Source organism: Pelodiscus sinensis, chromosome 1 (genome assembly GCF_052426305.1).
Source record: "Pelodiscus sinensis isolate ZL-2025 chromosome 1, ASM5242630v1, whole genome shotgun sequence".
Lineage (NCBI taxonomy): Eukaryota > Metazoa > Chordata > Testudines > Trionychidae > Pelodiscus > Pelodiscus sinensis.
Genome location: NC_143052.1, coordinates 178,493,299 through 178,626,849, shown reverse-complemented (window position 1 = coordinate 178,626,849; position 133,551 = coordinate 178,493,299). Strand labels below are relative to the sequence as shown.

Genomic DNA, 133,551 nt, shown 5'->3' with positions numbered 1-133,551 from the left:
ACAGTCATCAACACCTGCTCAGACGGTTCCTGAACCACTCCTTATTGTGTCCAGGTTTCCCATGTAGGGGTTTCATGAGCCACAGCTGTACGGATAAGTCAGGTTTCTCAGGTTTCAGGGAGGCTGGGGCCACATGCTCTCCTCCCTCCATGTGCTCCGGGGCCAGGGATGCTGGGGACGCATGCTGCCTACCTTCTCTGAGCTTTATGGCTGGGGAGGCTGGGCCACACACCCTCCTACCTCCCTGTGCTCTGGACTATGGAGACTAGGGCACACCTTCCGCAGCCCCATCCATGGTGGTGGGGGGTGCACTCACAAGGTGCACTGCCCTGTCTCCTGGTGGTGAGGACAGGCCTTAGCAGAAAGGGGCAGGGCTAGAGGGTGGGGCTGGGGCTCCCCCAACCCTACCTTCACAGGCTGCCCATGGCTTTCTGCATCTTAAAGTTCTGTAGCCCCTGCTTGTCATCCCTCACATGCAAAATGATATAATCCCACCATTCGGTGCATGTTTCCTGAGTCCAAAAAAGACGTCAATATGAAATTGCTCCTATTCATATCATACTGCATGTCAGTTAGGAGCTGCATGATTAACTGCGCGTGCGTGCGCACACACAAACACGCACGCACACACACACACACACACACACTGAAGAAAATGCTTCATGAAGCCTTATGAAGCAACCCTGTAAAATTTTGCATAGATCTAACTTCACATTTAATTACAGGAAGCCATTAGGACAAAAATCTCATGTTGTGTCCACCACTTCGATTGCTGTACTAATGGATTCCAGTACTTAGCTCATCTCTAGGATCCTGAAGATTTCTGAATATCTTCACTGTCAAGAGAAACAGGCCCTTTTTTAGTTACCTTTAGTCTATGTATGCTTCAAAGGTATCTACCGTTTGAAGTACAATATCCGCATTTAAAGCTAAAGTCAGTCTAAGCAGACAAACTGGGGTTATGAAAAAAATATATTTTTAAATCTGGATTCAGACAGACTTCAAGAAAAGTCTTTTTAGGGAGCAGTAAGTGTTTTTTTTTTTCCTTCAACTGCACTGAATTAGTTCTGCCAAATGAGAAGGGACTGTCTTGATCATTGTGCCAAGAATTCTTACTATTACAATACTCAATCTGTGACTTCCTTCCCAAATGTCCCAGAGGAAAACCTTAACCTCACTACTCCAAGGGTGCATCTACACTGCAGCATTTTTCTGGAGAAAAAAAAGCTTTTTTTCCCAGAAAACCAAGAATTGCATCCACACTGCTATTGAGTTCATGCAACAGAAAGTTGAAAGAACAGAGGGGTTTTTCCAACGGCAGTAAACCTCTTTCTACAAGGAAGAAGCCTTTTTCCAAAAAAAAAATTTTGGAAAAAGGCACATGTGGATGCGGAAGAGGGAGTTTTTTCAAAAGAAAAGGACTTCAAGAAATAACACAGGTGCCCTGGTGGCCACTCCATCCAAACTAATCAGAACTCTATAGTTCCTGTCTCCTGGCAGCTCTTAAAGCTGCAGGCACCCAGGACAAGCCTTGGAGAAGGAAGTCAGCCCTGAGAGCTGCACTTGACCCCCTGTCTCTTCATGCCACACAAATTCTGAGCTAGGCCCCAGCCTCAAGCCCCCGAGATCCCCCTGGCCCTCACAGGAAGAACCACCAGGGCTCCCAAGACCCAGCCAGGGGCAGCAAATGCTGTGCACCCTCCTGGTCCAGTGCAGAGATTCTGTCCCTCCTCAAGCTGTGGAGGGGAGGAGGAGACCCTGCAGGATTTCTGCTCCTGGCAAAGAAATGTGGACCTATATGGCCAGATGGACGAGGCTCTGGCCAAGAGGAGACACCCACCCTGGACATTGGAACAGGTACAGAGTAAGGTGAAGAAGCTGGGCCAGGACTACACCAGGGTCAGGGAGAGCAGCTCTCGCTCCGGGGCAGAAACCCACTACTGCCTCTATTTCCAGGAGTTTCACCAAATATTGGAGGGTGGGGAAGCCCTTTCCCCACCTGTAGTGGTGGACTCAGGGCTCAAGACGCCCATCATCACCCCCTCAAAGCTCCCTGCCAAGGAGGAGGAGGACACAGCCAGCATCGTGAGTCTGATCTTGGAGCCGTACCCCAGGCCCTGGATGTGTCACAGGCATCCTCTGATGGCAGGGAGGGGTCATCAGGTGAGTGTTCTCAGTTTGTCACACACACAGGGCGGGAGAGGTGGCTCAGAGGGGTGTGATTGTTGCTTGGCCTGGACGTTATGCTGCAGTCCATGCACATGGAACCACATGCAGTGCCAGTCTCTGCCATGTGGCCCCTTGAGGCAGCCCTGGAGCAACCTTGGGCTCCTGCTCACAGGCTCAGGAGAGGCCACACACACTTCTGACCCCCGGGAGGGATGCCCTTCCACCACCAGCCACCACTGAAAGAAGGCTGGTCACAAGGGCACAGGCATGACCCCACACAGACGGAGGAGAGCTGCACACAGCACACGGGCATGCCTGCATGCACGAGGCACCACCCACTCCAGCTGACAGTGCTGCCAGGCACAGGTGTGTATGCGGGCCCCATGGAAAGCCATGCTGCTCCAGGCCCCTCTCCTGCCCAGGGGATCCCAGTGTGACCAGACACTTCTCTTGACTGGTTGTCCTTGGGACAGTGTAAGGAAGAGGGAAGTGTGGTCCCCTGGGCACCTCGGGGTCTCTGTGAGGCAGGGCTTGCTGTTAAGGCTACACATGGCCTAGCTCCTGGGACCTCCCCATCCTGTGGCCTGAAGACTGTTGGTCGCAGCTCACAGAGGAGGGCACGGCCTCATGGACACCTGACCACCTCTCCCTCTTTATTCTCTACAATTGGACCAGCCATCTCTGAGGGCCGATCCACACCAGCCAAGGGAGTCACCCAACCCCAGGGGAGCCACAAGTGCAGGAGGGTCTATGAGGACCTCATGAGGGAGCACGTGGGCATCCTGCATGACATGCAGCAAACCCTGGCACAGAAGGTCCGGGAGGATGCCGAGTGGCAGAACCACATGTGGGACCAGCTTGTGTGGCAGGATGAAAACATGTGTGCCACCATCCAGGAAATGATGGCACACCCAGCTCCTTTTCCTGCTCCTTTCCTCTCCCCTCCCCCACCATACCTGACCCTGCTCCAGCCCCCTCTCCTGCCCACCCACGTGTTGTCCCAGGCCCCTCTCAACCCCAAGGTCTCTGATGTCCCCAAACCAGAGGTGGCACTTCCAGCCACACCAAGCACCATTCCTGGCCCTCAGCCCCCCTTCTACCTCCCCCATCCAGGTTCTCAGCCCCCATCCTCCACAGTTACATTTATTATAAAAAATATATATACAAAGTTTGTTTTATTCAAATCAAAACAGTTGTGTTTATTCAGAGTTCAGGAAAGGGAGGGGTTGTCATGGGAAAGGCATAGGGGGGCAAGGTACAGGCCCCTAGTGGGGAGGCCCTGGGGAGATTTACTGGGGTCCCTGAGAGATCTCCCTCAGGGCCTCCTGGATGCACACCCCCACCTGATGGGCCTGCCAGATGTCAGCTGTCCATGACTGATCGCAGGCCCTCCCTTCCCAGCCAGACTCTGTCCCCAACCCTGGTAGGAAGGCCTCCCCCTTCCTCTTCACAGTATTATGGAGGATACAACACATGGACACCACCTTGGGGATGTTGTACTCCCCCACATCCAGGTGGGCCTACCAGATGGCAGCTTTATGTGACTGCTTGATGGCTCTTCCCTCCCAGCCTGCCTCTGCTTCCCCCTTCCTCTCCACAATGTTGTAGAGAAGACAACAGGCCGAGATGACCTTGGGGATGTTGTGCTCCCACACATCAAGGAGGGTCAGGAGGCACCTGAACCGAGCCTTCAGGTGCCTGAAGGTACATTTGACTTGGATGCATGCCTGGCTGAGGGGCATTGAATTGTCCCTGCTGGGTCCAGATGGCCAGTGTATGACTTCATAACCATGGCACGAGGGGATAGGCTGTAACCCCCACAATGCACAGTGGCATCTGCATGTCTTCAACCCGACAGTCACTGCGGGGGAAGAATGTGCCAGCCTCCAGCTTCCAGTAGAGGCTGGAGTTTCTTAAAATGCAGGCATCGTGTGCCCTGCATGACCACCCGATGAAAATGTCAGTAAACTGTTCTTGGTTGTTGGGTTGTGGGTTCCATCAGTCGCTACCACACACTTGGGGAATGCCAGGGTGGCAAATCCTGCAATGATCAGGTCCATGTCTCCCAGACAGATGACACTGTGCAGCAGGATGGGGTTGATGGCCCTCACTACTTGCAGAAGGAGACAAAGAAACACACAAAACAGAGAATGAGAATGAGAGGGAGTGCCTGCTCCCTTCCCCCTCACGAATACCCCAGGTGCCAGCCTCTGTGAGGCAATCCAGGGGCAGCTCCGGCTCCATGGCAAGCAGAATGCTGTGGAATCCAAAAGCTGGGCAACCAGAGCACACACTGCTAAAGCTTTGCTGTCCCTTGGAGAGGTAGGTAAGTAAACAGCAGAAGCAGAGAAACAGCTGTCCACAGGGGTCCCTTTAAGCATGTCTCTCAGCTAGCCTTAGGCAACAGCACCCGGAAGCAACTGCTGACCTAATGCCCTGCTTGAACTTGTTCTGGGTGACCTCATATGTGTGATAGTGCCCAATCAGTGTGGATGCTATCCTTCAAAAAAGCAGATCACTTTTTCGATGTGCTTTTGCTCTGAAGACGCTCTCATTTGAAGATCTCTTCCGGAAAAGCTTCTTCCGAAAGAAGCTTGCAGTCTAGACATAGCCCCAGTCCTTCCCGCACCTCCTTCCCATTCCTTTGTTTATTATCATTCCTTGTTGTAGTGTAACGCTGGCCGTGATGCTGTGAATGCTTCTGTCTCCAATGGGAATTGAGGCCATGCAGCAACTTGCAAGATTGGATCCTTTATTTGTATGTAAGGAGCCAAGCACTCTTTCTGGATTGTGCTGTGTAAATCACACCAACAGCAACACAATTCAAGTAGACACACTGTACTTCATCCATTAACTCCATCCTAACTAGCTATCCTATGACTATACTCTGCCTTTCCTACTCAAGTTGCATAGTACTGTGTTCCACATATTATTTTCCCTGTGTTCCACATTGGGGGGTATTTCTCCTTCCTGCCACTCCCAGGTTATTTTTTTCTCAGTCTTTACCTAGTGTGACTCAGTTACAACAAAAAAATAGGTTTTCCATTTTTCCATGTATTCTGGAGGTTACTCCTATGGGTTATGCTTGAATATGGTTTAGAACCTGTGCTTGAGTATGAGGAAAACAAAAGTTATTAATGTTTTCGCATAGTAAATTGAAAAGAAAATCACTCCAGGTTCTGATTAATTGGGGGTTTTGTTTTACATTGGATTTTGGCTGCCGTTTATGTCCTGCTTGTAAAAAAAAATTATTTGGCAACACTGGATCTAGCATATTGCACAAATGTTCAATTATTTTGGAGCTAGTTCTTCTTAGCAGAGCCTTTCAACCCTTCAAAGTGATGATGTCAGGCAATTTTATAAAATATGGAGCCCCACTTATGTTAAATTTGTCAACATCTAAAGTAGATAAGTGTCAGTGCTGGCAGTAGATGTGCCCTTTTCCTGGAAGAGTATTTTATAGTTCTTAAAAAAAAGTGGGGGGAGTGCGAATGAATGAGGAGAAAAAAGAGTAAAAATGCTATGGGTACATCTGTGAAACCAAAGGAAAACTCACTGACCCATGGGTAAATGTATGTGGGGGTAGAGGAGCTGATGGGTTGTTTCGGGGTGGGGGAAGCAAGAGGGGTTCCTTCTGCCAGTGGCTCATTGGCCTGCATTATCATTTCTGCATGCTCAGCTTTTCAGAAGCGACAGTTCCAAAAATGATGTGTTAGCAAGTGGCTGAGCAATTAGGACCCGATCCATGAAAATACTCTATTCAGGCCAATCTCTACACCCACACAGAGCCCATTGAAGTCCCAGGGTAGGAGCTTTAAAATGATAAAAGATTTGAGCTTTTACCTATAAGGTATACACTGTCCTGGAAAAACATAAGAATGTAGAAAATAAGTCAAGCTTAGTTTTTATCATTTGTATTTATTATTAGAACATACTTAACTCACAAGCCATGGAGGATTTAAACAGAACTATACATCCTCCCCCCATCTCTATGTCTTGTATTTGGAAGTCTAGGATGCTTCATTATTATTTCATGCTATTTTGCTATCATAATGCCAAAAAGAAGTTTCACTTACAAACAAGAGAGCTGTTGCCAAAGGAACTAATGTTAATAGGAGCTTATCAGAGGTACAGTTCACTTCTGTTTCTTTCTTTGTTTTCCAGTATAGGTACATCTAGACAGCATGGGTTTTCGGGATATCAGAGGTATCCTGGAAAAACTCCACCACATCCAGGGAACGCATTTGCTCTTCTGCTTTTTTTTTTTTTTGCAGAAGAGAAAATGCACTCATTTGGGGAGCCCTGCATACCCTGTTCTATGAGGAATAAGGGCTCCTCCAAAAGAGGAGGCTTTTCCATCATTTGGCCCAGTCTAGATGAGGCCAAATGGCAGAAAAGCCTCTTCTGGAAAAGCAATCAGAAAAAGCTATGCAAAATTCTGGAGCGCAATTTGCGTAGCTTTTTCCAAAAAAAAGGCTATAGTGGAGACCTACCCTATGTTTAGAATGTAAAATACAATGAGACTTTATGGTAGTAGATAATACAGATTGACAGTGCGTCAAACATTCTTTTCAGACTATTCATAATAAATAAACATTTAAAGAACCCTAAAAATGTATAATTCATTATAAAATGATGTTGCTTCATCCAGAGATATTTTTCATTTTATTTATTGCCCTGAGGTTCAATAGGCAAAATATTTGTTCTATATTATATATTAGCTCATTTGTCAATTGTCTGGTGAGGAGAAAGAAGGTTGAATAAGAGGGAAAGGACTTGAAATTGCTGTCATAGGACTTGATCCATCAAATCACTTAAGCACTTGTCTAAGCTTGAGCCTATGAATAGTGCCATTGACTTCAGTGGAACTCAATGTGCTTAAAGTTATGCATATGTTTAAGGCACTGATTCAGTGCAGCATTTGGCATGTTCTCAAAATGCTTTCCTGAATCAGAATGAATTACATGTGTGTTTACATTGTGTTCCAGAACAATTATGCTTTTCTGAATCTGGGCCTCAAGCATGAGATTAAGCATGAATTTAAGTCCATCCTTTCTCAGCACCATACTTAGACACACACTCAAATCCCTTAAAGTTAATCATGCGCTAAAATGTTTTGCTGAGCCAGAGTTCTGATCACTAGGAAAAATGTCTGGCTCTCTGCATGATTTAAGCATTTCTCTACCACAGAACTTGGGAGAGAGAACTATATATCCCCATCATGCAGGGTCTCTGTGCAAGCCTGCATAGCACATAATAGAAGGAAGGCTGAGGGGAGGGGCAACAGTATACCTGATCTGTGTGGCTCTAGAACCTTAATACTAGTTTTGCAGATGGACTGGTCTACAGTGTTCCAATCCACAGGCCGTAATAGTGGCTATGGAGAGTCTATACCTCAAACATGAATCCTAAACCTAGGTTGAGGGGTTGGTTTAACGTCCCTAGCCTCTACCACACTGCAGTAATAAGGAGAGTAGCAGGGATCTGCATGAGTAATGAGAATTTCATTCTAATAATGTATCAAATTAAATGAGCCCAATACCCTGCTCCAGGGAATTAATTGAGTTTTATATCTGCTTTTTTTATTTCAATAGATTTTCAGATTCCCCCTTTTCTTCTCTTGTTCTTTAATTATTCTTGGCTCTCGTCTTCCACTTACATTAAAGATCCACATTATTTTTTATTATTATTTGGCTCATTTCCAAATGAAATAGTATTCTGTTCTATAGAAAAAATGGACCCTGATAATTTTTCATAAAAGATGCTACAGTGAAGTCCATTAATGCTCTTTGACCTGAATATAAGTGAGGATTTCCTGGGTATGCACCCCAGATGGGAAACAACACAAACAATACAGTCAGCAGAAATAGACTTTCTTTGCATTCTCTAGCAACAGCTGTATGTGATCTGCTTCCAGATCTATTTCTCATATTCCAGAGGCAGATAGCCTGGTGCTTAAGGCTACATCTACCCTATGAGCTAAGGGTCTGAGTCCCCCTGTGGTCACTCTGCAGTATGACTGCCCCTCCTTTCTGCCCCCTTCCTTTCCATATTATGGAAAAACAATCAGATTCCAAGCACATCCCATTTTCCTGGTACAACCAAACCCTAAACTTACTTTGTTAAGATAACAAGTAGCTGCATGACAAATTTGGTGGTCTTAACTCTTTCATTTTAGGAGGACTTCTTGAACAAATGGACTCCCGGACAGATAGACTGACAGACAAATGCACATTTATATATATATCTTCAGTATAAAGTAGGGGTTTCTCATTCATTGCAGTACCATGAACTTTTTTTTTTTTTTTTGACCCTCTAGATTATTTAAAAACTTTCCATTTTAGAGATGCAAAGTTTTTTAGTTTGTTGGATTTATAATTGGTTGGTATTTCCTTAGATTTTTTTTTAATAATGGCATACTCTGTGCTCTTGGGAAATCTTTTCAGCAAGTTAATTTCCTAAAATTTTTCTAGTTTTCTTTAGAAGTCTGTGTCAATGGGTTGAGTAGACTTTGTTCTATTATGTCAGTTTCTGAAGTCTGTAATCTTTTAATAACCTCTTCATATTTTATCTGCTCTGTTCCTAATCCCTCTTTTTACGCCCTTGGTAATCTGATCCCTAAAATAAGTCAATCTTCACCTTCTTCATTTTTTAAGACCAGTACAATAATGACTTATTTTTCCTTATCTTTTGTGAATAATTCATCGTTCATTCTTAGCGGGAGTTCTAAAACATAATTTCTCCTTCACAGATTTGGAAAAACCATTTTTGTTGAAATATCTTGAACTACTTAATAACCACACCACCTTGTGCTATGATATAATAAGATTACAAATGCTAAGCAGGGTCAGTTTGGGCCAATCCTCAACCTCTAAGGTAAAAGTAGGTGCCAGCTGAAGAGATGATTTAATAGATGATACTCATTCCTCTAAGTCATTTCAGAACCACTGGCTTGGCATGCTGCTAGCAGCTATTATGCTGCTAACGGTGCAGTTTTGTTTTGGTTTTTTTCAGAAGACAAGTAGACCTCAGGTCCTAATCACTCTGTTCATTAAAAACTACATGGCACTTTTCATTAAGAATAAGAGTGTTAAATCTGTATCCTGGCCAAATACCAGTTCCAGTAATACTATTCTATTTGTCTAAATTCTTCCTCCAATCTTACCTTTGTACACTAGTGTTCTTCACTTTCTGATTTCAACTGTTCTGCAATGTTGTCTGCTTTGACAAAGTTGCTCTGTTCCACCCATTAGCTAGCTAATGAATTAGATTAAATAAGTCTCATAGGTTTTTGGTTTTTGGGGTTTTTTTTGCTATTAACTAACCATTTATTCTTGGTGGTTGTGTAAAGAAGCACAGACTACAAATAGCTTTTGCTACCAGTATTCCACTGTATTTCATTGTATTCTGTTAATTCACAGATCAAAAGGAAATATTAACATATGAATGAAACTTGGGCAATAATGTCATTCTCTGTATTTCTCTTTAAAGTTTGTTGTAAACTGTTTATAAACTGCTTAATGAATAATTATCGTATACTAATGAATACAAATAGTTATTCACATAGCAAATGGGCAAGTCTACTACAACACCACTCAGGGCCAGCCCGAGCCATTTTGGCACCCCGGGCCCTGGGCAGGCAGCTTCGCCCCGGGTGCATGGCGCATGTGCAGGCCCGCCCCCAGGGGTGCACGGGCGGGCGCACGGTGCATGTTCTGTCTGGCCACCGCTGCTGGTGTGCAGCCGGGCAGGCCGTGCCTAGCCATGCAGGGCCCCGCAGCCGTGGGGGGAAGGCCACTGTGGGGGTTAACGTGGCCCCTACGCTGGGCAGCCACTGCAGCCCACCAACAGCCGGGCGCACGGCCCCTAATGGCAGCTATAAGGGGCGTCACAGCCCTTACAGCTGCCATCAGGTACCCCCCATTGGTTGCTGCCCAGCTTGCCCAGCCCTTAGTCTGTCCCTGACACCACTATTCTTCACCCAAGGACTGCATATCGCCAAAAGGCTGCCCAGACAATGTATAAAGGGCTTCGAGGACCTGATTCCTTTTACTTCAGATCTGCTTAATCTTCCTCAGGGGAAGTCTGAGTCATGAGACTGAGTTTGCAATGCCATTCGAGATTGCCCTGGTATTGAATATGAACATTGGACTATAACCTGCTGGAAGATTTCCCCAGTGTTGCTTGAGTCTTTAACTCAATTTTTTTTAATAAAATGAAAATGTACATGCTTCACTTGAATCATTGCTCTGGGGTAGGACTGAGGATGAGGGGTTCAATATGCACGTTGTCTCAGGGAGTAAGGAGTATCTTATCACAGCAAGGGTATGTCTACACTACAAAGTTAATTTGAACTAAAAGACATTAGTTCAAATTAACTTTGATAGGCGCTACACAGGCAAACCGCTAGTTCGAATTTAATTCGAACTAGCGGAGCACTTAATTCGAACTAGGTAAACCTCATTCTATGAGGACTAATGCCTAGTTCGAATTAACTAGTTCGAATTAAGGGCTGTGTAGCCACTTAATTCGAACTAGTGGGAGGCTAGCCCTCCCCAGCTTTCCCTGGTGGCCACTCTGGGCACCACCAGGGAAACTCGTCTGCCCCCCTCCCGGCCCCGGAGCCCTTAAAGGGGCACGGGCTGGCTACGGTGCCCGTACCAGGTGCAAGCCTGCCAGCACCCAGCCAGCAGACCCTGCACCTGGCACGGCATGAACCAGCCACCCGCTGCCACCCAGCCCTCCGCCTCTTCCCGGGACCAGGCTGGTGGCTCCCAGGAGCCTGCCCGGGGCCACAAGAGGCGTGCACCTGCCTGGTCTAGTGCAGAGATCGTGGACCTCATCCACGACCTCTGCACTAGGCACAGGAAAGTGGCCATCTAGGGCAGGATAGCTGCCAGCCTGGCCACCCAGGAGCAGGTTTGCATGAAAATCAGGGTGGTCCAGTGAGACCCCGACCCTGAGCCCTGAGCTTAGAACATAAATACATAAGAATGGCCGTACTGGGTCAGACCAAAGGTCCATCTAGCCCAGTAGCCTGTCTGCCGACAGCGGCCAACACTAGGTACCCTGGAGGGGATGGACCAAGCCATTTGTCTCGTGCCATCCATCTCCAGCCTTCCACAAACAGAGGCCAGGGACACCATTTCTATCCCCTGGCTAATAGCACTCCATGAACCCAACCTCCATGAATTTATCTAACTTCTCTTTAAACTCTGTTATAAAGCCTTTAAGCACAGCCCTCGGCTAGCCTGAGACAGCAGCTCCACGCTCTAAGTCCTACTCTGATGCCCTGCCGGCACTGCTTCCGGCCATCCTTAACCCCGGTTCAGGGTTCACTCAGTGTGGACATGCTAGTTCGAATTAGCAAAACGCTAATTCAAACTAGTTTTTAAGTCTAGCTGCGCTAATTCGAATTAGCTTAGTTCAAATTAGTGCTGTAGTGTAGACATACCCCAGTTTGGGAATAGGTGAGAAGCACTTTTACATAGTCACTGTAGTTCCAGTGGGCACAGCCAGGGAAAGGGTGTATGTACTCCGGCTGGGACAGGTGCAGGTTCATTTGCCCCCAGCTCTCCCCACCCAGAGTAAGGAATGCATAAATTTGTAGAAAGGGGAAGAACCAGCTATGTTCCCATACAAATTTGCGGTGTGTCAGCCTCCCCGTGCCCGAAGGCACCTGGCAGTCCCAGACTAGGAATGCAGGCCCCTAGTCAGCCCCTTTCACCTGCCTGGTGCTTCTCTTTTCTTAGATGCAATCCCATTCCAGGCACATCCCATTTTCCTGGTACAACCATACCTTTACCATGCTTTAAGTTATGATTAGAGGAAGCTGTATGGAATTTGGAGGTCCTAGCTCTTACTGTTTAGGACCAGTTCTTGAACAAATAGCCAAAAAGACAGACAAACTCTCTCAAGTGTATAATAGATGGACTAATTCTGAAAGAACTTTATGCAATTCTCAAGACCACCATCTCTACCATGAAACTGACCTAAGAGTTATAGGTATTGGCTGTAAGCAAGTATTTGGGTAAGACCTGGAATATTCTTGTCTGAACATTTGGGATTGGTAGAACTTCTCATATGAAAACCAAGAACAAGATATAATCCCTATCATATTTGTCTTGCTTGTGTAGGAGGAATCCCAAGGCTGGATTGCTTTAAGGGAACTGAGTTTTTTGCTTTAGGGTAACGAGTAAGCCATTGTAGAATCTGCTTTGTTGCTGCCTTAATGGAGCTAAGTGTTGGAATAAACACCAGTGTGGAGGATTTTCTACCCCATTCTTTGCAGCTTGCCCTGACTGAGCAACCTCAGTGTGTCTCCACAGCCCCCACTATCCTGAGACTCCAGTCACAAGAAGCTGAACCACAAGGGAGTCATTTCTAGAAGGTAAGTGAAAATTAGCCCAAAATGGGTGAGAAGGAAACAGGATCATGAATCACCTCCTCTTCAGTTCACACACACTGTAGTCAGCAAACCTGGCAGGCCATCAAAGGGAACAAACATTGCATCTTTGAGGAAATACACCTTTTGCAGAGTAGTGTGAAGTGTGGAGCTGTGGATAAAGGCCATTTCAAATGAAATTGTATCAGGGGTTTTAATTCAAAGGGGAGAATAAGATGTTATTAATCAATATAGGTTGCAGAGGAAATAGAAGACAAGGAATGAAATCCTGGCCTCATTGAAGTCCATGGCAAAACTTGCCTGGGGAAAGGATTTCATGTATTTTATTTTAATTTTTAAATTAATATTATGCTTAGGAAAGGTGCCAGATTAGTATCTCTGGGCAAATTTTAGAGATGGGCAAATTTTGTTGTCCAAAGCTGCTGCTTTGTTTTGTTTGTTGTCAAAAATGCAGCTTCATCAACACTGACACATTTCACAAATTTGTGATGGTTTCAAGTGAAAAAATCCCCACTCCAAAATTTAGAAAAAACGTGAAGTGCTTTGTTTCATTTTAAAATGAAACATTTTGGGTAGGTTTTTTTGTTTGTTTAACATGACTTTTGGATTCAGAATTTTTTTTTTTTTTTTAAGTCAAAATGTTTGTTTGACCTCCCCATTTGTGGGGAGGAGAATTTCCAGATAGTTGAAAAATGTGTTATTATTATCACAGTTGTAACTGGACTTCTCTTACCATAGAACAGGTAAAGCTTGGAGAGCAGACACAAAAAACACTTCCTGCTGCTCCACCAGTGGGGCTATGTCTACTCTATAGGATTTTACTGGGATACCTGAGGTATCCTGGAAAAAGGCTGCCATGTCCAGGGAATGTGTCTTCTCTTCTTTTTTTGTGTGTGGAAGAGCAGACATACTCTTTCAGCAGCCCTGTCTTCCTCCTCCCATGAGGAAGAAGGGCTCTCTGAAAGAGGAGGGCTTTTCCGAAATTTGACCCAATGTAGACAGGCCAAATTTCGGAAAAGCCTCTTCTGAAAAAACTATTGGAAAAAGGTATGCAAATTGCGTACCTTTTTCCTATAGATCACTGTAGTGTAGACATAGCCTGGGCCTCAGTCCTGAACTAAAGAAGGCACCTCTAGGGATGAGAGGGTTATCAGCAGTGGCATCTCAGAGTTGTATTCTGAGACTATATAACACATTAGCAATATACAGTATGCAAGGAATGAGCGATAAAGAAAAAAATTATGGGAATGAGGGGAACTAATAATAATGGTAGGTTGCACTGATATAATATAATCACCTTACAGAGATTACTACTTTGTTCCTTAAAGCACAACTACAGGGTAAGGAAGTAGTATTATCTCAGTCATACCAATGGAGGAATTAAACATAACGAGGCTAAGTGACTTGTGTAAAGCAACTCAGTGAATCATTGTCAGAGCTTGAAATAGAACTCAGCTCTTTTGACACAAGTCTTGTGATTTTCAGTCATAAGATGGTCTTTCCCCTGTAAACTCTTCTCAGTGCATAAATAAATTATTGTTAGCATTAGGAAGAGAAACACATCAAAGGAAGCCTAGACCCACAAGTATTTGAATGTGGTCTCACATATACAGTACTTATTCATAACTTGTCAGAGGATATTATTTTAGTACTTTCACTTCACATTTTTTAATGTCACATTTCAGGCTACTTACTTATATTTAGTCATATAAACAATTCTTAAACTGCATGCAAGACAGTCGATAAAGATAAGCTTATTGCAATATTTGGAATTATTTTCTGGAAATTGATCTGTAAAATAGGGGAGAGTCCCTAATCCTTAATTTCTTCTGATGTAAATTGTGCTAATATGACTTTTATTAGCTCCTAGGCACTCTAGGACCAATTGTGCCCTCAGTCACAGTAATGCAACCCAGGACTGCAACACCATAGTTGCATGGTGTAACGAGAGCAGAATCTTACTCTTTCAGTTAAGTACCACACTTCAGACTCTCAGTCCCCTGGGTGATACTTGCAGGGTCTTAGGAAGGGGTAAGGTGCTTTTATTGGAAAGCCCTGACCAGAGAAGTCAACAGCCTCAGCAGACCCCTGGGTAAGATATGTGTGGGGTGGCTCTGCACTCCCTGAAGGGGTAGGTTGGGATAACCAGCCCTCAGTGCTGCCCGGACCATGACCAGCCCCCTTCTTCCCCCCCCCCCCCACCTCCAGTCCTCAGAGCCATTTGGAACACACCTCACAGTGCTCCAGCAGCAATTTAAAGAGCCCAGGGTTCTGGGCACTGCCACTGCCACAGTAGCAATGACAGCGGTGGCCAGGAGCTCTGGGCCCTTTTGAATTGCACCTTTTGCCCCTCTCCCAGGTTAGCAGGCCTAGCCCTGACTTCGTAATTTACTCTTACTGGAAATCTATCTAGGTCCAAGCCTGTCAGCTTCTTGGGACTGATACAATGACTAAGTCAATGGGAATCCTACCATTGATTTCATATGGCATTCAATCGGGCCTTCAGAGCATGATGTAAAAGGCATTTCCTTAGGCTTTTTATTAGACATACTGAAGCTGCTGGACATCCTTTGGCCCTGAGATCATGTTGGTCACTGGGACAGGGACACTGTGTGCACTTTCTCTACTTTTTATATAATGTTGTGATCTCCTGATCTAAATTTTGGAAAGCATGTGCAGATATTATGCTGACTGGTGTCTTGTAAGTGTGTATAATAATAATAATAGTTACGCAATGCAGCATACAAGTTCTCTCCATATTTTCACTGTAGCCAGAAAAACGTCTGGGAAGTCTCTGGCTGTGATATCCCTGTATCAATGAACTTGTTGCATTTTTCACAGAGTGAGATCAGCAATGATAAAAATCAAGTAATTTCCTGGTTGTTATTTTTTGGATTACTATAACTCTTTAGGCAAAATGCAGGACAATGTAGCACTTTAAAGACTAACAAGATGGTTTATTAGATGATGAGCTTTCGTGGGCCAGACCCACTTCCTCAGATCAAATAGTGGAAGAAAGTAGTCACAATTTGATCTGAGGAAGTGGGTCTGGCCCACGAAAGCTCATCATCTAATAAACCATCTTGTTAGTCTTTAAAGTGCTACATTGTCCTGCATTTTGCTTCAACTACCCCAGACTAACACGGCTACATTTCTATCACTATAACTCTTTAAGCTTTATTTTATAACTAACTTTTGTCATGTTTTTCTTTTCATTGCTTGTGACAATATAAAGGTTAATTTCTTTAATGAGGAGAAATATATTAAAAGGAAAAAAATAATGGGTTTCACTTTACTAAAGTCTTTGGATTCAGTGGTCAGTACATACAAGTCTGTTTAGGCCTTCATTAATTTTGTCATAAATTTAATGCAGCTTCTTTTCATCAATGTAATGTATAATGCACTTTTTGAATGTTTTTCCACCAAGAGGATATGATTATGTTGCAAATATTAAATAACAATGTATCTTTATCAGGTACAGATTTACAACTACTTAAACTTACTACTACTGTGTCCTGTTAAAAATAAGATTCCTTTGTGCTTTCAAATAATTAACCAATATCTGTGTGGTTTTACAGCTAAAGAACCTGAAAATGTTATAGACTGCTTTATTCAGTCTGACTTATCTTCCAATATTATGTTTAATTCCCTTCTAAAATAAGAGGGTATCTGGGTGATAAACATCATTTTTCTGTGCTGGAATTTTGATATTCATCCTCCTTTGTTATAACATGATGAATTTATTCTAAGGGAGACATGATTTCCTTGGGCAATATATGCTCTACAGCTGAACTCTCTAATAATACATTGGATTGGCCCTGCTCCAGTCTTTTAAATAACAATCTACATCTATTTTGAGAGTACTGGCACATATTTTTTTTCTGGAATACAGCTTAGCTTTGTTCCTGTTGTTTTCCTCCACAAATACTATGCAATCAGTGAGCTTCTTGGGGAGAGGAACTCATCTCATCTCTAGCCAAGAGGATCTCTCCTTACACTGCTGCAAGAGGAGCAATCAAAATCAGATCTGTGATATCCAGTATCTCTAGCATTATATGGATCAATTACCTTCTGCACTGGTTGGCAGCATGGGTGGTGCACATCCAGTCCTGAACCCATTAAAAGAATGTAGTAGTGATGTGAATTCCAAATGTCTCAAGAAAAAAGCCACTGAGAGTTTCTTCTGTTATTGAGCTATTAGGTAAATCTTTTATTATAGGTGTGCTGGCAACATTATCTATCCAACACATCCCTTTATAAGACCCTAAAAATGTCTTTTGGCTGAAATTTTGGCTGAAATTTTCCATGGTGGCTTTCTGCTACAGGCTAAATCTTTTTGAACGTTGAATCCAAAATGTTTCAGCCTTTTCTAAGACCAGAGCTTAGGGAAATTATGTTGTTTTTTCTATGTTAAAGAATTCTGGTATCCTTCTCTTTACAATATCAAGAGCCCCCATGATTTGGAGCAGGGACTTCAAATTTGGCAGCAGGCTGGTCTTTGTGTCAGAGGATATGGCTTTTACTGTACCTATGAAAACCTACCCAAACCTGGCCAAGTTATAAGCCCTTGAAAAATCAGTTTATACATATTCTGGAGAAGGAGAAGCTAGAGCTGGAGAAGGGGACTAGAATAAGCTGGGCAAGAAGACTGGGAACCCAAGAGGGAAGTGGTAGAGGAGAGATAGGGAGTAGAAACATGTGGGAGGGGGTTGGAGACTGAAAGTGGATGAGGAGTGGACTGAGAACAGTTGTGCAAGGAGACTGAGACAAGAAGCAAGATGGGGGAGACCTTGAAATTGGATGAAGAATCCAAGGGGAGAGATGGGCTCTGGGACTGTGTGCAATTATGAAGAAAATGGGCATGGGGGGGAGGGTGATGGATGCTGGATGGGGAGAGACACACTGGACAAAGATCCAGGGAGAACTGTAAGTTGCTGGGCAAGGAGAATGGGACCTGAAAGGGAAGACTAGAACTGGGGTCGGGAGTCTGTGGGGAAAATTAGGACCAACTCAGCAAGGAGAATGGAATGAGATGAGAAACATAAGAAGTCAGAGGAATGCACACAAGTTGTGTGCTTTCCCCTTACTCTCTGATAGTGAGGGGAGGGGGAAAGGGAAGAAGAGCAAGCAGCTTCCCAGTACAAGAGGCTTCAGACCCACCCCCCTTCCAGTCCTCCCTAAATGGAGCCTTTGGAAGTTGAAGGAATATAAGAAGATTCTGGACATGCTCTTCTGGCCCACAAAGCAGTAGTTTTAGGTATCTCCATAAGGTCCAACAACAACACCTTATGGAGATATTGCTTGCAATAGTGGCAAATGACAGTGTCTCCTTCTGGTTGACAGAACTCTCCTAATAAATAAGTTTATTAGCAATGTACTTTCCACTTTTTAATTTTAGAAAAATGAAGCAAAAAGGAAAATCTCCACTCCAAATTAAACTGTATGGACTATTTTAAATACAGGTTTCCAGAATATCAGCAACATGCACAATTGCATCTCTAGTCTTATTTTTTAATCCCATGAGACATGGAAGTAGACTACTGACCACACCTTTAAGCTATGCTAAGCAAAGAGAAATACTGCCAAAACTTGAACATGTATTTTGGCAGTAAATGAGTAGTCCAGTTTCTTAATCATTCCTTTGCCTTTTTAAAAAACACCCTAATTCTATAAAGTTGAGAGGCTGTTTCCACAAGCAAATCCAAGGACACCATTATACACTTTACTAACACTTACAGAGAAACCATCAATAATATTCTGTATATCATTCAGGTCTCCCAGAAGTTTAGACAATAAATCTTATGAAATGCATATATATGTGGGATTTTCTAAATCTCTCAGAATGGCCAAAGGTTTCATAAGACTCTTGCCAGGTGCTACAAACCAACTTAGACTTTAATCATTTTGCTTTTAGTTCATGGCAGAGAAGTATGAGACTAAAATCAGAATCTAAATATTAATTATGCATTTGATGAAGTTGTTTTGATGCAAAAGCTTATGCCCAAATAAATCTGTTAATCTTTAAGGTGCCAGAGGTGTTAATACTAATTATGTTATGCTAGAGTCTGGAATAACTTATCAGGTAATTATTAGAGAAATGTACAGTCCAAATAAAGTCAGAAATCTGATATTTTGATATAGTCATACTTGTTGTTTGTATTTTGGAAACAGCATTTCAAAAAAAACCCAGACACATCAAAGGACTAGTGACTGATCAGCCAAGCAGCTGGATCTTTCTAACTAGGGATTTCTCCAATGTGGGGGAGACATTCTGGCACAGAACTGGTATAGGCACCTCCTACACTACTCCCTATTGTGGCTCCTAGCTTATAGAATATGGCCCCAACCCCACCATCGGGGAGCCATAACAAGTTCCCTGGAAGCCTTCCCACAGTTACACCTCATATGCATGTGGGTGTATCTCAGAAAGTGGCCTTGATTTAGCTGCTTGCTGCCCAGCCAGAGGAACAAGGTGCTAGAAATAATGCTGTCATGGGCTGGGGTCCAACAAAGAACATCACATCCTGCTGAAGCAGATTTTAGTGGCAGTCTGCAATGCACAGAAATTCATGGGGACCCATATGCAGCTGTTTAAGTTTCAAGGGGCTGGAACCAGTGATCTAAAAGAAATTTTTTAATATAGAGCTATAAAAATGATATTTATTTCCTCATAAATGCTTTTATGTAAGGTTATGATATATAAGTAACTAAGGCTAAGTCTATGCCAGTGGTTCTCAAACTTATCTGTTTGTGTCCTTCTCCATGTCTGTAGTAGTTTATATCGGTCCCCAGTGCCACACAAGTACATATATCCATTTTTTTAATGCAATTTTCACCAAAACTAAAAACAATAACAGAAGAGTAGCCATGTTAGTCCATAACTTTAAAAAAAACGAGTAGTCCTGTGGCACCTTAGAAACTATTTCTATATGTAGGATCATGGGCTTTTGTGGGCAAAATCCACTTCATCAGATGAGCTAGAATAACACAAACCCAGACTTAATAACGGAAAAAGAAGAGAGAAAAGGTACTTGTCAATTGTTGGACTGGCGCTAATGGGGCCAATTGCGTGGGCTGAGAGTGTCCCATACTTAGCTTCTGATGTAAAAATGTGGTGTTAAATGCAGGGAAGTCTGGCTTTATAATTTAATGCCCAATTAATGTCTTTGTTCAAGCCCAGGGAAACAGTGTCAAATTTGCAGATGAATGGTAATTCTGTACTCTCTCTCTCTCTCTCTCTCTCTCTCATTCTGTAACTGGTGGGGAAAATCCTTTGTAGGAGAATGGCTAATTTTAAATTCATTAATGAGAGCCCTGGCAGATTAAAATATTCCCCTGCAACTGTTTTCTTGCCATCTGGAAGCTCTCTGGAAGGTTGGGGACCTGATCCACATATTAGTACTTGAGAGGCTTAGGCTTTGTCTACACCTACCTGCACCATTGATCTGCTTCAGATATGGAAAGAACATAGCTGAAGTCAGCATGCTCATCACAGCGTCTTGCGTGCAGTAAGGTCAGCAGGGGCTGTTCTCCCATCGACACTAACTACTCTTCTCATCTTGGTGGAGTACAGGTGTAGACAGGCGAGCTCTTGGAAATTGATTTATAGCATCTACAGCAGACACGATAAATCGATGGCCAGTGGATTGATTGCTGCAGTGCTAATCCACTGGCCTCAGTGAAGTTAGGTCTTTGAGGCACACAGCTCCTCAGCCAGTCTGTTGTTAGTTTTACAAGCTCAGCTGAAGGTTCTCTCAGGAGACAGCTCTTCGGAGACTTGCAGATGCTGGGAAAATATGTTTGTAAAACTAAAAGGAATTGACAAAATGTTGATGCAAGAGTTTTTCCCTGCCAGCTAGCATGTCTTTTTAAAATATTTCTTCATTCCTTAGAGATGAAAGACATTATATGTGAGTAAGATTTATTATTCTTGGTTTTATTAATTAAAATATATTTAGGCTGCAGGATTTCCATAAGTCAAGTAGCCTAGAACATGTCAGGACAACATTAAAGAGGTGCTTTGACAGACATGGCTGGATCATGGCTTTACTGACAGGAGAAGAGTCCCATATAACATAATTATATATACATAAAAATTTATGGGGAAAGAATGGTCCCTTACATTTTTTGTAGAACACCTGTTACCCTTCGGAGTTACCACAAAACAAATGTTAAATAATAACCAGACAGCACATGTGTGAAATGAAAACACGAAGATATTCCACCAACCCCCAGGCCTACAGTACCTTATGTTCACCATTAGCTACCCAGAGAATTATGGGACAATGGATAACACTTAAGTAGGAGTAGCCAATAAAGGGAAAATAGAAGTCCAAAAGAATTGGGGGTTTTGTTGGTGGCTTTTTTGGGGGGAGGGCTCTGATTTATACCCAGGCTTTTGTTACTCATTTTCCCAGAAAGCTCAGTTGTATTGGACTGAACTTTCAAACTCTCACATACATGAGATCAATCATTTTGATTTTGGAACACATGTTGTCCTCCAACCACCTATCCATCCTCCAGAGAGTTCTGGTAATGACCAATGTGGGAGTATTCACAAGCCAAACAGCTGTTGGAAAAAGATTCCCTTGTGCTCTACCCCATATGGCAAAAGTGAAGTCCATTACAACACAATCAACTTTAATTTGAGTAATCTTCTGTCTGAAACTTGCCCTTTTTTCACAAATGATATTTTATCTGTGCATAGCCTATTAGATTAATTACACACTTTTGCATTTAGCTTGTATTGAATACAAAGAACGTCTACCAAGATTTTAGCATAGAGGGAGGAAAAAAACACAAATCGTCTAAGGCTACGTCTACACTGGCGCGTTCTCATGCAAAAACTCTTTGGCTGTGTCTAGACTGCATCCCTTTTCCGTAAAAGGGATGCAAATTAGACACATCACAATTGCAAATGAAGCGGGGATTTAAATCCCCCCCCCCCGCTTCATTTGCATAAACATGGCTGCCGCTTTTTTCCGGCTCGGAGCTTTGCCAGAAAAAAGCGCCAGTCTAGACGGGGATCTTTTGGAAAATAAACCCTTTTCCGAACGATCCCTAATTCCTCTTTTTAAGTTCTTCTGCAAAAACTCTTCCAGAAGAGAGCATCTATACTGCATGTGCTTTTGCGCAACAGATGTGCTTTTGCTCAAGAGCATCTATGCCAGTGTAGATGTTCTCTTGTGCAAAAAATCTCCGATGGCCATTTTAACCATAGGGCTTTCTTGCGCAAGAAATTCATGTTGCCTGTCTACACTGGCCTCTTGCGCAAGAACAGTTCCTGAGCGGGAGTGTCAAAGTTCTGGCACAAGAAGCCCTGATTTCATACATTAGAATGTCAGTTTACTTGTGCAAGAACACGCGGCCAGTGTAGACAGGCAGCAAGTTTTTGCCCAAGAGCGGCCGCTTTTGTACAAGATCCCACCAGTGTAGACACAGCCTAAGAGTGCCTAAAAGTAAGAGAAATCTGAAAATATGTGATGAGGGAAATTTAGACTACATTAAAAGTGTGGAGTACTTTAATAGAAATGAATATGTGATTGTAGAAAATGATATTACAGTAGGGTTGCCATCCCTACAGGTGTTGAGGTAGTCTGGTTATTTTATTTACATATTTTATGTAGTCTCTAGGTGGCCTTAAATGCTGAGATGTTTGGACTTTGTATCAGCAATTCTAAAAATAATAAAATAATCTGTTGGTAATAACCACTCAGCCAGTGAGCCATATCTTCCATGATGGTTCATGGGAGGACCACAGGCATGAGCTCTGACACCAGGTCCCTCATCTAAATATGTATTGGACAATTCCTTTAGAATATTATGAAATCCTGGTTCTAATGAATCAATGGGAAAACTCTCATTAACTTCAATAGAAACAAGATTTCACTTCATATCTAGAGGATCTTACCCACGGATCTACAGAATCTTAAGCCTGCCTACCATTTTCCACTTAGTTAGAAAGATATCCACTACTTCTGCTAACAACACTGTGAAGAGATATGGTAGTAGGTAGCTGAGATGGATTTTTTGTTGTTGTTACTTTCTGAATTGTATTTCAGTGATTTAAATGAGAGTTCTCTATCCAAAAGATTTTGAGAAGGATGTGATCTAATATTTATTATTCTGGAACTGGAATCTGTTTGCTTTTTCCATAGGTAAATTGATGGTTGTATTCTAGTAGTATTTCCCTCACATCACCTTTAATTTTAAGATTAAGAAGAAAACACGCATCTTAACTAACCATTAATTTATCACACCTGAAAGGTTTTGACCCATTTTGAATTCGGGTTCATGGGTATACACCCACTTTGAATTAGAGGCCTACCCCCGGAATCCAGGGAAGGGGCTCGGAGATCAGAAAACAAGAGTATGTCTACACTACAAAGTTAATTCGAACTAACAGCCGTTAGTTCAAATTAACTTTAATAGCGGCTACACATACAAATGAAAGTTTGAATTTAAATAGAACTAGCGGAGCACTTAATTCGAACTAGGTAAACCTCATTCTACAAGGACTAGCGCCTAATTTGAATTAAATAGTTCGAATTAAGGGCTGTGTAGCCACTTAATTCGAACTAGTGGGAGGCTAGCCCTTCCCAGCTTGCCCTGGTGGCCACTCTGGGCCAAACAAGGGAAACTTTTCTGCCCCCCTCACCCAGTACCCCGGAGGAGATGGACCAAAAACAATAACCAAATGATTTGTCTTGTACCATCCATCTACAGCTTTCCACAAACAGAGGTCAGGGACACCATTCCTATCCCCTGGCTAATAGCACTCCATGGACCAAACCTCCATGAATTTATCTAACTTCTCTTTAAACTTTTTTATAGTTCTAGCCTTCACAGCCTCCCATGGCAAGGAGTTCCACAGGTTGACTATGTGCTGTGTGAAGAAGAACTTTCGCATATTAGTTTTAAGCCTGCTGTCCATTAATTTCATTTGGTGTCCTCTAGTCCTTCTATTATGGGAACTAATAAAGAACTTTTCTTTATTCACCCTCTCCATACCACTCATGATTTTATATACTTCTATCATATACCCCTTCAGTCTCCTCTTTTCTAAGCTGAAAAGTCTCTCTTCATATGGGACCTGTTCCAAACCCCTAATCATTTTAGTTGCCCTTTTCTGAACCCTTTCCAAGGCCAAAATATCTTTTTTGAGGTGAGGAGACCACATCTGTACACAGTACTGAAGTTATGGCGTACCATAGTTTTATACTCCCCTCCTCCTTCTTCCCCTGGCTTCCCCCTTCTAGCTCCCTCCTCCTGGGTTTCCCCCTCCCCTCTCCCACCCTCTCTCTTTCCCTCTCCCACCTCCTTTTCCCAGTCTCCCCAGAGGTTAATCCCGCCCCTCCCCCGCCAGTTTTGTTAAATAAAGAGAGTTTCAATTTTTGAACACACGTGTCCTTTATTTTTTACATCAGTAAGGGGGCCTAGGAAGGGGTAAGTGGAAGGAGGTGAGGGAGAAATGGTGCATGAGCCCCCGATGGGGAGGACTGGTGTGGCTCTGCAGGCTCCTCAGGGTAGAAGCTGTCCTGCAGGGCCTCCTGGATCCTGACAGCCTCCCGATTGACCCCCCGGATGGCAGCCTGCGGCAAGTGCAGCCGGGCTGATAGCCAAGTGCTGTGATGTGTCGAGTGTGGTCATTCAGGGCACTCCAAGACAGGACTGCTTTGCTGTCCCTCATCGAGGTATCCAAGCAAGCGGGGAACCCTGAGAACTTTCTCTCTGGGGTGGGGGTTGGGTCCCTTTAAGCACAGCCCTCGGCTAGCCTGAGACAGCAGCTACACACCCTAAGTCCTAACCTGATGCCCTGCCGGCACTGGTTCTGGCCAGCCTTAACTTCGGTTCAGGGTCCACTCAATGTGGACATGCTAGTTCGAATTAGCAAAATGCTCATTCGAATTAGTTTTTAGGTCTAGATGCACTAGTTTGAATTAGCTTAGTTCAAATTAACTAATTTGAATTAAGTTAGTTCGAATTAGTGCTGTAGTGTAGATATACCCCAACTGATTCTCTCAGACAACAAATGATAAACAGGAATTGGAGTGGTAATCGAAGATTAAAAATAAGGGAACCAGACAGGGCACCCAGCAGAAAGCAACACACAGTGCCTACTATCCCCATGTCCAAGGAGTCGGTGGATGCTGCCCAAGAGAACTCTTCCCAGATATGTATAACTAGAAAATAGGTGTAGCGGTGTAGGCCCCATGCTTGCAGAGCACCTCCTCATTCAATTTCCTCCTTCTTTATGTAGGTATGGCTATCTCAGCCAATTTCAGCAGGAAGCTGAGATTTCAGAACAGAGAAAGGCCATGGATGGCGAGTGCATAAAAGAAAAAAATGGGGTCTGGAGTGCATCCAGAACATTAGCAAGTGCTTTCAGTCACTAATATCTAGACCAGATTTAAAATGGTTAGCTAGAAAGGAAAATCACAATATTCCCTCATCAATCCCCTAGTTTAAGATGTTAAAAAATTCTTCTACCACCACCATCACTGAGAAAACGATATTGTGAACAGGAAAGACAATATGCATGTGAAAAATTCATTCCCCAAATAAAATTTTTTATTTTGCTCCACAATATGGCAAAATTGTTACCTGTGATGAATTGATCGCTTTGCCCAGGGTGGAGTTTCACTGCAAAAAGTGAAATTCGCTAGTCGTAGTGTACATTTTCATCACACATTAAATAAGGATAACCCATCTCTAATTTATTATAGAATACAAGCAGTAATACACAAAGGGATGTGTCTGCCAGGGATGTTATGAAGGCCAAAAGTATAAAAACTGTGTTCAGAAAAGCTGACCCAACATGACTATTCATATGTTTTTTTCTTAACCAAAATTGAGCTGCTAAATTCATATCTTGATTTCAAACACTTTAAAGTATGGAGATGTTTGGATCCAGTGTTTGGGGTTTGGACCAATCTTTTACTTATTTATTTTCAATAGCAGTATCCATTAGGCTTATGTATATGCCAAGTCTGACTCACATTTGTTGGAATTATCCAAATGCAAAAATGCTTATACAAAATTTATAAGCTTTGTAAACTATTTCTTCACTTCAGATGAATCAGCAACAAATGATTAGGTCTCTTCAAACTCTCCCAAAAATGTATCTCTGGTCTGCAACCCTACATGAATAATGTCGTCACAAAACATAACTTGTTGGAAATTGTATATAAACCACTCTAGCATTATCACTACAGGCACTTGACAATGGTACATTTCACACACAAAATAACAATATTAAATGTCTTAGAATATCTCCTCCCACCTAAAAAAAAAAAATGTAAAACCCCATTTTAACCTCAATGGCCTGATCTACAATAGTGCTGAGTTTGCAGAACTCCCATTAACTTCACTGAGAAAGTGACATCATTGAGATCACTGCTCAAGACCAGGCTTTTCCTTAACCGATTGTGTGGTCCATCAGTGTTTTCTAGGAATTGCAATGACAGTAGATTATATGTATCACATGCCCAAAGTAGACTTCATGTAAGAACTGACTTCAGCGGAGTCACACCTAATTCTACACAGATGGAATTTGGACCCATGTGTACAACGATACCAATTTACCAAAATGGATCCAGGAATATCTTTTGTTTCAGATTTTGCAGTGCTATCGACAATGATGATGCTCAAAAGACAATCTGTCCCCATGACTAATGCATATTCATTTTCAAATCATTTGTCACTTTATTACAAATTTATTGTCATGTTATTGCTAAAGCACCAGAAATGTGCTTGGTGCTATCCAACTTATACATTTCAACAACCCTTTCTTTAAGAAACTATAAGAATCATTTGGTTGAGACAAGATTCATTACGAGATCCAGAGAAATATGTTAACTTAGACCCTGAACCATTGAAATAATAACTCAAGTCCCTCTGAAACACTCATATCCCATGAGACCATAAAGAAACCCATGTCTGCCAAATACCTTCTCCACTCTAATACTAGGTAATAGAAGAGAGTAAGGCCAATAACAAATAAATCAATTACCATTGTGATTATGAATAACTATTGTCTTGGATTTAAAACTTAGTCATAAAAAGAAATCCTTCTCATGTTAAATTTAGCAGAATATTTTTCTTTAGTGTTTGAGTGATGCTTTGTGTTTTATAAGTTGCCAGGTGACTTAACTAGCTGGTTGTTTAAGTAAGAAATGGCTTTCCCTAGATAGTCAGTGACAGATGACACAGAAAAATACAGGTATGAAAGCATCAATGTAAATCTACAACGGACTTAAAGGAGATATGGGGCACTCAAAATTCACCCAAATAAGGAGCCCACTGAAAACTTGCCAAGACTGAGGATTGTACTTAACTTGGATTAAATGAAGCAGATTAAAATTACCCATATACAGGCAGTCCCCGAGTTACGCGGATCCGACTTATGTCGGATCCGCAGTTACGAACGGGGCCCTCCCTCTCCCTGGTCTCCAGCAGACCAGGGAGAGGAAGCAAAGCGGCGGAACACGCAGGCGGACAGGGTTGTCCGCTGCACGCGTGCTCCGCAGTTTTGCTCTGCTTTGCTCCCTGTCCTCCTGGTCTGCAGACCAGGGGGACGGGGAGCAAAGCAGAGCAAAGCCACGGAGCCCGAGGGCAGCAGGACAGCCACGGCGCGTCTGGGCTGTCCCGCTGCCCCCGTGCTCCGCAGCTTTGCTCCGGACGCCTGTGGTACAGCAGCTGGGGCGCTGCCGGTTGGTCCCGTAGCGCCGCTCTGGGCGCTACTGGACCAACCCGGCAGCACCCCAGTTGCTCTGCCCCAGGCGTCCTGATTCAGCCACTGCTGGTCAGTTTCAGCAGCGGCTGAATCAGGACGCCTGGGGCAGAGCAGCTTGGGTGCTGCTGGGTTGGTCCAGTAGCGCCGAAGAGCGGCGGCGCTACTGGACCAACCCAGCAGCACCCCAGCTGCTCTGCGCCAGGTGTCCCCAAGTCAGCCGCTGCTGAAACTGACCAGTGGCTGACTACAGGAAGCCCCTGCCCTGGGAACTGATCAGTTTCAGCAGCGGCTAAATCTGGACGCCAGTTCCGACTTACATACAGATTCAACTTAAGAACAAACCTACAGTCCCTATCCTTGTACGTAACCCGGGGACTGTCTGTACTTTAATCAGGGAGGGTACCATTCACAGAATCTACAACTCTGTTTTGCCAACGGTCAACATTTTATTGTGACTTTCACCCTTCTAGCTGCCATAGTTACATTGCTATTGTTCTTCTAGTAGACCACAACTAACTCTATATGCCCATGTTAGCTGCAGTCACACCTCCTGATTGCAGTGTAAACATACTCTTAGTAGCAAGACCTATTTCCGCCATCTGACAGCAAGGTCTCCAGTGGTTAAAAATATATTCCACATTAGTTCTGCAGCCTATAAGAGAGATCTGCTTGCACCTCTTCCATGGAGCCATGGATATGGGTGTACTACTAACATGGTTTAAAAGTCCTCCATCTTATGGCAGAAGGGAGATCTTATTGAATGCTTATCTGCAGTAGACCAGACTGCAGCCCCTCTTCCACCTCCCCACAACATATTTCTGAAGTATTGGCTGCATTCCCTTCTGGATTCTTTGCCCAGAAACAACCTCACCATCCACCTCCTGGCATTGGCCAAAATGGCCAGTGTAGGAAAAGATAGGGGAGGCTAGCTGTGACTCTGAACCTTTTTTGTACAAAGGCAAGCACACATCCAGGCAGTGTTCCTTTGGGTGACCTCTCTGTCTTGCCAGATATCTTGAAGGGAGTGGGCATTGTCCCTCTGCTCCATGTCTATGGACAGCACGTTCTATGGGCCCAGAGTGCTCAGGCACCAGGAATATTCCTGGTCTGGGGTCCAGCTCCAATAAAGTTTGGGACCTGGTTTCTCCCACAGCCCCACCAGTCAACTCTGGGCGCTTCAGCTCAGAGTGGCTAGAGGACCTTAAAACCTCTCACTCCACGTGGCTGCCAACACAACCCTGAAACCCCCACCAGGGTGGTCTCTGCATGCTGCTCCTGCCCCAGTGTCCCTGCGGTCAATGAGAAACTGCAGGGGTGATGCCTTTGGGCAGCAGTGCATGGAGGCCCCCAGTCTCTCTGCCAGGATATTCTGCCAGTAGGGGTTGCCCCAGGAAAACTCCATTCCTCCCACACCCCATCCCTGTCCAGAGCTTGCACCCCCACCCCCTGTTGCTCCCAAACTCCCTCTTAACCCCCTCCACTCATACCCCCTCTGACATCCCCTCCCCCTGCACCCACTCCAGCCCCCAAACTCCCTCCCAGAGCTTTCATTCCTCACTCCCTCCTGTATCCTCACCCTGACCCATCCCTCACCCTGACCCATCCCACAGCCTGAACCTAGTGCACAAATTCCATCCCAGAACCTGCACCTCTGGCCTCCTCCCACACCCACATTCCCTTTCAGAACCCAACCCCTCATCCCCTCCTCTACCCCCAACTCCTGCCCTAGCCTAGAGCCTGCACCAGCACCCAACTCCCTCCCAGTTTCTGCACCCCTTCCCCACCCAAACTCCCTCCAGAACTGTAGGCAGGTGGGAGAGGGGTGCTGGCTCTGGGCATTCTGGATGCTACCAACATTTCTGAAAACCTGCTGCTCCTTTCCCCATTTGCAGCTCTCATTTTAAAAGTTCACTTTCAATCCCATTCCCATCTTCCATTTTTTGTTCCCCAAACGTAGTTCACTTGTGCATTTTTATGGTCCATCCCCTCTATGTAAGGGGAGGCTCACGCTCATTTTGTGGATGGAGCTTCTGAAGGCTCCAAGGATCAAGGAGGCTATTGCCTCTTCTTCTCCTGGAGCAGCTGTGCAGGATGTAGGAAGGGAGAGTAGGCTTGTGGTCAAGCATTTGGTTCTGTTCCTTCCCCTGCCATCCATTCTCTCCCACAATGTTGGGTCATGCCATGGAGATACCATGGAGGATGGAATAATCTCCCCTTGGCAAGAGTCAGTAGCAAGTTACCATTCCATAGGGCAATTGAACAGAAAGGAAGGGAGAATGGTTTCTACATACCACTCCTTGTATTGAACATTATGCTCTGCAATAGCATAATCAGGCCCTGAACATTAAAAGTAAAATAGGTGAGCATAGCAGCATGGATTTATAAAAATCAATCATATGAAGAAAATTTGATTGGTTTCTTTAATAGAATTACAAAACTAGTAGATGAAGAAAAAGTGATAGATGTTACTCTTAGCTCTTAGAAAGAATCTAAGAACATGTCCCATTAAATCTTACTCTCAGAATTCATGCAAAGTGGCTTAGATAGGCACACGGTTGCATGAGTCAAAGCTCGCAGAAGGATTTTAAATAAAGGACATTGATGAACAGGAATTTATTGTACTCCATATAGGGTAGAGTAGGGTTTATTTTTTAAAGTGGTGCACCTAGGCTAAATCAATTTTAAATATGAGTCTAGGAAACCACATAATAATGAACTTCATAGAGTGTTGTGAGTATCAACAAAGAGAGAGAGTAATACATTGGGATCAAGAATCTGTTTGGGGAAAATGTTCATCCTGTTCAGGAAAGATCTTAAGCACATGCCTTAAACCCATTGACTTAGCTCTAAGCACATATACAAGGCTCATTGCCTAATAACTAGGGTGACCAGCGTTGCGTTTTGGCCAGGACCAATCCCTTTTCTAAGGCCTGTCCCAGCCATCCCAACTCTTTTTGCAAAACTGGGCATTTGTCCCATTTGCTCTTGTTAATCTGATCACTTGGCATGAAGGCATGTATGGGTGGAACAAGGGTGATGCCAGCCTTATGTGGGGGGAGCGAGGGCTTACACATGAAGCTTATACCAGCCCCGCTAGGACCTGGGTGATGAGCAACTCAGGCAGCTATGTTTGGACCAGATGGGGGGAACTCAGCAGCACAACCCAAGAGGTGTGAATGGTGTAGTTTGGTTCCAAGCCAAAGGGGGGAACAGTTCAGGCTCTTCTCACATGGGGTGGGAGACTTGAGCCAGTCATAGGGGTGGGAACAGGGGCTGCAGATGCTGTCCTAATTTTCTGTTTGGGAAATATGGTCATCCTTATAACAGGTTTTCTCCGTCTCTTATTTCTGTGGATCTCCTGCTTCCTTCTGGATTTGGGGGGGAGGAGGGGGAGCAAGCAGGTGCTGAAACCATGTGGTTTTAAACCAAGGAAATGAGGTGTGGCAGTAAAGATGCTTTCCCTTCCTCACCCCAAAATCTGGAAGGCGTTGCATGACATTAGAGTATCATGGGACTGGAGAAGGACTGCCAGCTGGAGGGGAGCAGAACTGGTGAGCAGCCCTCTGTGTGATATGTTTCCCTGGCTAAATGGTATTTTTTTCTTGTGGCTGATAGGCCACAGTTGTTTTGAGATTCCTCTTTTCAATTACAAGCTCCCAGTGATAGGAACAATCTCCTTATTCATGTCTTGTACAGGGCCCACACAAAGCTAGTGCATAAAAATAACCCTTGGGAATCAATGCTCCAGGCCCCTGAATAAAGGCCCTAGTGGAGAACAGCTGATGTTTTCAATAGGTTTGGATGACATTACTATTTTGCATTTGTTTTCCCCTGAAGCTGATTTTGTGTGGGTGTGGTGCATGGGTCTCATTGATCCTACCATTTGAACTTAATCTAAGTGACAAGGCTAGCTGGATCAAGATGGAGTATAGCATGCTAGAACCCACAGACTCATCTGGCTGAATTGGAAGACTAGAGCAGTCACAGATCACTTTATAGGGTTCTAGAAACAGCATTTGGCCAGCTCTCCACTGGATAAAGGTAACCTACTAAACTGTTTTTATATGCAAATTTGGGGATAAAACGTACAAGAAGCAACATTCTTTTTCATTTAACATAAACATGCCAAGTCTAATGGTCACTAGGGGCCACTAATAAGAATCAGATGTTTCATTAGCATTTTCCATGGGTCCTGTTTCCACCATGGATTGCATGTAGTTATGGTTAAACTTAAAAAACAACAAATGGTCTGGTAGCACTTTAAATACTAATAAAACACATGGGCTATGTCTAGACTGGCATGATTTTCCGAAAATGCTTTTAACGGAAAAGTTTTCCGTTAAAAGCATTTTCGGAACAGAGTGCCTAGATTGGCACGGAAGCTTTTCCGCAAAAGCACTTTTTGCGGAAAAGCGTCCGTGCCAATCTAGATGCTCTTTTCCGCAAAAAAGCCCCGATCGCCATTTTCACGATCGGGGCTTTTTTGCGCAAAACAAATCTGAGCTGTCTACACTGGCCCTTTTGCGCAAAAGCTTTGTGCAAAAGGACTTTTGCATGAACGGGAGCAGCATAGTATTTCCACAAGAAGCACTGATTTCAGACAGTAGTCAGTGTTCTTGTGGAAATTCAAGCGGCCAGTGTAGACAGCTAGCAAGTTTTTCCACAAAAGCAGTCAGTCTAGACACAGCCATAGATGGCATCATGAGCTTTCGTGGGCACAGCCTACTTCTTCAGACTAACTCGGCTACCCACTGAAGCTATGACGTTAAGTAAGTAATTGGTAGGATAGTACAAAGTGGTGAACTTACTCCGCAGTTGACAGGGAAGAGTTAACTCCTCACTGTGCGCAGAAGAAGCCACGCCTCCACGTCCCTTCTGGGTATGCACCTGGTGTAGCACCAGCATAGGAGGGAGCAGCCCCACTCAGTTTGGGCTAACTGGTGGCCAGGAAGGATGTTCCTTGTCAGCTCCCACCTAGGAGCAGTTGGAACGCTGCACTGCGGAAGCCAGGTACTGAGACCCAAGCAGACATCCAGCTACTTGGGAGTGCCCCAGGGGGATTTGAGCTATTGTCAGTTGCCCCAGCTGAGGAACCCTGAGACCCTAAAGATGCACAGACTGCCACCATGAGTACCATGGCAGACAATAGCCTGGAGAGGAACTAGCCATCGCCCCAATGATAATCAGCATATGGTGGATGGATCCCTGCTGACTCAGTGGCAGACACACTTGCCACTGGCAGGGCTCTGGGCTGGGACCCAGTGAAGCAAGGAGGGCCCAAGCTCCCTGACCCTGGCCACAAACCACTCCCCCCGGGGGTTTCCTACATCCCCAACTGGCTAGTAGGCCATACAGCCCGATCACAGAGGGCAACTCTATTAACTCTAGCTGCTCAGTCCCCATATCCTATGAACCTGAGGTATCACTAGCGAATCTGACCCCAGGCCACACTGACCTGTGAACCAGGGTAACTCAATGGATGCTGGTGCCTAGGCATCCCTGCTCTGGATGGAGAAGGGCTACCCTATTGACATGTCACGAGACTCTACCACCCTGCAGATAAGAAAGATTATGTAGACTCTGGCCATTGGGTTTTACAATCCTGCAGATCAGGGTAACTTGTTGACTTTAGCCCTTAGGTATCACTGCCTAGAGACAGAGGACTGCTTGAAAGCTAGGGTGAACTCACCCCCCTTCACTGGACAGGGTCTTCCCACCCCATCACAGATGGGTATATGCACCTGGAACACTAGATGAGATAATGAACGGTAATCTGAACCACTAAGTAAACCACTTTCATCTTATCTTCCAACCACTTAAGTAAGGGACATTAAAATAATTAAATTTATCAGTTCATCTTAATACCCAAAGTGATGAAGGGTTTTGTTTATTCTGTTTTCGTGATGTTCTTTTCTATTTTTTATCTTTCTGTTACATCCTGAATGTTTCAAGTTGCTGATAATCCTCACGCTTCTAAGGAAGATTGATTTTTTGCATCATTCCGAGAGTTCATTCATATGAATTAGAATCTGTTCATGCACTGAGGTATGATTTCTCTGCACATACAATGGTATTGCAATTAATTTATTTTGCTGAGCAGTTTTGCTCTAAGTATGATGTATATACCTTGGTAACATTTGATAGACAAACAGAACTGGACCTCATCACTGAACCTTGAGTGAAGCCTGTCAGGCTGGAAGCTGTGGCCTCACCCTTTCCTTCCCTTTAGCATGAGAATGAGAGCCTCAGCAGCTTTGCATGCCTGGGGGTGAAAGACCTGCTTTGTCACCTGTTTATGGGCAATAGAACTGTGTACTAGCCTCCATTTGTGAATGTGGGACAATTCAGCCATAATCTGGCCCTAAAGATGTTGATGGGAATCTCTAACTCATTAGTACAGAAGGCTAAAGTATCAGTTTATCTTGTAAATCAGCATTGTTAAATAAAGTGGAAAGCAGCCAAAAGCCAGACACGTGTTTATATTGGCTATCTGGGGGAAAAATTATTTTCGTAAAAGCATGAGAATCTAAACCACATCTCATCCTTTTCAGCTTCATTTCAACATCCTACAGTCTTCTTAGTGTCATCTTTGTGTATACACAACATGACTCAGGTGGACCACAATCAGGATTAATCACCGATTTTGCTCTGCTCGTTGTATCATTAGCTTCCTGGCTTGGTCCAGGTACTGATGGGGAGTGTGACATGAATGCCGACCCATGTCACCTGGTACTATAGGTGATGAGTGTGCTAGGAAACGCTGAGACTAGTGTGGACAGAACAATAACCTTTACCTCACCATTCATGTCACTGCTAATGTTTTTATGCCTGGCCCTACCTAGTATCCACCTCTGGAGTTCTCTACCACTGGCAGTACTAGCTGCCTCGGCTCTTATACTTGAGTTCAGCTATGTCTACACTCGCGGCTTCTTGCACAAGAAATATGCAAATGAGGCTACACGTGGAATATTTCAGAGCCTCATTTGCATACCTAATCAGCCACCATTTTTGCAGAAGAGGCTCTTGCGCCAGAAGGAGCTGTTTACACTGCCCCTTCTTGCGCAAGAAAAACCCTCTTGCGCAATGCCATTATGCCGAATATTTTCAGGAATAACGGCATTGCGCAAGAGCCTCTTCTGCAAAAATGGCGGCTCATTAGGTATGCAAATGAGGCTCAGCTATATTCCACTCTTAGCCTCATTTGCATATTTCTTGCGCAAGAAGCCGCAAGTGTAGACATAGCCGAGGAGTGCTAGCTAGCATTAGGGCTGCCTCCTGTGTGTTTTTTGTGTCTTCACACCACCTCTCACTCCAATTAATCTGCACTGGGCAGCTCTAATTTGACCCAGAGTGAACTGTGCACCTCATTCTGATCTCAGTCATACAGATATATAGTAAATAAAGGGTGAGCCCCTTAAGTCAGTAGAGTTACACCGATTTTGTACTAGTAGTGTAACTTAGATCAGATTCAGTCCTCATATTCCCATATTAAATCCTTTTGTTTAGAGAGAGGTAGCACTTCCCCCATCAGGATTAGAGTCCCTTTGTGTTAGCACTGTTCAGAATCAGAATAAAAAATATTCCCTGTCATAAAGATCTTACAAGCTAAATGCAAGTGGACAAATTCAATTCTATCTTTCTAATAAGCAAAATAATATAATTCACCGGAAATAAACAGGAAACTAATTAGAGATAGGTTTAATTCTGGCCAAATAACATCCTTCCTGCCTAGCAATTCATAATGTAACACAATACATTGTAAAGAGCATGTTCATATGCTGACACCAAGTTATATGAACAGACATTGCTCTAATTATAAAATGCAAAAAGGTTTGGCTCCCTGAAACACTTCTTTATAAAGGAGTAATAATGTATCGTTTATGAGAAGTACTGTAAAATATACCTGCAGCCCATTAAGCTCCCTTTTGTTAAGAAGCTCTGAAGTGCTGATAGACTCCTGGTATCAGCAGATCTGCGGTTTTATTGCAGTTATTCATGGCCTGGAGCAATTCAACAGAAAATTAATTAGCATCACTCCACCATAAATCTCAACAGTATTAACTAAAATGCCAATTTTGTAATCACTTTTCATTAAAGCCAAAAATACTAATTAAAATTGATTTTTGCTTGTGCTTTGGTAAACTGCTGCCAGTTTAGGTTCCCAGCAGTAATGCTGGATGAGGCAGACCTTTACTTAAGTGGATTTTATATATTGTCTCATCCCCTTTATAAAGCTAACAATGTGTGAAAGGATAAGGGCTTTGGGAAGCAGCAACTAACAGGTTCCATCCAAAAGAAAATCACTAGGGGATGTAACTTCATTAAAACTGTAATATCCTATGTCCTCAATCTGGCCTGTCTAGCTATGCCTTTCTTTGAGGCAGCTGGCTACTCATACAGTACATACAATAAGTTATGGCGGCTCCTGTAAATAAATGGCATTAGTCATTAGTGATAACAAACAGAGATAATGCCAAACATGTCTGGCTCAGTACAATTATCTCACAATGCACAGGGGGCAAATGCTTTTCTCCATTGCACTTGTGCAGTCTGACTCAGTTTAGTGGAAAAATCTGTCCCAGTCAGTTTTAGAAGGGATGTGGGAAAGTTAAACTTAATTTTGAACTGGGTTGCTTCACGGTTGTCCTGATCTTGCAGCAATAGAATCACCACTGTAAGCAATGTGAATAAAATGCAATAATGACATCATATAGTGATGCCTGATCTCATTTGCATAAAGCCTTGTCTTCAAAGCTGTTTCTGGGATTTGCTTCTAAACAGGTTGTCTCAATAGAGCTGGGCAAAACTGTTAGGGGCATTGCTGTAGCAAAACCTCCTTAGGGGAATTTTGGTTTCATAAAATTTAAAAACAAAATCAAGTGTGTTTCAGATCCAGGTCCTTTTTTTTTTCCAACCACCAAAATATAGCATCAGGTTTCAGGCTATTTTTTCTTCAAAAATTAAGTTACTTTGACAAGATTATTTTCTATTAATTTATACTGATGGAATGAAGTTTACAGAAATCGGAATAATGGAATTGCTGTGTAGACTCTCACATTGTTATTTCAGAATAACAGTAGTTATTCTGAAATAATGGTGCAGTGTAGAGGCACTCTATGAGGGTATGTCTACACTACAAAGTTAATTCGAACTAACAGACGTTAGTTCGAATTAACTTTGAAAGGCGCTACACTAGCGCTCCGCTAGCTCGAACTTAATTCGAACTAGCGGAGCGCTTAGTTCAAACTAGGTAAACCTCATTCTACGAGGACTAACCCTAGTTCGAACTTACTAATTCGAATTAAGGGGTGTGTAGCCCCTTAATTCAAACTAGTGGGAGGCTAGCCCTCCCCAGCTTTCCCTGGTGGCCACTCTGGCCAACACCAGCGAAACTCTATTGCCCCCCTCCCGGCCCCGGAGCCCTTAAAGGGGCACGGGCTGGCTACGGTGCCCGTGCCAGGTGCAAGCCTGCCAGCACCCAGCCAGCAGACCCTGCACCTGGCACGGATCGAGCCACCCACCCGATGCCCCCCAGCCCTCCCTCTCTTCCCGGGACCAGGCTGGTGGCTCCCGGGAGCTTGCCCAGGACCGCAAGAGGCGTGCACCCGCCTGGTCCAGTGCAGACATCGTGGACCTCGTCCACGACCTCCGCACTAGGAACAGAAAAGCGGCCGTCTAGGGCAGGAGAGCTGCCAGCCTGGCCACCCAGGAGCAGGTTGGCATGAAAATCAAGGTGGTCCACTGAGACCCCCGACCCTGATCCCTGAGCTTACAATGGCCGTACTGGGTCAGACCAAAGGTCCATCTAGCCCAGTAGCCTGTCTGCCGACAGCGGCCAACCCTAGGGACTCTGGAGGGGATGGACCAAAGACAGTGACAAAGCCATTTGTCTCGTGCCATCCATCTCCAGCCTTCCACAAACTTCGGACAGAGACACCACTCCTACCCCCTGGCTAATACCACTCCATGGACCCAACCTCCATGAATTGATCTCACTTCTCTTTAAACTCTGTTCTAGTTCTAGCCTTCACAGCCTCCTGCAGCAAGGAGTTCCACAGGTTGACTATTTCCTTTGTGAAGAAGAACTTTCTGTTATTAGTTTGAAGCCTGCTACCCATTTATTTCCTTTGGTGTCCTCTAGTCCTTCTATTATGGGAACTAATGAAGAACTTTTCTGTATGCACCCTCTCCACCCCACTCATGCTTTTATAGACTTCTATCATATCTCCCCTCCATCTCCTCTTTTCTAAGCTGAAAAGTCCCAGTCTCTTTAGCCTCTCTTCATATGGGACCTGTTCCAAAACCCTCATCATTGTAGTTGCCCTCCCCTCTCCCACCTCCTTTTCCCAGTCTCCCCCAGTTTTGTTCAATAAAGACAGATTCTATTTTTGAACACAATTGTCCTTTATTTTGTACATCAGGAAGGGGAGGCTAGGGAGGGATAAGTGGAAGGAGGTGAGGGAGGAATGGGGCACGAGCCCCCGATGGGGAGGACTGAGCTGGCTCTGCGGGCTTCTGGGGGTTGAACCTCTCCTGCAGCCCCCCAATTGCTCCCTCTCTCCAGATGGCAGCCTGCGGCAAGTGCAGCTGGGCTGATGGCCGAGTGCTGTGATGTGCCCAGTGTGGGTACTCCGGGCAATCCAAGCCAGGACTGCTTTGCAAGTGGGGCACCCCTGAAAACTGACTGTCCGGGTGGGGGTCGGGTCCCTTTAAGCACAGCCCTTGGCTAGCCTGAGACAGCAGCTCCACGCTCTAAGTCCTACTCTGATGCCCTGCCGGCACTGCTTCTGGTCATCCTTAGCCTCTGTTCAGGGTCCACTCAATGTGGACATGCTAGTTCAAATTAGCAAAATGCTAATTCGAACTAGTTTTTAGGTCTAGCTGCGCTAATTCGAATTAGCTTAGTTAGTTCGAATTAACTAACTTAGTTAGTTCGAATTAGAGCTGTAGTATAGACATACCCTGAGAAATCATTACAAATCATAATTTCTTACCCTGGTTCTTATTTCAGGTGAATTCTTTTTCAGGCCAGAGCTGTTCTTTCCGACCTGGTTCAGTAGTTCATCTTGATCCATATCATTAGAGTTCTTAGGTTTCCAGATCCTTTCATGTATCCTATGAGTACTGCTAACAGCTTTCACTAGCACATCTAGATATATAAATAGGTGTATAATTCATATTTCTAACTTCACATACAAGAATAATATATGTCCTCAAATAGAATATACACATTCAGCAGATTACAAGCTTTTTAGTTACAGGTTCTAGTTCTTTTTTGAACCCTGTTAAAGTCCTAGTCTTCACAACATCCTCTGGCAAGGAGTTCCAGAGACTGACTGTGTGCCGAGTGAAGAAAAACTTCCTTTTGTTTGATTTAAACATGCTGCCTATTAATTTCCTTTGGTGACCCCTAGTTCTTATATTGTGGGAATAAGTAAACATTTTTTCTTATTCACTTTTTCCATACTAGTCTTGATTTTATAGACCTCTATCATATCTCTCCTTGGTCTCCACCTTTAGCTGAAAAGTCCAAGTCTTTTTAATCTCTCTTCGTATGGGCCCATTCCAAACTCCTAATCATTTTTTTTGCCCTTTTCTGAACCTTTTCTAATGCCAATATATCTTTTCTGAGATGAGGCAACCACATCTGTACACAGTATTCAAGATGTGGGCATACCTTGGTTTTATATAGGGGCAATAAGATGTTATCTGTCTTATTCTCTATCCCTTTTTTAATGATTCCTAACTGAGTGGATGTTTTCAGAGAACTATCCACAATGACTCCAAGATCTCTCTCTTGAGTAGCTGTAGCTAAATTAGTCCCCATCATATTGTATGCCCTGCCTCACTGACAGACCAAGAGGGGGAGCATTGTTTTAAAAACCATATTTGCTGCCACACTGAGGCATATTTGGCTCGCAAGCCATAAGTTGCTGATCCATAAGTTGGGTTAGAAGAATAATGTGGATTAGCTGCCTATATTTTAAGCACCATGTCTTAACTTCCTTAGTACAAGCTTATGCAATATGGTGATTAAAATGTTACTGATTCCATTTGCCCTCATTGGCTATCAAAATAGAGAAGTAGTTGCTCTAGCCTCTTGCTTTGCCACTCTTCCATCCCAACTTTTCATAGATCTATAACAGGGATGGACAATAAGACAGAGGTTGTTCGCCAGAGTTAGCCCCTGGTGGGTAGCCATCACTTTATTTACCTATGCATGCACAGTTATGGTTGCTTGTAGCTCCCATTGGCCATGAGTCACCATTCCCAGCCAATGAGAGAGGCAAGAAGTGGCAGAGACTGGGAGACCACTTCCTGCAGCTCCCATTGGTCAGGAACACATTCTGTGGCCAATGGGAGCCGCAAGCGCCTGTACTTGTGGAGGCACAGGTAAATTCAGTGACTGTGGCCCACCAGGGGTTAACCCTCGTAAACTGCATCCAGCCCATGTGTAGGTTATTGCTCACTCTGTGCTGCTGATAGCAATGGAGGAAAATCTTGCAGTGCAACTGGAGCAATATCTGAATTTCTAAGCAATTCTTTATGTACAAAGGGAGTTGGAAGAGAAGACTGCAGATTGCAATGTTGCCAAAGCAGTTCTGTAAGAGAATTTTCTACTGCCACCTATTGTCTTTATTTCCCCAGTATAAAATTGTGTATACTGTTAAAAGTAAATTAACAGTATTTAAAACAGACTCTTATAAAGTAAAAGTGCATATCATACTGTCTTCTATGGGAGTCAATCTGACAGGTCATTGACCTTAGAGAATTTATTCATTGAAGAAAGAGAAATTCATGGGAAATCTTTCCAATGAACCATCCTAACTCACACAAACTGCCATTAAGAGGCGGCCTCCTGCAAACACCAGAAAATAGGCCGTAGCAATGATAAATCTTTATAGGAAGTGCAATAATGTTGAACCTTTTGTAAAGAATTTTTTCCCAATGATCTGAAGTCTGAAAAAAAGGCACATAAGTGATGGGAATTTGTCATGGAAGGACAGAATTTAGGTGAAACCTTTTATACTTGTTCTGAGTTGTGATTAAACTTGGATGAAACTAAAATGTTTCTAGTAAGAATGCAAGTCAATCTACAAATGCATTTACCAAACCGTGCTTGCACTTCTTTCTGGTGACTTTCAGCGAGTGGCGTGAATTTTACTCACCCTAATGCTCACAAACTGTATTTTAAGATCTCATGTGTGACTATTAGAAGTGGTAGTTGAACATAGAAAATAACTAGAGATGCTTGGTTTATTTTATATGGAACTGGGCCACATTTATTATTACTGCAACTGAGTGATGGGACCTCCAAACTCAGACACAGGGATAACTATATCCGCTAGATACAATCATTCTCATCCTTTGGCAGATAGGATCAATCATGTATGGACATTACTTTGAGTGGGAAAAAAGAAAATTACATTTACAATCCCAGCAGTAAATTTTACATTAGCCTAACTTTTCCTAGGAACGATGATTCAGGAAAGTTCTATGTTGCCCAGAAATTAACAGTAATTTTCCTAAGCCCTCCTCTTAGCTACCACTTCATACATTGCCACCTCTTTTTGACAGCTGGTCTATGCACACATTTGTACTAAAATAAATACACTAGTTTTAATTCACACCTTTTGTTGCTTCGATGCAAGGCTACCGACTTAAAAAAAATCAAATTAGACATTTATGCTAATGCCACACATGGGCATGCACAAAAGTAACAGTGTACATTTATAACAATTTACTTATTACTTATTCTCCTGGTGGGGAAGAGGAGACTTCATGCATTCCCCCGTCCCCAGGTCTTAACTGGCCTGGGTACAGGGAAACAGCAAAGCGTCCAGTGGCCAGATCAAAAGGCTTGGCAGGCTGGATCAGGCCCTTGGAAGCTGTCTTGTCCACCCCTGGAGTACAGGGCCTGGGAAGGGGTTGTGACCTGGGGCAGGAGTGCGGGGGGGGGGAGGGGAGCAGGGATTTGGGCTGTGACCAGGGGTAGCAGATTGGGATGCAACATCTGGGAGAGGGTTGTGACCTGAGGAGGAGCATAGGAGGTGATGCAGTGTGTGGGAAGATGTATGGGGGCTGGAGCAGGGGTAAAGAAGGTTTGTGATTACATGGAGTAGGAGCACAAGAAGGGGCAGAGGTTTGGGGGAGTGAGGGGTTGGGATGCTAGAGGCACGCTATGGCAGGCTTACCTGGGTGGCTCCCAGCCTGTAGCTCAGGAGGCTCGTTAACCAGGGTCCCTGCCTTCCACGCTCCTATATTGCTCACAGCAGCTACAAGGGCCATGTGAGCCCGAAGAACGAAGGGGGGAGGACACTTCACATGCTGCCTGTCCTGAAAACAGGCAGCTACTATTGGCCAGAAGCCTTCTCTGAAGCCTTCTCTGAAGCTAAAAAACTGCAACTGGAGTTGGCTTCTAGATGGGTTGGTGTGTTTTTACCATTTTTTCTCTTTTTTGAAATTGTAATAGATTGAAAAGGGGTCTGTATGCTCAAAAAGGTTAGGAACCACTGAGACAGATCATACAGATCTGTGTTTTTTTCATGTTGATGCTGTGTTTCCTGTTCCCCTAATATTTCTCTGGTTTCATAAACCCAATGGCTACATTTAGACTACATCCCTTTTTCGTAAAGGGATGTACATTAGACATATCGCAATTGCTAATGAAGTGGGGATTTAAATCTCCCCCGCTTCATTAGCATAAAAATGGCTGCCACTTTTTTCCGCATGGAACTTTGTCGGAGAAAAGCGCCTTTTCCGAAAGATCCCTTATCCCTTATTTCATAGAGGGATATGAAATCTTTCAGAAAAGGCTTTATTTTCCGCAAGATCGGCGTCTAGACTGGCTCTTTTTTCCGACAAAGCTCCGTGCGGAAGAAAAGCGGCAGCCATTTTTATGCAAATGAAGCAGGGGAGATTTAAATCCCTGCTTCATTAGCAATTGCAATACGAAAAAGGGATGTAGTCTAGACGTAGCCAATCAGTGCATGTGAGTATGGAAGTATTGCTTATTGAGAGTGCTCAGGAAAAGTATATAGTGATCCCAGAAATTCTAGGTTGGACTCAAGCTGGTGTATTTGTTAGTTTTAAAATGGACCCTAGCTCTTTGAACCCAACCGTTCATGCTGCCAACACCTGGTGGAAGGGTTGCATGGTTAATCAACACAACTCACATTTCAGATATTGAACACTTACTGCAAACTACTTGAGGGCAACCTGTAGAATTTTAAAAAATGTATAATTTTGACTGCGTAAATCAGAGGCAAATTGAACTTCCTTATGACATCATGCATGTAGAAAAAAATTATATCCTCTAAAAAAGTTATTTGCTCTCAATTATTGGCCTATCTCTAATTGTCATGTACAGCTACGAAAAACAAAAATTGGAGATATCTGATTATATTGCTATATAATATTTCTCTAAACAGAAGCTCATTGTTGTAATGATTATTCAACTGACTCAAATACTTACATGGCTAAGATACCTCAGTTCACTTCAACTTCCTAAAGAAAGAGTTTTAAAGAAAGGAGGAGTTAAGAGAAAGACATACCATTCTCCATCAACACAGTGTAGTAAAGTGTTGAGGCGATAGCAGATCAGGAAAACACACAGGTGAGGCATCTAAAAAAAACATAGATGCTTTTGCTCCTCAAGTTGATGGAAACACTGAGGATTATGATTCATGGCTCCTGGCTTTTGTGAAATATATATGGGGCAGTGTGATGCTCGAGGACATTTTGTTCTTTCTCCCTCTTCTCAGACACAACAGTACAAGGATTGTTTCATGGACTACTTGCAAAACATAAATATCCTGTGTGATGACATGGTGGGTTTTTGCACACAAACAACTCTGGTTTAGGCACTCCATGAAGTAGGTCTGCATACATTGATAAAGGAATTGCTTCATTTGCTATGTAGACTTATTGCATAATTCACATGGAATACTTAGCATATAAAATTCTGAATCCATAATTAGGTGAAATTTTTTCAGCAGATCTCATCTATTGTGAACTACATCCAGACTAAGTTTGTTTGCAAAACCATGCGAAGACATAGGGTCTTATGATGATGTGGTGTTGTTGCACACTAAGGGCAACTGTCTACACTATGGAGAAGATTGACCCTCTGGAGGTTGATCTTCTAGTGTTCAATTTAGTGGGTCTAATCCAGCTACGCAATTTGTGTAGCTGGATGGCGTACCTTAAGCTGACGTGTCTGGTCTAGTGTAGGTTGGGCCTGAAGGTCATTGATTCTTGAGAGGAAAAGCACTGGGATGATTTTTTTGAACTGAGAGATGAACCATGAACCTATGCAGTGAACTGCAAAAAGAGTGTATATATTGATTTTCTGTGTGACCATATGAAGATGCGCATTCTTGTCTATGTCACACACATATTTTAAAAACTGAATGAATTTAATACAGATCTGCAAGGAAAGAACAGCCACATCTTTCAGCTGAGTGCTCTAATGACAGGATTTATAAAGAAAATTGTTTTCTGGAAGAATAATCTATGTATCCGTGCCACGGTTTTGCATGTTCTTGGCTGACAATTAAATTATTCAGCCTCCCACACAGGTGATGGCTGAGCACCTCAACCAGATGGAGTAACAGTTTGCATCTTCCCCCTCTCGCCCCCCCCCCCCCAACAAAGACTTCACAAAGTATGATTGGGTGCAAATCTCCTGTCAGTGCAAACATGATACCATGGATTTGCCAGCAGCTGAAGTCAAAGAGCTTGTTAAAATTTCCTACTATCAATTTTTGAGAGGAACATATGCCCAACTTTGTCTCTGGAGTTCTGGTTCACTGTCACAAATGAATAACCTGAACTCTCAATGCATGCCTTGAAACCATGGTGCAATTTGCCAGCATGTATTAAATGAAGCTGGTATCAGTGCACTTGCACCATCAAATCTCAGTATTGAGATATCACTGAGGTCATGTCAGAGATTAGATGTGTAATTTCTACCATGCTGTCAGTCTTTCACAAACTGTATCACAACACACAAGTCCATGTGTCACACTAGAGAGCACTAACAACACTAGAGAGAGTTAATGTGTAATTTCCTTGGATCCCTTGATTGCTATGTTGTTTTGTTGCTTATTGGGATCACAGAAAACAGTCTCAGAATGGAGTCATGAAGGCAACATTGGGAACACCTGAGTTATACCTGACTAGTGTATGAGCAAGAACCAGCCAATCAAGCACTTCAGAGAGAGAATGCTCAGTGCCACCTCAGAGTCTTAGCCTATCCTGTTCATGTCCTCGTCTCCAGCCATAGCCATCTCAGAAGCGTCAGGGAAAGGACATAAAAAGCTCTGGCAGAATACATTTGAGATGTGAGGGGAGGAATCCCTTCCTCGCTATGGCATATGACTTAATGAAAGCTGAAGCCTGACCTTTAGGAACATAATCCAGAAGTGAGCCGTAAAACTATTTGACCCTTGCTTCCTACTATTACCAGTCCTTGGAACCAGCCAAGGAATAAACCCAGACAAAGGGTGAACTAGCAGTACTGAAGTTTGTTTATTGGTACAGATTCTTAATGATACGGCAATACTCACACACACACACTCACACATTAGATTCATGCTGGCAGTTTGGAGGCAAGCTGCAGGCGCAGTGAAGATTACTCTCGATTTCATAGGCAGCTGAAATTGGTCAGGCAACAGCTTCCTGGAGACCAACCGCAAGATGATGAGAATCCCCCAAAGTCCCTTCAGATCATGGGAGGGCTCTACTGTTTCTGGTTCGATCCTGAGTTTAGCATGATGTTATACCTCTCCCGAAGAAAAAGCCCACATCTGGCTGCCTGTTACATCAATTTATATACACTGCAGGATATTTCCTTAGAGCCTTAAAAGACAATATACATTGCCTTGCATTGTCATTGGTAGTTTTTCACTCACATTTCACACACTCCATACAATAACAGGTTACGTGTTAAAATTGGAATGTGGTTTTTAAGCAAGCATCAGATAACAGAAAGTTGTTCTGACTTCAGTTGCTAAGCAGACAGGGAGGCGCGTCCAGCTACATTCCCGCCCCTTGATAAACAACTGATCACAGTAAAGATCATCAGACAGCTGTCCCCCCAAAACAGCTGATGGAGCTTGGTGACTCACTGAACCAATGACTTGGTATAACAACATAAGCATAAAAATACAATGAAAAATATACTGAGAATAATCAGTAAAGCAACAATGAGGTACAGTAAGACCTTTAGAATTCCCGAGGCTTTGGGGGACCAGTCTTCGAAAAAGTCCCACCAAGGATGCTTGGTTAGGTGGACTATTTTGTTGTTGGGATTGAGAGTATTATATCTTTTTATATTTGCATTTTAGGTTAAATAATGTAGTAATGTAATGTAACACATTTAACATTTTATTAATTAAACCCTTTAGTTAAATATACATTTCTTTGTTTTAAAGTTTAGTGAATTTAGTAAGTAAAGAGACAGGGTTTTGGTATTGTGTCTATGTTAATGAGATTAGAAATATTGAAGGCCCGGGCCTTCAATGTGAATTGTTTTGATTTTGATTTTGCTTAATATAAAACAGTGCTATTTACCTTTGAAGTTTTCTGTGAAAGACTGTTTGTGTGAATGAGAAATGCATCATCATAAAGATAAAGGCATGAAGGCCACCGTTAGAGCCAGATTGCCAAGAAAGGAGGAGACAATGTGGGTGAAGACAGACTGTGAAAGACAGACTGCGAAGAGACATATAGGTGTCAGAGGAACCATCAGTGCATACCATGGTCAAGAATTGATCAGATTGGCAGATTGATGGCTCTAAAGATGAAGGCATCCCTAAAAACAACTATTTAACAATCCAGGACAGGATGAACCTCTTAGAGATGTTTTGGGAATGATTAACATCAACAAGATAACACACCAGTCACAGACTGACACAGTGAAATCCATAGACTACAACAGGAAAAAAGGATTATAAAAGTAGGGTGCCTTGCTATGGAACTTTGGATTCATCTTGCCACTAACTCCAGGAGCATCAGATTGCACAACCAACAGAGCCTGACTCCCCCTTTGTGATCGATCTGGCTGGCTACTAGATTGATCCAAACTCTGGACTGGTAACTAAAACATCATCTGGCAAGACTGTGTGAATGGTGTTTGTGTGTGTGAGTGATTGAAAAGCATATGCTACTGTTGCGCTCAATAAATGTGGCGCACTGGCTTTTCCCCTATAAAAGATCTCGTGTGCTTTGTTTAAACATAACATTGTCACCCAATTGTTCAATCTGGCGGCCTTTAGCTAAAACATGAATTTGGGTGGTTTCCATGAATTGAACTAATAGGTTAATCGAGCCACATAGAAACTCTTATTTAAGAGTTCAGTCCAAATGGGCCATTCTGGGAAGGGGAAATAGGCAGGATGGGCGTAGGAGCCAAAACATCAATGGGTAGGGTAAGGGCAGCATCCATGCACTATGATGGGTGCCGTTGACAAGAACCCCGGACACACTGTTGGTACATTGGGTATGGCTATCAGTAAAGATACATTCTTGGCCTGAGGGCAACCAGTAACAGGAAACATTTTTATGTGAGGTTGTTACACACATAGAGGAAGGTCCGGTGTAAAGGACTCTATTTTGCAATGGTAAGAAAACCCAGAGAACCCCCTTCTATGGGCCCAGATTGGAGAAAAAGGCATCCTGGAGCACTGAGCCAAGCAGACAGACCCAAAGAACCCAACTTAGGGTTGCTTAGCTGCAAGGAGTGAACAGCGGGAGTGAAGTATCCCAAGCTGGAGTCCAATGGGATTGAGTTCTAAGGGGAAGTCATAACCGGTACACCACTGACTAGGGGTTTTCAATTAGCCGGCAAGGGACGGTAGCTTGTTTGGAACCATCCCGAATTTGTAAGTGGAGCAAACCACGCCTTGATCCTGTCGAAGTCTATGAGGGACTGTGCCTAAAATCCCAGTCCAAATTGGGGCCCAAAGGGGAATTGCACTATGGTTTGTTTGGAACACTTCACCTTCCCACCAAATTTGTGTTTGCAAATGGATCACCACACAGAACTGGCCCCAGGAGTGGTGAGCCCATGTGGACACTGCTGCTCGGCAGAGTTCTGGGGTTAACACTGAGCCAACCAGAGCCATCTAGACATCCTCAGCAATTTGACTTTCCACTGAGGCTATATTGGAGGATATGTCAGATGACAGCTTCACCCATTCCACTAGATATGACCCCATGGTTGCCAATTTATTAACAAGGATTTCTACATCTATGGAATTGAGGATTCCCATTCTTGCTCCTGTTGCACTTCAGGAACAGGGACCTCTCCTTTAGTTTATCTGCTGTTTATGTTCCATACCACTTTAGGTGACTGCCTATCCTTTAAAATATTATTTTCATACTAAGCTGTTATCATTAATAGAAATCTGTCTGGACTTCCTTTTTCACCCCTCCCACTGAGCTGTCTCTTAGGGCATGTCTACACTAGCTCGGAAGCTCGAGCAAGGTAGGCAAATGAGAGCAACCGGAGTTGCAAATGAAGCTCGGGATTTAAATATCCTGGGCTTCATTTGCATCTTCCCGGGCGCCGCCATTTTTAAATCCCCCGTAGTCCGAACTAATTGCCCGCGGCTAGACGCAGCAGTTAAACGTTAATTCGAACTAACTCCTTAGTTCAAATTAACTGTTACTCCTTTGGGGGTGGTATATGACATCTTGTAATACTTCCTTTTTTTTCTTTTACGAATATTTTTGCTGATTTTTTTATTTGCCTGCAGTTATCCCAATAATTACCTATACTTTTGTTTTATAAACCTGCCAGGTTTTAATAATTTCTTCCCTCTTATGGGTTTAGGGTGAATTATCTCACTGTTTAATTATTAAATTAATGAGGTGGTGTACCTCTGTTTCCTTTTTATACTACAGACAAGATGTGTTTTCAACTTTTCCAGAATTTCACCAATCACTCATTGAGCCACAGTTAGAATACTGCTCTGGGGTGGAATCAAAGGGCTGTCAATTTGAACAGGGTCCCCCCAGGTAACAGCCACAGTCATATTTGTCTGCAGCCCAAACCTCAGGTCTTAGCAAAAGCGACAAGGAATCCTGTGGCACATTATAGACTAACAGATGTATTAGAGCATAAGCATGCATCTGACGAAGTGGGTCTTTGCGCACAAAACACATCTGTTAGTCTATAAGGGTATGTTTACACTACAAAGTTAATTCGAACTAACAGCCGTTAGTTCAAATTAATTTTGATAGGCGCTACACAGGCAAACCGCTAGTTCGAACTTAATTTGAACTAACGGAGCGCTTAATTCGAACTAGGTAAACCTCATTCTACGAGGACTAACGCCTAGTTCGAATTAAGTAGTTCAAATTAAGGGGTGTGTAGCCCCTTAATTCGAACTAGTGGGAGGCTAGCCCTCCCCAGGTTTCCCTGGTGGCCACTCTGGCCAACAGTTCTTTCAGTATTCTGGGATGAAAATTATCTGGTTACCATTATTTGAGTATTTTAACTGCTAAGTTTTTCTTTCATTTCATATGTGGTGATTTCCATTTCTAGACATTCATTTCCATCAGCCATCCTGCCTTCATAATATGATCCATCTTAGCATTGTTACTGAAAACTGAGGCAAAATAAGCATTTAGATTTTTGGCTATTCCAATGTTATTTTAAATCTTCCCAGCAACATTGCATGGTAGAGCAACCTCACCTTTCCTTATTCTTTTACTTATATAAGTAAAAATCCACTTCTTAATTTTAATTTCCTTAAGAAATTCTAATTCAGCTTGTTTTTTAGCAGATTTCACTTTATTCCTACATTTTCTAACCTCCACGATCTAGCTTCCTTTGCTGATCTATCCCTTTTCCCATTCTTTATAGACTCTCTGCTTGTTCCTAATAATCTTTTTTAGGTTAATCTATTTACTGTAATTAAATAATCATTTATCTAGAGAGACTCACTGACATAGCCAGTCTATTAAAAAAAATCTGCCTGGATGATTTTATATAATGACACAATATCATTCACGTCATACTTTGTGTTAAAAGACTCAAGGGCTCCATAATTTGATATATTCGACAAATGCACACAGTAGGCTGGGATGATTCAGACTGGAAGGCCCTCTCCAAGCAAAGTCCCTTATCTATACCTGGTGTGGAACGAAAGAAAAATATTGATCATAAGCACTCATGATTCACTCACTCTGTTACTATTTATCATTTGTTTTACAATCATACCCAATGGTCTGCCTTACAATCAAAGCCCTCAACCACACACAACTGAAGCAGCAACTCATTCAGATTGGGCAAATGAGCAGTCCTATGTATTTTTCTGTTTTTCTAACACCTACTACAGTGAATGCAAAACCAGACAGATCAAATCTCCAAAAAAGCCCAGAATCCAGCAGCACCCAGTTCAGTATTTGCATAAGTGGCAGGTGTTACCCCAAAAATATTCTCACTGGAGACCACCCAGGGTTTATTTCCACTAGGTAAAACTAAAGAGGAAAAAGCAGCCAACAAAATTTTAAGCTAAAGAAGATAGAACTCTCTCTCTCTCTCACACACACACACACACACACACACAGACAAGCAAGCAAGCACACACCCCTCCATTCATTCACTCATTCACACCCATTCATTCCTGCCCTCAGGCAATCACACACTTACACAGACATATGGGTTGCAGAAGGAGCCAAGGCATGTGGATCCTGGAGGGTCTGTCTGCTCATCATGTCTGGGGAAGCTGGTTAGGAAGAAAGACATGGGAGGGAGCTTTTCAGATCAGTGGAAGGAAAAAGAGTGAGTCTCACATGTGCTCCTTCTCTTTATATAGTGTCTGAATGGCTCCTATGACTCATTCACCTTGTCATCAGGGAGCATGCCCAGACTTCCCTTTATCCAGCAGAGAACATGCCCAGACTGTGATGACTCATTGCCATGTGGTCCATTGTTCCAAGCCATCTTCAAACACACTCACACTCTCTCTCTATTCACTCAGGGGAGAATGCAACTTAGGGAAAGTTACAAGCAAGGTGGCTACATGTTACAAAGATTACAAAGTTGCAGTTTACCGTAAATTTGAGAGTTACGCAGATTACAAAGATTGACAAGGATCACAATAAGTTGCAGTATAAAACCATAGGGTATATCTACACTACCCCCCTAGTTCGAACTGGGGGGGGGGGGTAATGTAGTCATACGGAGTTGCAAATGAAGCCCGGGATTTGAATTTCCCAGTCTTCATTTGCATAAAGCTGGCCGGCGCCATTTTTAAATGCCAGCTAGGTCGGACCCCGTGCCGCGCGGCTACACGTGGCATGGACTAGCTAGTTCGGAATAGGCTTCCTATCCAAACTAGCTGTACGCCTCATGGAACGAGGTGTACAGCTATTTCGGATTAGGAAGCCTAATCCGAACTAGCTAGTCCGTGCCACGTGTAGCCGCGCGGCACGGGGTCCGACCTAACTGGCATTTAAAAATGGCGCCAGCCGGCTTTATGCAAATGAAGCCCGGGAAATTCAAGTCCCGGGCTTCATTTGCAACTCTGTATGACTACATTACCCCCCCTAGTTCGAACTAGGGGGGTAGTGTAGACATACCCTCAGACCTTACAGTTTGGTGTAGCTTTAGAAAATCCATGTATATAAATCTAGTGAGCTCAGGTGGAGGCTTTTTTATGCAACAGCAGTTTATTTTCCAATAGAATCTGTTGGAAGCTGAGTACTCTTGAAAATCTAGTCCTTGGTTATGTGCCTAAATGGGAGCTGAGCTTTTTTGAAAAATTAGTAATTAGGCTCATGGGTCCCATCTCAATGCTAGACTGAAAGTCTTCATCTAGCCACATCTAAGGAATGACATGTAGTTATGCTGACCCAGGAAAAGTTCTGAGAAGAAGCTATATCTTAGAGTTAGCTTCCTCACCTCTCTGGGGGTATGTCTACACTAGCTCGGTAGTTCGAGCTAGGTAGGCAAATGAGGGCAACCGGAGTTGTAAATGAAGCCTGGGATTTAAATATCCCGGGCTTCATCTGCATCTTCCCGGGCGCCGCCATTTTTAAATCCCCCTTAGTCCGAACTCTGTGCCAGCGGCTACACACCGCACAGAGTAGGTAGTTCGAATTAGGATCTCTAATTCGAACTACTGGTACTCCTCATGCCTACCTAGCTCGAACTACCGAGCTTGTGTAGACATACCCTGGGGGAGGCAAGTTAATACAGCCTTTTCCTGAGTGCAGGCTACTGAACCCTTCATGGCAGGCAGATCTTCTCCATGGCACCTTAGAAAGGATGGAGCAAGTCCCTGCCCACTCCATTCCTTACTCCTTGCACAGGCAGTAATGACCCCAGAGCCTGCTTTCCTCTCCACCCATGTGCCTAGACAAGTGATCCATGCATGTAGTATAAGTGAGTGAAGAGGGATTCAAGCCTTCTTACTATGTTATGTGAACACCCAATGGTCAGTAACCATCTTCCTCTCAGCTATGAAAAAAAGAGAACTGATTTCACTGTGAGTTTTATCTGAAGGAGGACTGTGCATCTACACAGCAGAGCTTAACACAAAATAAGCTATACAAGTTGAGCTACGTCAATTGTGTAGCTTATTTCAAAATAGTTTATTTTGAAATTAGGAGCGTCTCCACAGAACTTATTTCGAAATAGAGCACTCTTCCTCTGATTTCCCTTACTCCTCGTACAGTGAGGGTTACAGGAGTCAGAGTAAGAAGTCCTCCAGCTTGACAGTATTTCAACATTATTTTGAAATAACTACCTGCTGTGTAAAGGCGGAATAAATTATTTCAAAAAAACTCGCTAGTTATTTCGAAATAATGTTGCTCTGCAGACACACCCCAAGAGTTAGCCTCATGTCTTTAAATCACCCCTTTTTAGCTAAGTGTTGCTTAATACTGCATCTAAGAGACAGGGCAGATAAAAGAGAACTAAGTTTCAGCTTTAACTCTGAATTTCTTTATATTTATCATTTCAAATGAGATCCTTAATATTGTAAAATAATGTTTGGTGGTGATACATTCATAGCCATATGTCTGCTGCTTTAGCCATGATAACAGTCATCTTTTTTTCTGTTCTTCTTTAAATGTTGTTGGACCAATTATTTAGCCAAGATCCCTAAGGGTAATACAGGATGAATAAATATGCCAATAAATATTGACAAGGATCTCTGACCCCTCTATTAAAGAAAAAAAGTAACTTGTTATTTCCCTATAAATTTTATATATGTTACTTAACTATTGGGTGGGCTAGGCTATGGATATAATTATAATAAAATAATGAATCTTAATGACTTTGAGTCAGTTATTAAAAACAGAACAAAATTTTATATGGTTATGATGATGTATCTCTAGTGATGTTGTTTAAAGCAAGATAGATTTATGACTTTTGTATGACTTCCTTTTAATTATTACAGAATTGAAATTCATTCAATAAACCTTTTTGGGGGAGGGGGAGGAGGACGGAGAGGGGAATGGTCATTTTAAATTCAATTCCAATTCTTTATTTTTGGGGGGGGAGGAGAGAGGCTCTCTAAGGCCTGAAAATATACAATTAAATTTCAGGGTGTAACACCCAGTGAAGTGTAAGGAATATCTAATATAATTTGTGCTCTCTCATAAAACCAACATGCTGTACCAATCATCTTTGCGCTACTATAAATTTAGCTCTGTGACAAGTCAGCACCCATGACACCTATTAGTCCTACACACAAACACACACAGATGCACACACTGATACACAGACAGACTGTCTGCTTCCTTCTGGAATTTCTCAAATCCCTTGTCTCCGACAGCTTTCACCTGCCCTCCCTGACTGAAACATTGTGCTCTGATTCCTGGGGACTCACCCTATCTATCACTAGGTCTCACCCTTTGTAGTTCCTCGTAATGCTGGACTAACTTCATTTACTGACACCTGACACCCTGTGAAGGCTATTATTAGGTCCTCCCTTCAGTCATCTTTTCTGAAGACTACACATGCCAATTTTTTAACCTTCTCTCGCAAGTCCTGTTTTCTAAACCTTTCATTATTTTTGTTACTATCCTCTGCACTCTCTTTAGTTTGTCCACATCCTCCCTAAAGTGTGAGGCCCTGGACTGGACACAATGCTCCAGTTCAGACCTCATCTGTGGGAAATACTTACCTCCCATCTCTTATATATGACATTTCTGTGAATATACCCGTGAATTATATTAGCTTTTTTCAGAACTATATTATGTTGTTGGATCATATTCAATTTGAGATCCACTAAAATCCCCAGATCCTTTATAGTACTAATACTGTCTAGCCAGTGAGTCCTCATTTTGTAGTTGTGTATTTGATTTTTTCTTCCTTAGTGGGTTACTTTGCTCTTATCTCTACTGAATGTCATCTTGTTGACTTCAGGACAATTCTCCAATTTGTCAAGGTCAGTTTGAATTCTAATCCTATCTTCCTTAATGTTTACAATCCCTCCCACCTTGCTGTCTGCTGCAAATTTTATAAGCACTCTCCATTCCTTTATCCAAGTCATTAATAAAAACACTGACAAGTACTGGACTGAGTGACTCCTGTGGGTCCCCACTGGATACACCCATCAGTCTGAGAGTAAAACACTGATAGCTGCTTTTTGAGTCTAGTCTTTCAGTGACTTATGTACCCACTTTATCATAATTTCATCTAGGCCGCATTTTCTCAGTTTAAGACTGTCTTATTAAAATCATGATACGTCACATCTACAGCTTTCCCCCATCCATTAGGTCAGTAACCCTGTCAAAGAAGGAAATTACAAATTTGGCATGATTATTCTTGAAAAATCCATATAAGTTATTGATTTATTACCCTATTATTCTATATGTGCTTCCCTTGTTTAATAATTTGCTCCAGTATCTTTCCAGGTATAGAAGTTAGACAAACTGGTCTAAAATGCCTAGATCCTCTTTGTTCTCTCTTTTAAAACAGTACTATGTTTGTCCTTCTCCAGACACTGCCCATCCTCCACTACTTCTGCTACTTCCTTAAGTACCATGCATTAAATTTCATGCCAACTTGAATGCATCAAACGTATCTAAATATTCTTTAACATGTTCTTTCTTTATTTTGGCTTGTGTTTCTTCCCCTTTGTTATAAATGCTAATTGTGTGGAGTATCTGATCACCATTTACCTGTTTAATGTAGGCTGAAGCAAAACAGGCAAATACTGACCTCAGCCTTCTTGATGTCATCCGTTATTAGCTCTTCTGCTATGAAAAGTAATAGACTTATACTTTTCTTCATTTTTCTCTTGTTCCCAATGTATTTATAGAACCTTTTGTATTGGTTTTATGTCACTTGCTATGGTTAACTCAATTTACTTCTTAACCTTTCTGACTCTGTCCAAGCTTGAGAGCTATAGACTTCATCTGGTATCCTAACAAAGAATGCAATTCAGTTCTGAGGATGGAGGCATACAGGGAAAATGCTATTGCAAGAAAAGATGTTAGTTGGTAAGAAATTCACCTTTCTATACCAGAAACAGAACCAATAACATTTGTCATGCAACTGAAGAGAACTCACATTTAGAAGAAACAAATGTAGGTTCTGTGATTTGGGAAATTCAAAGAATAAATGAACCCCAAATATCTTAAAGTAATGGCATAGTGCAGCCTATAAGAACACACTACACTGCCATGTATATTCCTCTTTGCTGTCCTCCACCAGTGGAAATTAACTGGGATGCCTTTGGAAAATGTCAGCTTCCATATGCACCAAAAAAAAAAAAAAAAAAAAAGAATGAACACATTGATAGCTTTAAAAATAATAAGTAGTCCCCATGACACCTTAGGGTATGTCTACACTACAGCGCTAATTCGAACTAACTTAGTTCGAATTAGTTAATTCGAACTAAGCTAATTCGAACTAACGCATCTAGAACTAAAAACTAGTTCGAATTAGCATTTTGCTAATTCGAACTAGCATGTCCACATTAAGTGGACCCTGAACCGGGGCTAAGGATGGCCGGAAGCAGTGCCGGCAGGGCATCAGAGGAGGACTTAGAGCGTGGAGATGCTGTCTCAGGCTAGCCGAGGGCTGTGCTTAAAGGGACCCAACCCCCACCCCGGACAGACAGTTCTCAGGGGTGCCCCGCTTGCAAAGCAGTCCTGGCTTGGAGTGCCCTGAGTGCCCACACTGGGCACATCACAGCACTCGGCCATCAGACCGGCTGCACTTGCCGCAGGCTGCCATCTGGGGAGAGGAGGCAATTGGGGGGCTGCAGGAGAGCTTCCATCCCCAGAAGCCCGCAGAGCCAGCCCAGTCCTCCCCATCGGGGGCTTGTACCCCATTCCTCCCTCACCTCCTTCCACTTACCCTTCCCTAGCCCCCCTTCCTGATGTACAAAATAAAGATAACGTTTCTTCCAACATTTACTCTGTCTTTATTGAACAAAACTGGGGGAGACTGGGAAAAGGAGGTGGGAGAGGGGAAGAAAAAGGTTGGGAGAGGGGAGGGCAACTAACATGATCAGGGGTTGGGAACAGGTCCCAGATGAAGAGAGGCTACAGAGACTGGGACTGTTCAGCTTCGAAAATAGGAGATGGAGTGGGGACAGGATAGAGGTCTCTAAAAGCAGGGGTTGGGTGGAGAGGGTTCATTCAGAAAAGTTCTTCATGAGTTCCCATAAAGAAGGACTAGAGGACACCAAAGGAAAGGAATGGGTAGCAGGCTTGAAACTAGTAAGAGAAAGTTGTTCTTCTTCACAAAGCAAATAGTTAACCTGTGGAACTCCTTGCTGCAGGAGGCTGTGAAGGCTACAACTAGAACAGAGTTTAAAGGGAAGTGAGATCAAGTCATGAAGGTTGGGTCCATCGAGTAGTCTTAGCCAGGGGGTAGGAGTGGTGTCCCTGCCCAAAGTTTGTGGAAGGCTGGAGAGGGATGGCACGAGACAAATGGCTTGGTCACTGTCTTCGGTCCATCCCATCCAGGGTCTCTAGTGTTGGCCGCTGTCGGCAGACAGGCTACTGGGCTAGATGGACCTTTGGTCTGACCCAGTACGGCCATTCTAAGCTCAGGGCTCAGAGTCGGGGGGTCTCAGTGGACCCCCTTTATTTTCATGCACACCTGCTCCTGGGTGACCAGGCTGGCAGCTCTCCTGCCCTATCCGGCCACTTTCCTGTGCTTAGTGCGGAGATCGTGGACGAGGTCCACGATGTCTGCACTAGCCCAGGAAGGTGCCCGCCTCTTGCGGTCCCGGGAAAGCTCCCGGGAGCCGCCAGCCTGGTCCCAGGAAGAGGGGGAGGGCTGGGGGACATCGGGTGGGTGGCTCTGTGCTGTGCCAGGTGCAGGGTCTGCTGGCTGGGTGCTGGCAGGCTTGCACCTGGCACGGGCACTGTAGCCAGCCCGTGCCCCTTTAAGGGGTCCGGGGCTGGGAGAGGGGCAATAGAGTTTCCCTGGTGTTGGCCAGAGTGGCCACCAGGGAAACCTGGGGAGGGCTAGCCTCCCACTAGTTCGAATTAAGGGTCTACACACCCCTTAATTCGAACTAGTAAGTTGAAACAGCTGTTGAGTGGAGTAACGCGCCAGCGAGATCATGCTAATGAAACATGGGATATTTAAATCGCTGCTTAATTAGCAATTTTGGTCACCTACATTTGCATTGCTAGTTCGAAGTAGGGAGCAAGTTTAGACTTACCCATAGGTATTTAGATACAAGTAGATGTGAAATGAAAATCAAAATGCAGAAATGCAAAGAAAATGGTTTCTGATCACTATTCTGTTATGCAGAAAATTTGAAGCTGTGGCAATACCACTCCAAGTTGGTAGCAGGGATCTTTGTAGAATGGATTTTCCAGTTATAAAGCATATATGTCGGACAAAGTTAAAACCACAAAGGGTTCACAAGTCTCCAGACAATATAGCCTTTTTAATATTCTAGAGCCGTATGTTTCCTCAGTATAAGGAGGTTTCATACTTAACTGAACTAGGTACCCACAGGAAGTGAAATTCAGCCAATGAAGAGGGTCAACACAAGGCCAATGCACCACATAAATCCTACAAATGAGGTTCCGTTGGCCTAACATGTTTCATATGAAAGATGGAGAAATGGAAATGGGACTAAAGAAAAAGAAATGGGAAAGGAAAAATTTTAAAGATTCCTGGCAAATCTTGTTGGGTGGTGAGTAAATGGGTTAATTATTTTGTAATAGGTAAAATTAGACAGTTCTATCAAAGAGATGTATTTAAGTGGGATATCAGGTACTTATGATTGTTTCACAGAGATTCAAGTTAGTCTGGTTTAACAGGATCTAATTGAAATTGATCTAGTGACACCAGTGCATCCGCTAATGTTAGTGCAGTATAAGGTAAACGGATTTAAGCGTTAAACCCATTTAAATATGTCTCTTCATTAGGAGTTTTAACCAAAGTAACTAGACCAATTTAATTTCATATCAACAAGACTTTTGGCTACTGTGGCTCCTGTCATCTTACATCCTCTTAACATGGAATTTTCTGCCCTGACACCTCACCTCTGAATTGGGCCTAATAAATAGGAATTAAAAAATTGTGTCTACACTCAGAGCATGGGGGCGATAGCCAGCTTGAGGAGAAACACTCGCACAAGCTCTGTTTGAGTTAGCATGATAATATAACGTAGATGAAGCAGTACAAGCAATGGAAGGGGCTATCTGTCCAGAATACAGTTACATCTGAGACCATAGATATGTATTTGGGGACACTAGCCTCTCTGACACTCAGACTGCTGCATCTACATGCTGTGTTTACCATGTTCGCTTGATCACTGCCAATATGGGTATGTCTCCTTGAGCTGAGACTCACACTTTCAGTTTACACTATACACATTGCACCATTGTGTTTATACCATTATGTGCTTTTTCCCCTAAAAAAGTCCCTAACTTGTTCGTACCAGAATAGCTGAAGTCCCATTGTAGAACAGACTCTCATGGCCACTTGCATGTTTTATGCCATATCATTTAAATTTATGGAGAACAATTCTCTACCTGATGTTTCCCTATCATCTCTGGAATAGGACCCTTCCAGACTCTCCCTCCACACAAGGAGTGATTTTAAGATGCATTGGAACCTACCTGTTGTGTTACCCAAAGAGAAGTGAGGGTATGTCTACACTACAAAGTTAATTCGAACTAACAGCCGTTAGTTCGAATTAACTTTCATAGGTGCTACACTAGCGCTCCGCTAGTTCAAACTTAATTCGAACTAGCGGAGCGCTTAGTTCAAACTAGGTAAACCTCATTGCACGAGGACTAAGCCTAGTTCGAACTTACTAGGGGCTGTGTAGCCCCTTAATTCGAACTAGTGGGAGCTAGCCCTCCCCAGCTTTCCCTGGTGGCCACTCTGGCCAACACCAGGGAAACTCGTATGCTCCCCTCCCGGCTCCGGAGCCCTTAAAGGGGCACAGGCTGGCTATGGTGCCCGTGCCAGGCGCAAGCCTGCCAGCACCCAGCCAGCAGACCCTGCACCTGGCACACCATGAGCCAGCCACCCGATGCCCCCCAGCCCTCCGCCTCTCCCCGGGACCAGGCTGGCGGCTCTCAGGAGCCTGGCCAGGACCGCAAGAGGTGGGCACCCGCCTGGTCTAGTGCAGACATCGTGGACCTCATCCACGAACTCCGCACTAGGCACAGGAAAGTGGCCGTCTAGGGCAGGAGAGCTGCCAGCCTGGCCACCCAGGAGCAGGTGTGCATGAAAATCAAGGTGGTCCACTGAGACCCCCGACCCTGAGCCCTGAGCTTACAATGGCTGTACTGGGTCAGACCAAAGGTCCATCTAGCCCAGTAGCCTGTCTGCCGACAGCGGCCAACCCTAGGGATCCTGGAGGGGATGGACCAAAGACAGTGACCAAGCCATTTGTCTTGTGCCATCCCTCTCCTGCCTTCCACAAACTTTGGGTAGGGACACCATTTCTACCCTCTAGCTAATACCACTCCATGGACCCAACCTCCATGACTTGATCTAACTTCTCTTTAAACTCTGTTCTAGTTCTAGCCTTCACAGCCTCCTGCAGCAAGGAGTTTCACAGGTTGACTCTTTGCTTTGTGAAGAAGAACTTTCTGTTACTAGTTTGAAGCCTGCTACCCATTCCTTTCCTTTGGTGTCCTCTAGTCCTTCTATTGTGGGAACTAATGGAGAACTTTTCTTTATGCACCCTCTCCACCCCACTCTTGCTTTTATAGACCTCTATCATATCCCCCCTCCGTCTCCTCTTCTCTCAGCTGAAAAGTCCCAGTCTCTTTAGCCTCTCTTCATATGGGACCTGTTCCAAACCCCTGATCATTTCAGTTGCCCTCCCCTCTCCCAGCCTCTCTCTTCCCCTCTCCCACCTCTTTTTCCCAGTCTCCCCCAGTTTTGTTCAATAAAGAGAGATTCTATTTTTGAACACACGTTTTCTTTATTTTGTACATCAGGAAGGGAGGCTAGGGAAGGGTAAGTGGAAGGAGGGAGGAATGGGGTACGCGACCCCGATGGGGAGGACTGGGCTGGCTCTGCAGGCTTCTCATCAGGAAGGGCCACAACTGGGGATGGGACACTGAATGGCATGGAGAAAGGTGCTTAGGTGGCATTCAGCAATCTCTCTCCAGTGCTTGACTGGATGTTTTGCTGTCACATGTTCAGGGTCTAATGCCTGAGAAGGAATTTTCCTCCGGGTCCAATTCCCAGAAAGGAGGTAGGGATGTCACTTTTCTTTGCAGCATGTGGCTCTGTGTCACTTGCCACTATTATCTGGGTATATCTCACTTCATTATTTCTCTGTCATTGCAAAGGGCTGAGCCATTTGCCAGTTATTTCCTCCTGCTCTCTCCATGAGGCACAAAATAGTTTAGTTTCCTGCAAGCTGCAATATTTTGGTCTTGTTTAAGTTGTTTGGTTTAGTGTGCACATGGTTGTGATGGTGGTCCGGAACATGTAGGAGGTCAGACTACATATGGGGGAGTCAATTATTTTTGTCAAGATCCACATTTTTGGTGAAGATATAGTCAATTAGTGCCCATGTTCAACAAACATGGTAGAATATATCCAGGGCCTATAATGCTTATATATATTTTTACTGCATTAAATGAAAAATAAAATCAAACCACTGTATAACCTAAATATAATATTTCAAGAAAGATGCAATTTATCTGAGATTTTGAGAATGTCAAAGAGATGCAAATATTAGCATTAAAACCATTTTCAGACGACTGTTTCAAGTTTTGAATGAGTTTTCTCAAATACAATTATTGTAATATAGGCATTTCTGCATACAGATAGATAGATAAACATATTCAAAACTTTTGTGGTTTATTTAACATAAGCATCAGAGTTTGAAAGAAAATAAAATTGGTACACATAAATTCTTTATATTTTATTATTCAAGTCCTTCCAATAACAAATACACATCCACCTACAAGTGTATTCAGCAAAATAATAATGAATTACTGTGAAATACCTGTTAAATCTATAGTATCACTACTGAAAGTGTAATTTTATGCACCAATAAAAATTTAAAATAAAGTAAGTGTGAATAATGTACAACTAGAGTAGTCCCCATCAGGGGGAAGTTACAGGTTCATTGCCGCACCAGGGCCTTAAAGTTTGAAGTGAGTTCAGTCAAGGCAAGAGAGAAGCAATTGCACAGATTATTGAGTCAGAACAGAAGGATTATATGATTTAACGTTATTTGTTGTTGGGTATGATAACTCACACACACGTGTTCAGCCAAACATAGTCAAAATGTTAAACGTCATCTTCCTCAAGTGTGGATCAATGGAATTGAGCACAAGGGTTGTCCAGAAAGTTTCACATATAGTTTCATTGTGTCACATTTTAAGCACTTCATCTCCTTGTAAATTATTATGTTCCAGCAGCACTTCTGCTTTTTCAACGTCTGGAAAAGATGCTTTTGCTTGATCATATCAAGTTCTATGTGCTTGTACCACTAATGGGTTCCTTACAAACAGAAAAACAGGAACCTCTGCTGCAAATCTTGAAGAAACCTGTCCAAAAATGCTGACATCTGATTCACATCTGCAGTGTCCTGACAGATTTGAAAACAAATGGAGCCTCTTCAAAAGTGAGTGGGAAATTGGGGAGATGATGCATTTCTCAATGTTTCTAAGGGTATGTCTACACTACCACCCTAGTTCTGTTAATGTAGGCAACCGAAGTTGCAAATGAAGCCCGGGATTTGAATTTCCCGGGCTGCATTTGCATCTTGCCGGGCGCCACCATTTTTAAATGTCCGCTAGTTCGGACTCCGTGCCCGCAGCTACACGCGGCACGGACTAGGTAGTTCGGATTAGGCTTCCTATTCCGAACTACCGTTACACCTCGTTCTAGTAACGGTAGTTCGGAATAGGAAGCCTAATCCGAACTACCTAGTCCATCCCACGTGTAGCCGCGGGCACGGAGTCCGAACTAGCGGACATTTAAAAATGGCGGCGCCCGGCAAGATGCAAATGAAGCCCGGGAAATTCAAATCCCGGGCTTCATTTGCAACTTCGGTTGCCTACATTAACCACCCTAGTTCGAACTAGGATGGTACTGTAGACATACCCTAAGTGAAGTGACACTGCTGTGGAGATCCACTAGATTGTAATTTCATCCCTGTAGCTTTACACTGAAATAATTTAATTGGCCTGTTAAATCAGCAAAGAAGGCTGGGATGATCATGCTGGTGGCGTCCCTCAAAACCATGTGTAACTCTTCTGTCTTTTTGTCTGGAATGTTATTTAGATATTCTTCCACATGAACTTGAATTTTCCACTTTCATCTTGGTACTTGCCTTGTGCTCAACCAGAAGATGTCATTGTGAACCAACAGGGTGTCATAATCGAAAGATGCTTCTAAACTGCCTCTATTTATTACATTAGCATGCTCATCATTCAGCTTTGCAAAAAGAGCAGTTTGGTGAATTAAATAGGGATAGGAAATCAAATGGGAGTTCAGATATTGCAGACATTTTATAAGCCTTCAGTAAGTACCAATCAAGGCAGATGCACCGTCTGTTGTAATTGACACAATCTGATTCACATCAAAACCTGAATTAGACAACATAGTTTGAAGAGAATTAAACAAATCCTCACCTGTTATGTTACTGTTATATGGCACAAGGGACAACAACTCTTCCCCATATTTCTTTCCATCAAAAAACAGGTATACCCAGAGCTAGCTGCACTGTGTTATCACATGATCCATCCACTGCCATGGAAAATTATCCAATTTTTATTTTCTCTCACAACTGTTTGAAAAATGCCTGTGCCATCATCTTAACGCACCTAATAGCTGTTATCTGAGAGTGACAGTTGTCTTAATAATGTCTGTCTGCTCTGTAAAAAAGTTTTCAGATGTAGTAACATACACTGCTTAATAATGTCCACCTCTATACAAGGTTTTCTGTGTTTTGCCATTATCCACACACCTTAGTGTAACTTCAGTTCTCTTCCTGAGCACAAGAAGCCTTTGAAATAATAATTGCTCTGAAAACATGCATCCTTTAATGAAGCAACTCTTATCTGATATTAAATGGGAACCCACTGGATATTTGTGGTCAAAATCCAGGTTTTCATTTCATAGTGCCTTTTAATGTTCCCACTTTTAACGACAGCCACTGTTTCTGTAAAACTTCAACATGCTTGTCCACCCTTTGGGTGCTGTGACAAAATGAATCAATGAGTGTTGGTCTACTCTTCTTTGAAGGAACAGTTATCAATGTCAGTCTTCCTTTTTTATCTGCCATTTTTCAGTATAGTGCCATGGAACACTGAAAGCACCAGAGGTAGGACTACCTTGACTCACTTTTGCTCCTCCTGCAGTTCTAGGGGCTCTTCAGTGCTCTGAAGCCTTCAGTCCCAGCATGATTCCAGGCCAAGTTGAAGCTGCAGTTCCCAGAAGGGTTGAAGAGGTGCAAGGAAGAAGAGGGACAGGCACAAGAGCCTTCTCCTTTTCCCAAGAGTAGAGGAAAGGAAAGATCACTGAAATCTCCTGCCTCCTATAAAAATGATACCTGCTGAGAACACTGCCTGCTTCCTGCAGCAAACCTGATTGGCAGCAAGGAGGAGGGAAGCCAATCAGAAGAGATTCTCCAATACAGACAGGAAATGTACACCCCCTCAACAGCATGGGTGGGATTGTGGACATTTGAATTGCAGGGCCTGTGATGCAGGAACGCAATTTTAGATTTTGAGTGGAGTGGTGGGTAGCATTCCAGAGACTATGGTCAGAGCTTAAATTCAGGTGCACCAGAATGGAGCCGGATAAATGTTTGGGAACTCCTGTGTCTCCTGCCGGGCTAAAGCACTGGCCTCTGAGGGTACATCTAGATTACATGCCTCTGCCAACAGAGGCATGTAAAATAGTCTACCCAATATAGTCAATGAAGCAGGGATTTAAATATCCCTGGCATCATTAAAATAAAAATGGCCGTCGCTCTGTGCCGGCTCAGCTGATCATCGGCATAGAGAGCAAGTCAAGGGAAGCCTTTGTCGACTGCTCCCTTATGCCTCGTGAAACGAGGTTTACAGGAGTGGTCGACAAAGGCTTCCTTTGTCAACCGATCCACGTCTTGACTCGCACTCTATGCCGATGATCAGCTGAGCCGGCACAGCACGGCGGCCATTTTTATTTTAATGAAGCTGGGGATATTTAAATCCCCGCTTCATTGACTATGTCAGGTAGCCTATTTTACATGCCTCTGTCAGCAAAGGCATGTAATCTAGATGTACCCTGAGAGCTTCCAGTGGGGCTGAAGTTCCAAATCCCAGAACTTCTCCTGCAAGGGGCAGAAGACCCATCAAGACCTGGAACTTCAGCCTCACAAGAGGAATGCTGGAACTGAAGTACCACAACCTTCACTCCACAGGGCTGAAGAATTGAGCCCTGGCCTGCCTTCAGTGGGGCTGAAGCTCTGAGTCCTGTCAATGCTGATGTTCTGAGTCCCAGCATTCCTCCAATGAGGCTTCAGCCCTGAGAGAAACACATCTAGACTTGAGACGTCAGACCCACCAGGAATCGGCGCATCAGCCCCAAAGAAGGCATGTCTTGACCTAAGCACTCCCATGGGGCTGAAGCCATGAGCCCAAGTATGCCTCCAATGGGGATGAAGCTCTGAGTCCTGTTGGGGCTGAAACTTCAACTCCCAGCATGCTTCTAGCAGAGCTTCAGTCCCATGGGAAGTGCATCTGGATTTGGTGCTTCAGTCGCCAGTAATCTGAGTTCAGCTCCACGGGAAGCACCTCAGGATTGAAACACCCACTGCAGGGCTGGGCTGAAACCTTAAGCCCCCAAGGGTTCTGTAAAGGTTCTTGTGATCCTGATTTGGACTGCAGGCTGTTTATTGACTTACCCCCACTACATGTTGTATTGGTCCCTTCTGTCTTCAGTCTCTATGACTTTGTGTACAGTACCTTAAAAAACACACAATGAGAATAACTGTGAACCACTTTCCAAATACCTGCCAAGGACATGTTGCTGCTTGTAGGGAGCCACCCAAGAAAAGGACTGCCTGGAATCTACTCCCTGCCCTCGCTCCTGCACCCCAACTTCGTCCCAGCTCAGAGCCCCCTTTCACTCTCCAAAACCTCAGCCTCAGCACCAGCCTGGAGCCCCATCCTGCACCCAAATCCTTCATTGCTGGCTCTACCCAAACCCTTTTCCCCAGCCTGGAACCCCTTACCACACTCTCAACCTTTCATTTCTAGCCTTACCCAAGAGACCGCACCCAGAGCCAGAGCCCTCACACCTGCCTGCACCCCAACCCCTTGCCTCATCCCAGTGAAAGTGAGTGGGGATGGGGAAGAGTGAATGACAGAGGGAGGAGGAATGAAGCAAGTGAGGGCAGGGCCTTGGACAAGGGGCAGGGCAGAGGTGGGGCAAAGCTGTTCAGTCTTTTGCAATTAAAAAATCTGGCAACCCTACCATAAGCACCGCACATGGGGAAAAGTAGCGGCTCAGACCAGCCCCACATGTAAGTAGAAGGGGACTGCTGGGGGAAGGGTGGTCATTGGTGGGCAGCGGGGGACTCTGCCCTGCTCCCCACATGGAGGTACCCTCAGGCCAGCCCCAGAAGCAAGGGGGGAGGAGACCTTCAGACTGGCTCCTTGTGAGCAGGAGTCAGGAAGGGCTTCAATCATCAGCCCCACATGCAGGGGGCACAGGGTTGATGGTGGGGGGTGTCAGGTGTGAAAGGGACCTCAGGGTGGCCTCACGTGTGCAGGAGGCAGGGAGGAATTGAGCTGACCCCAGGGATAGGTGGGGCCTGGGTCAGCCCAGGGATGTCCTGTTTTACCTTTGGGAAAATGGTCATCTACAGCTTACCCAGATTTTAGCTTAACCCCATTTCTTCCCCTGCTACACTCCCCCTCCCAGTATCCACACAGGAAAACCACTGACCTGGGTTTGGAGCTGTTGAGGTCAGAGCTGGATTTGGAGGTGGTTGAAGCCTGAGTCAATTTACCTGGCTGGATACACAGATTAGAGCCCAAGCTCTGCTTTACTTCAACTAGAACCCTCCTCATAATTGCAGCGAATATACAAGCAACATCACTTGAGTTTTGATAGTCCTCCTGTCCTCTTCCCACATTCCCCCAGGAGGACAGAGAAGTTCTCCCACAACTGACTTGGAAAGAATCATAGAGCAGCTCAGTACAAAGAACCATGGAATAAGCCCCGGGATACACATGGGCAAGTGCAGAAGTAAGGACATAGTAGTATCAGCACAGCTTTGCAGTGGGGATGCTCCTACTTGGGCTATGCTAACATGGGTGCAGATCATCAGGTTTAACAGTGCAGTGAAGATATATCTAAAGATGGCTAGAGCCTTCAGAGGAAGATGCTAGTACTCTGCAAGAGGCAGATATAGAATAAGCTGCTCCATATTCAGGTCTCAGGCTAATCTATGTTAGTTTGAGACTGACTAAAAATCCAAAGCATGAAATTTAACATCCCTTCCAAAATGTATATTGTACTTAAGAGGCTATGTCTAGATTGCAGGCTTCTTGCGCAAGAAGCTTTTATCGGAAGAGATCTTTTGCAAAAACTTCTTGTGCAAAAGCATGTCCACACTGCAAAAGTGCATCGAAAAAGTGATGTGCTTTTGCAAAAGACAGTGTCCAGACAGCATGGACACTCTTGAAAGTAAGCTGTGATAGCTATGCACAGAATGGCCACCAGGGCACCTGTGCTTTTTCCTCTTTTTGCGCAAAAAAACCCTCTTCCCCGCCCACACACACCTTTTTGAAAAAGTGCTCTTTCGCAAAAAGGCACACTTCTTCATAGAATGAGGAGTACCTACGGCGGAAAACCCCCTCTGTTCTTTCAATTTTTTTTTGCACAAAAACACGCTTGAGGTGTGGAAACTCCACAAGTTTTTTTCAGAAAAACAGCCATTTTTCTGAAAAAAACTCTGTAGTGTAGACATGGCCAGAGAGTTTCCCTTTGAAATCATCCATTTAAAACTACGGGTATGTCTACACTGCCACCCTAGTTCGAACTAGGGTGGCTAATGTAGGCATTCGAACTTCCAAATGAAGCCCGGGATTTAAATATCCCAGGTTTTATTTGCATGTTCCTGGGCGCCGCCATTTTTAAATGCCCCGTAGTTCGAACTACCTGCCCACAGCTACTCACAGCATGGACTAGGTAGTTCAAATTAAAGCTCTTAATTTGAACTACCGTTATTTCTCCTGCAAGGAGGTTTAACAGTAGTTCGAATTAGGAGCTTTAATTCGAACTACCTAGTCCGTGCTGCGTGTAGCCTCAGTCAGGGAGTTCGAACTATGGAGTATTTAAAAATGGTGGTGCCCGGGAACATGCAAATAAAGCCTGCGATATTTAAATCATGGGCTTCATTTGCAAGTTTGAATGCCTACATTAGCCACCCTAGTTCAAACTAGGGTGGCAGTGTAGACATACCCTACGATACTGCTAATGAGGCATTGTTCTTAAATACAGACTTTGCAGATAGTTAGGGACAGATTTTTAGTTGTGTGTGTCCAGGACCTAATATACATGATCAAATACCAAAGGTGTACATGTAGACTAACTACATATGCACGCACACGCGTGCGTGCACACACACACACACACACATACACAGACAGCCATTTAGGTGCCTAACTAACCTCTCTCTGTAAGTATGATATTGAGTTCTGCATACATAAATTATACATACACACCAAACTTTGAAAATGTATCTGCCCTGAGTTCAGAATATGAAGAGCAAGCTCCTCAGTTATCATGTATTGGCATATTTCTATGGAGTCAATGAAAGCTGATTCACACAAGCTAAGGCTCTGGCCCTACATCATTAAATACACTTTTGACCCTCTGCACGTGATTTTAAACAAGCTTTTATAGCTAAATATGCAATTTTGCTACCCTCTTGTGGACAAATAGGCATTACTGCAATACATTACTTATTTCAGCTCTATGAATTTAAGAGTAGAATTGGTAATTCCCCACACAGAGAAAACAGATGGACCTGCTTTCTGTACTCAAGTATCTTTTTCTTTAATTTACTCTTACATGGGATGTCACTTTTAAAAGCAAACAGATTTTCATGAGAAAATTTAAGCATAGGTCAGTACAGAATAAACCTGCTCTTCTCGGTTCTATGAATATTTAATTTATTTAACAAATGTTTTTATATGCTTTTAATTTTTCCTTGCTTAAAATTTGACTACTCTTTGTTTGTTTTTTTATGGTAGTGCTCTACCTTGGTCCATTATTTAAGTTTAGCTGGAAGTCACATTTTAATAGTATTCATAGATTGTGAGTTAGCCTGGAACATTTGCAGGGCTAACATATGATTTGGGGACATGAGTAAAACACATCTTAATGATATTAGTAACAAAACTAGTATCAGAGCTGTTACAGGAGAATGATTGTCCTCATAGTGTCATTTTAAGGGACGTGGCATTTGATTCTGCAGTCCTGGCTCAGACTTCAACAGGCTTCTGGCTAAGTAGGCCCCAGAAGCTCCCTTGCAGGGTGGAAACCATATGCAAACATATCTCAAGAGCTATATCTTTAGCACTAAAAGGGGGAGAAATCGTTGAGATAAAGTAAGACTTAAACTTCAACGTAGTTGAAATCTCAGAAAAATTCCAGTTTTCTCAACCCACACTGGACTGGAAAGGGCTAATCCTAAATTGTGGGCTGAGGAAGCCAAACACTCTCAACTCTGTGGGGCATATTCCACATGCACCTGTATAAAAGGGAGCAGCTCAGCTGGGACTGACTGCTGGACAGGAAGAATGCTTGATGCTCACTCCAGCCAAAGAGTCATCAAAAATAGAGGCTGTGGGAGCTGGAGATACTGCAACCCAGGCTGATACCAGGCTACTCACAGAGGCCCAATAGATTTGAGTTGTTGGGGACATCTCAGCCTGCAGAACCCAGAGATGGTTGAAATGCCCAGACCTCTGCAGTAAGAAACATGGTAAGAAGCAGCCAAGGGAAAACACAGAGTCCCAGTTAGTGAACCAGAATATTGATTCAGTGTGTTATGACCAGACTCCCTCTCCCCTGCATACACAATGACTCAGTGACATGTGCTCCAGTACCAGGGTCCTGGTCTGAGAGCCAGTGAAGAGGGAAGGCCTGAACCCCCTTACCCAGGCTGCCATTACTCTCCTTTTGGGGTGTGGTGTCCCTCTTCTCTGACTGATGCTGCTTGGTCACAAGATTTTATTGCCCTATGAACGGGGTGAATCCATTGTCTGTGGCCACTGGGACATACTGCCCTGTGAACTAGAGCAATTCTAATTGGCTTTGGCCATGAGACCCTACTGCCCTGCTAAGAGAAGTGAACTTACTGACTCTGTCCTGCTAATAGAAATGGACTTTGGATGCGAGGCCTTAGGGCCAGTTCACTGGGGTGAAGTTATTGACCCTGGCTGCTAAGCTAAACTGCACTACCAAGAGGGGGAAATCTACTGGCTGTGCCCATTGGGCCATACTACCCTGCTTAGTGGGGCTAATACATTGACTTGGCTATTAGGCCACTAACAGAGACCAGTATTATTAACTCAGGTTACAGAGATATGACACAGGTGACATATATCCTGCCCCTGCGTCATATAGAGACAGGGAACACTTGCCCTGCACTGAATGGGGTCCCCTCCCAGCCCTGTCCAGGCCCTCTTAGAGGTCCAGAGAGGCCCAGGCCAGTTACAGCTTTTGAGGCCCCTAGCCATAATAAAAATAAAAAATGACGACACATGAAAACAAAGTAAGACACCAAAAAAAGAGTGAAACACAATTTGAACATTTGAATTATTTAACAAATGCTTTTATATGCCAAAAAATTAGTACGTGTCTAAATTTGAGGTCCTATTTGAGCTTGGGGCCCAGGTCAAATGGCTCTCCTCTCCCCCTCCAGCCATCCATTGAGCCTCTAAATTTCCTGGCTCCAAGCAGAACCAGGGGTGAAATACTATGAAACACAGCTCTTTTGATAACTTGAGCTGGGCAATGGAAAACCTCACAAGATAACTTGATTCTCGGGAGACTTTCAGACCAAAGATGTCTGGATAAGTAATGAAACTGTTCCAAGCTTACTTGAACATTGAACCGCATGGATACATACCACTGTAAATTTGTGAATCAGACCCAGATGCTATAAAACTTCTGTGTATTTGCAATCAAACAACATTAATGGGCTGGTACCTGCTGTGTTGCTTCTATGAAGTGTGCTAATTACCAATAGACTAAGGGCCAGATGGGGTTAGTTGGCACTCCCTCCATCATTCTTTTTAATAAAAAATAACAGATATGCAGATTTGATTTCATCCCTGTGCCCCACATTTGGTATGCCACTTGATATTTTGGACCTCAATCTTGCAAACACATGATTAACATTATGTATGTGAATTTATAGAAATAGGGTATAATTTTAAATGGTGAGAGTAACTAACTATTGCAACAATGTACGAAGAGTTGTAGGAGATTCTCCATTACAACAAGTTTTAAATCAAAATAATCTTTAAAAAAATGTGCTCCCTTAGGATTATTTAGGGGAAGTTTTATGGTGTGTATTATAGAAGAGATCAGACTACATGATTACAATTGTTCTTTCTGGCTTTGGAACTGGTGAATCTATGAATAGTCCCCTTTCATCTGAAGAGGAAAGATGGTCTGCTGATTAGGGGGATAACCTGGGAACTGAGTGCATTTATTTGCTCTGCCACATATTTCCTGTGTGATCTTGGTCAGGTCATTCAGTTTCTCTGTTCCTCATTTTCCCATCTGTAAAAGGGAATAATAATTCTTCTTCTCACAGGAGTATTGTATGAATAACTATATTGGTCACTGTGAGAGAGTCAGATAAAATGGCCATATGAGGGGCCATATGAGTGTCTTAGCTAGATAAACTTGTTCACCTATGTTTATTTGCAAAATTGGGCCCTTATACTGTAAAGTCCAGAAATCATGTGTTTGTATGCTGCATACTACAACAGGAACCCAATACTAAGTAGACGTACTATAATAGAATATTAAACACTAATATTCATCTGTCATTGATATCTAATACCAAAAGGTTTTCTAAACTATTGTATTGCTTGAATCCAATGGAATCTGCTTAGGTCAGATTTACAGAAAGCAAACTGTTATAGTACCCACAACTATTTGGAATGAAGTAACTGGGTTTGTTAACCATGCAACCACCAGAGGGCATAGCACAACTGCAAAGCTAATGGTAGGGCTAATAATGGCAATAACTGTGTGAGTACAGCACCATTTAGTTGCACTCACTGTTCATTATTGAGGATTTGGGGATCCTTTTTTTTATCTCATTTAGAAATTTCTGCCTTAGTCATTTCCTGAACTGCCAGACATGTGCCTAAAATGACCGCAAAGGACTGGAATAAAGGATGGAATCTATGTTTTAAATACCAGTAATTTAGCTGCAAAAATATCGATCAAATTAATTAAAGGGAGGATCACACTAAACAGTGGATGAATTTTAGTGCAAGTGGGTGTGTTTAATTATTCAGCTGATCTTGGGGGGGGGGCGTTTCTAATGCTCTTTTCTGAGCAGCTGCAGTTAATCTGAGATCATGTCATATAAAATTATAGTATCAACCATGAATATTTTAAGAAATCCCTAGGACCAAAAAAATGTTTCTGTTTTATGTTGTTGTTTTGGTCTTTTTATGAGAAGCAATGCAAAACAAAAACTCCTTCCCCAAAAAGCCATCAGATTCAATATCTGGCATGAATTCTTTGGGACAGACATGAAACGAAGTATAGTTTTCCCTTATTTCTTATTTGCTATAGTCTTCTATCTCAGCCTCCATGATATCTTCTGATGTGCATAGTAATCTGTCTAGATCCCAATCCAACTCTCACTGAAGTCAAAAGAAAATACCCTGAAATCAGGGATCTTGTTTTCTTATCTGTCTCTAGGGTCTTGTCCACATAATGCATTTGTCCATATCACTGGAGTGAGAATTGTAGTTCTCACTATCATGTTGTGCACTCACTAGTCCTTGTGGATACTGTTGGAGTACACAAGTTCCCTAATGCACATTAACATAGTACTGTTTGGGACTATGTCAATGTGAAAGCGGGAATTTTTAATGTGCAGCTGCAGAATCTACATGGTCAGTTTGTGCACACATAAGAATGCAGATTACAACGCACTCTGTACTCACTAATGCATTGTGTAGACAAGTCTTAAAATGCCATTGTCAGCATTGGCACTATATAAGAATTTAGAAAATGTATATTGATATTATAGCACCTTTCATCTGAGGGCCTCTAAACTCTGCAATGCAACTGGAAAAATAATGCACAGCAACTAAGTTGACAAATTAATGGTCTACAAGAAACATACTTTTTTTCTCTTAAACATGTTTATAGACAATAGTTCACAGGTCCAGTATACTCTAGCCTGATCTAATAAAGCTCTTAAACATGAGTTTATCTTTAAACACCTGAGTAGCCCCTTACCATAGGTGTCTTTTTGGATGCAAGGCACTTAGGGTACGTCTAGACTACATGCCTCTGTCTCCAGAAAAGAAGATGAAAGAGATTTCCTATGCAAGATACTGATTTGCAGCCAAGTGAATTCTCTGGCTCATGTGGATGCCTAAGACAATGTGATGATATCTTACATAGGGTACGTCTAGACTACATGCCTTTGTCGCCATGAGCCGACATGGCTGCCGCGCTGAGCCGACAAACAGGGATGAGGTTTACCTGGGTGGTCGACAAATACCTTTGATGTCAACACCCGCGCGTCCAGACTATCGCACTGAGCCGACAAACAACTGATCAGCTGTTTGTCAGCTCAGCGCAGCAGCCATGTAAATTTAAATGAAGCGGCGATTATTTAAATCGCCGTTTCATTTTACTATGTCTGGTAGCCTAATCTACATGCCTCTGGCGACAGAGGCATGTAGTCTAGACGTACCCTATGTAAGATATCATCACATTGTCTTAGGCATCCACATGAGCCAGAGAATTCACTTGACTGCAAATCGGTATCTTGCATAGGAAATCTCTTTCATCTTCTTTTCTAAGATCCATATGTTTATAAGACATGTGGGCTCCCAATTAAATATTTGACAGATTCCTATAAGAATGGCACTTAGTTTTAATATAGCATGAAAGTCTGAGATGATATTGACTAGCCTATTTATAACTATCTTGCTCCACAGCTTGTGTGTTCACACATTTCTCACTTGAGTACACATTGTTGCTTGTATATGAACCTCCACATTCAAAGAAGTGCCCTCACATGCTAGAAAAGAGTCCATATCAAAAACTCCAGACCTGAGCTTCTCTGGAATTTGAGTATTTGGACCTGGAGCTTTTGGACTAGCCCAATGTACAGCTTCTCCCTGAGTTACGAATGAGTAACAGACCAAACACTTGGCCGTAACTCGATCCGTTCGTAACTCGGACCCCATTGAATTACAGGCGACCGCGCTGTTCGTAAGCGCGGGTCACGTTCGTAACTCAGGGACCACCTTTATGACCGCTCCGTGGGAGCTTTGGTCATAAGTGCGAACGGTTGTAACTTGACCATTCGCAACTTGGGGAGTGGCTGTAGTACAAGGGGTAAGTCAATTTGGCTCTAGATCTTTTGAACTTCAGACCAGGAGTGAAACCTTGTTCCCACTGAAGTCCATGATAAAATTCCCTTGAACTGCAATTATTTGGATATGTCTAAACTACAAAGGTATTTCAAAATAAGTTATTTGGGAATAATAACTCCCAAAATAACTATGTCAAAAGAGCATGTCCGCACTACAGGGAAGCATCAAAATTAGTCTGAGGCAGGCTCCCCTATTGTGGATGTGCTACCTTGATTTAAGAGCCCTAGGAAGCACTTTGGAGTAATTACTTTGAATGGCCCTCGGGAGGAGCTATTCTGAAACAGCAACAGTGGAGACTCCACACTAGCACTATTTTGAAATAAAGTTATTCCTTGTGAAATGAGGGTTTATTATTCCGGAATAAGAATCCTGTTATTTTGACATAATTTCAAAATAACAGATTTGCTATGTGGATGCTCACCTTGTTATTTTGAAATAACGTTACTTATTTTGAAATAGCTCTGTAGTGTACATGTGTCCTTTGTGCCTGGCTTTAGGATCAGGCCCATCTATTAAAAACAGATCATTAAACTTGAGCCAGATCTTCAGCTCATGTAAACTGATGTAGCTCCATGGTCTTCAATGCAGCTACATCAGCTTCCACCAACTGAAAGTATATCAAAAGTGCCAAAGGGTTTTAGGAGCATAAGTGTACATAGGCAAATGTAGTGCCCATGTTTTAAAAAGGGAAGAAGAAGAATTTGGGGAATTACAGGCTGGTCAGCCTCACCTCAGTCCCTGGAAAAATCATGGAGAGGATCCTCAAGAAAGTCTATTTTGAAGCACTTGGAAGAGGGGAAAATGATCAGGAATATTCAAAATTGATTCACCCAGGTCAAGTCATGCCTGACCAAACTGATTGCCTTCTATGATGAGGTAACTGGCTGTATTGATACGGGGAAGGTGGTGGACATGATATATCTTGACTTTAGCAAAGCTTTTGCTATAGTTTCCCACAGTATTCTTTCCAGCAAATTAAAGAAGTATGGATTAGATAAATGGACTGGAAGGTGGACAGAAACCTGGGTATATCATTGGGTTCAATGGGTAGTGATCAACAGTTCGTTGTCTGGTTGGTGGTTGGTTTCAAGTGGAGTGACCCAAGAGTCAGTTCTGGGGCTGGTTTTGTTCAACATTTTTATTAATGACCTGGATGAGGGGATGGATTGCACCCTCAACAAGTTTTCAGATTTCACTAAGGCAAGGTCTACACTACTGAGTTTTTCCGCAAAAACTCGCAGCGCGTCCACACCTCAAGCACATTTTTGAGCAAGGAAAATAAACAAACAGAGGGGGTTTTCTGGTGTAGGTATTCCTCCTTTTGCGAGGAATAACTCCTTTTGGCAGAAGAGCTCTTGCCCAAAAAGGTGTGTTTGGATGGGGAACAGGGTTTTTTTTGAGCAAAAAGAGGCAATCGAAAAAAGTACAGGTGCCCAGGTGGCTATACTGTAAATAGCAATCCAAGTTTCTTTTCAAGAGAACATCCATGCAGTCTGGACACTTTCTTGTGCAAAAGCATATTGCTCTTTCAATTATCTCTTGAAGTGTGGACACACTCTTGTGCAAGAAAGTTTTTGCGGAAGATCTCTTATGCAAAAAGCTTCTTGCGCAAGAAGCCTGTAGTGCAGACGTAAACTAAGATAGGGAGGGAGGGAAGAGATTGGGTCCAGAGTGACCTAGAAAAATTGGAGGATTGGGCCAAAAAAATCTGATGAGGTTCAACAAGGAAAAGTGTAGTCTTGCACTTGGAATGGAAGATTCCCAAGCACTGTTATAGGCTGAGAACCAACTGGCTAAGCAGCAGTTCTGCAGAAAAAGACCTGGGAATTACAGCAGATGAGAAGATGGATATGAGTCAACAGTTTGCCCTTGTAGCCAAGAAGGCTAACAGTATATTGGGGTGCATTAGTAGGAGTACTGCCAGCAGATCTAGAGAAGTGATTATTCCCCTTAATTTGGTACTCGTGAGGCCACACCTAGAGAATTATGTCCAATTCTGGGTCTCTCATTATAGAAAAGATGTGGATGCATTGGAGAAAGTCACGCAGAGGGCAACAAAAATGATTAGGGGTCTGGAGCACATGACTTATATGAGCAGAGCCTGGCCAAGAGGGGATAACCAGGGCATGAAGCACCTGAACTATAATGTCCCTGAGGCATTGCAGCAGCTTAAGTAAAAGCAGCTTAATGTAAACTCAGCCTCACTGAAATGTTTCAAATTAGGTGCAACAGACCAGATGTTCCCTCCCAAGAAACTAGCTTGATATAAATAGACCTTTTGGTATAGATCAGCTATACTAGATTTTATTCTTCATGTCATTTTTTTCCTATCATCTCCCTTTTTTCAGTCTCTTCTAAGCAGAATGAGAACCCGGTTTGAGTAAAATGTTTAAACCCGTAGAGCTTGATTCACCCCATGCTATAAGGGCTGCTGTGCCAGCAGTGGCATTTACTCTGGCGAAAGCAGGCTAATTATAATAGTGTGGAGATTTTGCAGAGCATGTAAGGGATTTAGCAGCATAATTCCTATTAAAAACTTAATAGGAGCTGTGTGTCTAACTCCCTTGGGTTCTGTTACATAAATTTGGAGCTGTTAGCATTTGTCTTGTTAACACAGCAGAGAGTCAAAGATTTCAGATCTTCAGTACTATCAAATCTTCTACTCTAAATCTATATACTTAATCCCATTCCTATCTAATATTTCTTATTCGTGTGTGTTCATTTCAAACGTCTAGTCGCCACCTGCCATATAAAATTTTTTGTTTTACATAGTATCATTTAATGGAAAAGTAATTACAGTACCATGTAGTAACTGGGTTATGATGTGGTGGGAGGATGTTCTTTTAGAATGGCAAGATCAGCTTTTGATCATTATTATCTCTCATCCATATCAATGTATAAAAGAACCACACTATGTGCTTATACAAACCCCAACGGCTTTTAAAATCCTGAAAGTCTCAGGAAGAGTGTGATACCCTAACACTTCAGCTCATTTGTCAATACAGTAGACTTCCGATAATCCGGAACCTAAGGGATTTAGGTGGTGCTGGATTATCAGATATGCCGGACTATCAGGAGGTACTATAAACTGGTTATATATATACACTGTATACATTATATACTGTATATAAAGTGTTCTTAACCCTTTTTATTGTACATACTGTATACAGTATACTGTAATGTTTTAGTTTTTTTAAGCCTTTTTTACACTTTTTGCTCAGTTCAGCTGCTGCTGCTGTTACCTTGTGACCCATTTTTTGCCAAAGCTCACTCACTAGGCTCTTGCCATTTTGATGCCGGACTATCAGGAGTGTTGGATTATTGGATGCCGGACTATTGGAATTTTACCATAGTTCCTTTGTCAGGAAGTATGCAGTAAAACAACTGCTAGAAGCCAAGTATTATTCTGTATCAGCAATATGCTTCAAAAGTTGGTGTGGAATAGATATAACTGCTCCTTGTTTACAGTCCCTATAGACTTTCATATGCCCAAAGTTGCAAACCAAGACTGTTATGTTGAAATATTTCAATACAGTCAAGGGCTTAATTTCTTCATCTTAATGGCAAACAACAGGGAGTCACTGTGGATTTAATGTCTGCTGCAGGTCCTTTCTTAAAAAATTACCATTCTGAAAGCCTATTCTGGCCCAGCACTGAAGTGTGGCCTGCACAGTTCAGGCCTTACAGTCACTCTCAAACTATCATGTCCAAAAGAGTCATGAACTCTGCAGAATTCCAGTAGCTCTAATTCAGCAGGACCTAGAATAAAATCATTACTTTTTAATCTGAAATAAGGAGAACTCATCCATTCCTTGACAGCTTCTTCATTCACCAGTAGAAAGCCAAATTGGCTCTATAGTATTGGGTGACCGTCCAAGCGTGGTAAAGTGCTTGAGAAACAAACTGTAAGTGATAATCCCTGCCTTGTGCTATGGGATTGTTCTGAACAAGGTTATTAAAAGATTATGTCAGTTGTTTCAATTAATGTGCCAGTTATGCCTTCCTCATATTTCTTGAAACAATCTTCCACTCCAACCTAGCACACATTTTATTATGGTGGCAAAAATAAAATTATTTGGTCTTAGAGGGTCAAGATCTTTTTTTCTAAATACAGCATTTTTCTAAGGCTTCAACAACATGCAAGAAAAAAGCTGAACCCTCTTGCATAATTCTTACCAATGCAGAATCATCATCTAAGTTTTCCTTGATGACAGTGAGCAGTAGTTTATATTAAACTAATTCAAGGGTCCCAGTGACTACCTCAGGAAAATGAACTCTGCTTAGGGTTCATTTTGTAGCTGCTAATGGCAGAAATTCCACTTTGGCAGTCAAGGATTGTTATTGATGTCTGAGGTGTTCTGCTTTAATACGCTACAGATTTTGTCCCATTGTGGCAATGGATTTTTATTTTTTTCCGTGGCTCCACACTACACCATCACAACATAACTTTTAAGCCTTTCTTTTTGTCTGAACTAGAAGAAAACTGGCAGAATGTTAATTTTTGATGTTTACTAACTGGTAGTGAGACACCCTTAATCCCAAACTTGTTGCAGGTATCTGCCAAATAATAGAGGCAGCACATATTTCTTAGTTTGGACAACAACATTAGAAGGTACATTGACAGTGGGAAAAGCAACAAACTTAGCTTGAGGAGCACAGAGTCTTTTTAGTTAGTCCATAAAGATGTCAAAGATTGTTTGTCCAGTACTCAGTGTGCACTCTGACATATCTGAAAGCTGGTGCTTTCATCGAAGCATTCAACCAAAATTCCCAGAGGCTTTATATCACAATGTCAGTATGTAGCTTCAGGTGCATAGGAGCTGTCATCCTTGATCAGATTAGTGTCCATCTAGTATGAGGTCCTCTCAGACAGTGCTTGGAACCAGAGGCTTCATGGAAATCCCTGTAATGGACAGTTACTCTTAACTCCTCCATAGGGGAAATTTCTAACTTTAGGCAGTGAGCGGTAGTTACTACACTCAAGCATGAGCTCTTCTACCCTGTATAAAGAGGGCTTTTTCATCCTGTCCAATGTAACTGTACATCAAATTAGTCTCACAAATGTCTGAATGTCCTTTGTTGAATCCTGGTATGCTCTTCGCCATAAGTGTCTTATGTCAATGAGTTTCACAAGTAAGTTTTGCACTGTGAGACCAGTTTCCTTGTATCAGTTTTAAATTTCTTGCTTTTGTATGTAATTGACTGTATCCTCTTTCTTAAATTATCAAAAATCACTGTGCTTGATTTACTTTGCATTATTATTTCAACTACCTTTTTTCTGACCTCTCATATACATTTCCTCTGCAAAGTTAATCATCTTGTCAGTCTCAGAAGGGGAGTCGTGTTAGTCTGTCACTTTAAAAACGAGTAATCCTGTGGCACACTAGAGCTACACTGCAGGCTAAAGTTGATAAAGATATGCAACTTCAGCTATGTTAACTGTGTAGCTGAAGTCGAAATACCTTAACTGCCTACACTGCAGGAAGTCAAAGGCAAAACACTCGTCCCTCGACTTCCCTTACTCCTTGTGAAATGAGGGTTACAGAAGTTGGAGCAGGAAGCCCATTATTTCGAAATTATTTCAAAATAACGGGCTTGCTCTGTAGATGCGCACTCTGTTACTTTGAAATAATGTGAATTATTTTAAAATAGTGCTGCTGTGTAGATATGCCTTTAGAGACTAACAAAAATATATAGGATCATGAGCTTTCATGGGGAAAACCCACTTCATCAGATGAGTTGCAGAAGTGGTAATGTTTCTGATCATTTATTTTGCCATTCAGTACCTTTCTCTTTCTGCTGTGTTGAGGTTTTTTGTTTTCTGATGGAGGTGACTAGCATTGAACACAATAGTATTGGTGACCTATATGACTAGGACAACTCTGACACAGAAAGAGGCATCCAGCGCCAATGTATGGTAGTGGATAAATTTCCAAATGCAGCTTGGTGAGTGCAAGCAATGGCTTAACTAGCCTTCATTGGTGTAATTACACTTGCTCCTGAATAGATAGTCACTTTTCTTCAAAGTTCCTCTGGCCCTCTGCTTCTGAGAGGCTACTGACACCATTGAAGTCAATGGGAATTTTGCCATTCAAGAGGCCCAGGATTTCACCATCAGTGTGTAGATGCTGCTGATCTCCCTAGTGCCAAAAAAGATGCATCCCATTTTATCAACTGATGTCTGTCTTGCATATCTAGGTTGTAAACTCTTTGTGGAAAGGACCGTTTCCTGTGCTTCTACAGTACCTGTAGAAATGGGCCCTTACGTTTATTTGGAGTTTGTAGGCGCAAACAAAAAATAATACAAAAATTCCTTTTCAACGTAAATATTTAAACAATGCGATTAGATGTAAATATGGCCTAATTTTAGCTCTGCTTCTCCCTGTCCATTTCTACCAGTAGTGCCTCAGATTAATAATTCTAGGTATAGAAAATACTAGTCTTGCCCAATGCAAATTGGGACCCTCCGGGTTGTTTCATATACTCTAGTTAGTGGCAACAAAACCACTTTGTTTTTAACAAGGGCACAGTCTATAATCTCTTTTAGAGAAAGTGCACATCATCCCCAGAGTGTCAATCTTTTAATTATTATTGGCTCCTATAAATTTCTGGGTGACGGGCCACAGTGGAGAAATATTGAATCTGTGTAGCTGATATATAATTTAGTCCATCCGCAGCAGGGATAGACTAAAAAACATTGCATCCTGCAGAGAAGTAATAATATAAATGCACTACTTTATGCAAAATTATTCCAGAGATATGGGAACTAGGTCCAACATCTAATTTACAGCAGTTTTGCAATGGTGTGATTTCTGATTTATATCAGTTCAGAACCGATATAATCTGTTAATCTGTCAATCTATAAAGTGCCACAAGACTTCTCATTGTTTATGCAGATTCAGACTAACATGGCTACCCCTCTGATACATATCAGTTGGTGACCGTAGAATCAGACCCCTTCTTATTTAAAAAAAAAAAAAAGGCTGCATTGATTGAAGTTTGTGTATGTGTGAACTTTCCCATACTGAATTATCACAGAGAAATATTTATATTCATAAGAAAACCTTTCTGGAGTTAAAGATTATCCCTGTTTGAAACTAATGAGCCTGTGTAGCCGAGAACTATAGTAATATCTATTTCTGCAGAAGGTCTGGGAGCCTAACCCTGCTGTTATTGCAGGAGGTTATAGACTCAGGCCTTGATCCTGCAGCTGACTTCTGATAGGTACAAATGCCTAACATTTTTATTGGGTGTCTTCCATTTCCATCTATTGTATAACAAAGCTATACATTTTTACCATGCCACTTCTAGTTCTGGAGCAAAAATCTCCCCTCAAATCCAAAATGTGGCTATAGGATCATGCATAAGATGCAAGGGAAGAATTTTAACCTTGTGTTAGGTTTTTCTCTTCCCACTTCTGTTTCCAAAGTGAAACAAATATTACAAAAATTATAACAATTGGAGCACTTGCAGCACTTCAAAAGAAATGTCATTTCTTCAACATCCTCACTACAACATCTCATTAATTGCCACCATATTATATTTAAAAATCACAGAACTATTTTCATATTTCAGAATGAAAAGACCAATCTCATACAAACAATTAGGGCCTGATTCAGAGTCTGCTGAAGTTATTGGAAGGCCCCAATTGATTTCAATGGACTTTTGTTCTTAATGAAAACAGGGATGTATTTTCTATACAAAATTTGATCCATGCAGTCTGTATTGTAAATGAAAAGGCTATCTTGTGCTGTACTTTAAACTCTGCCTACATAGGACCTGATTCAAAGCCAACTATAGTCAATGGAAATATGCCCTTAACTTGAATGGGTTTGGGATCAGGCTCATTAGCTGCCTACAGTATGTTACCCCAGTAAATTCCTATGAAAATAAAAAGGGAAAGGGAACTAAATGTCTTTTGTGTGAATCACACTTTCTCTAACCATGAGTCCATGACGCTGCACTTTTTAAAAAGTAATTTATGAGAGAAACGAGTTAATGCCAGTGTGAGTGGAGCGGAACATTGTCTTGCAACTAAAAAAGGATTGTCTTCTATAATACAAGAGAGCAAGTGCTGTGGTGATAAAACTTTGTGGCAAAGCATGAAGGTTCACTGAACCTGCCTCATCACTTATTTTGCTGGGCTAACAGGCCCCAGTTAGAATCACTCCCAGGCTTTGTCTACCCTGCAGGGTTTTTGCACAAGAAGCTGTTTGAGGAAGAGATCTTCAGCAAGGGCTGTAGCGCAAAAAGGAGTTATTCCTTGTGGGGAGAGGAATAAATCTACCGGCAAAAGCCCTCTGTCCTGTCGATTTACTGTTGTTGGGTTTTTTTGCACAAAAATGCACTTGAGGTGTGGACGCTCCACCAGTTTTTGTGCAAAAACAGCTGGTTTTGTACAAAAACCCTGTAGTGTAGACATAGCCCCAGTGTATTACCCACTCCAGCCTGCTTGTGAATCTCGAAGCCCTTGGAGAGACCACTGGACAGGCTACACAGCTTTCAGCCAAGCATTCCTTACCCACCCTATTTTCCACAAGTGGAGGAGAGAACTGTTATAGCCCTTAATAAAGATGTTGTCTTTCTTTTTTTTACGGAGTTTGACTGTTGTACAAACTCTTCACGTGGCTGGAGTCTGGGGGATTAAGTTAGAAGAACTCTCTGGTGGCAGAGAAGGGGAGAATAAAGAATATTTCTTAGGTGTTCTATTTCATGTTCTACCAGAAGTATATTTGCAGGCTAAGAAACGGAAAGTAAATGTAGCTGTTAGAATTAAAAAAAAAAAAAATTGGCCATGTAACCATTTTAATTTGATAGAACAAACTGTACTTTTGAGGAGCTTTTGTGCCATGTGAATAACCTTCACATTACATTCAAAGCAGGAGCTAATTTCATGCTGGCTCATGGACCACGACAATTCTGATTTTGGGAAACTAATGAACTGCCAATTAAAAGCGGGAGTAATGATATCACCAGTCAAAAAGATATGACAGGTATGCCTAATAAGATCTTTTCCTGTTAGAAAAAGAAAAGCGCCTTTGCTGTCAGGAAAGGATTATCTGCGCGCGCGCACACACACACACACACACAGAGTTTACCCAGGCTCCATGTTGAGCAGATGGAAGGAATAATAACATTAATGCTACGAGAAAGAGTCTCTAATGGGTGGGTCAGCTGAGGGGGTCTAGATCATTATTTGTTGAAATGTAATTTTTATGTTGCCATGGGGGAAGGAGAAAATGGACTAAGCCTTTGTTTAAAAAGACAGGACATCATTTTTCCTATAACTCATCAGCAATGAAGTTTGCTGAAACCTTCACTCCCTACTGCAGAATCATGATTCAGCATCTAAGAGAAACTAAGTTTCTAGACCTTCTGGCAATGAAGAGACTCCAAAACGTGTATCAAGTATTAACTGATTTAATCTTGATTCTCTCTAGTGTGCAGACAGGTTTGAAACAGTAGGCCCGATTTTCAGTTATGTTAAAGCTTCATTATGATGCTGTGGCAGTGAAAAGAGGCCCTAAAAGGGGAGGAAATGGCCCCCATGCAAACATCCTCTGCATAGAGGATCTTCTTTGTCTGTTTTGAACTGGCATAAAGGTTCTAAAATGCCCTAGTCTCAGCTCTCTGTGTAAAGAGCAGATGTTAGCTATATAACCAAGTCCTTTGTACTTTGGCAATTCTCTGCTTCCAGAGCTCCGCAAATCACTGTTTAACAAGTAGGAAGTTGAGGTGGAGAGTGGTTTGATGTCTTGAGGCCACACAACGGATCCAGAAGAGACCCAAGATAAAAGGCCCGAAGTTCTAAATCCCAGTCCTTGTCCACTAGATCAGAGATTCTCAACCTTTTTCATTCTGAGAACCCCACAACAAGCTATAAAAATTCCAGAGCTCATCTGTGTCACAATATGCAGATAATCCATTATAAAAGCCAGAGCGGGTGTTAGGAGGTAGCAAGCAGGCAATTGCCTGGGGTCCCATCAATATTATTTCTAATCTTTTTCATCCATATACGGATTTATTTCATCCATGTGCAGAATAAATTATTTTATGTGCTCCAAGGCACATCAGAATGTGCACCACCAGTAGAAACAAAAACCGAGCTGTGGCCACTCTGCTACTCAGATGGGCAGCATTTGAATCTCTCCTGAGTAACCACTCAAGGATACAACTTACAAGGGATATGGGCCCCATGTCACATGGAACACCATGAAGCTTCATTGCTCAGACTTCAGCTTCAGCTCTGAGTGGGATCAGAGCCCTGGGCTTCAGCCCATACTGTGGGGCTTTATCTTTCTGTTCTAGCTCCAGTGAGTCTAATGCTGGATCTGCTTGGCAGACCTCCAAAAACCTGCTCAGTGTGCTCTCTGCTCCCTCCTCTCTCCGCCACATAGCACTGCACTAGACCAGTGGTTTTCCTTTTTTTTCTTCTTGTAACCCAGCTGAAGAAAAGTGTTGATCCCTGTAACCCAGTATAATTATATCTTTTGACTACAGTGAGGATTACGGAGTAGGGCCAAGATGGGGTTGGTGTGTGCGGGAGGAGAGGAATCCATCTGGGTGAGCAGATTTTGGGGTGGAGTAGGATGAGGGGTTTGGAGTATAATAAGGGGTTCCAGTCTGGAGGGAGCAGGACAGAGGGGTTCAGAGTGTGAAACAAAGCTCTTGGCTAGGATGGTAGTGGTTTTCAGGGTGCGTGCAGGCTCCATCTGGGGGTGCAGGTTCTGGGGTGGGATGAAGATGAGGTGTTTGGTATGTAGGACGGGGCTCAGGGTTTGGAGAGGCTCAAGGCTGGGGCACAGTGTTGGTGCTCAGGGTTTGGGCATGGGCTTTCCACTGCCAGCTCCCAGTTAGCAGTGCAACAGGGGTGCTAAGGCAAGCTTCCTGCCTGTCCTGGCACAGTGGACTGCACTGTGCCCGGGAAGTGGCCAGCCGCAGGTCTGGCTCATAAGCAGATGCCCACAAGTGAATCTCTGCACTGCTTTCACCCAGAGGCACTGGTTTCCAGAGCCAATGCTCAGGGTGGAGGCAGTGCAGGAAGCCCCATCCAGCCCAGCCTAGGATCTGGAACAGCTTCTGTCTGCTTCTGGGGCACAGAGGGGTCTGTGGTACCAGGACAGGGAGGAAGCCTGTTGTAGCACCCCTGCTGGTCACCTGCTCACCCTTCAGCAAGTGCCTGACATTCCACAACTCAGTACTAGGTCCTGACCCTTCGTTTGAAAACCACTGCACTAGACCACACTCCCCTGTGTAAAACCCATGGGGACTGTACTAGATGCTTCTGTAATTCATTATATGATGCATTATGAGTGCACATCAGCTGTGCATTAATGTCTGATCCTGAAATACAGTGGGCAGTAAATCTGTTTTACTGAACCTATTTGCCTTTTTATCATGCTATTTAGTATGGACATGTCCCTGGTGGCAAAAGTAAGATTAACAAATAAATTGTACTAGGAGGATTAAACATCAGCTCTGAATTTCTTTGCATTCTGAGGATTTAACACCAAGGTTATTTTAACAGACTTTTTTGGTCTAATCGCATGTGACATTTTTAAGGCAATTAATTTTTCATTGTTCCAAGAAGGCCATGTCCATGAAAAATGTTCATTATGTCTCTGAGTCCTGCTGCATTGGGTGGAAGATGAAGGTGATGCCTACATTATAAACACTAGCACCAGTACATGGCTGTTGCACCACTGTAGCACAGTACTGGTAGCAATGGAAAGAGTTCTTCTGTTGCAGGAGTAAATCCACTTCTCTGACCTGAAAGCTAAGTTGACAGATTTCCTGTGCATGTATTGGGGCTTTGCATGTATTGGGACTTAGGTTGTATAGGCCATGAAAATTTTTAGAGTCCTGAGGAAAGCAGTTAAGATGACCTAATATTACAATATAGACCAGCCTTATGTGCAGGGAAATAAGATGAAGAAAATTCACTCCATTCACAGACAATTCTGTCTTAAGTCATGGGTGATACAAAAGGCCAGGTTCAGGGATGAGAAACCTTTTTCCTGTACCAACCCTCGTATGCAGTATGAGCACCATCCCGACTGTTGTGCTTTCAAGACTTGATTGTATAAGGGCTGAGCACTCAAACTATACTGTAGCGAGTGGAGGTGGATTAGCACCTGAGTTCACTGCAGGAGTGATTCCTAGTTCATGCCACTGCCAGAGCAGAGCTCCTCAAAAGGAGAGGGGCTATCTCTTGAGGAGTGCCCGGTGCCCCTGCTTTCCAGGCTCCTCCACTGTAAATTCAGACCCGTGCAGAAGGCCAAAACAAGGTGTATGGACCATTCCCAAGGCTCACATGGAATATATGTGGTGCACAGGCCTTGTACTGACCCTACATGGATGTAAAGTTCACCCACAATGCTGTCCCTGGCACTTTTCCCTCTTAAGGCTCAGTGTGTCTGGGAGCTGCCACTGCAGTACTCTCCCCCAAGCCAAACCTCAGAGCTGTTGTTCAGAGACACTCCTCCAGACCTTATTTTTTAAAGGAGATGCACAAGAAAAAAGTGTTACCAGACTGAAGAGTTGAAAAATCAGGAGTATTAAAAAAATCACAAATGATGGCAGCTGCCTAGACTGTTGTTCAGTACTTCCTATTTATTTTGGCACTTCTTGAGGTAATGGAGAACATCACTATGAACAACTCACTGTAAAATCATCCAGGAACTAGCTAGGTTTTGTAAATTCACTAGCACTATTGGAAAAATGCTTTGTGTACAGGTCAAAAATATATCAAACCAAATACTAATATGCCTTCCACAAAGTTGATGGAGCTCTTGTCTCACAGGAGATAGAGCAATTGCACATAGGATAAACCAACTCGTCTGTTTGTAGGGACTTGTAAACCTGAAGAAATAACAAAGGTCAGGCATGAAAAAAATAAGTCAAGAAATGGTGGAAATAAATAAAAGGCTGCCTGCTGAGCAGGTTACAATAGTGCTGTGTTGTCAATCTCCTGTGGAGGAATGTGTTTTCATGTCAGGTCAGAAGGGAAGGAGAAGGAGGAGGCTATAGCATTGAGCTCACTTCTTTCCCAGAAAGATGAATGTGTCACCTTGATTTAAAATTAACACCATTTAGGGAGATTAACTTCTAAGCTACACAATCCTTTATACTAATCAAAATATGTGAAGAAAATTAACACAAAAAGTCTTTAGTTCTCGTCAAGGGAGACACTTTTTGAAGTTGTTTCCAGCTGATTTAGTTTTTAAATGAGTAAAGTTATAATTGGTAATTAAGCTAGCTGCAATTGGGGTATACCAATGAATATGAAATGTGGAGTTGCTGCTTCTGAGGGGGAAAGGAGAGTAAACATATGGGTAGCAAATGAGGGTAATAATGACACAACTCAGTTTCATTAACATTTACTTTTAAAGTCATGCAATTTCTACTTTGTTAACACTACATTTGCTGAACTTTGTATTTAGATATCACGTTCAGTAACAAGGCTGTAGCAAATACAGAATTTTCATACATATTTGCAATTAGAGCCTAAAAATGAGATGGACCCAGACAGGGCTGAATTATGAAAGAGGCTTAAGAGTTGCAACCGTTAAAGCCCCTGCATGCTGCAGCTCTGTCTGGTGTGGGGAGAGGAGGGGCAAAGAAGCGGATCTGTATGCTGCCATTCTTCCTCTCCCCACCCTGGCTGGAGTCCTATGCAGCGGTTACCTGCAGGGAATCACGGCCAATCAGAGCAACAGGGGCTGTGCTTACAAGTGCAGAGCTGCATGGAGCCACTTGTCCCCAGCACCTTGGGATATGTGCCAGGTAAGTGCCCCCAATCCCATGTTCCCTCCCTCCCAAACACTGCACCCCTATCCCACTCCTGCACAACTCAGATCCTGCACCTCCATCCTGCTCCTGCACCCTACCTTTTGCCCAGACCCTGCACCCTCAGCCCACTGCTGCACCCTACCTTCTCACTCAGACCCTGCACCCTACCTCCCCAGCCCACTCCTGCACCCTACCTTCCCACCCAGACCTCACTTCCCAATCTGCTCCCCAGCAGCCCTCTTGCACACTGAACCCTTCATTTTTACCTACCTCAGAGCTTAGGGGGCTTCACAAAATCTACTGGCCCCAAGCCACCAGAAAAGTTATTCTGGCCCTGGACCCAAGCCTCAATTATAACCTAAAGTGTAGAGATGAAGCAAAGTCACAAAAATCAGATCTAGCTGAAGATCCAAATTTCCACAACCTCTAGAGGACATCTGAAAACTACAAAATAATGTGATATAGTTGTTCTTTTGCCTTCTACCTGGAAGGAATTTGCATTGCAGAGAAACAGGTCTTAAAACAATAGTCTATATGCATGTTCCACTAACCAAGGTGCCCACCCATCTTCACTTGAAGACCCTGGCAGGCCTAAAATATGTTAAATCCTTCTAGAGAGCCTGTTTCTGTTGGTTGCTGTTTAATTACTGGCCCTCTAAGCTGCATATGACAACCTTCAGATGTTTGAGCTAGAACATGCCAGAAGCTGGGGTTTGGGACTTCAGCTCTCCTCCTACTGAAGCCCTTATCACTAGCAGGTGTGCCCTGCAGGCTGAAGCCATAAGACATTTCTCCCTGCAAGACAGAAGCTTCTACCTAACCACCCGAAATCCCCACATACAGCCTGGTAGGTGGAGAATGGGAATGTACCCAGGAATTGCAAGCTGCACTATAATGATAAAGGAACCATGAGGCTCTCCAGCCATAGTTTGGCCCCCTTGCCTTATACACTCTTAGATGGTGTCTCTTAAAGATCCAGGGTGCCATTTTATGCTCCTTTGAGTTCTTTGGGAGAGTTTTTAGTTCAAAGTTAGAACTAACTTTGAATTAGACCAAAGTATTCTCTCTGCTTGAGTAGGTGGAGCTTAAGAAGGCTTGCAGGATTTGGCATTAATTACCCACATTGTCTTTAGTTCCTGGAGGAAGCATTGTTAATCTTGCCCATTAACCAGGAATACAATAGCTAACAAACCCTTACAGATACATATTCCATTTATACAGTTAATATAATAGACCTTGAATATTCCATGATTACATAGCAGTTGTCACACACTATTCTGTATTTCACTGACGGTGGCTTTACTGGATGTAGTTAAATCTAACGGTATGTAATAATTGAATTGCAAACACATTCATATGGTCAGTTTCATTTCAGTTTGTCAGATTAAATATTGATTAGGGATTGATTCATTTTAACTTAATGAATTTAGTTGTAACAGGTTCATTATTTTTTCTTTTGTTTCCTAAAAGTTAATGTAAAAATTACATTTACAATCCGTTTTTGGGGAAGTAATCTACAGTTCTGGCTTTCTTTCCTGAATGCATAGTTTACTTTTCAGAAAATAGTTTTGATAAATATGACATGCCAGTATTTACAGGCTTTGGATTTTTGCCCAAATGTTACATTATACATATGTTAGTTATGTGGGAAGTTGTTATGGGTTGAATATTTTGGTTTGACCATCAGAAATTGAGTACCCTAATAATTTGCTGTTTGAATTTCCAGTTGTTTTTTAATATTAATATGATTTAATAAAGTGATATATGTGAAGGAAGAACTTTTCTCCTTTCTTAATTGATGTGATTTTTTTTTTTCAAAATTTCCACTATCAAATGGCACATATACCTGTTGCATACTGGGCTGTAGGATTCTTGTGAGTGAGTGAGAGTTAATTGTGGTTACTAACAGTGTATTTATGCCTTGAACCATGTAACATGTAGGGATAGTAGTGTTTTGGATAATGATGCATAGCTATCTTGAATTGCTAGAGTAAAACCTCAAAGATATGCATGCCACAGTTTTATGGAATGACTGGTCAACTGGACACTATGGCTGTGTCTACACTGGCACCCTTTTCTGGAAAAGGGATGCTAATGAGACCAGTTGGAATTGCAAATGCCCCGGGGATTGAAATTTTCCCCGTGGCATTTGCATGAACATGGCTGCTGCTTTTTTCCAGCTCGGGGCTTTGCCGGAGAAAAGCGCCAGTCTAGACAGGTATCTTTTGGAAATAAAGCCTTTTCCGGAAGATCCCTTATTCCTGATTTTAAGTAGGAATAAGGGATCTTCCGGAAAAGGCTTTATTTTCTGAAAGATACCTGTCTAGACTGGCGCTTTTCTCTGGCAAAACCCCGAGCCAGAAAAAAGCGGCAGCCATGTTCATGCAAATGCCGCGGGGAAAATTTCAATCCCCGGGGCATTTGCAATTCCGACTGGTCTCATTAGCATCCCTTTTCCGGAAAAGGGTGCCAATGTAGACACAGCCTATGTGAAACCAGAAATAACCAGGCAACAGCAGAGATTTTTAAAAAGCTGTACTGTGACTATACTGCATCTTAAAGGTAGGCACGTTTGATTGCTGGTTCCTCACTCCCCTCCCCACCTCCCCCCCCCCTCCTCCCCCCCCCCCCCCCCCCCCCCGCTCCTCCGCATACACACATATGCTTGTGGGACAGCCACTTATGGGGCTGCCAGATTAAGGCAGCAGACCAAGAGCAACACTGGGGTCTGCATAGTTTTCACCCTTCCCTCACCTTGCCCAGGGGTCTGGCAATTCTGTCACCCTTCCCCTCCCCCCCACTCACAGAGACAAAATATCTTTTCTGGTGCTATTCTGACTGCAGCCTTAGATTGCTGTAGCAACAGAATTGCAACTGTATGATGTCACACAATTACACTCCATGTTGAAAATTTAAGTTCCTCACTCAAAGTGGTTCAGAATCACAGAGTAATCCAGTAAGGGCAGTGCACAAAGCCACTTTCCCCCATAGTTGTGAGAATAAAAGTAACAAATGGGTAATATTAACTGTTCGTGCCTTTTTTCTCCATACATTTCACACTTCCTTCCATGGCAAATTATGTATATTATGATAGAAACTCAGCATTATGGGCACTTTGGGAATGGAGGTTGTTCGAATGATGATAAGTTCACAACTTTGAGCAAAGCACACTTTGGACTCAGATCCAGCAGCTGACACTCCAGGATTCAACAGCAGCAGAGCAACCTGATCAGCCCCCTGCATGAGTTTGCAAGCTTCTCCCCCTTCCTACCAGCATGAGAGTATGTGGGGACAGCTCTGTGCTCCTACAAGGGGCAGGGCCTCACATGGAAAGGGCAGGGCTGCAACTAGCCTTCTCCCACCCCATCTCCTGCCAGCTCTTCAGCACCTCTCAGAGCACACCCATACCACTCAGGGCACCGGCAGGGGCCTGGAATCACAGGCCCTTTGGAATTGCTTGGCCCCAGGGCAGTTGCCACCTTTACCCCCTTCTCCCCGTTGGCAGACCTGTCTGTGAGTGTATGATCTGTCTGCCTGATATTGGAAGTCTCCTGAAATATAGTAGATGCTCAGCCATTGCTGAGGACATATTTGTTCCCGTAGACAGAGATAGGTGTATACAGAGATCTTGCTAAAGATGAAAACTAGTTTTATGAAAACTTAGTCTTTGCCCATTATTAACACACATGCAGTGGGATATACTGGACCCTTAAGGCCAAAGGGAGAAGTCTCCAGGGCCAAGCTACTTATTCCAGGAGATCTCCAGAAGACAGAAATTTAGGAAATGACTGATATACTCTAACCACAAAAGGGTAAGTAATAACAGCTGGGATCTAGGAAGGGGTATACTGTTTTCTTTAGGGCCTATCTTGAAAGGCTTTAAGTTTTTAAATGAAGATTAAATGAATTTCAAAATAAAAATATTCTAGCTCAACCATAAGTTATAGATTTGATGCAGTAGTTGCTGGATCAAATTCTATAGTTTATGCTATGCAGGATGCCAGATTAAATTATTATAATAGTCCCTTCTGGCCTTAACAGCTATTTTATACCATATTTTGGCCAAGAGGTATAAAATAGTAATCCCACTGATGCTTGTCTTTCTAAATTGTGATTCTCTGCTTTCGTCTGATAGCTTCTCCTCTCAGCTAATATGTAATTGGATTGTATGTGCCTTTCAAAGCGCTCTCAGGCTTTCACTTAAGTGGTAAAACAGCAGGGCTGTGTCTACACTGGGCCACTTATTCCGGAAAAGCAGCCGCTTTTCCAGAATAACTTGCCAGCTGTCTACACTGGCTGCTTGCTTTTCAGGAAAAGCAATGATGATCTACTGTAAAATTGTCAGTGTTTTTCCGGGAAAAACTATGCTGCTCCCGTTCGGGCAAAAGTCCTTTTCCGGAAAAACTATTCCGGAAAAGGGCCAGTGTAGACAGCACAGCAGTCTTTTTCCGCAAAAAAGCCCTGATCGCGAAAATGATGATCGGGGCTTTTTTCCAGAAAAGCGCGTCTACATTGGCCACAGACGCTTTTCCGGAAAAAGTCCTTTTCCGAAAAAGCATCCTGCCAATGTAGACATGCTTTTTCCAGATATACTTATAACGGAAAACTGTTCCGTTTTAAGCATTTCCGTAAAAGGGTGCCAGTGTAGACGTAGCCCAGAGGTGTGATATTTGCATTTTGAAGTGTGTTTATGACTTATTTTGCAGTATACCAGCAGGTAGCACATGTGTATTCTGTACTTCAGGAAACCTGGGTGTTCTTTACCTGGTTTAACATTACGGTGGTGGTTCCTGCAGAGTTGTATTTTGTTCACAGCATGAGGCCCCTGCAGTTGCTTAGCTTGTTAGGTGAGGGTCAGCTCAGCTTAATGTGTGTGGATAAGGGAACTTTACAGGAATAAATTAGTGATGGGATTCACTTGCCCAATAGTAAGTAGTTCAACAAGCACCTGACTCAGAGCACTGTTAATTGGATATGTCCAGGATGAATGGCAAGGCTTATCCTCCATCCAGACAGCTTGCTTATTCCTTATGCAGTGAGCTGAGCTACCCAAAAATAAAGTGGATTACAGGGATGTGGCTGAGGGCAATGGGTGGATAGACCATCCTGCCCCAGAATGGCCATCTGGGATATAAGCTGTCACACTTTCATCTCAGCTGAATGGGGAAGATCAGGGCAGCTTACTTTAGTGCTGCAAGCATGGTTTGTAATCATAATTATCAACACACTAAAAGATCTGGGCCCTGGTGTTTAAAGAAGAGCCTTCACCCTTTTAATAACTTTTCCTCTTTTATGTGATCCTATGAGGAAGTTATGCTCAAATGGAGACCTCACAACAATTTTCATAGCACCATGATCTCACTTGTTAGACTTTCACATCACTGCTGGCATCAATAGAATGAAAGGCTGGAGTATGACTGAGGGAGGCATTAACGGAGCACAAATAGTTTTGATACTAGCAAAGGTGACAGAAAAATACTGACTAACCTATAACACCTATTGTTGTTGAGTTTTTTCCCCCCAAGTTTGCTCCTTTATGATAGTCAAGTACAGGTTGGGCCACTCCCAGATGATGGATTTTGCTGGACCAGGAGAGGTCACATCTGACCCTCCTTCTGCTGACCTCCCAGCCCTTGACCAGCCCAGTTGTCCTGCTGATCCCCCTCCTTCCCTGTTATCCTGGGCAGCCCAGCTCCCAACATGCCAGGCTGCTGCCCTGCTAGGCAGCTCTGCTGTGGTATGCTGGGCTCTTGGTCCTGTTGGGAAGCCCTGCTGCCACGCACTGAGCTCCTGGTCCTGCTGGGCTCCCAGCCCTGCCAGGCAGCCCAGCTGCGTCACACTGGGCAGTCCAGCAGTGGTGAGCCTGACTGCCAACTTCCATCAGGACTCTCCAGTCCTGGAACATCCTTGGTCCTGCTGGACCACAAATACTGTCAGACTAGAGAGTCCCACTTTACAGAGAGGTTTGACCTGTATTTCTTTCACTTTCTGATCTTTCGATTCAAGACTCAGTTCGGCGCAGTAACTACTGTGATTTCCTCAGTCCTTTTAAACTGGGACGTAGTGTGTCCTAAGGGCTCTATTGCCTGCTTCATAGGAAACTGAATGTTAGCACAGTGAAACTTGTGAGATTGCTCCATCATAAAGGCCTGGAGTTTGGCACCATTAGAATTGGCAAGCATGTGACCCACATATTTCTCATATGTCATGAGACCTCAAAGGAAAATGTCACAGATCTCACAATCCTTTGAGGAGAAAAGAATATTTGTATGGAGGCACAATGCCCCTGGATTAATCTCCGGGCCGTCCTCCCTCCATGACAGCATGGCTCTCAGGAGATGGGTTCCACACCAACAATTGCTGTAGCCTCCTCTTTCTGTCTGGAGGCTTTCTAATGTGCAAAGGTGTAAGCATTATCTCACCTGGCAAATGCTTCTCTACTATGAAGCAGGGTAATGCTAGGAAGAGCAGTCATCTCCTTGTACACCTCACCTGGTCACAACCATCACTCCTAAAGTGCAGGACTCCAACTGCACAATGTACCTGCATGGTACAGAATCTGGTGAAGGGGAGACAATTTGCTTCTCCCCTCCCACAACACATCCCCTTTGCACTGTCTTTGGGAACCCTGGATTATTCCAAATGGAGGTGACATTCAGGCCCCAAGCATCTCCAGGTGCCAGAATTTCACTTTCCAATAAGGTGATTCAAACTTTTTTTAAAGTGTTCAGTTTTTTTAATCCAAAATAAGAACCAGACATGATGCTCATTAAATGGAAGCAGCAGGCATTTGAAATGAAAGAGGATTAGTTCCCTATCCTGCTGAGTTGTTTTCAAGTACCTGGAATGGATTAACAAAACAGGGTGGCTCTTTCTGAATTTAATTCAGGACTGTCAGTCAGTTCTTTTTTGGTCAGAAAAGTCAGGAAACTTTTAAAGAATCCATCAATGGAAACTAGGCCATTGTCAACAATAAGTTTAATACTTTCTGACAGCCTTTAAAGATTAAGGCTCAGCCTGCACACACACGGATGTCTCATTTTAGCTTTAATTAAGTAAAAAAGGAGAGCTACATGCAGTCTTTACTTTTCATTTAGTTCAGTATAGAAAATGTGTATTTGGCAATTGAACATGGTACTTTCTGCAGCTTTCATAGAATGGAAAATTGGTTCTATATTAAGATGGCTAGAAATCTAGCATGTTTGCATTTAGAAATGTTGCAGTCTGTGTTCACACAGATCATCTCTCTACCCCTTAGAGTTCCCAAGGTCAGCACCAACACATTTTATAGGTTCCATCAACACAAGGCATCTCTCTCTCCATCTCCACTGCCTATTGCAGCTCAGCATCGAAACTGCTTCTTCACAATGGTGTCTGGTAATACTGTGTGTCACAGTCCAGGGCAACTGCCCCTGTATTTCCCCTCAGTGGTCCAACAAGGGCACCAATTCCGAGGCTTCTAGGGCTTCTCCTAAGGGGCCATGGGGCCCAGGGCAACCCACTGTCCCTACCCCACCCTGCACCACCTGTGCTTCACCCCTTCGTGAAGCTCTGCCCTGGTTCTACAGTATCCTTTCCTGCTCCTGCTCCACCCCCTACTCAAAGTTCCCTCCCCACAAGTGACACCAGATGTGGGATTACCAGAGGGCCTGGCATGGAGCAAGAGCAGGGGTCCATCCCTCCCCTCCACTCACCATGGCGATGGAAGCCAGTGACCCAGCAGCCTGTTCCTCTCTGCCCTTTCCCAGCCCACTGCGGTGAAGCAGAGTGCAGTGGACAGCGAAAGGCTGGTGGGGCAGAGTGGAGCAGGCTGCTGGGTCACTCCTGCTCCCACCACCATTGTAAGTGTGGGAGGGGAGCAAACCGTGCTGCCACCAAATGCCAGATCCTCTGGTAATCCCCAGGCTACCCTAGGCCCCATCCATAGAACGGTACATAGGGGCCCCCAATGTGCAGGGCTTGGGGCAGCCAGCACAATCTATCCTATGGATGGGACAGTTCTGTTTACAGCTGTTGTCTTTCTACAGTACAGACCTCATCTCTTTCTCTAGAAATAACCCTGTGGGGACTGCATTTGTTGGCTTGAAAGATGATATTCTGGAAAAGCGGCAGTCCACGATTATGCAAATGAAGCCCGGGAAATTAAAATCCACGCTTCATTTTCAATTTTGGGTGTCTCTATTTGCATTCCTCTCTCATATGTCTGTCCCAGGGAAGATAATGGAGCAGGTAATTAAGGAAATCATATGCAAACACTTGGACGGTAATGAAGTGATAAGGAATAGCCAGCATGGGTTTGTGAAGAACAAGTCATGCCAAACTAATCTGATAGCTTTCTTTGATAGGATAACGAGCCTTGTGGATAAGGGAGAAGCGGTGGATGTGGTATACCTAGACTTTAGTAAGGAATTTGATACGGTCTCGCATGATATTCTTATTGATAAACTAGGCAAATATAACTTAGATAGAGCCATGATAAGGTGGGTGCATAATTGGCTGGATAACCGTAGTCAGAGAGTTGTTGTTAACGGTGCTAAATCCTGCTGGAAAGGGATAACAAGTGGAGTTCCGCAAGGGTCTGTTTTGGGACCCGTACTGTTCAATATCTTCATCAATGATGTAGATATTGGGATAGAGAGTACGCTTATTAAGTTTGCAGATGATACCAAACTGGGTGGGGTTGCAACTTCTTTGGAGGATAGGGACATAATTCAAAATGACCTTAGCAAGTTAGAGAAATGGTCAGAGGTAAACAGGATGAGGTTTAATAAAGAGAAATGCAAAGTGCTCCACTTAGGAAGGAACAATCAGTTCCATACATACAAGATGGGAAGCGACTGTCTAGGAAAGAGCATGGCGGAAAGGGATCTAGGAGTCATAGTGGACCACAAGTTGAATATGAGTCAACAGTGTGATGCTGTTGCAAAAAAAGCAAATATGATTCTAGGTTGTATCAACAGGTGTGTTGTAAGCAAAACTCGTGAAGTCATTCTGCCGCTCTACTCTGCACTAGGTAGGCCTCAGCTGGAGTACTGTGTCCAGTTCTGGGCGCCACATTTCAAGAAAGATGTGGAGAAATTGGAAAGGGTACAGAGAAGAGCGACAAGAATGATTAAAGGTCTAGAGAACATGACCTATGAAGCCAGGCTTCATGAACTGGGCTTGTTTAGTTTGGAAAAAAGAAGATTAAGGGGGGACATGATAGCAGTTTTCAAATATCTAAAAGGGTGTCACAAGGAGGAAGGAGAAAATTTGTTCCTCTTGGTTTCTGAGGACAGGACAAGGAGTAATGGGCTTAAAGTGCAGCAAAGGAGGTTTAGATTGGACATTAGGAAAAAATTCCTAACTGTCAGGGTGGTCAAATATTGGAATAAATTGCCAAGGGAGGTGGTGGAATCTCCCTCTCTGGAGATATTTAAGAACAGGTTAGATAGACCTCTGTCAGGGATGGTGTAGACGGAGCTTGGTCCTGCCTTGAGGGCGGGGGGCTGGACTCAATGACCTCTCGAGGTCCCTTCTAGTCCTATGATTCTATGTAGACATCCCCTTTCAGCAAAAACAAGAAGTCTTGTGGTGGCACTTTAAAGTCTAATAAATTTATTAGGGTGTTAGGGCATAAACTTTTGTGAGTTACAACTCACCTCCTCAGATGCTGAAGAAAAGAAATAAAAGGATACAGAGAAGGCAGTGTGACATCAGTAAAAACAGTCAGATCAGAGTAAGTTACTAAATTAAAATAAATAAAAATGCTAGCTAATTCTAATTAATTAAGAAACTTGTTTCATGCAAATTCTTACCCTAAATAGAGATTTTTAAAAAAGGATATAGAGAGGGGAGTGTGACATCGGTGCTAATTATATCCAAGTAGATGTGGTTCATCTCCAACAGTGATGAGAAGATGAGAGTACCTGATTGGGAAATTACTTTAGAATGTAATATGAGACCTGCTCTTTAGAATGTCAAATTTGCATATGAATTCCAGCTCAGCAGTTTCCCACTGCTGGAATTCATATGCAAATTTGACACCCTAAACCAAGGTTTACAAAATAGACACAGGGAATGGTTCTCATTACAATAGGTAATTTCCCAATTGGGTACTCTCCCCTTCTCATCACTGTTGGAGATGAGCCACATCTACTCGGATATAATTAGCACTCATGTCACACTGCCATCTCTGTATCCTTTTTTCTTTTCTTCTTATCTGAGGAAGTGAGTTGTAGCTCATGAAAGCTTATGCCCTAATATATTAGTCTTTAAAATACAAAGAACTTTGAAAAAGCTGTAAACCCAAGTCAAAGTAAAGATCAACTCTGACTTGAAACTTTTTATCTGAGATAAGAGCAGCTGTTTAGGGTAAGAATTCACGAGTGATAAGTTTCTTACTGGATTAGAACTAGCCTTTTTTGTTCATTTCATCTTAGTAACTTAGGGTGTGTCTAGACTACATGCCTCCTTCGACGGAGGCATGTAGATTAGCCAGATCGGAAGAGGGAAATGAAGCCGCGATTAAAATAATCGCGGCTTCATTTAAATTTAAATGGCTGCCTCGATCTGCCGATCAGCTGTTTGTCGGCAGATCGGGGCAGTCTGGACGCGATGCGCCGACAAAGAAGCCTTTCTTGATCGACACAGGTAAACCTGGTTTCACGAGGCATACCTGTGTCGATCAAGAAAGGCTTCTTTGTCGGCGCATCGCGTCCAGACTGCCCCGATCTGCCGACAAACAGCTGATCGGCAGATCGGGGCAGCCATTTAAATTTAAATGAAGCCGCGATTATTTTAATCGCGGCTTCATTTCCTTCTTCCGATCTGGCTAATCTACATGCCTCCGTCGAAGGAGGCATGTAGTCTAGACACACCCTTACTCTGATCTGTTTTCACTTGCAACCACTTACTAAACAAAAGAATAAAAAGTAGGATTTATCAGGCCCAATGTAAATAATTGTTTGGGGGGGGGGAGGTGGAGTAACTACTGTGCATATCTCTTTTTGATAAAGTGAGCAAACTTCCTTATGAGATCTGAGTAAAATTTTTACAAAAGGTAAGGCAGATTTGTTTGGGTTTTGTTCCCTTTGGGAGTTGGTTTCCTCTGTGCTGAGCCCTCAGAGCTGAGCCTTCTTGGAGGTGAACTTGTTCAGTGTTTGATTTGCTCTGTAGGGGCGGTAATTCCAACTCTGTGCTGGTCTAGTGGAGACCAGAGTTTCTGGTTCATCAGGACAAGGTAGTGAGAAGCCCTGAAGAGCTGGAAGGTGGATTTCAGTGGCATGATCAGTACACCAGGGGATAACCCCAAGGGGATTTCTGTGATTCAACCCTCAGGAGATCATCACAGCACCAGCTCAGAAAATGCACCAGTCTTATGGGACCTCAGTAGGCCCTGATGTTCCATTCCTTCCCTAGGGATTGAGGCACGCTGTCAATCAAAAGTCTTGTCCATTTGCTAGATCCGGAAGCCCCTGAGCTAGTTTAAAATCCAGATATTTATTCAAAACTCCATTCTTTGTTAGTCCATGGAGAATCCAGTTTAAACAGTAAGGCTATGTCTATACTCGTGGCTTCTTGCGTGAGTAATATGCAAATGAGGCTAAGCGTGGAATATTGCCGAGCCTCATTTGCATACCTAATGAGCCATCATTTTTTTCAGAAGAGGCTCTTGTGCAAGAAGGAGCGTCTACACTGCCCCTTCTTGCGCAAGAAAAACCCTCTTGAGCAATGCCGTTCTTCCTGAAAGTAATAGGTATAACAGCATTGAGCAAGAGGGTTTTTCTTGCACAAGAAGGGGCAGTGTAGATGCTCCTTCTTGCACAAGAGCCTCTTCTGAAAAAATGGCGGCTCATTAGGTATGCAAATGAGGCTCAGCGATATTCCACGCTTAGCCTCATTTGCATATTGCTCATGCAAGAAGCCGCGAGTGTAGACATAGCCTAAATGTGCACCTCTCCAGGGGATGTTTTCAAAGGATTTGTAATGAAGGAAATGGACTCTCCTAGGGCAGGTACATGTGATTTCCTTAATAAAACATACAATAACATTTTAATACAACAGACTGCCAAATTCAATCAGGTTGAATTTAATTGAAAAAAGTTATCTTAATTCCATAAGATTTGTCACTCTGTCCCTCCGTGATATGGCACAAGTGTTGACTTCTGGTGCTACAGAATGATGGTGCATATATAAACAATAATAAGCCATAATGCGAGCAATCAGAACTAACGTCACAAGGATTTCTCCATGAACTCTGACTCATGCACATGTAGCATGATGTCAGTATTAATTGCACAATGACCTCCGGCTTCCCAATAAGAGACATACTGGAGAGCTTAAGCAATAAGCTAAAATTGCAGCAAGGGAAGTTTAGGTTGAACATTGGGAAAAACTTCCTAACTGTCATAGTGGATAAACACTGGAATAAATTGCTTAGGGAGGTGGTAGAATCTCCAGTGATGGAGATATTTAAGAACAGGTTGGATAAATATCTATTAGGGATGATTGAGATTGTGTTTGGTCCTGCTGTGAGGGCAGGGGACTGGACTTCAGCACCTCTTGAGATCTTGTCTAGTATTCTATGATCAGAATCAGTTAACTATTGGAGTGATGTCAAGGGTGTAGAGTAGCATTAGTTCAAGTAAAAACATAAGGAGGATGTGGTTCTCTCTTTCTACAGGGAAAACAAATTAAAACATTTTGGCTATGTCTAGACTGGAATGATTTTCCGCAAATGCTTTTAATGGAAAAGCTTTTCTGTTAAAAGCATTTGCGGAAAAGAGCGTCTAGATTGGCACGGATGCTTTTCCGCAAAAGCACTTTTTGTGGAAAAGCATCCGTGCCAATCTAGACGCGGTTTTACACAAGAAAGCCCCGATTGCCATTTTCGCCATCGGAGCTTTTTTGCACAAAACAGTTTTTAGTTGTCTACACTGGCCCTCTTACGCAAAAGCATTTCTGGAAAAGGGCTTTTGCCCGAACGGAAATGTCAAAGCATTTGCGCAAGAGGCACTGATTTCAGACAGTAGAACATCAGTGCTTTTGTGCAAAATCAAGCGGCCAGTGTAGACAGCTGGCAAGTTTTTGCGCAAAAGCAACTGCTTTGGCCGAAAAACTTCCCAGTCTAGACGCAGCCTCTTAGTATGTGGTAAGATTGTTTGGAGTGTTGACTTCTCTGATTTTTTTTTTTTCCCCCTTTAAGAAAGAAATACAATTGAAAAGATCAGCCTGTGCTGATACCATTTCAATGTGCATGAGCTCATATAAGGAGCTGGGTGCATGGTAACACCAGGGCTACATTAAAGTTTTGAGGTTTATCTCATGAGGCAATACTACACAGAGAGGCACAGTGTACTTTATATTCTGTTGATGCAGCTTGTGTTAACCACTTTTCCAGGTAAGTGTAGAGCTTTTGCTAAGAGCATAGACACCCACATACTTCAGCAGTGGCACATCTGTCTGTGTTCTTTCAGACTTATGTGTGGTTTCAGGGGAATTCTGCACATAAGAGAGAAAGTCTTTTAGACCTTTATGATGGAAAGACACTGGTATGTCATTAAACCTTCCCTGCTCATTGAAATGGATATCAGTCTAGCTTTGCATTTTCAGGCTGAAAGGAAAGAATTTGCATTTGGTTCACATTGCTCTTTTGGATCTATTAAAGGCCACTGTAGTTTCATAATGCTATAAGTGACAGGCTGTGCATCTTTTAAATTAGCCCTATGGTGTTGTTGCTGCTGTTATCATGTGTTTGTATTACAATAACATTTATGGGGTCCAAATCAGGGGCTCCTTTGTGCTAAATACCATATACAGAAGTGATGCAAAGACTAGAGTTTATAAGACACAACAGATAGATGAACTGGGCAGGTAGGAGATCAAGGTCTGAATAAAATTAGTATATGATACTAAACAACAGTCTCAGCACACTATTGCCTAGTCCTCAGCTGACAGTGTTCTGTAGACAGCATGGCAGAAATAAGACTTAGAGTGGGATTTAAGGAGGACAAAAAATGGCTTCATAGTTTTTCCCCATAAGGAAGGAGCAGACTAGTAGAAAGCACAAAGATGATTGTGGGAGAAGTAGAGTAAAGGAGTAAAGGCCAACATTACTAGAGATGTCAGATGGTTTCAACAAAAATACCGGACACACTTGACATTACATCTTATTTAGAAAATACCGGACATTTATATTTTCTCAATTTGTTTCCCGAAAAGAAAGCTCAAATACTGGACTGTCCCGTTCAAAACCAGATGCCTGGCAACCCTAAACATTACTGGCAGAGAGACAGTGAAAGTTGATGTTTTGCTAAGTCAATTAGACTATAGGTAGGGTAGAGCCAAAGATGAAGGGCCTAAAAGAAGAAAATAACCTTGTATTTGATGCACCGGCATGGAATAAATTACTGGAGGGAAGCCACAAAAAAGAAGGCCAAGGGGCATGACATAGGATCATCTTCCTGGTTTGTCATTTTGACTATCAACAGCATTTTGAATGAGCTTTAGGGTAACTGTGATAATCATGGTTAAAGGAGGGTGTTTACAGTAATTTAGGCATGAAATAAGGCCTGTACATAAGCTTTGGCAGTCTGGGCAATCAGAAAAGACTGGATCTTTGAAATGTTTAAAGAAGCAGGAGCATCTAGGTACAGCCTGATCCGGAGAGGTAAGCTGACTAGGCTATCCAGATCCCAGGCCTGAGTGACTGGAAGGATAATCTGAGCAATGCAGAGGTTTAGGGGTGGGATGGGGCTCTGGGATGGGGACAGAAATGAGGGGTTCAAGGTGCGGGAGAGGACTCCAGGCTGGGATAGAGGATTGAGGTGCGGGGGAAGGGAGGTGTCCAGCTGGAGGTATGGGCTCTAGGGTGGGGCTTAGGACGAGGGGTTTAGGGTGTAGAAGAGGGCCCAGGACTGAAGCAGGGGTATAGGAGAGGGTGTAGAGGAGTCTGGTTGGGTGTATGGGCTCTGGGTAGGACCAAAGATAAGACTACAGGTTGGGGTGAAGCAGGAGGTTCAGGCTGCAGGCTCAGGGAGGGAGTTTGGGTGCAGGAGGAAGCTTAGGGTTGGAGTACAAGTGGGAGAGTGGGGTCTGGGAGAAAGTAAGCATGTGGAGGGGTTTCTGATCTGGGGCAGAGGGTAGAGGTGTGGGAGGGGGTTCAGGGTGTGGGCTCTGGTCAGGTGGCTCCTGGTCAGTGGTGCAGTGGAGTTGAGGCAGGTTTCCTATCTGCTCTGACACCGCACAGCTCCTGGAAGTGGGTGCTGTGTCCAGCCCCTACGCAAAGGCGCTGCCCCTTGGCAGCCCCATTGCCTACAATTCCTGTTGCCTAGGAGTTGCAGGGACCTGCTGGTGCTTGCAGCTCCAGCCTTACATGGGGATACTGAGGTTTGGGGTTTTCAGCCTGTAGCACTGAGATTTGCCACAGGTTGGATGAATAAAGCAGTGAGTTGGATCCAATCCATGGGCTGCAGATTCCTTACCCCTGGCCTAGAGATAGGAGAGTGACTGAGGTAAAGGGCTAAGGAGAGAGTTTTGAAGGGATGCCTACTGAAAAAAGAGTGAGGAGGTGGAAGACCCACTAAACTAATGCTGACGCACTGATGGGCAAGAGGTCAGAGGTGAATCAGGAGAGCACAGCCACAAATTCAAATATGAGGACATGGTTTTAAGAAACAAAGAGTGACTTATGGTGTCAAAAGCTATTAAGAGATCACAGAGGAAGAGGATAGAACAGAAGCCCTGGAATTTGGCCAGGAGAAGATCATTAGACTTTAGCGAGAACAGTTTCATTAGTTTGGACAAAGTAAAAACGAGATTGTTGGAGGTGAAGACTGGAACTGGACGTGAGAAACTCAAGACAACAGTTGTAGACAGCAAGGTCAATTCATTTGAAGGAGAAAGGAAATGGTATGGTAACTTAAGAGGCAGTGGCGTTGTAAAGGGTTTTAATTTCGGGATGAAAAATGATGCATAAGCACTGCTTAAGAGCCAAGATTCTTTTTTTATCTCTATTAAGAACTGGGAACTTATTCATGGGAGTCAGGAATTTTCAAAGTGTGTCCTGAAAAACCAAGAATCGGGGTAAACTAGTAAATATTGAGACTGCTGCCTATTTTCTTAATGAGGTTAATGGAACAATGTTTTACCAGACCAGGGGAGGAAATAGAATCATTCCATTCTTCTGCCTCATATCCACAGCTTAGGGAGTAGCCATAACTCCACTTTTCTTCATCCTGTGTCTCTTGCACTGTAGTACCTGCTGCTTGTGACACACAGAATAGCTGCTGCTCCACCCTTGTCCTATGTGACTCAGAGTGCGGAGTAATTGCAGGTTGGTTCAGCTACCTCACTTCTGTGACCCACTGGATGTACAACCTTATGGATTCACTCTTGACCTCTTAGAATATCTGTTTCCAGGCTACTACACACTTAAAAAAAAATCTAGCTGGAGATTGAAATTCAGATGCAATCCTAAATTACCATGACACCTTGCATGCATCTCTGGGCAAGGTGTAAGGGAGGGCCAGTTCTTCATCCCCAAAAGAAGTGGGCCTTGGGGAGCAGGGGCAGGATTGGGTGCAGCCAGCTTTCTGTATTGCCCAGAGTGTGGTGCACCCCTCACAGCCCTCAGTGCTGCCCAAAGGGCGCGATGCTTCAGTGACAATTTAAAAGGCCCGAGGCTCTGGTATGGCCAGCAGCTCTGAGCTCCTTTGAATTGCTGGTCCTGGGATAATTGCCCCCTTTGCCCTCCAGTCCGCAGTCCTGGTCCCCTTCGGCTCCAGTCCCTTTTCAATTCAAACCAAGCAATTCCGCTTGCAATTTTGCAATACCTGCTTGCTTACTAGAGCCCTAGTCTGGAGCGTGCACTTCAGCATTGGTGCAAGAGCAGGCAAAATATGGTACACAAGCTGGATTCAGTGCACCAAACCTTTGGATCTAGCCCACCACTGTGCTGCAGTCCAGCAGGGCCCCCGGCCAGGCTCAAAGCAGACAGCTGCTGGAGCCACATGCATCTCTGCTCACCCTTGGGAGGAAGGGCTTGGGGCAGTGCATAAAGCCTAGCACAATCGTGAAGCTCCCAATGGTGGTTTTCCTGACAATGGGAGTTGTCTGGGCCAAGCTTGTGGTGCAGGTAACGTGTGGAGGCCGTACTCCCAGGGGGAGCATGGCGCACAGAAATGCACACACTGGCCCCAGTAGCTGGCCACTTTGAGCAGCATGCAGTGGCATGGAAGATAAGGTGCTTGCCTGAGGGTCCTTCTTGACTTTGGGCCAGGAGATGCCTTGTGTAAGTGCCTCCTAGCCAGAACCTGCAATTGGCATGACACCACCCCTTCCCTCCCGCTTAATTCCCTGCCCCAGGTCAGAACCCAAACCTCTGGTCCCCTTCCTGCACCCATAGCCCCAGGCCGCAATTCTCTCCCAGATCCCGCATCCCCTCCTGCACCCAATTCGCTACCTCAAGCTCCCTTCTGTACCCAACCTACTTCCCAGACCCCGCACCTCCTCCATTAATAACATAAGAAAGTATGGCCCTTAACCATTTATCAAATTTGTGGAGTGGTCCCCCATCAAAAATGATTGCCCACTACTGGGTAGTGCATGTGAAGTCTGGCCAAAGCATAGGAGATTAGAGATATAAAATCCCATTTAATTAACCAGTTAAAAGTAATATTTAACCAGTTAACCAATGAAAGGGGGGCAGCCCTCTTCCCCACTGTGGATGGGATGGAGTGGCCCCGCTGCTGCGGATAGAGGGACTGGACCCACCGCCAACAAGGGTTGTTACAGCCAGTCTGGAGCATTTCTGCCTGCTCTGGGCTCCATGGGGCAGGAGCAGCCCCCTTCCTGCGGCAGGCAGGGAGCTGCTCTACCTCCCACTGCTTAGGTGAGGCTTACTGGTTAACCATTCGCATGTGAGCAGGATGGTCCATAGTCAATCTTTGAAGAATGATACTGCAATTTAAGGATGTTAAGTATCGACTAATTGAATAGTGGATGCATTTTGCATCCACTATTCCATTAGACAATAGGGCACCTTGGCTTTTTAAGTGTTGTTGCTACACTTCAAAGGCGAAAGCACCATGTGGAACCCAGGATCAGCAGCGAGGGGGGAATTCTCCGCTGAGGGCAGGCTTCATTCGGCATGTCACTTTGAAACACCGCAGGGAGCCTTACTCTAGACTGTCCATAGCGTTTCAAAGCGGTAGCATTGCATGGAGCCTGTGGTCAGCTGGAGTCCGCAGCTGATCCCGGGCTCCATGTGGCGCTGCCACTTTGAAATGCTGCATGCAGCCTGAGGACACTCCAGTGGCGCTGCCGCTTTGAAGTACTCCCTCTTCTCCTCCCACCCCTTTGCTGCCTCTATCTGATGGAGCCAGCAAGGAGGTGGGGGAGTGACTAGTCGACTATCCTGTTGACTGTCCAATAAGTATTTGCATATTGGATAGCTGACTAGTCCTTCACATCCCTACTGCAATTCTCTAACGGATCTCTACTGAGTAGCTATGAACCAATTTTTCAGGATTTGTAACATGGCCAAATTTGCATGGATGTTCACGGCAAAAGCAAAAAGCACATCCCTGACAACAGTGTGATCTTCCCACCAAATCCCACTCCCTTCTCCCCTATTTATTTTGGGTCTGCACATCTTAAACTCAAGACTCCGGTCATCTGAAGAAGTGGGCTGTGCCCATGAAAGCTCATGATACCATCTATATGTTTTGTTAGTCTATAAAGTGATACGAGACCAGTTTTTGTTTTTTTTAAAGTTTATCAACTTTCAAGTGTCTGCTCCAAAACATGGATTGCTAGAGCACCACACTATCCAAATATACTGTAGGCAATTGCTCCTTAATCTTGTTCTTGCAAACAACTACGATGTTTTTGCTGAAAATTTTAAAAAATCAACCTGTGGCAGGCAAGTGCAAAATTAGGGAAACTGATACAGGGTTTTATAGTAGAAAGTCTTAGGCAACTATATTATACAGATAATAAAGTAAATGAAATTTTTAAAAGCATTTTTCACTATTATAATGTAATTTGATAATACAGGTTTAGGTTCCTTGACATTTTTTTTCTTGACAGCACAGAATCAGATTCCTCACAAAAATCCAGTGAAAAAAATATAATCAACATAATATTAGGCATTGTAGAAACCAGTGTTTCTAAGGAGGAAGTATGATACAATAAATATCTTCCTGTAATATTAAGTCTCTTTCTTGGTAATGGGCATGGGTAGGTAAAATCCCCTTCTGACACACAAGTACTATGACGTACATAGCTTGTTTTGAACTGTGGAAACTTCTGAAAGATATATAATCTACTACTATTTAACTCACTGAGCTTAAGTACAAGCATAAAGCAGACTTACTTTTCCTTTCAGTGTAGATCACACAACCCAACTTGGCATTTTCAACCCTCCTCCTCCCCCACCCTCTTCCACCCTTATCTAACCCTCCTAATCTCTCTCAGTCCTGCTGCCCTCTCTCTCTTCTGCCTCATTTCTTGTTAGTCTTTAAAGTGCTACCAGACTATTTGTTGTTTAAGTTCATTTCTTCATGTTCAGCATAAAAATCATTTTATCCCTCTTGAGTAAAAGCTCTCTTCCTTCCTTTTTTCTTTAGAGCTTAGTACTGACCTGTAACTTTCGCACTCAGCGAGTGAACCTGCCGCCCCTCCTCCACACAGCAATGTATACAGTGCTGTAAAGCGTCAATGTGGTCAGTTCTACAGAGCCATGTTCCCAAGGCTGTTAGTTGCTTCTAGAGAGAAGTGGGAGACTACATTTCCCAGCACTGATGCTGTGACCATATTACCACATTAAAACGCTGTTGCGGCAGCACTTTAATCTAAGTATACAAAAAGCCTTAGCTTCAGGAGAGGCTGTAATAAAAATAACCCTATTAAGGATCACATTTTTGCTCTCAAAGTTTCATTCTGCAAGTAGCAGGGTATGCTGGTCCTGATCCACCAAAACTTAAAGCATTTTAACACATGCCTGACTTTAAATATACCATTGCCTTCAGTGGGCCAATTTGTACATAAAGTACACAGCTACCAGATTTGCAAATGGCTTAGGCAGTTGAGCTCTATTTATTTTTCTTCTCACTGTTCAAAAAATTAACCCCTAGCCTCATTCCCTGTATATGACTTCTGTATTGATTACACAGCCTAATTCATTAGTTCTCAACTGGTACATGTGTACCAATGGGGGTACACAGCATTCTTCAAGAGCAGGCCTGCACAACTTGGAAAGCGGCGATGGCCATATTACTCCAAAGAAAACAACTGTGGGCTAAAAATTTTTGTCGAGCCAAAAAAACCAAAAACAAAACCCAAACCGCGTGTCTCCACTTGGCCCCCTAGCATTTGTCTCTCTTGCTGCACCCTGCCCCTTGGTGCCTTCCCCTTTCTCCTGACCTGCTCCCCTCCCATCAGCACAAGCCCCTTCCCCTCCCCTACCTGGCTTCTGCCTTCCAGTTTGCGACGCTGCCGGGGCCTTTTTGAATCTGGCTGTCGCCGGCCGTGACGTCACAACGCCACGTCACGCCAGCATCCTGGCGTCTGCCGCTGTCCCGCCCTCTGGCTCGTACCCCGCCTCCTCGTGCCAGAGCTGCATACAGGAAGCCCGGACACACTTCCCCCTTCCTGGTGGCGCTCCACTCCTCCGCCCAGCCAGCGGATCGGATGGGGCCACACCGCCCATAGTCGGCACGGGCCACACAGTGAGCCCCTGCGGGCGGCATGCAGCCCTCAGGCCGTATGTTGTGCAGGCCTGTTCAAGAGGGTACAGTAACTCATCTAGACATTTACTTAGTTTTACAACAGGCTACATACAAAGCACTAGCAAAGTCACTACAAACTGAAACTTCATAAAATGACTTGTTAATGCAACTCTATACACTGTAATGTACGTACAATATAACATTCTGATTTTTATAATTATGTGGTAAAAATGAGAATGTAAGTAATTTATTAGTAACAGTGTGCTGTGACACTGGTATTTTTAGGTTTGATTGTGTAAGCAAGTAGATTTTAAGTAAGATGAAATTTGGGGGTGTGCAAGATAAATCACACTTCTGAAAGGGGCACAGTAATCTGGAAAGCCACTGGCCAAATCAATATAGTCCCAAATATGCTGTCAGTTACACTGATGTATTATGGAAACAAGAGCAGTGATTTCCATAAACTAAATGTAAATTCAGACCATGGTAATATCATATAAAATTAGTCACCACTTCACGACATGAACTGTATGGATTTTGTCCCATTCAAGTCATCATCCAACCTGCTCACTGAGCATGCTGCTGTGTTCCTTGGGAGTAAGAAGTAACCATATCATTCCAGACAGTAGAGGGGGTGGGCAAATGATGGCTGCGAGCTACATCCAGTCCATGAGGGCTTTTAATCCAGCCCTTACGATTACCGGTATAATTACCAGACTAAACCAGGCCACTCCCGGTAACAGCTAGCACATCCTTGTAGCCTCTGGGAGGGGTGAGCAGAGGTTTCTGTGCTCTGCCCTTAGTTTACTGGTAGGTGCTGTCCCTGCAGCTCCACTTTGCTGGAAGCAGCGAACTGCAGTGAAGGTGTGGGGAGGGGCTGTGCCTTCAGGTGAGGCCAGTGTGTAGAGCCCCCTCTGTCTCTACCCCCTGAGGACTACTGCCAGACTTGACACTTTGGGGAGTGGCACAGTGAAGGGGCTCACTGTGCTGCCAACTGGGAGCCACCTGAGGCAAGCAGCACTTGGTCGGAGCCCTCCTGTACCCTAACCCCCTTCCATGAACCCCTTCTACACCCTGCATCATCCCGCACAACAAACCCCTGCCCCAGCCTTGTAGTCATAGCCCACCATATGATTTCCATACTCAGATTTGTCCCTTGGGCCACCCCTGCTGTAGCAGAATGATCCCCTCCCTGCACTGATCTTTGCAATGGTGCTATAGCCACCTTCTCTGTCACTGAGTGAATAGATAAAATCAAGCATCTCACCAATTATCTTGCCAGTGCTGGGCTCCATGTGAGTTTCAAGCTAACATGTGACAAAACCCCCGAAGGAAGGACACACAAACATTATGGAGGACACTGAAAAGGTGGTGGGAGTGCAACTCCATAGTGGCTAGTAGAGATGTAAATAACTGCCAGGCATACAGTGAGGGGAAGTGTCACGTGTGTAGGCAACCCCCTGGGAACAACATGCTGCCAGCTGCCTCTGCAGCGGGAGGCTCATCCCCAGTGTGCCTCGGTGGGCGGAGTTAAGGGCACCCTGCGAGCGCTGCAAGGCCAGAGTCAGGCACGTTTCTTCCTCCCTCCCCTTCGCCGTGGTTTCTTCTGCGTGTGGGAAACAGCGTCACAATGCGCTGGGCGAGTCCAACTGCGGCCCTGGAAAAGGGTTATTCCACATTCTGCCGTCGAGTGGGGGAGGGCCTGGGAGCTGGGTGGCGGGAGCTTCTGTGCTCTGCCCTGACCTCGCAGCGCCGGGGGCGGGGGAGAGAATAGGGAACGAACCCCGTCCCTCCCCCCCCTCCTCCCCGTCCCTGCGGAGCGATGGTCTCGTCCGGAAGCGCGCGGGCGTGGCCTCGGGGAGCCCGCCTGGCCTCCGCCGCTAACAATAGGGACGCGGGGCTGGGGAGCCGCCGGCCCGAGAGACGCGGGGAGCGACGCGGCGGTGAGAGGGGAAGCCTAGGCCGGGGCCGGAGGGGGGAGCCGAACGGCGGTGGGGGCGGGGCGGAGAGCACGCGGCTCTGGGGGCGGAGGGTCGCTCCCCCCCCCCCCGGGACCGCTGCTCGCGCGGGGGGGACGCGCCCGGAGGGTGTGAAGTTTCCAGGCGCCGGGGCCGGGACAGTCTCTGTCCTGGGCGCCCCCCACCCCCGGCAGCCTCCTTGAGCTCGGGCGCTGCCGGGGGGGGGGGGGCAGAGCCGTAGGAAATGTTTTGCTGTTGCCTCGTGTCTGGCCGGGGCGTCGCGATCTAGACAAACTTCTCTCGCTTCGTTCATAGCGAGTTAGTGTCACGGAGCGAATAGCGCCCAAAGAAGCCGCCCAGGGTTGATTAAGTTACTTGAACACATAAGACGCGAAAAGGGAGCGATCGCTCCTATTGCGGGCAGAACTTACACTCCGATTCATTCAGTGAAAGTATGGCAGAGCTGAGTTTTTAAAGCCTTTACTTTCATTCGTGCCTCTGCCTCCAGAAGTCAAGCCCGCTTTCAGGAGCCATGTCCTTATTGTCAATTCCTGTCGAAAATGTGGCTGCATTGCGTATAATGTGCATTTTGTTATCTTGACAAGAAATACAGGATACATCTTTTTTTTTTTTTTTTTTTTGCTTCTTCGCGTTGATAGAAAGGATAGTACATGTTATGAAATAACGTTACCATCGTTGCCTTTCTCCTAGGGGCACTATGAATGAGGAGCAGTTTGTTAATATTGACTTAAACGATGATAATGTTTGCAGCGTGTGTAAACTGGGAACAGAAAAAGAAACGCTTTCGTTTTGCCACGTCTGTTTTGAGCTTAACATTGAAGGTAAGAAGTCAGTGCTGTTTAGCTCAATACCACACTTTGTTCTAAATATTCCAATATGCCTTGCATTGAATTAGAGGAAAAAAAGGTTCTAAAAGAACATTTTAAAAAGGAACGTGATGGTGGCTTGAAGCTAGTGAGAGAAACTCTATAAAATGGTTAGTCTTTAAGGTGCCACTGGACTCCTTGTTGTTCCTAAATAGTTGTTGGTTCATAATTCCATTGGTGCATAAGTAGTTCTTATCAGCCAATTAGTAGGTGTAATGCATAATGTTAACACTATTTCTATATAATTGTATGGGCATTCTGTCTCAAGGCTTCAAAATCTTTATATTTAAAGTAGCTTTGCCATTCTAAATAGCTTCTTCCTGGGTAGGTGACTTTGTCTTTCATGTTTCAGTTTTTATTTATGTACTATAACAATCAGCTTGCCTGGGTTTTTGGATAAACAATTAAAATTCATAACACAATTTCTCTTGGTATTTTGAAAAGCATTTCCTGTAATTAGATACTATTTATTGCTACAAGTTATTTGGAAAACATGATTTGTGTTGTGAAAGCAAGTAGTCCTGTGACACCTTAGACTAACAAATATTGGTATCGTGGTAACCCTTGACGTTTCGAGATATAGGTGGTCACCTATGCTGATATGTTCTTCTCTTTTATTTTCTTTGATTCCTATCCTTTAGCTCAGCAGCAGTAGTGATTGGGGTGAATTAAGGTTTTCCACTGCTTTGTATCTTTGGTCGTCTTCAAACCTTTTTGTTGTTTGTTCACAAACTTTTTGTTGTTTGTTCACTGTGTCTATCCAAAACCTCTTTAGTTGTCTTCTGTTTTTAGGACCTTGCCCTCTAGTATGTATCGCCATATTTGTTATCCTTTCCAAGTTCATTGCTGACAATAGTATTTTGTCGATCTTCTGCATTAGAAACGTATTTCAAAAGACAATCTGTGCGTGGAAGAGATTTACAATCAATCTAACATAATTACATAATTGTTAGATTGTAAAGTGTAAGCACAACACATTTCCTGATAGATTAAAATATCAGTCTTCATAGGAATAAGTCCCAAATATTGAGGGCCGGGACAATGCCTACAGCTTCAAGAATTCACCCAAATGAATATTTTTGTGGGATTAAACAGCCTTGTTTTAAAATGTCAAGTTTTTTGCTTTCTTACTCTTCTGGGTATGAATAAATTACACACCAAAAGAGAATGCTGCAAATTAGAACTCTTCTGTTTTATTGCAGCATAAATGCTTTGTAGTATCACCTTGCTGCCAGACTCAGACAGCAAAAGTAATCCAGCTTGATAGATCTACCCATCCCAGGTATAATTGTCTAGCAGTCGTGTCCCCCAGACTATGTTTACATTAGGAGTGCTTTATTGGCCTATGAGCGCCAATATTCAAGGCTGGTGAAGTGCTGTTGGTGTTGACAAAGGTGCATTTAGTACCTGTATAATAAAACTTATGTAACACGTGCTATGCCTGGAAAAAGTGATTGCAACAAAATGCATTTATTTTTGGTAATTGTGAATAGTATTAGAGGTATTCAGATAGCTGCACAAAAGTCTTTGTTAAATATTAAGATAGGTATTTCTTAAAACTTGTTGAAAAACATATGTTAAGATATTCTTTGTTTAAAGTAAATGTGTTGTGTTTTGGTTCATATATTTATCCACCTGGAAATACTTATTGAACCATGGGGTGCCCTTATCACCATAGAATCTGAGAACTTCATAACTACAGTCTGTTGACCTCACTACATCTGTATGTATTTGGAAAGTACTCTACATATTACAGATAGGAAACTGAGTCATAAACTAAAATAAGTGACTTTTCTGAAGTTTCACTGAAAGTCTGAGGCTGAGCCAAGAGATGAATACTGGTATCCTGAGTCCCAGTCCTGTGCCCTTTTTATCTTGAAGTGATATCAAGTGACTTTCACTACCAGTTCTTTAACACTTGACTTACAGAACAGTTGACCGTTTGGCATGTAGATAGGCAGTAATGGTCTTCAGTTATTCAAGACTTGGAATAGAAACACATCAGGTAATCCACACATTTTTGTACAACAAAATGCATCAGGAATTTTCTTACTGGCTTTACATTTCTATCATGCTGTCAGTCACTTGAACAAGAAATCACTTATTACTTGTAATTGCTAATTTTCTTGCACTGAATAATTACAGGCTATGAAATGAAGTATGCCAAATGTCATGCCTGTTTAAAATTTATAGCTGCTTTTTTTTTTTTTTTTTATTTGAACTGGTTGACATTAAGCACTCAAACTTGCAAATGCTTAGTTTTACTAGGGTTTTTTTCTGTTTGAGTGATAGCTGTTCAGCATGAGAAGTAAGCATTCATACAGTTTTTCAGAAACAGATCTCATAGGTTGGAAAGAGATTTGTTCTAATTTACGATCTTTAGATAAATAGTCTACATATAAACAAACTGTTCCTCCTGTAAATAAGAAGCCATTTGTATTTTAAAATTTTCAATACATGTAACCATGCTTAGCATCTTTCCAAGGTAATGAACATTTCCAGTGCCTATGTTACTGTCAGCTTCCCTGCAACACTTTCTGGAAGTGTGTGGGGTTTTGGTTTTTTTTCCATTTCCCTTGTAGTTCACAAGGGACACAAGCTTTTTCTCTTAACTTGGTCTTCTTTAAGGTCAGAATTCCATTTTCTTCCCTGGGAAGTATTTGACCGACTATTTTTCTAAAACTCTACCAATTCCAGCTATCTTAAATCTCATGCCAATAATTTTTTTTTAAACAATACAAAAACCAGAATAAAGATTGTAGAACTTCAAACATATGTCGATTAAATATTGCAGAAAGTACAGAAAGCTAGGCTGACTTTTTTTAGTTCATGTAAGCCAGGACAGGGGAACTCTTTCTCTCTTCTCCCCCCTCCCCCTCCTCGAGTAAGGGACAGAAAGTCAGTCGGGGTCCACACAAGTGAGACTCTCAAATACCCTCACTGACATAGCCTACAACTAAAGATCAGAAAGACACGCCCCATGTTCCCCTTGCGTACCGGAGCATAGGGCTAGTACATTTTTGTGGGGCCCTCCATGGCTTTTGGGTGAGGCCAAAAATGAGGGGTTCAGTGTGTGGGATGGGGCTGCTGTGAAGCAGGTTTGGAGTGTGGGGTCTGGGTGGGAGGCAGGGTGTAGGAGCAGGCTGGAGAGGGGGAATGGGGTTGGTGAAAGGAGAGGTTCAGGAGTGGTCTGGGTGATGAGGAGGCTACTACTTACCTGGCCCAACTTCCTGGGGGCACACATGGCTCTATGTCCCCTGCTGCTTCCAGGTACCACGCCTCGCTTCTATTGGCCAAGATTACAGCCAGAGTGGCAGGGGGAAAGCCTCCAGGCAGCATTTTAGTGCACGCCATTCCCCAGCTCAGGGAACAGGGAGCAGCAGCTTCTCCCCAGCTTGCCTGACTCAGGCCCCCGAGGCTCAGGGCTCCCCTCTATCTTTCTGATAGAGGCAGCAAGGGGCAGGGCAAGTGACTAGATGACTAGTGTGTTGACTATCCGATAAGCATTTACTTATCGGATAGTCGACTAGTCGTTCACATTCTAATCGGTAGGGATTTTAACCTTTGAGTGAAATATAAATGCATGTTTTTTCTAAACAGTGTTGCTCAATATTTATATTGAGTTAATACCCAAAGGAGCAATGCAGGCTCTGACCATAGAATACGTGCTATATAACGTATATGAAGGAAAGGAGAGTTTTACCACTGACTCTAAGTGGAATCAGGATTTCATCCATGGTTACTTTACTGAAATTTTGTAGGATTCCATTCTTGGCAAGAATGGGCAAAACACAGAAGATACAACCAATGCAAAAATATTGCAGTTGTAGCTTTGATTCTCCTTGTTTCTTTATTCCTACTGATATAATTTCTTTGGCGGGAGAAGGGATATAAAACATGATTATTTAAAGAAAATTTTGGATTAAATTACATCTTTAAACTCTTCTATAGTTGTGCTAAGTATTAAACTCCAGACTTTTCCACTTTAAAATCTTTCACTTTTTGTTCACCTGTCTTAAGCTTTGCTCGGTTAGTGTAGTTCAATTCACTTTTTAGTCCTTAAGCATTAATGTGCACTGTAAAGGAATCTTTGTATCTAAAACTCTTTGTGGAGAAGGAGGTGTATTTAAATTAAAAATGTTATATATATATATATATAAAAAAATATAAAACCTGTTTTTGCAAACTGATAAGAGCCCTGCAAATCTACATATATTTGCCTTGTATCCACTTGCATGGATATTCACAACTCATTTTTGGCTGATGCAGATACAAACTTTGAATCGAGAACCCTGCATATTTGTGGTTATCTGTCGCTCTTTTTTTGGATATACATGTGGATACAGATTTTGTATCTGTGGAGGGCTCTATTGATAGTAGTCTTTTAACAATTAGTTCAAAATAGACTAATTTTTTAAACCATGTAATGTATTAGAGTTCTGCTGAACAATGTCTACAATTTTAAAAGTCAGTCCTGTTAGTGAAGATCTTAACTAGGTATTGGATGTCATCTCTTGTCTCTAACAAGAAGAAAAAACCAATAGCTCAACTACCCCCACAATAGCTTTTTCACAGCTGCAGGAAACATTAGAAGATTTGTGGATTGGAGTGAGCTTCAATGCATTTCCTATTTCTGATTTATCAGGTTTATATTGCTTAAAGTAAGCCAGGAAATCACATGATACATTTCAATGTTACAGACTCTCCCAAATAACTTTGTGCTGGTTCTTGAGTAGTGAGGAAGACTGATTAAACTGTTTTCAGTCTTACCCATTAGCCAGTCTAGACCTTTAATTTTAATGGAAACCTTTCATGATCTGAGTTGCTCCCATCCAGACACACTAGTTAGGAGACTGCTTTATTACTGAGCACTGCTATATAAGCACATGCAGAGGTCAGAGAAGTAAAGAGTTTAGACTTTCAAGTAAAGGATTCTTCCAGCATTTTTCCTCCAAGAGTTGGATATCTTTGTTTTTATCTTAAAAACAAAAAAGATTTAGTTGTATTGGTTATATTCTTTTCTATTACAACAGAATACAAAGTGTACAGTGCTCTCCGTATTTTTTATTACAAATATTTGCATTGTAAATGATTTTTAAAAAACGTTTCAAAAATTGCCTTATGCACTTCCACAATAAACAGATTGACTATAGCACTTATAATTTACAAACAGACTTTTTATTACATAATTGCATCAGAAAACACAACAGTGGAAAACTTCAGAGGCTGCAAGTCCACTCAGTCCCCCTTTTTGTTCAGCCAACTGCTAAGACAAACAAGTCTGTTTACTTTTACATGAGATAATGCTGCCTGATTCTTGTTTACAGTATAACCTGAAAGTGAGAACAGGTATTTGCATAGCACCTTTATAGTTGGCATTGCAAGGTATTTACATGCGGGGAATGCTGGACATACATATTCCTCTTTATACATTGGCCACCATTCTAGATGACATGTTTCCATACTGATGATGCTCATGTAAAAAAGTAATACATTATTAAATATGTGACTGATCTTCTTAAGGGGAAACTGTATATTGCTATTAGCCAGTATGGGTAAGGAATTATGTCCCTAGCCTCTTTGTCAGAGGGTAGAGATGGATGGCAGGAGAGAGATCACTTGATCAATACCTGTTCGATTCACTCCCTCTGGGGCAACTGGCATTGGCCACTGTCAGCAGAGAGGGTAATGGGCTGGATGGACCTTCAGTCTGACCCAGTATGGCCATTCTTATATTCTTACGTATGTGTCCTGTACTGTTACCTGCATTATGCCATATATTTCATGTTAAAGCAGTCTTGGATGATGTTCCAGTACATGTTCATTTTAAGAACACTTTCACAGTAGGGATGTAAAATCTCGTTTGGTTAATTGGTTAAGCAAACATAATTGGGGGTAACAAGGGTCACTCCTCCTCCTCCTTCTCCCTCCGTCTGCCCCCACCCTCTGTTGAAGGCAAGAGCTGCTCCAGCAAACTTTAATATTTGCACATAATGGCTGATATTGTTCATTTAATGTGTGAATGAACATTTTTAAAAGATTAATATAAAGCTTTATGAAGCTATTATAGCAAACTTAAAATATTCAAGGTACAAAGTTTACTAGCAGTCTATATGTAATGTGCCTGTTTTGGTACCAGTAAATCTTGATTACACGTTAAGTGCTTCATGCTAGAAAAACTTAAATTGGGTCACACAACCAGTAACTATTCAATATATAAATAGAAGCAATTAGCAATATACAGTAAAACCTGTGTTATCCAGCACCCTCGGGGATTAGGGAGTTCTGGTTATCTAAAAATTCCAGTTATCTGAGGTTCCCATCAACCTAGGAAAAACCAAGAGCTAATAATAGTAAAACTCAAGTTTTTAATATCGGTAGTTTTGTAGTGAGGCAGTTGGTCTCATTTCTATTTCGAGTTAAAGATGATTAGTACTTCTTAAATAAAAAATTGTTAAGCCAATCATGGTAAACCAAGCCAGGCCTGTGTGCCTGAAGATGTGACAGTATTGTGGCTGGGGGCAATGCGGGTTAACAGTTTTCTGGTTAAGAGTGCTGGATAACAAAGGTTTCATTGTACAGTCCTCAAATAAGTACAAGTGGAAGCCAGTAGTTTTATAGCCTCAGAATTTTGCTGTTAAGTTGCAGTGTATCATCAATTTGACATTTTCACATTAGTTGTGAATGGTTGATTAGTATTAATTTGGACCACAGATCTTTTTCCATCTATGCAGGAGAATCCTGTGGAGTCGTCCATGGCTGTGTATTCCTGAACATCAGATTTTTCTCCCTGACTGTTGATTGATTAATCAGCCAGACTGATTGTATTTTGTCTGGTGAACATTCTTCTGGTACAAACACTTTTGTAATTTAGATATAATAAATACTCCTAACATCAGATAAGAAATGATACATGCATACAAATAGGATGATAATCAGTACATCAGAACTTTGCCAGTGGTACCTCACATGAGCCATCTTGCATAAAATACATCTGCCTTGTTCGTATCTGCCATATTTGTATCATAAGCTTATCTCTGAAAAATAGAGGCGTAATGCCACACGTCAAATACTGAGGTCAGTGATTACTACTTTGGCACTGCAGTCTCTTCTAGAGTATACCAGGTTCTTCAGCATTCAGGACAAATTGATACTGTATTTAACTGAAGCTGAAGTGGACACTTAAGGTATGGCTACACTGTGTGGTTTTTTCCTCGAAGGTATGCAAATCGCACTCGCAGTTGCATATCTTCCAGGGGTTTTTCCGGAAGAAGATTTTCCGATATTTGGCCCATCTACGCAGGACCAAATGTCAGGGGGGAAAAAACCTCTTTTGGAAGCTCCTTTATTCCTCGTAAAACGAGGTGTACCGGGAGCTTCCGAAAGAGGAGGGTTTTCCAACATTTGGCCCTGTGTAGATGGGCCAAATACTGGAAAATCATGTTTGGGGAGGGAGGAGGGGGGGACGGAACCAGAAGAAGATATGCAAATTGCACTCGCATTTGCATACCTTCGAGGGGGAAAAACCCCACAGTATAGCTGGACCCTTAGTGAAAAAAGCCTCAAGGATTCACAATGTCTTTTGAATTGTGCCCCACATTAGCAAATACTTCCCCCAGACTTCAAGGATGATACTGCCTGGTCGAAGAAGTCACAACTCTACTCATTTGCCTGACTGCCCCCTGATGTACAGGTGTGTGGCGAGAGTCCTCCAAGGCAAAGTTGTGGGATTCCAGAATAGGGAGTCACTCACAGCAGAAATGTATGGGGTGGAGGGTGAGTTTTTCATTTGATAGTGGGATGCAGAACCTAAAGCAGGGGCAGGCAATATTTTTTGAAGGGGGTCCACTTCACACATTTTGGAAGTGGTTGAGGGCTGCCATGGAAGGGGCTGGGCCTTGGGCAGAAGGGGCGGGGTTGAGAGCTAGCTAACCCCAAGCTTTACTTCTGCCTCTTAAGTTCTGGCCAATGGAAGGGACCAAGAGCAGACAGGAGGGTGCTGGGGCTAGCCTCCTCCCAGAGTTGTCTGGGGTGGAGGGTTAGAATTCATACACAGGGGCTTGCAGATTATGGCTTGCACTCCTTATAATAGCAGCTAGATTTTTAGATGTCTCACTACACCACTCACCCCCAGCTGAGGATATCTGAGATTTTTATCCGAGTCACTAAAGTAAACAGCTGTACTCTGAAAAATGCCATGGGTTTTTAATGGACATGAGTGACTAGGACTACTCCTGCCAATCTGAAAGTTACCTATTGCAGAACAGTGCCAACTAACATGCTGAGCCAGTGGTTCAGTAATGATGTGAAGAGAATACCACCTTACTGAATGGCCTGTGAAGCACTTTAACTGTTCCTTGGAGATCTTCTGTCTAATTAATTAAGGGCAGTCCAGTGATGTGTAAATACTGCTTTGCAGTCTCATAGATTATGTCCAGTTTCAATCTTGTTCTCTGGACTGGGAAAATAGTAGAAGGAATCTGCACACTTGGCTGTAGAGGGTGGGATTTCTGGCAATAAACAAACCCTCCACAATTGGGTGTTTTCTGTGTCTGTAAGGACTCAGCTCATTCGTTAAAAAGATTGATTGGTACCTCCAGGGTGGAAAGGTACACTGGGAAGAGAGGAAATTTTCAGGGTTGCTACAGGGTAAGAACTCTTGATGTAGAGTAACTTACTAATAATGGTGCAAAGCCAGGAACAGGGATAAGCAAGGAAAAATAAATTTGTGAAATATTTTACATTTAAGATGCAAAAATGAAGTAATGGTTGGTTCAAGTTGTGTTAGACATAAACTGGGGTTTTTAAACTTCATTGTACCGTGACTGCCTTCTGACAACAAAAATGCTTCATGCCTCCTGGAAGGGAACCAAAGCCTGAATCTGGGTTTGAAGATAAGGGGTGAAAACCTGAGCCCCACCACTCTGGAAAGAGGAGGAGCCAAAGCTGAAGTCCAAAGGCTTCGCCCAGGCTCTTGGGGTTTGGCTTCAGTCCAGGGCAGAGAGGCTCAGAATTCAGCCCTGGGTGCTAGTAAGTCCATCTCTGGCAATCCCATGTAAATAGTCATGACCTACTTTGGGGTCCAGAACCACTGGCTTAGCCTATACTATAAACTTGCAGTATTCATCTGATGTACTTTTACTATTCTGTGAATTTATAGGATTAAACTGCTGAGTTGGGTGTACTGCTAACCTTGCCTGTTTCCAGTAAAAACTTGTGACATTGTATACAGTCTTACCAGAGATTGAATGAGTCATTTTCCATGGATTTGAATAGGCTTGTGAAACTATTAAATATTACTTGCTGCTTCTCCTAGTAAGAGTTTTAAACTAATTCATCCTAATATGATTGGATATGATGCCATTTTTATCTTTCTCCCTTTATTATTGTCTAAGTAACTACTGTTGAGTGAACAACAAAGTAGATTCTGTAGTTTCCACAGTACGTTATGGCATTATATATGTGAATTGGGAAGATTGTTCCAGTTATAACTACCATCTGCTTTCCTACAGTTTAGTTGGGTTTCAAGCAGAACAGCATAAATGCTGTCTCCAGGCTACTAGAATCTCTGGCTCATCTTGTGGTAGATTATCTTATATTTTAAGTAATACAGCTCCTGTCTCATCACATTTTGTTTGTGTGCAGACTTAACACATTTCTATTCTACCTATATGAAACATATTAACAGTAACTGGAACTCTTCCCTGTTGTTACATTATTATTTGGAGTTCATGAGCTATACTTAACTACAAATATGGTAATGTTGAAGTTTATTTAACCATACCATAAAGTTTGTGGGAATATATGTTGAGAAGGTGCCAATCAAATAAACCACCACCATCTCTTTATATAAAACCTATGGGTTCTTGTGATTTCTTGGGTTCTTGCCTTTGCCCTACAAGATACAAATCACATAACAGAAAAACAAATGCACAATAGGAGATGTCTTGTTGATATGAATATGTTGCATATATGAAAAAATGCTTAGAAAAGCTTTTATGCTCGTCTACACTAATATTTGCTATCTGTTTTATGCATGGAAGGTAGGTGAAAGTCTGACTCTATACAGTGTGCCAACTTTTGGGAATACAGGATAGCAGTGATTGTTTTTTCCTTTTCTAGTTAATCTCTCTATGCTATAGGAGCATTTAATTTTTTCTGACTAATAAGAAATTGACAGCACATACATTGCTATGGCAAGAAAGTGCCCTTTAGAATTTATTTGGGCCTAACAGGTCCTGTCCTTGTAATACATCTGCCCTTGGACAAGCAGAAATGCATAGCTTCTAATGATGTGTGGATGTAAAAATAAATGTGTAAGTTTTGGAGGAGGATTTAAGGACTTGTATTCTGCTGCCATGGATGTCATAGATAGGACTAGATCCCCAGGGAAGACAAAAGCAGACCAGTTAAGTGACTGAAGCGTCTCAGAAGCTGTGGGACAGAAGGGAAAAGCGCCACAAGCTCTTAAACCCACCTGATTGGCCAGGTAGTAAGGATTAGGTGCTCCAAACTATTGAGTTATTAGGATGGCAACATAGATGTCCCAGCACCGTCCCATTCTATCCAGAAGACAATATAACACAGTTTCCCTCTGTTCCACATTTTTTGTGGATAAGTAACTCCACCCCAAATCCTGAATTAATGGAGGTTGGGAATAGGACTGGCACCAGCACTCTACCTTGCTACTAAAGAGTCTTGTATTCTCTTTCCCTACTTTTCAGTTCGCAGATCAGATCTAAGATCTAAACTGCACCAGTTTAATGATATCTATTTGAAAGCACTTTGTCAGTTAAACTAATTCATTTTAAGTGTGTGGACATCCTTAACGTGATTAACTGGATTACCATTTTCTTAAATTTGTACCTGTAAATTTAATTTTCTGGTGGAGATGAGTGCCAAATTTAGTAGTCTTATAGTAAACATTTTTAATTAAGGAAAATTGCAATACAGCACTTCGTTAACCGGGTTAGTGAGTTTTAGAGCATTCATGTATCTGAAAAGTGGATTTTATGACAAAAGTTCTCTCCTTTCCAGCTACTGATTAAATAAATTGGTGTTCTTAGTTATAAAAGCAATTAGAATTGAAGTCACATTAGAAGGTTGCTGGGATCTGAAGGTAATGGCAGTAGTTTATTCTGTAACGTTAATTTAAATTGATAGAGTGGAAAGACCAAAATTTAGGTAACAGCTACTGTTACCTACTTAAAAGCTTCCTAACAAAATAAAAGGCAACAGAAGTTAAGCAAAAGAGACTGCTGATCACTTAAACTGTGTCAAGAGCAGTGGTTCCCATCCTGTGATCCGCGGACCCCTGATGGTCCGCAATGGTCCTGTAGGGAGTCGATGGAAAGTTTAAAATAGAAATGTACAGAGCCTCTCACAGCCAACATGTCCTTCAGCCTGCATTGTTTCCTGTGGCTTGGGAAGCAGCGCAGGCTGAGAGACATGTAGGCTGCAGGCATAGCTATATTGTTGTGGGGGAGGGGAGCTGTAAAATGTTAATAGATTGAAAAGGGGTCTGTATGCTTGAAAAGGTTGGGAGCTACTGCTCAATAGCACCCTGTTATGTGTTTAGCCCTTACACCTCTTGAATGAATTCAGTCTTACATACTTTGAATTACTATTCTCCCCCACCCCATCCCCTTCTAGGTTAAGCGATCAGAACACCTGCAAACATAGCTGAGAGCTCTTTTCATTTAGAATAGTATCAGACTTAATCTTCACTGTGGTTTGAGATCTGTTACTGCCTAAGATTTAATTTCAGCCATTTTTGTCTTTTTTTCTTTTTCTTTTTTTTTTTAACACACACAACTTTATGGCTTATACCTGTGCGATGACATGGGGTTTGACTGGTAATATTCTTTGTGGTACTTGCTGCAGCATTCTCCCCTTCCCAGAAAATGGGGGGGAAGTGCAAATAGACACCTGTATACATATACCCAAAAAGCATCTATTGGAGATGGCAGCTGCCAACCTAGATTTTTTTTTTAAGACCTCTATCTTGACTTTTATATTCTCAATGAATTTGATCAGATACAACATAGTCTCTTGTTACCAACCCCTTCATGCCATTCTCCTTCCAAGTTCCTTTTGGAAGTAGCATATTTTCTTGAGTGAGGGGCTCCATTCCTATTTGCAGCAGATGTTTAACTGTTCTCCTGTTAGCTGCCTTGTGAGGATTTCTGGGGATCATGGACTTAAGTCTGTCATTAAGAAATTTGAGCAGTTTTAAGAAATTTTATTTTGTTTTCTGGACAGTGACTAGTTCATGTTTGAGACACTTATTTCAGTCCTTGTGTGGACCACATTACACTTTTGTTTTTTAAATTATCTAAATAGATTTGAGACATCCGTTTGGGAGGTATGGGTTTAAAATTCCTGTCATCCATCCTCTTCAGCCCCTGAACAGCCATAGCTAACTTTGTGGGTGGGGAAAGAAATTCATCCTCTTTGGACTAACGGCTTGAAACAAGTGACTATATTATAAGTATTGGTATAAGTCTTTAAACTGAATATTCCATATTACAATTGTCATGCATGGGGTATTAGGCAAAATCTTAATTATTTAGAGACATTGTATACTGAAATTTGCCTCCTTATTCTTAACTTAATGATAAAGCATTTTCTATGCCTTTTGTTCCCCTTTTTTTGAACAAGATATTCAGGGCATCCTTCGTGACTGCTTTGTTGGCTGGTCCTCCTCCCCACCCCCCCAAAAAAAGCAACAGTCTTCATTGTACATTCTGCTTCCTATCCAGATCATTAGATGCTTCTTTTCTGTGTAGCACTGTGGGATAAAGAGAGCCTTAAAATACAGTCAATTTATAATACTTCGTTTAAAAATATGAGACTTGAAGTTTTTATCAGCATAAAATGATAACATCAGCAGCATTTCATTTCATGCTGAAAAGAGGCGGGGGAGGTGGATGATATTGAATCAGTCTCAAGAGTCTATGAAGGCTTTTAAGTAATGTATTCACTGTGACTTTGACTTACAGATCTTTCTATTCCCCGATGGCTTAATGATCCAATGGCTTGCAGCAAAGGCCTATTGCTCTTTGAGTTAAGCAGATTTGTTATTTAAATTATACTGGAAAGCCATGAAAGAGAGAGGAATTGCCTTTCCTTGGTTTACACTAGAAATCTACTGTATATTTGAGCAATTGTCTGTTTCAAGAAGTTCTCCTAAATTGTAAGAGCTAGGACTACCATATTTGTGTTATAGCTTCCTCTTATAACTTAAAACAAGGTAAGGATTTGGTTGTGCTAGGAAAATAGGATGTGCCTGGAATGGGATTGCTTCTCATAAAACCATACAGAGAAAAGACAGAATCACCAGGCCAGGTAAAAGGGGCTGGCTGGTGGTGCACCTCCCACTACTCAGCCACCTTTTAGGAGGAGATTGATGCTCTTCTCTCCCCTCTTTGTATGGGAACATTGCTGGATGTTCCCCTTAATCAGAGATTGAGGAAGAGGACAGTTTGTTGTAGTCCTCACTCTGTTTTGGGGAGTGCAGGAGGCAGATGAACCTGGACCTACTTCAGCTGTGGGGGGACATGCCCCCATTCCCCAGCTGTGCCCACTGGAGCTGCAACAGCCATGGAGATGCACTTCTTACTTGGTCCCAACCTGTTGCAGTGAGAGATGGCTTTCTCTCCAGGCCAGCATGCATACAAAATCTCTCACCCACACCCCAACCCAGAGTAGAGATTTACATGAAACGTGTATTTTCATTTTATTTTCCACAAAACAAAAATTGAGTTAGAACCCAAATAATACTGTGTGTGTGTGTGTGTGTGTGTGTGTGTGTGTGTGTGTGTGTGTGTGTGTATTTCTTTGCCAGTTCCTTTGAAAGTCTTTGTTTTCTAAGACTACTGCAATTCAGTAGTTAAACTAGAGCTCAGGGGGTTCCCCCCCCCCTTCCTATTTGCCGCATCATAGCCAGTGATAGATATGAAAAATGGGAAGATTTGAGAGAAGACCAATGTGTAAATGCTGGGTAGGCTTCTGTCACTGAACCTTACTTAGAAGGTCAGTCTCTCTGTGGCTAGTAGGATTTTCAAGCTAGGGGTCGTGACCCAGTGCTGCATCCTGGAATGTCAGGCACCAGGTCTGGTTGCTGCAGGGTGATCAGGTGACCAGTGGGGATGCTAGGGCAAGCTACCTGCCTGTCCTGCACCATGGACTGCACTGCAACCCAGAAGCAAGCTGGGCAGCAGGCCTGGCTCCTAGGTGCAGTGGGAGGGGAGAGCACACAGGGCTCTGTGCACTGTCTTGACCCCAGTACTAGGTCTGTGATCCCATTGGCTGGGAACTTGCTGCTGGTTGCTTCTGGGGCACAGCCTGGTCTGCAGTACCAGGAAAGGCAGGGAGCCTGCCTTAGCATCCCATCTGCATCATTGACCAGGAGCCACTCAAGGTAAGCCCCTGTTGCCCTAGCCCTGATCACTCCCCAAAGCCAGAGCCCCCTCCTACACTGCAAAGCTCTCATCCTCAGCCCCACCCGGAGCTCTCACACATTCTAGTCCAATTATGTTGGGTCACCGGCATCAACAATTTTCTTCAACTAAGAGAAAGTTTGAATCCTACTGATTTAACCTATGAATCTCCTGTAAGGTGAGAGTGTTGTTCTCGACCCTTCAGACTTCTGCAAAGAGAAAAGGGAGAAGAGTCTCCATTGCTTTTTTTCCCCCTCCCTTGCTTTTTGTTCTTTTGGTTTCTCTTTCCCCTAAACAGTTTCAGTACTACCTGCTTTCCCAAGCTACAATATGAAACAGACACTCTTAAGCAATGTTCTCCAGCCTCTTAGACTCAAGGTCACTTTTTGAATTTGAGAGCAACCCAGGATCTACCTTTCCCCTTCCCCAAACTCTGCCCTACTCACTCCATCCCTCTGCCTCTCCCCTGCCCTGCAAGATGGGGGGGGGGGAGGGTGTAGTTGGGTGCAGTAGGGGACTTTGGGCCGGGGCAGAGTAGTGGAGTGCAAGACGGGGTAGTGGAAGAGAAATGCTGGTCCAGCATAAGTAGGCCGGCTGTACTACTCATGCTACTTCTGGGTTTAATGCTTCAGAGCCATTTAAAGAACCCGTTTGCTGAAGCGTGCAGCACTTACCTTGGGTAGCCTCAGCCTCACCTGGCTCTGGTCACTGCCCCTCTCCGCAGGCAGCGGTGCTTGCAGGTAGGGGCAGTGCATATAGACCTCTTGTGCCCCTCATGCCCCTAAGGCTGCAGGGGCATGCTGGCCACCTCTGGAAGCAGTGTGGGGCCAAAGCTTGCAGGGAGCCTGCCTGAGCAGCACCCCACTCCACCACCAGAGAACGGGTGAGAGTTTCCAGGATCAACTATATTATCATGATTAACTGGTTGGTGCCCACTATTAAGTTTTTCTGCTGTCTACAGAATTAAACTAACCTGAGGTGTTTTCTTTTAATTGTGCTGCAACTTGGCAATCCTCAACTGGCAGTAGAGGCGTTCAGGGTGAAGCTACAGCATTGTTGTGCACTAGTTTCCTGTTTGAAAGTTTATCTTTGCAATTATAAGGGCGGAAGTGAATGTACAGCGCTCAGCCTTTCCATTCATCAAAGATGAACAGGTAATAGAATTTTAACCACAAGGAGGGGGAGAAAATCTTAAGTTTTGTGTAGCTCAAAATCTTGTCTCTTTCAACAGAAGTCTATCCAATAACAGATCCACCTTGCTCTCCAAAACAAAAACAGCAAAGCTAATTCTGTGGTACTTAAGTGTTGTTGCAGCATGTACTTGTGGCCTTTTTGTGCTTATTCAGGCCTTAGTTGTCTTCAGATCCACTTAAATGGAAAACTGCCAATACATTTTGTATGAGAGGCCCAGAAATAATGTATAAAATCACAAAATTAACTTCTGAAATGTTTGCATTTGCTTTGAGTATTAAAGGTATTATGGAATAACACACAATTTACATAATCTTTATCATTTCTGTCTTTACAGGGGTACCAAAGTCCAATCTTCTTCACACAAGATCATTAAGGGGGCACAAGGACTGCTTTGAAAAATTCCATTTAATAGCAAATCAGGACTGCCCACGATCAAAACTCTCCAAAAGTACCTATGCAGAAGTAAAAAGTATCTTGAGCAAAAAAATTAACTGGATTATTCAGTATGCACAAAACAAAGATTTGGATCCTGATTCTGGCAGCACAAAACCTTCTCAACACCAGCTATTCAATTTCAGACATCAGACAGACAGAAAACTGCTTCCACAGTTTGACTCCCAAGTACCCAGGTACTCTGCAAAATGGATAGGTGGAAATTCTGGAAGTGTCTCAAACTGTTCACAGAGTATTTTGGAACACAGAGAATCTACTGATTTCAGATTTGATATGTTGCAAGAAAGAGGAGCTACATTCTGTTGCAAGAGTGTTTTGTGGTCTAGTTGCAGCCAAGCACCAAAGACAGAAAAAGCTAAAAGTGATTCAGATGTCAGTGCCCAAAGACAACATTCCTGTTACAGCAGGGAAGAATGTAAGTAAAGGGGGAATTAAATGGGTATACTTCTGCTTCTTCCTATTTACTGTATACTCTGTAAAGCCAGCCATATGTAATCTCATTCTCCTACATAGCCTTAGTTAATACGTCTAGACTACGGGGAAGATTCAAAAGAGGATATGCAAATTCTGCGGGAACTTCTTGCATATCTTCTTCCAATCTCGCTTTCCTCAAAATATGATGTTTACGTGGCTTTTTGAAAAAGGGAGGGTTTGCTGAAAAAAATGCATCAAGATTACTTTCTCTTTCGAAAGTGAGATCGGAAGAAGATATGCAAATTCCTGCAGATACACAAAGTAGGTCTGGTTCTCTCCACTATTCGTTAGCATGAGGGGATGCTGTTGCAGGGGCATGGTGAACAGAGATCCTGCTTGCTTGATACAACACAGCTGATTACCCTCCCTGCCCTCCCCCAATGGAAGAGTGAGGTACATTGCACTTACGACATTCTGGTGTTTTCTGAGTGATCTGTATTCCTTGCTTTCTGTCGAGGAAAGAGCCCGGCAGGGATCTTGTACATTTCAAAAGAAGAATCGCAGTAGAAGTGGTGTGAGCAGAGACTGCTTCAGTCCCCAGTTGTGCCATCTCCCGCTGTGCCTCTACCTCCCCGGCCTCCTGCAGAGACGGTGCTGAGGTGAACCAGCTTTTAAGCTGGCTTCCTCAAGCACCGGCGCTTGCTCCCCCTCTCCACCCCGCTGCTTCTCTCTGATAGAGGCAGCAAGATGTGGGGGAAGCGACTAGTCTCATCACTAGTTGACTATCCAATAGTCAACTAGTCTCTTGCATCTCTATTCAACCCCTTTGATTTTTGTATCTGCCCTCTACAATGGTTAAGTTTTATTTGTAGCCCTGTTTGTAAACCTTATTTTGCTCTCCCATTCAGTCAGGCACATCTGACCCAATCTTCATTTGTCCCTGCAGTCTCCACACCTGCTGGCTCAATGTCATCTTACTGCCTCCTGTTCTCCCACTAAACCTTCTGGACCTAGGTCTGTAAACCACTCCCACAAGCAGCCCTATGTGCTTGTTCTTCTATCCTTCTACATCCTGTGCCTCCTTATCTGGCCCTGCAAGCAGGACAGTGTGAGGAAGACCGCCTTTGTGTCCTCCTTTTCTGTGGCTGTCTGATTTGGCCCATGAGCCTGGTGCCACGTTAGCACCTAGTAGGCAAAAGGTGCAATTGTAGGAAGCCCTCTCAAGGCTTCCTTTCACCTCCCTGACAATTACATTATTCTGTGTGGAGGGGGAGGGAAGTTTTGGGGCATATTAATTCTGTGCTTGGGCGATGACCCAGAGTTCCCCTTGGACTAAAATTTGAAGCTGTCGGTAACTGACTGAAAGGAATCTTCTCCCTTGTCCAGAGACTCCTGACTGTTGTGCAATCCTCCTTTCCCCCTTCATGCTCTCTTCCCCCTGCACACACACACTTCCCACTGGCTACTAGAGTAAAGTGAAGCTCCAGTACTCCATCTTCCCACGCTTTTTTTTTCTTTGTCCTAGACTTCCAAAACTCCAGTCATCTGAAGAAGTGGGCTGTACCCACAAAAGCTCATTATACCATCTACATCTTTTGTTAGTCTATAAAGTGTTACCAGACTATTTGTTGTTTTTTCAGTTTATTTGTACAGACTAACTTGGCTACCCCTTGAAGCTTCTTTCCGTTTATGGGTTTTCTTTGCCTGTGAGGAACACAATAGTTGTATCTGCTACTCATTGTAACTGAATGCTGCTGCTATCACCAGAGAGTTGATTTCAGTCATTAAAAATGAGACAAGAATAAAATCCTCTTAATGCTCAGGCAATTTTATTCAGCCTAGGTTGATTTTTAACTTTGACTTACTTAAATTCTAGCGCTTGTTTGATCTTCTGAACAAGAACTCAGTAAATTGGTGCAGTGTGGTAAATCCTGGTGCAGCTGCTCATGGCTATACCAAGTTGCAGCACAGTAGAAGCTTACCAAAATTTTCAAGTGTTTGCTGCTTCTATTCAGACACCTTATGGGGCTCTGTTCTAATGACCAGGATTGTCACTTTGAGGCCTCAGTCTATACTGTGATTTGTCGACCTGCATTACACAACTTCAGCTATGTGAATAACATAGCTGAAGTCAACATACCTAGGTCTGCTTACCTATGATGGCATGGTAAGTTGACCAGCTGATGCTGTCTTGTTTGCTCATTTGATGAAAGAGCTCTTTCAGTCACATTGATACCCCCGCTCCCCACTGGCACCAATCACTGTCTATGAGGCTTTCAGCGGTTCCCAATCTTTTCCAGATGGGGACCCATTTTGACAATTCAGGAGGACTTGGTGACCCATGGCAATTCAAAAACAGGGGGAAAGTGGGGGAGAGGAGGAGGCGGAGGCGCAGAGCCACCTGGGAAGACAGTTGGCGACCCTTTTGAAATGTGATGGTGACTCATATTTGGGTCTTGACCCATAGGTTGGGAAACCCTGCTTAATGAAGACATTCCCTTACTCTGCTGCCTGGGAAATCTGAGCAGCAGCAGATCCTCCCCAGTCTGCTCTGCACTTGTGACAACATAAGGCTTGAGAGTAGTTGTGTGTGTGGGGGGGGTTGTCAGAAATTTACTAAGCTTTGTCCAAACTCTCCTTCCAATTGGAGCTGGGTTTGGCAGCACTGGTTTGTGGTTTTTTTGTTCGTTTGTTTTTGTTTTTAAATCCTTTCCTTTGTTTTTCCCCCATGTCCCTCCTTCCCTATGTAGCTTGACTTCCTGCAGAAAAGACACTCAAAATAATCATATTAACTACCAGCAATTTTCTGCAAGTTGGGCAGAAAATAGGAAACGGATAGCCTTCTGGAGCTTTTTTTTTTTTTTTTTTTTTTTTTTGGTGCTTCAGAGAACTGTAGGGTGATAAGAGTTTCTTTAATACATGTGGAATTTGAGCAAAAAAAAGACTTGGTTCTGTTCTGAGTTCCTGAAGATTGAAAAATGTTGCAATTGGGCTATTTGTGTACATCATAGGCCAACATCTCTCTTGAGAGACAACAGATGTTTTCTACCCTGAAGGTGTCATGACCAAGAAGCTTTTTCTGCAGAGTCACAAACTTCATAGCACTTCCTGTTCATGCGGCCACTCATTAAAAGTGAACATAAGCATCTAATTGTGGAGGCTTCTTAATGGAAGAGAACTGTTTTTTCTCAGTGGGGAGGCATGGGGGATGTTAATGTCACCCTGTAGTTGGACTGTATATACATTCTTGCAGCTTTAATTTTGGCACTTCCTAACATTGAATGCTTAACTCTTCAACTTTTAGTTCAGTATTTCTTTTTGTATGAAATACATGTTTGTCTTAGTGGCACATTTATCATGTTTCAGAGTCTTAAACATTGCTGCTGCTAATTAACATTAACACTGCTGTTAGTATCAGAGTGGTAGCCATATTAGTCTGAATCCGCAAAAGCGGCGAGGAGTCCTGTGGCACCTTACAGACTAACCGAAATGTTGGAGCATATGCTCTCGTGGGCAAAGTTGGGTCTTTGCCCATGAAAGCTTATGCTCCAACACTTCGGTTAGTCTATAAGGTGCCACAGGACTCCTCACTGCTATTTAGTATTAAGGGTCCAAATAAAAAAAAAAACTTGAGGAATAGGAATATTCATTAATGCTTTTTTTTTAAGTGTTATACATGGTTTTTGTGATGGGTATTTTTTTTTCATGTTGCAGTGAATATGATGACTCTTGAAGAAGTAGAGCAACTGAATGAAAAACTCCTCAAGCAAATCCAGGGTGAGATCATTGTTAAACTTTAGTTATAGTGCAGAAACCCTAGGTTTTCTTAAATGATAAAGATTTGTAGTTTGTGAAGCTTAATTTTCAGAGCAGAGAAATACTGACTTTTTTTAATGCACTTATCCCCTGCTAAAAGCTCACTAAACCCAGAAGATGTGCTATTTCATTTGCTATAAGATATTTGTGTAAAAGTTCGAACTATATTTTAAAGTAGCAAGCCCATCTAGCTTAACTTTAAATAAATTTACAGATGAGTTAAATGGTATTCTTTTAAGCATCTCACTAATGGAGGTTGTATACCAAGAAGTATTGCAACTAAAAATATTTGAATGCTCTCCCATTTCATATATTTGCCTTTGTGCACATGTAAAACATCACACTCAAGTTTATCAAAATCAAGTTTAAGACTTCGTTTTCAAGCAATGATTTTTAAACTAGACTGTTCCTTTAAATTGCATATTGAGCTGATATTAACCTTTTTGCAGATGTTTTTGAGGAACTGACTCGGCAAGTGCAAGAAAAGGATTCTTTGGCCTCAGAACTCAATGTCCGCCATATTGCTATTGAGCAGCTGCTTAAGAACTGTTCCAAATTGCCATGTCTACAGATGGGAAGAGCAGGAATGAAATCACATGTCCCCATATAAATGGGATGAAGCTCCTACTAGTATTAATTAGGGATATTAGCAAACCTTAATTTTTGTAAATGTTCAGCAGTTACAAGTTTACATGCCGGATGGGGGGGGGGAGGGTGGTGCAGGCTGGAGCCGGTGCTTGTGAGCAGCCAGCTTTGAAGTCAGCTTCCCTCATGTACCGCCCCCCGCCCCCCCTGCTGTTGCCTCTATCTCCATGCTAGCCCAAGGGCACCTGTTCCTGTCCCTGCCTTGCTGCCTCTCATAGAGGCAGCAAAGATGGGAGGGGTGTGTGTTCATGTCATAGTTAGGATTAACTGATAAGACCAGGTGTATCAGTCAATCATATAAATGACTACATGCTAACATCCCTAGTATTAACTTAACAGTTTCATTACATAAACTCATTACGTGCATAGACTTCTAGGAGCTTTGGGGGAGATTATTTTTTTTCCCTTCAAAATTAGATTCCAAAAGCTGTTACATACAACTGGTTTTATTTTAAAAATGCAAGTGTTTAAATATTAAGATCGGAGGGGAAGTAGTTCACTCTGGAAGTAGTTTTTCATGCACAATTGGCAGTGTCCCCTGAAGCAGGTGTCATGTCCTAGTGATACTGACAAGTGTTGAATAACAAAGAACAACCTGATGCCTGTAAATCTACCCGATTTAAAAAAAAAATCCAGAGCTTTACAAGAGCAGTGTTCATGAAATTTCTTATTTATTATGAGCAATATTTTATTATTGAAATTTTATAATGAATAAAAGTTACTATTTTAGGTACTTTTTCAGATCTCTTTATAAAATGTTTGAATGATTCTGTGTAACATTTATGCCTGGTGTATGTTATCTCTTATTATGCAGATGTTTTTAAAATCTGCTTTCTAAAGATCAGTTTATTTCCCATAAAATTTGTGATGGTGCATCACGTTTAGCAACTTTATACTTGAAGTTGATTTCATCAGGCATAGATTGCATCTTCTGGTAGAATAAACTGAAGCACAGCACCTCTTTTGAAAGTCCATATTTTGGTTTTAGTGTATGGAGTTGGTTTTGTATGTGTGAAATATTTTTGATGCTTAATAAAGATATATGACTTCAAAGAAACTAAATAAACCTGTAATACCTCATTAACTGTCTCAATACTAGTGTTTTAAAATATAATAGGAAATGGTTATAGGTGGTGGTATTTCTTCTTGGGCTAGATTCTCCTAGATATGCATACATTAGCCTCCCATTAATTTCAATGGGAGATAGCTGGTCAAATCTTTGGTCTGACTATTTGGCTCAGTATCTGGTTTTCTGACAGTTGTGGCCAATGTCAGGCACCCTTGAGGGAATTAACAGAATGAGTAATCAAGTGATCCATCCCATGTTGCCCATTCCCAATCCTAACAGAGGCTAGGGACCCCATCCGTGCCCATCCTGGCTAATAGCTATTGATGGTCCTATCCTCCATTTATGTAGTTCTTTTTTGAACCTTTTAAAGTCCTGGCCTTCGCAGTATCCTCTGGCAGGGAGTTCCACTGGTTGACTGTGCATTGTGTGGTAAAATATTTTTTTTAAACCTATTGCCTATTAATTTCATTTGTCACTTCTAGTTCTTGTATTATGGGAAGATATAAATAACTTTTACTTTCTCCATACTTGTCATGATTATATAGACCTCTATCATATCTCCCCTTAGTCTCTTTTCTAAGATGAAATAGCCCAGTCTTTTTAATCTCACACATTCCCTTCTTAATTCCCAACATTTTTTTTTGATTGCCTCTGTATATTAAGTGAATGTTTACAGAGAACTGTCCTTCTTGAGTGATGATAGCTAATTTAAACCCCATCATTTTATATGTATAATTGGGATTATTGAATTTCATCTGCCATTTTTTTTACCCATTCACCCAAT

At 43.0% G+C, this 133,551-nt stretch overlaps 1 protein-coding gene and 1 long non-coding RNA gene across 2 annotated transcripts; one reads left to right on the top strand and one right to left on the bottom strand.

The window, feature by feature from the left end:
• Positions 1–73,188: 73,188 nt before the first annotated feature.
• On the bottom strand, positions 73,189–109,502 carry LOC149525676 (uncharacterized). Its single transcript, XR_016347921.1, has 3 exons — positions 109,158–109,502; positions 107,628–107,940; positions 73,189–78,291 (listed from the first exon to the last, which is right to left on the bottom strand). It is a non-coding gene; the product is annotated as an uncharacterized LOC149525676 (long non-coding RNA).
• A 110-nt stretch (positions 109,503–109,612) lies between these two features.
• On the top strand, positions 109,613–132,778 carry C1H21orf91 (chromosome 1 C21orf91 homolog). The gene is made up of 5 exons (XM_075910025.2): positions 109,613–109,833; positions 110,560–110,690; positions 126,705–127,238; positions 130,952–131,014; positions 131,503–132,778. Exons 2-5 carry the CDS (start codon positions 110,567–110,569, stop codon positions 131,661–131,663), a joined length of 882 nt encoding a protein of 293 aa, XP_075766140.2. The 5' UTR covers positions 109,613–109,833; positions 110,560–110,566; the 3' UTR covers positions 131,664–132,778.
• Positions 132,779–133,551: the final 773 nt, after the last annotated feature.

Excerpts from the sequence above, each read along its gene's own strand:
- C1H21orf91 (XM_075910025.2), top strand. The coding sequence starts at position 110,567 with ATGAATGAGGAGCAGTTTGTTAATATTGACTTAAACGATGATAATGTT. Across the intron at positions 110,691-126,704 it reads TTTTGAGCTTAACATTGAAG|GGGTACCAAAGTCCAATCTT; the intron begins GTAAGAAGTCAG and ends CTGTCTTTACAG. Across the intron at positions 131,015-131,502 it reads ACTCCTCAAGCAAATCCAGG|ATGTTTTTGAGGAACTGACT; the intron begins GTGAGATCATTG and ends ACCTTTTTGCAG.